The sequence below is a fragment of the Salminus brasiliensis genome, chromosome 24 (assembly GCF_030463535.1).
Source record: "Salminus brasiliensis chromosome 24, fSalBra1.hap2, whole genome shotgun sequence".
In the NCBI taxonomy this organism is placed as follows: domain Eukaryota; kingdom Metazoa; phylum Chordata; class Actinopteri; order Characiformes; family Bryconidae; genus Salminus; species Salminus brasiliensis.
This window is the reverse complement of record NC_132901.1, coordinates 4422267-4532366: the sequence shown is the minus strand read 5'-3', so window position 1 is coordinate 4532366 and position 110100 is coordinate 4422267. Positions and strand designations below refer to the sequence as shown.

The 110100-nt window shown below is 42.1% G+C and overlaps 5 protein-coding genes, 2 non-coding genes and 1 pseudogene across 7 annotated transcripts; 2 read left to right on the top strand and 6 right to left on the bottom strand.

Moving 5' to 3' along the window:
• Positions 1 to 19030: 19030 nt before the first annotated feature.
• LOC140547277 (U6 spliceosomal RNA) lies at positions 19031 to 19133 on the bottom strand. The gene has a single exon (XR_011978455.1). It is a non-coding gene; the product is annotated as a U6 spliceosomal RNA (small nuclear RNA).
• A 7313-nt stretch (positions 19134 to 26446) lies between these two features.
• On the bottom strand, positions 26447 to 50142 carry LOC140546344 (uncharacterized). Its single transcript, XM_072669533.1, has 6 exons — positions 50064 to 50142; positions 47975 to 48325; positions 32540 to 32575; positions 32017 to 32153; positions 31576 to 31682; positions 26447 to 26564 (listed from the first exon to the last, which is right to left on the bottom strand). Exons 1-6 carry the CDS (start codon positions 50140 to 50142, stop codon positions 26447 to 26449), a joined length of 828 nt encoding a protein of 275 aa, XP_072525634.1.
• A 2984-nt stretch (positions 50143 to 53126) lies between these two features.
• On the top strand, positions 53127 to 56752 carry LOC140546343 (uncharacterized). Its single transcript, XM_072669532.1, has 6 exons — positions 53127 to 53289; positions 53424 to 53690; positions 55336 to 55478; positions 55582 to 55688; positions 55787 to 55869; positions 56730 to 56752. Exons 1-6 carry the CDS (start codon positions 53127 to 53129, stop codon positions 56750 to 56752), a joined length of 786 nt encoding a protein of 261 aa, XP_072525633.1.
• A 2868-nt stretch (positions 56753 to 59620) lies between these two features.
• LOC140547275 (U6 spliceosomal RNA) lies at positions 59621 to 59723 on the bottom strand. The gene has a single exon (XR_011978454.1). It is a non-coding gene; the product is annotated as a U6 spliceosomal RNA (small nuclear RNA).
• A 2390-nt stretch (positions 59724 to 62113) lies between these two features.
• LOC140546342 (uncharacterized) lies at positions 62114 to 64895 on the bottom strand. The gene is made up of 5 exons (XM_072669531.1): positions 64724 to 64895; positions 63409 to 63648; positions 62808 to 62950; positions 62354 to 62460; positions 62114 to 62261 (listed from the first exon to the last, which is right to left on the bottom strand). Exons 1-5 carry the CDS (start codon positions 64893 to 64895, stop codon positions 62114 to 62116), a joined length of 810 nt encoding a protein of 269 aa, XP_072525632.1.
• Positions 64896 to 69040: 4145 nt separating this feature from the next.
• LOC140546901 (C-type lectin domain family 10 member A-like) lies at positions 69041 to 72198 on the bottom strand. Its single transcript, XM_072670359.1, has 5 exons — positions 71955 to 72198; positions 70715 to 70876; positions 70053 to 70195; positions 69438 to 69544; positions 69041 to 69344 (listed from the first exon to the last, which is right to left on the bottom strand). Exons 1-5 carry the CDS (start codon positions 72124 to 72126, stop codon positions 69197 to 69199), a joined length of 732 nt encoding a protein of 243 aa, XP_072526460.1. The 5' UTR covers positions 72127 to 72198; the 3' UTR covers positions 69041 to 69196.
• A 2315-nt stretch (positions 72199 to 74513) lies between these two features.
• On the top strand, positions 74514 to 76884 carry LOC140546341 (uncharacterized; annotated as a pseudogene).
• A 2985-nt stretch (positions 76885 to 79869) lies between these two features.
• On the bottom strand, positions 79870 to 109759 carry LOC140546340 (uncharacterized). The gene is made up of 5 exons (XM_072669529.1): positions 109681 to 109759; positions 107722 to 107935; positions 90357 to 90559; positions 89332 to 89474; positions 79870 to 79986 (listed from the first exon to the last, which is right to left on the bottom strand). The coding sequence occupies exons 1-5, from the start codon at positions 109757 to 109759 to the stop codon at positions 79870 to 79872; spliced, it is 756 nt and encodes a 251-aa protein (XP_072525630.1).
• Positions 109760 to 110100: the final 341 nt, after the last annotated feature.

The window sequence follows — 110100 nt, the reverse complement described above, 5'->3', positions numbered from 1 at the left end:
CTGCTCAACTTTCTGACCAAAAACAAAATCCTACCCAGTTTGATTAAGGTAATAAAATCATGTGCATGACCGAACCTTTTTTTAAAACAACGCTTTATCGACAGCTTTTTTCAGACCAGATTGTCCGAACTTGTTTTTTTGTCATGATTGTTGATCAAACAGTAAAAAACAATTACTTAAAAAAATGATCTTTTTTTATCCATTTTTTAATTTCTTATTCTAATTCCAATTTTCATATTTATTGGACAACTATAGAGGTTTAAAAAAATGCATGCTGTGTGTTTTTATAAACAACATGTATGGAATATACCAAAATAGTGTAACATTTATGCATTGATTAAATGAAGTTTACTACGGTTAATGATTGCTTTTTTTATTTTTCGTTATGTTTTCTTTATGTTTTTATGTTTTATGTTATCTTTTTTAAATATAATATCTCTCTCTCACTCTCTCTCTCTCTCACACACACACACACTTTCTCACACCCTTTCTCTCACACACTCTGGCAAACACTCACGCACAAAACAGTAACACGTATATACATTTTTTTTTTAATTTCTTTTGAATAATTTTATTGACAAATTCACAGCAAAGGCACACAATTTTGAAAACAATCCAGAACATGACACTAATAATCAAAAGTTTGCAAACTTTTCACAAAACGCTTAACCATACGATCATTTTCCAAGGTATCACTGGTATAAGAATGGTATTATTTTGGCAAAACCGAGGCCGTTTAGACGACGGCGTAAAACATTCACACAATGTTAACCGCAGGTGTCAGACGCATAGTCTTGAACTTGTCTGGCGTTAAAAAAGATACGGTTCGCGGTCCTTTTCATAAATCTCCAAATGTTTTTCAGAAAAAAGTCAGGCTGGGAGCCGTACGAGAAAAATATTGCCAACCAGTGTTCACCCGACAGATAGTGGGGTTGTGTGTTAACAATGTAGGCTGAAGGTCGAGCTTGTATTTCGTCCAGGGGTAAAAGATCGCACGGATAAACGCCTTTAAAGTCTCTTATGCAATACATGGTTTTGAGTATCTGACCTGTGTCCATTTCCTTTCTCCTCCTTGTTAAAAATACACCTCTCAACACCTCTCATTTATGATTGATTTCCAGAACGTTGTCGTTGACGGCAAAAACAACCACGTTAACGGTGTTGGGCCGGGGGTTCTGAATCGAACGTCCAGTCTTATGTGGCCGGACTGGATCAGTGACACGTGATCGCCACCCGCTTCATCCGGGGTCAAGCTGAAAGCGAATAAAGTATAACGTCGGTGATAGTCTTCTCTGCTGATGGCCAAAGGTTGATCCTTTAGGTAGCGATCCGTGGCCTTGACCAGAGTAACATGTTCTCTTAGACATCTTTGACGGTTAAAAACGGGGCGGAAAGGCGTAGTGGGGTAGGAAACGCCATCCGCCGTCAAATGTAAAGATTCTACGTCATAGTGATGAAAATGAAAAGGGTTGCAGTGTAAGAACCCTTAAAGGCCTCGTTATGGACGAATCCCAGGACGCTGTAAATTTAGGCACTTGTCCCACTTGGTACACTGATCAGTTTAACGGTCACACGTTTCAGCGGATACTTGAACGGAACGGAGGCGAGAGCGAGTTTCACACCCGTCGAGACGTTCACTTTTCTGACTTACAGCAGAGCCGACAGGATGCGTAGTTTCTAGCCGGGGTTTTGATTGGAAGACATCAAAACTAATTCGTTTTTATTACGCAGCAGTTTAACTCTCACGTCCACTGAATTTAAAAGATTTTTTTCCAGAAATCCAAAATCGCTGTCTATGTATCCCAGCAGTTCAAAACCCGGCTCCGTTCGCTGGATTCGCTCCTCCACGCCAGGCCCTGGTTCTCTCCAGTGGAGTCAGCGTCGTCCATATGTCCCGCAGTATCCATTCTAAACATGCCGGCGGAAAATTGAGATCGCAGGGTCTCCTCAGAATAACTCAGCAAACACTCATGACGGCTCGGTAGGCGTAGGTCGAACTGCTCTGGGAAATCAGTTTATCGCCCAGAGAAACGTCCACCTGGCTAAAAAGTCTCGCGGTAATGGGGTAGTTGTGAGGCCGGGAAGGGAAGGTCGAGCATTCCTTTCATCTATCCACGAATCAAATTTCGGTTCCCAACCTTTCCATCCAACTTTTATTTGAACGCCGGATTTCGTTTTTTTCTAGCCAATATTTCTTCAGTTCGGTACGTTCTGTTTTCCAGCACGACTATTTTCTGCATTTCTTCTTTGTAGAAAGAACCCTCTATTACCTCTCCGTCCAGATCCCTAAGTTAATACATGGGCGGGTCTCTTTTTAAAACATGGTTTAAAATAATCATAGTAAAAGTTTGCTGGTAACCTTTGGAATTGCGAACACGTCGTTCACTTTAAATTTGGATAGCCGGATCTTTTTAACCCCAAACCGTTTACCATATAAATTATGATAAACTTGAACTTGATTATGGCTCGTCACCTCAACGGGTTTCATTCCGATAGATCTGTGAAAGATATGGTTGTATGAATGCACTACATCTTTCAACGCATCTAAATACCTGTAAGTGTTTAACCCCGTAAAATACCTAAACATACCACAGTCCGCCAGCCGTAGTGAAATGTCTAATGTTATATCTTTTCAAAAGGTTTTTCCAGGCGTTATTTTAATTACTTAAATCCACCAAAAATCTATTTGCCACTGAGCATCCTTTTCCAAAACTAGAACCATGTTTCTTCTTAAATTAATTCGTCTAGGTTTATGTAAAGAATAGGTGTCTGAACACTCAAGAAAAACATCGGCCTCATTTTGTTTATGAACGAACCGGAGTCCTTAAGACCTCGTATAAAACTCTGTCTACCGCTCAAGCTCCCTGATAAAGGTTTTTCTAAACGTTCATTCGTTGCCATGAGGTTTAGAAATAAAACCCCAAAACTAAATAAAGGAAACAAACAAAACAAAACCTCTCAAAAGAGATATATATATATGTATTTATAAATCCCACCTCCAGAAGAACCCGCTCCTCCTACCCTCCTCCGCCATTTTTTTTAACTTGAAAAAAGAGCCGTAGATGGTTTTTAAAGTTTTATTTATTTTTATAATGCATTTTGTTTGTTTTTTGTTTAGAAACACCTAATAAGTAAAATAAAAGTCTATAACATTGATTAATAGAAGTTTGTTAAACACCATATGTAATAATACCTTGCATTAATAATACAAAACATGCTATATACGTTTAATCAATGTAGTTAAAAACATGATAAATATGGATATGGAGTAATACAATGTTGTTGTTGTTTGTCTACGTCAAGATATATATGTATAACATGAAATACATGAAAATGAGAAGAGGAACATGTTTAATAAACGAAATGACAGCGTGCAGAAAAACAAAGGGGTAACAGTAGCAACAGCATTTTTTTCTTTCACCAACCTCAGGCTTTTATTAGAATTTTATACAGGGATGCAGCAGCCTCTTCACACTTATCACTAAACCCCTCATTGTAAAAATAATTCATTAACGCCTCAAAGGGATTTTTGGAAAGATAGTCGGATGAAGATTCTTTAAGATTCTTAATCATTCTTTAATCATGGTCGTGAAACGTTTTCAGGATACTCTTTACAAATCCATCCGGTTGGTCGGTAACTCCAAACTCCAGAAGCATGGTTCGGTGAAGGATGCTCTCGCATTCGCCCAGAACGCTGAACCACTTTTGTTTTAACACATCCAGGAAACTGTGTTGATTTTGTGATGGATGGTCAATTTTACACCCCTCACACTGTTGCTCATTCCATTCTCTGATCATATCCTTGAGAGCTCGTGCGCAGATCGTTTCCAAAATCTTTGACATTTCTGTCATTTTATCATTTCTTGGTTCCCCGTTTCACTCTCCCGACATGTATTAGAAACTTTTTCTTTTTCCCCCTCTTCTTCTTCTTCTTCTTCACGTCGACCATTCTCCTCATCCTTCACCTCATTATCATCATCAACCTCACCCGTTTGTTGTTTTCCCATTCATTGTCGTCGTCATGAACTGTGGAAGCTGATTAAGGTAAAACAAACTAACAAACAACAAAAAAAAAAAAAAAAAAAAAAAAAAAACGTTTCACTTACCGGTGACGGGTGGTTTCATAGTGGTTTCATGTCTAAAAGTTCAGATTCCAGCAGCGAACCTTCAATGATCTCCTCGGTCTCATTTTCGAGTGAAGCGAAAAAGGTACCTAGTCATTTTTACACAAACTTATACAACCTCAGCCGTTCGCACCTCCAGCTGAACTCTGTAGGCGTTGTCGTGGTCCATATAACGTTAGATGAGTTATGCATCGTTTTGGAAAGGCGGATCTCACCTTAACGCTTATCGTTCCACCTTTCAACGAGATGGGTCTCGTGTTTCGTGTCTGAACCAGCATAGAATGGATTTCACGTTCCCTGTTTTTGTTCTTTTTCGGTAAAATGACCAGACACCATTTCCCTCAAAGTCTTTAATCTGACGTTGATTAAACAATTTATCAGAGTACCGGAAAACAGAGTCGCTGGGTCTTCGTTTCCCCAGCCTGACGTTTTGTTTCGCATCATCCTTTTTATCACTTCATCCTCCAGAGGTTTTATCTTCGAAACGACATTTTCAAACACGTTTTTTATTTTATTTTAACTGAATGCTTTTTGCCTCCAGTTTGTTATTTTGTGCCCTGAATACCTTTTCTAATCTTCAGCAGTAACACATTTATAAATGTCAGTAATAATTACACCATTTAAATCTATCTAATCTTTATTGACTGCTACAGGGATGAGTTAAGTTAATACTTAACATTTTAATTCATCTTAATAGTAAGAAGCTTTTGAGAAACTGAGCTGAGGTCAGTCGGCTACTCTGTATTCTTACAATCATACTTTTAGCATTGGTTTCAGTGAAGTGTTATTGGGGGAAAACAATAACTGCAGACAAAGAGGATCTGAGCCCACTCAAGTTTGTTAAGCAGTGTGTGAGTGTCTCTCTGGCACTGTGCTGGGCTCAGTAGGTTACTCCAGTCTGCGGACTGCGTAGAACTCAGTTTCACATTAAAACAAAGAAAAGAAGAAGAAGAAACATCAGTTTTCAGTAAGGTGACCTTGGTGGAGTCTGGGATACATTTATCATCCTCAATAATCAACAAATCAACACACTTACTGATCAACAGCTGATTTGGAGACTCGCAGGGACCTCTGTATACAATCAAACACTTTCTCTATTCTCTAATGGAGCAGGACTGAATGTGTGTGAGGCAGTTCTCCTGCTGAAAATCACACTTCTGTACAGACTCTGTGCTTTAAAGACTCTATGAGGACTAACAGACTGTAAGAAACATGCACAGCTCGTTGCTGGTGTGTTCTACAGTAATGTGTGTGAACTCAATATCTTCGGATACAGGAACTCAAAAATACAGACACTGGTTGCATCTGCTTGTAAGCTGCTGATTGGCTCCCTCTTGTGGATCATTATGAGGTGACTCCCCAACTCAGGATGTTTAAAATGCTAACTGGATCTTCCTAAAAGGATTCTAAAATACTGACCAATCACTGATCAGACTCATATGTTGTGTAGTGCTGTGGAATTTATTATGGTTATTGTTTTTATGGAAAAAGACAAATACATTAAATCTTAATCAGCATTTTATTATAAAGCATTGCCATAAATTACCGTAATCTTCCATATATTCTGTCACAGCAGTAACAAAAGCAGTTCTTTAAAAACGAACACCCTGAAGTTCCCAAAACATCCAAATCAGAAAGAGAGAAACACACAGTGAGTTTTATCATCATAAGATTAAGACGAGAGCAGACCTTCTTCATAGCTTCTTCTTCTAGCAGCTGACTGAATCCTGCTCAGGTTAACACTCATATTCACAGCAAGCTTTACAAAAGAACCAGATTCACATCACTTTTAGAACAAACTGCTCCCACCAAATTCAACCCAGTTCAATCCTGATTCTGAACACTGATTAAACAGTGATCCAAATATTTTGAAAGAGATTTGAATCCTTTGAACAATGATTCAAACCATCCGATACCTGATTCAATTCTAAGATAGATAGATAGATAGATCACTTTATTTATCCCACGGGGAAAGTCAGTTTTGACAGCAGCAAAATCAAACAACAGAGGAGCATAATAAAGGCACTTAAGACCTTGGTAAAAGTTATCTGAGCACGCTAGTCATATCACTACATGTTCTACTGTCACTTTCCAGGAATTATTCTCCTCTAACTCCTTCTTGTGTCAGATAGGAAGATAGTTTAACCACTGAATTTCAGTTTTATTGTAAAGTTTTGTGCCTAATTTGAGGTTTTTCCTTTTTTTTTACAAACCTAAAGTAACTGAAAATAATCTAATAACATTTATAGACTCTCTTTCATACACACACACACACACACACACTCACACACACACACATACACGCTCATAATATTCTCTTTTCACAGATCCAAACAAACTGGTAATAACAGGGAAAATCAGTCTTCATCTGATCCATTGGGTTCTCCAGTTTTCCAGAGAGAGAATTTCCATCCAGTTTCCATCTGAGAGAGAATCAGAGGATCAGTGTGTTTATCAGAGCAGTGAGGAGTGAGAGTCAGTAACTGCATCATGATCAGTGTTCAGTTCAGTGCTCTCTTACTCAGTGGTCAGTGCTGAGCCGTCCACCCATTTCCAGACTCTTTCACTGTCAGTCAGACAAATCCAAGCTTCCCAACTTCTCAGCTTGTTAACTAAAACTCCTGTTGAAGTATAAACCAGTTACACATTCACAAAAACAACCGCACACTTAATATATACATATATAACTATAGATGGAGTCTGGAGATCACCCAAACCTGTGCTCTTCTAACTGTGCTGTGGTCTAACTACGTTCTTCTAATTGTCTTGGTCTGTGTTCTGACTGCGATCTAACCAGGCTCTTCTAAGTGTTTTCTTCTGTGTTCATCTAAATGAGTTCTTACTGTGTTTTTCTAACCATGTTTATCTAACTGTGATGAACTCTCATCTGTCTGCTGTGTTTTTAACTGTGTTTTAACTTCTTTGCAGCCCGTCCTACTCTGCCTACAACTGGTCTCTCTGCAGTCAGGTTGGTGTAACTGGTCTGTAACTGGTCTCTCTTTGCAGTCAGGTTGGTGTAAGTGGTCTGTAACTGGTCTCTCTCTGCAGTCAGGTTGGTGTAACTGGTCTGTAACTGGTCTTTCTGCAGTCAGGTTGGTGTAACTGGTCTGTAACTGCCCTCTCTCTGCAGTCAGGTTGGTGTAGCTGGTCTCTCTCTGCAGTCAGGTTGGTGTAGCTGGTCTCTCTCTGCAGTCAGGTTGGTGTAACTGGCCTGTAACTGTTCTCTCTCTGCAGTCAGGTTGGTGTAGCTGGTCTCTCTCTGCAGTCAGGTTGGTGTAACTGGCCTGTAACTGGTCTCTCTCTGCAGTCTGGTTGGTGTAACTGGTCTGCAACTGGTCTCTCTCTGCAGCCAAGTTGTGGTTACTGGTGTGTAACTGGTCTCTCTCTGCAGTCAGATTGGGGTTACTGGTGTGTAACTGGTCTCTCTCTGCAGTCAGGTTGGTGTAACTGGTCTGCAACTGGTCTCTCTCTGCAGTCAGGTTGGTGTAACTGGTGTGTAACTGGTCTCTCTCTGCAGTCAGGTTGTTGAAGTTGATCCACAGCAGTGTGATGGCAGTCAGCAGAAGAACACACAGCAGCCCCAGACACACTGCAGTCAGTCTGTAGGATCTGCTTCCTGCAGAGTGACACTCTATGGGGGAAACACAGATACATGAGCTTTAGTTGTTAAAATAGGAATGATTTAACTGGTTCGAGTTCATAAAAAAATAAGCCTTTCTGTAATTGGCTGGTTCACAGTAGCCTTATGGCATAGCCTAGACAAGCCTAGCTATAGTGCTGTAACCAGAACATTTTTTATATGTAATAGATCATTATCACACTTCCATGTTCATTAATGCGAGAACGTAAATAGTGATGTTAAATGGCTTCCAATTGGGTTGTAATCAATGACTGATTCCCAGTTGCATCTTTGTAGACTGTAGAATGGTGACAGTGGGTCCAGTCAGGGTCCAAGTTGTGACCAGTCAGAAAAAAAAAATGCAAGGGCTGAAAAAATAGAGTTTGTGCTGCAAATAGTGAAGAAAAACAAGAGCTAAAATGAAAGAGTTTAAGTCGTGAACACTGAAGAAAAGCTGAAGTTAAAAATGAAAGAGTTTAAATCATGAACAGTGAAGAAAAGCTGAAGTTAGAAATAAAGAGAGTTTGTTGCAATCAGTGGTGAAAGGGAACACGGGAAAGGGAAAATGAGTTGGAAAAGGTTTAGATTGTCCTTTGTTTGAGTAAACGCCACCCCTTGTAAGGGGTAGCTCTAGGGCAAGGCCTCCTCCTGCCACCAGGGGGAGGCCCCGAGTCACCCCAGCCAGTAAAAGAGCCCAATTCCCTACACCTGGGCAGTAGGCTATATAGGCACACAGATCCAGTTGCCCCACTGCTGGATCTTTTGATTCTGGTGGTGTGTGTGTCTGTGTGCCTGTGTAGTTCTCAAGTGGAAGGCTGAGTGTGTGTCACTCCCCTTCGTGTGTCTCTCCCGAGTCTGTCTCCCTGTGTCAGTGCAGTGTGTGTGTCTGTGTGTGTGTGCGCGTAGCACACATACACTCGTGTACCAGAGGAAGACAGGAGTGTCTGTCTTCCCTGGTGTGTGTGCCTGTGTGTGTGTGTATGTGTGTGTGTTTGCACACATACACTAGTGTTACAGAGGAAGGCAGGAGTGTCTGTCTTCCCTGGTGTGTGTGCCCGTGTGTGTGTGTATGTGTGTGTGTTTGCACACATACACTAGTGTTACAGAGGAAGGCAGGAGTGTCTGTCTTCCCTGTAACTTCTCAGTTTTCTGGTTTCTTTTGGGAGATCCTTTTGCCCTCAGTTGTATTTCCCTCTAGTGTTAAAGAGGTAGCCAGCTCTCCCCTGGTGTCCTTTGTTTGTTTATTAAACCCATCCCTTTTTAAATTTCATTTGTTGGCAGCTTTCATAACTGCTGCTTTGGTGAAGTGGCAGAGCGTCAGTCTCGCGATGCGGTGGCCTGGGTTCAAGTCCTGAGAGGCTTTATTTTTCATTTCCGGTTTACCTGCTCTAAGATTGAAAGACTCTGCACTTGGGCCCGTTGGTCACGTGATCGTGGTAGCTCACTCAGTAGCGCGCCGGCCCTCCAACACGGCGACCTGGGTTCCAACCCCGCTGTAAGTGAGCACCACATTACACCCCTGGTGTTTCCTTTGTTTGTTTTCTTGCCCTTTTTTCTAGATGGTGCAGTTGAAACGCAATGGACTCCCATTACCAGGGTTGAGATTTCGAGCCCCACCTCAGTCACAGTCTCAACAAAGCATCAATCTTGTCTTGTCTTAAGACATTTAACATCTGTTACATGCACCATAAAATAATACCCCCAAAAAAGGGGTAGTTTCATTAAATAAATAAATAAATAAATTAATTAATTAATTAACTGCACTTGAGTCCAAACCACACTGTAACAGATCTGCTGTGGTCAGCTTCTCAAAGTAGTTCACATCACAAACACTGAGAGACATCTCTAATCTCTGAAAGACTGAAACACTGAGTTACTGCGTCTCTGTAGGAACACTACAGCACTGCTGCACGGCTCGGCTAGTTTAACTGCATTAGTGGAGTTAATGCAGGAAGTGACCAAGTACCACCAACAGTTTCCTGTGTGTGCTGGAGGTGTGAATGCAGCAGAGTTCTCACGCGAAGTTGGTTCTTACCCTCATACACTTTTACATTTGAGATATTATAATAAAATCTGAGTTTAGCTTCTTTATATCTGTTTAGATTTCCATGCACGGTTCTGAATGTCAAAGTTTAGACACAGTCTTTCCCTCCTGAAAGTTTTTTTATTTAGTTTCATTAGAGAACGGAAGTCCAACAGTGTAGTGTGACAGTTAAGCTGATATACTAAGCAACTGTGTGCCTTGTTGAATTCTAACCTCAACCTTGTGATGTTGTTCTTGACCTACAGCTACCACATGACTTTAGAAGTTGCTAAACACACATACACATTTCATAAGAGGCTTTCCTAATTTTTAAACAAGTCTAGATGCTACTGCTGGCGGCAGGTCAGCCAGTTTCCCAATTTTTCTTTTTATTTGATCTTAATTTTATATACATACATATACATACACACTGCTCAAAAAAATAATGGGATCACTCAAATAACACATCCTAGATCTGAATGAATGAAATATTCTCATTGAATACTTTGTTCTACACAAAGTTGAATGTGCTGACAACAGAATCACACAAAAATCAATGGAAATCAAATTTAATAACCAATGGAGGCCTGGATTTGGAGTCACACACAAAATAAAAGTAGAAAAAACACACTACAGGCTAATCCAACTTTGATTTAATGTCCTTAAAACAAGTTAAAATGAGGCTCAGTATTGTGTGTGGCCTCCACATGCCTTTATAGCCTCCCTACAATGCTTGGGCATGCTCCTGATGAGGATCTCCTCCCAGACCTGGACTAAAGCATCCACCAACTCCTGGACAGTCTGTGGTGCAACATGATGTTGGTGGATGGAGCAAGACATAATGTCCCAGATGTGCTCAATCGGATTCACGTCTGGGGAACGGGCGAGCCAGTCCATAGCTTCATAGCCTTCATCTTGCAGGAACTGCTGACACACTCCAGCCACATGAGGTCTTTTAGCTGCATTGTCCTGCATTAGGAGGAATCCAGGGCCAACCGCACCAGCATATGTTCTCACAAGGGGTCTGAGGTTCTCATCTCGGTACCTAATGGCAGGCTACCTCTGGCGAGCACATGGAGGGCTGTGCGGCCCTCCAAAGAAATGCCACCCACCACCATTACTGATCCACTGCCAAACCGGTCATGCTGAAGGATGTTGCAGGCAGCAGATCGCTCTCAACGGCATCTCCAGACTCTGTCACATGCTCAGTGTGAACCTGCTTACATGCGCCAGTGGCAAATGTGCCAATCCTGGTGTTCTCTGGCAAATGCCAAGCATCCTGCACGGTGTTGGGCTGTGAGCACAACCACCATCTGTGGACGTCAGGCCTCATACCATCCTCATGGAGTTGGGTTTCTGACCGTTTGTGCAGACATGCACATTTGTGGCCTGCTGGAGGTCATTTTGCAGGGCTCTGGCAGTGTTCCTCCTGTTCCTCCTTGCACAAAGGTGGAGGTAGCGGTCCTGCTGCTGGGTTGTTGCCCTCCTACGGCCTCCTCCATGTCTCCTGGTGTACTGGCCTGTCTCCTGGTAGTGCCTCCAGCCTCTGGACACGATGCTGACAGACACAGCAAACCTTCTTCCACAGCTAGCATTGATGTGCCATCCTGGGTGAGCTGCACTACCTGAGCCACTTGTGTGGGTTGTAGAGTCTGTCTCTACCACCAACACCACCAAAATTCAAAAGTGATCAAAACATCAGCCAGAAAGCATAGATACTGAGAAGTGGTCTGTGGTCCCCACCTGCAGAACTACTCCTTTATTGAGTGTGTCTTGCTAATTACCAATAATTTCCACCTGTTGTCTACTCCATTTGCACAACAGCATGTGAAATTGATTGTTAATCTGTGTTGTGGACAGTTTCACAGAAGTTTGATTTACTTCTGTTATATTTTGTTGTTTAAGTGTTCCCTTTATTTTTTTAAGCAGTATATATATATATATATATATATATATATATATATATATATATATATATATATATATATATATATATATATATATAATTTCAGTATGTATGAACCATCTGTACATGTCCATGTTGTCCAGTGTACCCAAGATCACTCCCAGGCCCAGTGATAATGGTGGTAAAGGTATCCTTATTAACCCCTTCATTTCAGCTCTCAGTGTGAATCAACATGGTTATTACCCTTCATTCCAGTTCAGTTTGTGTTGGTGGGGAGGGATGGTTGGTAAGTGTTGTTCACAAAAGAAACCACACAACTGTGAAATAATTCTACCCACACTCGGCTCAGGCTCAGCCTGTGGGTTTCAGCTTCCTGTTTAATGTGTTTTTTTCTCAGAGCTCACAGCAATAATGAGCATCTGAAACAAATACACACACACACACACACACACTTCAACATGAATCAACTGTGAAAATAAATGATTATAGATGAGTTTGTTGTGTGTGCATTTAGCATTGAAGAGAGTGTGAAGCCTGCCAAAGGCTGTGACCTAGAAATGCAATGGCAGCTCAAAGAGAAATCCCCAAACTCACATACAGGCCCTAAATCTAAAGAGAAACTACAGTGCCCTCCATAGTGTTAAACTTCCTACACAGAGAACACACACATTTCAACATGTTCAATACACTGAATCTGCAGAGACACAAGAGAGCAGATTTAGAGGTGGGCTTGTAAGAATGCTCTGTGCTTTATGCCGACTTGCTGAGGCCTCAACTTCCTGTCCTGAGAGCACCATATATATATTACACAAACCACAAACACAGAGTCATTTGGAGAGCTGAAGGCTCTGAGGACTGTAGTCTGCAATTAAACCAAAAATAATTATAAACAAGATTTTTCTACTTGTTTCGAAATGAGGAGAGCAGAACCAGAGATGTGTGAGGATATTTATATGAATTCAGAAATTACAGCAGACCTCAAATCAACTGCTTCAAATGACAGCAAGGACTCATATGAAGAGATCTATGTGAATGAGACTCGTGTGACAAGAAGCCATAAAGAAAACATGATCACAGGTACACTCACATACATACATACAGCTCCACTACTAGAGACACAGCAGCATCACTTCATGAAGGCTCTGAATCAACACTAGTATTCACTGTAAAGTGTAAACTATCATAAGTGTGAAGAGTGTGTTCATTTCTAGCTTCAGGAAGCAGCTCTGCAGGGAGCAGATTCTGTAGACTGATTGCAGTGTTTCTGGGGCTGCTGTGTGTTCTCCTGCTGACTGCCATCACACTGCTGTGGATCAAGTTCAACAGCCTGACTGCAGAGAGAGACCAGTTACACACCAGCTACACCAACCTGACTGTAGAGAGAGACCAGTTACACACCAGTAACACCAACCTGACTGCAGAGAGAGACCAGTTGCTGAAGAGTAGAACAGGATTCCAGTGGCAGCTCTCTGAACTGGGTGAGTAAATATTTGTAGGTTTAAAGTGTAATTAAACCCAAAACCTTTTTTAAGCAAGTTTTTTTATTAAAACATTTATCATTTATTTTATTGTTCAGTGTCAAAAATCACACCATCCTTGTGGTCAGTTCAGCCTCTGCAGAACCCCCTCCTGTTATGCTATAGGCAAAGATGACATACCTCACGTCACATTATGCTATTCAGTCAACCAATGTCCCTGCCCCCTGATCACAATGGTCTCACGATGTGCTTAAGTAATGTAAATCTTGCTCTTTGGTGACAGCTCTCATGGAAGGAACAATCAGAATTAATGGAGGACCAGGGCTTTAGAGGGACTTGGTGACCAAATGGGGTATGGCTAGTAGTAGAACCAGTAAGAATGCTGTGAGCTGTTTCAGCCCAGGCCAGGCCAAGTACCTAGACCAGTCGTATTATGATTATAATGAGAGAAGAACTTTCTGGTAGGCCCTCTCACATTGTTCATTTGACTAGGGATGGCAGCCTGATGTTAAACTAACTGATATTCCCAACTGTTTCATAAATGCTATCCAAACTTAGTAAGCAGTAAACTGGACACCACAGTCAGATTCAATATCCTCCGGAATACCAAAAACACAGGGCCTTGAAACGGGGCCTCGGCAGTTTCCAATAGGCGCCACGATAAAGCTAGTGGGGAGAACAGTAGAGGATTTGACTTTTTGACTGTAAACACTAGAGAGGGCATTGACTTTAATAGGACTTGAGGTTATGGTAAATTGACCTGACTTGATAGGATTAGCAGTGTATAGATATTCTAGGTTCTTGCAATCTAGAAACTAGAAAGGGTAAAAGGCATTCATTATGTAACTTAGAAAGGTGTAAGGGTACAGACTGTGGCTGGGCAACCTGCTATGCCATCCCCAGGCACCAGAGGGAAACCCAGAACCACTACACACTGATTAGGATCAATCAGCAACACCTGTCCCTTTTCTATTTAAGGACAGCCAACCTCTAGCCCTGTGCTCAGTCTTGGGTTTCTCATACACAAGTTTGGATGGTAAATGGGTAAACCTCCCTTGAGTGTTTTCCTGGGTCTCTTTTCTGATCTCTTGTTGGTCCTGGTTAGACCTAACCTCTTCTTGGGCTTGTCTCAAGTCAGACAAAAAAAAAAAAAAAAACACCAACAAAACAAAAACAAATCTTTCCTTTAAGTCTTCTCCCTTTCTTTGGTTTTGTTTGGCATTGTTGCCCCATGTATGAAAGGTCAAGTAGTAAATAAATGTACTAGTGGAATACAGCCAACATCAGAGTACGAGTCACTAAATTGCATCTCCTCTTCGTGTTTCAGCTGCATATCAGTTGTCCAAAGCTCACTGTTGGAGTTGAAGCTGGATTAACTCTAAAGCATTACAAATGGTGTCTGAACATTTGTTTTCTCCCTCTGGACCTGGTCGCATCAACCTTTAAATGTAGTGTGTAGGCATGTAGCTGCGCTGTGCAGTCCTGCCGTACATGATATGAACACTGGACCTTGCTTTCCTTTTATTTACACTTTGGACTACTCCAAAGTGTGTGTGTGTGTGTGTGTGTGTGTGTGTGTGTGTTTAAATATTGTGTATGAAATATATGATGATGTCAGTAATGTATATCTGAGTGTGTATGTTTGAGTCTAGAAAAAGCCTTGCAGCAAGGTTGGATGTTGTCGCATGTTACTTTGTACTGCATCTCTACTGAGAAGAAGAGCTGGAGTGAGAGCAGAGAGCACTGCAGAGAGAGAGGAGGAGACCTGCTGATCATCAACAGCAGAGAGGAACAGGTGAGAGAGAGAGAGAGATGAATGTGCTTGTGTGATGAAACACATTTACAATAAAGTACATTTTCCTCTTTCTTACTAAGAATGTGTATCTGACTGCCAACAGGACTTTATTGATAAACTACTGAAAAGTCAGTTGACTTGGATTGGTCTGACTGACAGTGAAAGCGAGGGAGTCTGGAAATGGGTGGACGGCTCAGCACTGACCACTGAGTAAGAGAGCACTGAACTGAACTCTGATCATGATGCAGTTACTGACTCTTACCTCACTGCTCTGATAAACACACTGATCCTCTGATTCTCTCTCAGATTCTGGAGAACTGGAGAACCCAACAGTAATGCTGGAGTTGAAGACTGTGTCCTAACAGGCTATACATACAATTCTACAAAGGGTTGGGCTGATTTTCCCTGTGATAACCGCTTTTTTTCTGTGTGTGAAAAAAGTGTGTATTAGAAATAATAGATTTCTCATTCACTCACTTACACACACACACACACACACACACACACACACACACACCCATGGCAATACTACATGCGATTCAGAGTGTCACTCATATATTTTTTAAAACCTCTAGTTTCCTTACTGCTCACACTAAACCTCACATGTGTGAGTTTAATCTGCCGGTTGCTTATGGGCTCTATTTTTATATTTCTTCCTTTCAGGGATTTATGGTTGGTTTGATTGATAGATGTACATACAGTATCCTCTCATTTCTGGGTGTGTATTGATTCTGTAGAGATTATTGTATATTCAGGGGAATTCTGGATTGGAGAAGCTTCAGCATTGCATAACTACATAAGTAGAGTAAAGGTCAGACTTAGTGAATGCAGTTTGTAGTATATGCAGAAATTAAGAAAACAAAACTCAAAGATCTTACAAAACCTTACAATGGGAGAATCTGGAGGCAGAGTCTGTAATTGGATGGTTTTCAATGGTAGACCTTGTTCTTGAGAGATAACAGATTGACAATGCTGTTGTTGGAAGAAGTGAGAAGAAAGGAGGACGAGGCCTTATCAGGACTACAGAAACAGGTCCCTCTGTTTCTCAAGGTCATGAAGCAAGAATAGAGGCCTTTTTTCTTTAATATTTATTATTTTATTTTTCAAGATTTTAGCCGTTATTTGAATTTAATGCTTTTTGTCTAAAGATTGTAATTTTTGCTTTCCTGAATAAATCTGTGAAAAGACATTTTGTATTTGAATGAAGGATTGTTTCTCTAATTTTAGTCTGCAGGTTTTCCGACAGTTGAAGAGTGAATCGAGTAGTGTGTGAGGGGTGCAGACGAGTCAGTGCATATTAAATGTGTGATTTGTTTTTCAACCTGACTCATAATCTAGTAGTGTTTACTGGTCAGTGAACAGTTTCTTATCTTAATTTTACGCTACAGCACCATTTAAGGTGGATGCAGGGAAGTCTCCAATATGTGCTGGACTACTGAACTAACTCCCTCCCCCCCAAATCTGCATCTAGGCAACGCATTGTACGATTGTTGGGTTAGGTCCAGCAACAGGTTTTAGTTGTGGATGATACCTAGTCGTTTATGCAATGGACATGATTGTAACAATCAGTAAAACTCAGTGGGGAAGTGTGAGATACCCAGTCTTTTTCTAATCTGCTACCACTTTAAAAGTCCTGTGTTGTAGCCAAGGCTTAACGGAGCAGTCACAGATATTTACACAACCCTGAACAGAAAAGGATGGATATTGTCCCACTAGTCAAGTGCTGGAACAAACACACACTTTTACTGACAGTCTCTGATTCTGTCTGATTTGTAGCTCATGACCTCAGTGAGATCTGAACTGGGACAAAACTCTGCCCTGTTCCAATGTGTCCAGCTTTGCAGTGAAACCAGTGTCCCACTGGAACACAGGAGGGTTCAGGGATAAACGGAAAGAACTGTGCTTGGCCTCACAGACATTCTTTCCCAAACAGTGAAAAATACAAAACATAAACAAGAAAAAAGAAAGAACAATGCTTAAAGCAACATCATGCAGCAATTTTATCCTAAAATAGCACCTTCAGAATCACTGTGATGCTCCACTGACCTGTAATAGGGAGAGTAGTGTCTGTCATTCCTATTCTGGACTCAGCACGCTAGAACCAGTTACTCTGGGCTAGGCTCGCTGCACTGTGTAACTCTGGTAAAGTGGGCAGGATAACACTCATGACATCTCTGTAACCCAAGTCATATTAGTGTAAAGGCCTATAATTTGACTCAACAGACTCAGTCCACATACTTCTTTCACTTTCAGGGACTGTTCTGAATCTTTCAGCTCATCCAGAAATGCATGTGTAAAATGTGCCTTTCAGTGATGGCTCAAAGCACAAATGACAGTTCTTGACTGTAGGGGGAGCTCTAATCCTCAATACAAACACATTTATATATTTTAATTATATTTAGGCCTGTTTGATCTATCTGAGCTTTCATCTTTGCCACAGGGATTTATATTTACATTTACGGCATTTAGCAGACGCTCTTATCCAGAGCGACTTACAAAGTTCTTTGCTATTTACCCAAGAAAAGCCTTAGCTAGTTAGAATAGACTAATAATACAAAAGATACCTCCAAGCTTAGACATTACTAAACACAATACAATAAGGCGACCATAGAACTATTCGTCCAAGTACTCTCTGAAGAGGTGGGTCTTCAGTCTGCGTTTGAAGACAGCGAGCGACTCGGCCGTTCGGACATCCAGGGGCAGCTCGTTCCACCACTTTGGTGCCAGGACAGGAAAAAGCCTGGACGCTTGTCTTCCGCGGATTTTGAGGGATGGTGGGTCGAGCTTTTGACCATTGCCATCAGATACGGAGGGGCTGGTCCGTTCTTGGCTTTGTAGGCCAGCGTCAGGGTTTTAAATCTGATGCGGGCAGCTACAGGAAGCCAGTGGAGAGAACGCAGCAGTGGAGTGACATGGCTAAATTTTGGGACATTGAAGACGACCCGTGCCGCTGCATTCTGGATGAGTTGCAGGGGCCTGATGGTGCGCAGAGGGAGACCAGCCAGAAGAGAGTTGCAGTAGTCAAGTCTGGAAGTGACGAGAGACTGAACAAGCACCTGGGTGGCCTCTCTAGAGAGGAAGGGTCGAATTCTCCGGATGTTGTACAGAAGAAATCTGCAGGACCGAGTTACGTTTGCAACATGACTTGAGAACGATAACTGATCATCCATCACTACACCAAGGCTTCGGGCTTCAGTAGAGGGAGTGACCAGTGAGTTCTCGAAGGTGATTGCAAGATCGTTTCTTGGTCCAGCAGTTCCCGGGATGTACAGCAGCTCCGTCTTGCTGGGGTTGAGTTTGAGGTGGTGAGCCGCCATCCAAGACGAGACGTCGGCGAGGCATGCTGAGATACGGGCAGAAACCTGTGTGTCAGACGGTGGGAAAGAGAGCATGAGTTGAGTGTCATCGGCGTAACAGTGGTAAGAGAATCCATGGGAGGATATCACTTTACCAAGAGAGTGAGTGTACAGTGAGAAAAGAAGAGGACCAAGAACAGAGCCTTGTGGAACGCCAGTGGAGAGACTACAAGGAGCGGACGTGTCGCCCTGCCACGTTACCTGGTATGAGCGTCCCTGCAGGTATGATGCAAACCATTGCCATGCAGAGCCGGTAATTCCAAGACCGGCAAGGATAGACAGGAGGATCTTGTGGTCCACTGTGTCAAAAGCTGCGGAGAGGTCAAGAAGGATCAGAACCGAGGACAGTCTGGCAGCTTTAGCTGCATGGAGCTTCTCTGTAACTGCAATGAGAGCAGTTTCAGTAGAGTGTGCAGCTTTGAAGCCAGACTGGTGGGGGTCCTGAAGATTGTTCAGAGTGAGAAAGAGAGACAGTTGGTTGTAGACGGAACGTTCGAGAATCTTTGAGAGGAAAGAGAGAAGAGAGATAGGTCTGTAGTTGCCGATGGGCACGACTCTGGCAGACTTGAAGGCCGATGGAACCTGACCTGATGACAAAGAGCTGTTTATGATAGAGGAGATGAAGGGGAGGAGGTTTGGAGCGATTGTTTGGAACAGAGGGGATGGAATAGGGTCTAGTGGACAGGTGGTAGGATTTTTGGAGGTGAGAAGATGTAGGAGGTCATCTGTGGAAAGATTGGACGCTTCACGATTTTGCGTGTCATCCTTGCGCAGGGGCCATGCTAATCTTCTCTGTATCGTTCCAATTTTAGTATATGTGCTGCCGTAGCAAGGGATGAAATCAAAAAATCCTTTCAGCACAAATTAAAGACTGGTTATAAATGGTGAATCATATAAAACACTGCATTTTACTCTTACAACCATTGCTTTTAGCAACAGTGGAGTGTTACTGGGAAAAACACAGTAACTGCAAAAAAGGAGGATCTGAGCTCTCATAGAAAAAGAGAAACATATAGAGTGATGCAGCTTTCTTGTCACAGTTTGATAAGCAGTGTGTAAGTGTCTCTCTGGGCTGGGTTCAGTAGGTTATTCCAGTCTGTGGACTGTGTAGAACTCAGAGTTTCACATTAAAATTAAGAAAAGAAAAAGAAGGCGTATCTGTTCTGCTCAATAAGAGGTGAAGAAATTCAGCACCCCGGACAGCTCCAGCAAGGTGACCCTGGTGGAGTCTGGGATACATCCTCAATAAGCAATAAATCAAAACATTTACTGATCAACAGCTGATTTGGAGACTCTGTGACCTCTGTATAAAATCAAACACTGTCTTTATTCTCTATTGGAGCAGGACTAAATGTGTGTGAGGCAGTTCTCCTGCTGAAAATTACACTTCTGTAAAGACTCTGTGCTTTAAAGACTCTATGAGGACTAACAGACTGTAAGAAACATGCACAGCTTGATGCTGGTGTGTTCTACAGTAATGTGTGTGAACTCAGTATCTTTGGATGCAGGAACTCAGAAATACAGCCGTTGGTTGGATCTGATGTTAAGCTGCTGATTGGCTCCCTCTTGTGGATCATTATGAGGTGACTCCCCAACTCAGGCTGTTTAAAATGCTAACTGGTTCTTCCTCAGAGGATTCTAAAATACTGACCAATCACTGATCAGACTCATGTGTTGTGTAATACTGTGGTGTTTGTTGTTCACTGACTGAGACATGAGGACGCTACAAGCTGGAGCTGAGAGCTGAGAGACAGTCAGGAATGATGGAGTTCATAGAATGACTCTTCAGTTCAGTTAGATAAAGAAATACTTGTAGTTCAGTAATATCATATTTCAATATTTTACAGGCTGACCAACATTGATCATAACCTCCTAAAAGTGTAAAAGTAAATCCACAATTCTCACTAGTTTATAATCCACTATTACCAAACAATAACTGTCATTTCACATTCCATAACTCTACACGCAGATCTGTTTTCAGAAAGATTGATCAATGATATTTTTATATGGGCGGAGGTTTGTCAACATGAAAAACTTAAATACATACAAATACATACAACATAAATTAATTGGCTGTAAAATAACAACTACAGTGTTTTTTTTAAAAAAAAGACAAATGTGATGAATCTCGATCAGCATTTTATTATAAACCATTTTTATAAATTACCATAAACCTCCATTCATTCTGTAACAGCAGTAACAGAAGCAATTCTTTAAAAACGAACACCCTAAAGTTCCCAAAACATCTGAATCAGAAAGGGAGAAACACACAGTGAGTTTTATCATCATAAGATTAAGACAAGAGCAGACCTTCTTCATAGCTTCTTCTAGCAGCTGACTGAATCCTGCTCAGGTTAACACTCATATTCACAGCAAGCTTTACAAAAGAACCAGATTCACATCACTTTCAGAACAAACTGCTCCCACCAAATTCAACCCAGTTCAATCCTGATTCTGAACACTGATTTGACTCTTTTTTTTTTTTTTATCAAATATTTCCAAATATTTAGAAAGAGATTTGAATCCTTTGAACAGTTATTCAAACTATTCAATACCTGATTCAATTCTGAGACCTTGGTAAAAGTTATCTGAGCTAGTCATATCACTACATAATCTCTAATTGGCCACTTTCCAGGAATTATTCTCCAGGAATTATAACTCCTTCTTGTGTCAGATCAGAGGAAGACAGTTTAACCACTGAATTTAAGTTTTGTGTCTAATTGGAGGTTTTTCTTCAGGAATGTATTTCTGTGTGGCAGAAACTAAGCTGAGGCTCCACATTCACACTTACAGGCTTGATCTTGATCTCCTAATATCAGTGTTTTACTGACTTACTTCAAGAATCACTCTATTCATGTAGACTATTTGACCATGTCCAGGTCCAGAACTGCCTCCACCTTATTCTCCACAAGAAGAATCTAATCAACCTGCTCAAACCAGCCAGCAGGGATTCACCTCATAATCATAGAGGAAAGATTAATAACAGGAGATTTGAGACTTAATATTTTTCTGGCTAATTTTGTTATCTTTATAAAAACTATATTATATATCTATAATATATTTCATTTGAAAATAAGTTTAATTGATAATAAAACCTGATAACAAAAATTCTATAAATCTAAGGTAACTGAAAGTGATCTGATAACATTTACAGACTTTTACAGAATTTCTCACTTCTCTCTCATACACACACACACACACACACTCACACACACCAACACACTCATCCCCTCATTAATATCCTCTTTTCACAGATCCAAACAAACTGGTAATAACAGGTAAAATCAGCCCAGTTCTTTACAGGATCAGACATATAGCTAGTTAGGACACAGTGTTCCTTTGATCCATTGGGTTCTCCAGTTCCCCAGAATCTGTGAGAGAATCAGAGGATCAGTGTGTTTATCAGAGCAGTGAGGAGTGAGAGTCAGCATCAAGATCAGAGTTCAGTTCAGTGCTCTCTTACCCAGTGATCAGTGCTGAGCCGTCCACCCATTTCCAGACCCCCTCTCTTTCACTATCAGTAAGGCCAATCCAAGCCCACCGATCTCCTCTCAGCTTGTGAATAAACTTCTGTTAAAATACAATACCAGCTTAGACATTTCCAGCAACTCACCACACACAAACATACACACTGTGTTTTCTTCACTGTGCTCTTCCCTGTTCTTCTAACTGTTCTTCTAACTGTGCTATTCTCTGTTCATCTAACTGTGCTCTACTGTGCTCAGTTATTTTAACTGTGCTCTTCTTTGTTCTTCTAACTGTTCTTCTAACCACGTTCTTCTCTGTTCTTCTAACCACGTTCTTTTGTGTTCTTCTAACAGTGCTCTACTAGCTCTGTTCTTCTTCAACCAATCAACAACTTGACTGACTTACAGTACATTCTGATTTCTGCACCCCCCCAATCCTATCTCTCTCACCTGTTCCTCTCTGCTGTTGATGATCAGCAGGTCTGCTCCTCTCTCTCTGCAGTCCTCTCTGCTCTTACTCCAGCTGAAATCAATCACTAGAGCTCTTAGTGAACCAGACACTTTATTAGGAACACCTTCTCAGTCATGCAACCCCCAATCTCCCAATCAGCCAATCACATGGCAGCAGCACACATTAAAATCAGACACAGGTTAAGAGGGTCAGTTAGTCTTCACTCCAGAATTTGCTGCCCTCACTCCAGTGCCGAGTTCATAAACAGCAGGAATTCATGGAACCAGCCTGACCTTGAGTCAACAGATCAACCTGATGTTTAGTGTGATGGTGTGTGAAGATCTTTCCTGACTTAAACTGAGACCCCTTGTATTAGAATGATGTTCCTAATAAAGTGGTCAGTGAGTGTAATTAAAAACTGCAGTTAATCACTGACCCAGTTCAGAAAGCCTCCTCTGCAGCCCGTCTCTCTCTGCCTGCAACTGGTCTCTCTCTGCAGTCAGGTTGGTGTTACTGGTGTGTAACTGGTCTCTCTCTGCAGTCAGGTTGGTGTTACTGGTGTGTAACTGGTCTCTCTCTGCAGTCAGGTTGTTGAAGTTGATCCACAGCAGTGTGATAGCAGTCAGCAGGAGAACACACAGCAGCCCCAGACACACTGCAGTCAGTCTGTAGCGTCTGCTTCCTGTAGAGTGACTCTCTATAGAGGAAACAGATACATGAGCTTCAGTCAGAACCAGTATCACTGTTTAAACACAGGTCAACTCTCCCCAGTGACTCTAAGAGATGAACACAGAAGGAGGAGAACACTGGTAGATTGAGACTCTGTGCTATCAGATTTGAGGCCTTTTCCTCTAAATGAGTGTGATTTGAGCCTCAGTTAGCTGGAACACAGTCTGTGATGTGGTGCTTGTAGCCCACACAGCTGGCTACAAATCCAAACTCAGCAAAACCTGCTACCTTTTCTCAATTAGCTAGCTAGTTGAAGAGATCGTAACTGGTTTGTTGGTTAGCTTTTAGCTTAGCACCCAGTCAACCTCTGGATTCATTACATCACACCACAGTCATTCATCTTCTCTGAGCAGATACCCACAGTGTCACTTCCTCTGTTCGAGGCTTCTCTCTTTCCTGGTCAGCTCAGCATTAACTTTTAGCCTTGCTTCCATACTCGACAATAGCCATTCTATATACCCTTTCATTAGTGGGCTGGCTGTATTTCACTTTATTTTGGGGGTAAATATAACTTTCAGGTACTTATCTCTCATTATTCAACTATGCCAAGATAATCATCAGCTCCTCATCTATGACTGATCAAATCCAGCAGTCAGATCATCCAGACTGTCTGTGGTCTGACTTCACATCAAACCACGTCTTTGTTAGAGCTGTATAAAACCCATGCTGATCTCTCAGTAACCAGAGAACAGTTCTATAGTGTGAGTCTGACCTATAGTGGGGTCTCTCTGTTGACCAATCCTACCTGAAACTAAACTGCACCTTTATCAGTATGAGATACCTGTGTTTACTGAGAGCTTCCCAAGAACCTGTGATCTACTGATGTTCTCTACAGTCCAATACAAAGATGCACTGATAGCTGTACTGTAGTAATGCTGCTTGTTCTTTACCACCACTAAAACAGTTCACCTAGTCCAGAAGTGCAGGATTACAGTAGAGCTCCTACAGAATACAGCTCAGTGTTCCAGTATTCTAGTATTTACTGTCTCTAAAAGAAGAGATTTAATAAAGGATTATTAATGATACCTGCTTGTTGTGTCTGTAGCTTCCTCCTCGTGTTGACGGCCTCTATCTCTGTGTTGGGGTCATGTCCTCTAACAGCATCTGCGCTCTCATACATAACCACAGTTATCTCCTCTTCATCTCCTCTGTTCAGCTCCTCAAAGTAGATCACTTCATCATAAACACTGAGAGACATCTCTAATCTCTGAAAGACTGAAACACTGAATTACTGCGTCTCTGTAGGAACACTACAGCACTGCTGCACGGCTCGGCTAGTTTAACTGCATTAGTGGAGTTAATGCAGGAAGTGACCAAGTACCACCAACAGTTTCCTGTGTGTGCTGGAGGTGTGAATGCAGCGTGAGAGTTCTCACGCTCTTTCTTAAAGCTGGTTCTCACCCTCATACACTTTTACCTTTATGAGATATTATAATAAAATCTGAGTTTAGCTTCTTTATGTCTGTTTAGATTTCCATGCACGGTTCTGAATGTCCAGCCCATCTATCATTCCACATTTCTAATGAGTGTTTTACCCCCTGTTTCACACACTGATCAGTAGCAGCAGTTTGATTCTCTCTCATAGATGAACTGAAGATCATCAACTGATCCATTCAGAAAACCAGAGTCCAAAAGATTCACTAAACCGTGCTTTGAAGAACCAGCACTGTTGCTCCTCTTCAGTGATGGAGCTGCAGCTGCTTTCCTCTAGAGGGCAGTAGAGAAGTGTGTCCCACACCTGTGTTTCCTAAACCTAGATCAGCAGTACTAGCCCTGTTCTTATTACACCTGAGGTCAGGCCACTCCAGTTGGTTTTGTTACGCGCACACACACACACACACACACACACACACACACACAAACTCTCTAAACGGTGCTTCGCCCAATATGCTAGCATTAGCTAGCATCCTTTTAAGCCTTGTTTCAATATTCTCCCATTTGGCATCAAACGTCTTTTGCTAGAGGGCTGGGTGTGTGTAAATGTTGGGGGTATGAACACTGATATGATTTAGGGATTTTCACCTGAGACAAGATGAGACAAGATTAGCAATTTGCAGTTAAGTTCCTTGCTAATGGGCACTGAATGTTGATGGAGGTGAACGCCATGTTCCATCATTCCTTACACCTTCACTTCCTGCAGATCAGGGGGCTGAACCAACAACCTTCAGGTTTCAGGCCTGCTTCTCTAACTTTAAGGCCAAAGCTTCCCCCATTAATGTTACCATTAACATTAGCTGTCTGGGTTCAATCTGCATTAGTCAGTGGCCCAATATTTTGCCATTTCCACTGGGTGGCCAATTTATTAGATACCCCCCAAAAAAAAAAAAAAAAAAAAAAAAACTTTACACTCCAACAAGTGAGACATCAGGTCCATGTTGTCCAGTGTACCCAAGATCACTCCCAGGCGCAGTGATTATGGTGTCTTCTTTATCCTTATTAACATCTTCATTCAGCTCTCAGTGTGAATCAACAGGGTTAATCGTCCCCCTACCAACCCCTGCTGTCTAGAAATGGGGGTGGAGTTCAACTGGAAACTACTGTGTGTGAGTGGTTGTGTGTGTGTGTGTGTGTGTGTGTGTGTGCGTGTGTGTGTGTGTGTGTGTGTGTGTGAGTGAGTGAGCATGACACCACACAGCTGTGCCTTAAACCTACACAGCCTAAGCCCAGTCATGTTCTGTGGGTTTCAGCTTCCTGTCAATGTGGTTTTTCACAAAGCTCACAGCAAACAACAATGAGCATCTGAAACACACACACACTTCAGCATGAACTGTGAATAAGAGTAGTCAATATGAGTTTGTGTGTGTGTACTCAATATTGAGAGAGTAAATACAGTTGAAGGCCGTCACTCAGAGAGTCTCTAAACACACACACAGACCCTGAATCCTGAATCCTGAATCCTGAAGCACTTCAGTTAAACGTACACAGAGAACACACACATTACATGTTCAATAAACTGAATCTGCAGAGACACAAGAAAGCAGATTGAGAGGTGGGCTTGTGAGAATGCTCTGTGGTTTGTGCCGACTAGCTGAGGCCTCAACTTCCTGTCCTGAGAGCAGCATATATATATTATACAAACCACAAACACTGAGTCAGTCTGAGAGTTGGATGCTCTGAGGATTGTAGTCTGCAAATTAAACCAAAAATAATCATAATCAAGATTTTTCTACTTCTTTTAAATTGAGGAGAGCAGAAGCAGAGATAAGGATGTTTATATGAATTCAGGATTTACAGCAGATCTCAAATCGACCTCTTCAAACAACAGCAAGGACTCATATGAAGAGCTGTATATGCGAATGCAGACGTCCCAGATACTCGTGTGACAAGAAGCCATGAAGGAACCATGATCACAGGTACACTCACATACATAGGGTTGCAGCTAAAAGCTCCACTACTAAAGACACAGCAGTATCACCTCATGAAGGCTCTGAATCAACACTAGTATTCACTGTAAAGTGTAAACTATCATAAGTGTGAAGCGTGTGTTCATTTCTAGCTTCAGGAAGCAGCTCTGCAGGGAGCAGATTCTGTAGACTGATTGCAGTGTGTCTGGGGCTGCTGTGTGTTCTCCTGCTGACTGCCATCACACTGCTGTGGATCAAGTTCAACAGCCTGACTGCAGAGAGAGACCAGTTACACACCAGTTATACCAACCTGACTGCAGAGAGAGACCAGTTACACACCAGTAACACCAACCTGACTGCAGAGAGAGACCAGTTACAGATTAGTTATACCAGCCTGACTGCAGAGAGAGACCAGTTATAGATTAGTTACACCAACCTGACTGCAGAGAGAGACCAGTTGCACACCAGATACACCAATCTGATCTGGTGTGCAACCTGAGAGACAGAGAGAGAGAGAAAGAGAGATGAATGTGCTTGTGTGATGAAACACATTTACAATAAAGTACATTTTCCTCTTTCTTACTAAGAATGTGTATCTGAATGCCAACAGGACTTTATTGATAAACTACTGAAAAGTCAGTTGACTTGGATTGGTCTGTCTGACAGTGAAAGAGAGGGAGTCTGGAAATGGGTGGACGGCTCAGCACTGACCACTGGGTAAGAGAGCACTGAACTGAACACTGATCATGAGGCAGTTACTGACTCTCACTTCTCACTGCTCTGATAAACACACTGATCCTCTGATTCTATCTTGTAGTTTCTGGTTCCCTGGAGAACCCAACAGTAATGCTGGAGATGAAGACTGTGTCCAAACAGGCTATACGTACAATTCTACAATGGCCTGGGCTGATTATCCCTGTGATAACCGCTTTTTTCTGTCTGTGAAAAAAGTGTGTTTTAGAAATAATAGATTACTCACTCTCTCACACACACACACACACACACACACACACACATGGCGTCACTCATATTTTTTTAAACCTCTAGTTTCCTTGCTGCTCACACTAAATGCCACATGTGTGAGGTTCAATCTGATCTATCTAAGGTTGCTTATGAGCTCTATTTTACATTTCTTCCTTTCAGGGATTTATGGTTGGTTTGATTGATAGATGTACATACAGTATCCTCTCATTTCTGGGTGTGTATTGATTCTGTAGAGATTACTGTATATTCAGGGGAATTCAGGATTGGAGATGTTTAAGCTTCAGCATTTCATAACTACATAAGTAGAGTAAAGGTCAGACTTAGTAAATGCAGTTTGTAGTATATGCAGAAATTAAGAAAAAAAAAACTGGGCAGATCTGGATGCAGAGTCTGTGATTGGATGGTTTTCAATGGTAGACCTTGTTCCTGAGAGATAAAGGGTTAATACAGACAGAGAGGAGAGAGTAGATGGGGAAGATCGACACTGCAGTTGTAGGAAGAAGTGAGAAGAACGGAGGACGAGGCCTTATCAGGACTACGGGAACAGGTCACACTTTTTTTTTTTTTTATATTTATTCTTTTATTTTTCAGTGATTATTTTAATTTAATGCTTTTTGCCTCCAGTTTGTCATTTTTCTCTTCCCTGAATAAACCTGTAAAAAAACATCTGGCAAATCGCTGTGACCTTTGTGACCTGCTGTTTGTCCTGCCACTAAAGCTGACAGGATTTTTTTCCCCTGATTTCAGTCTGCAGGTTTTCTAAGAGTTGAAGAGTGGTGTTTGAGGGGTGCAGACTAGTCAGCGCATATTAAATGTGTGATTTGTTTTTCAACCTGATTCATAATCTAGTAGTGTTTACTGGTCAGTGAACAGTTTCTTATCTTACTTTTACGCTACAGCACCATTTAAGGTGGATGCAGGGAAGTCTCCAATATGTGCTGGACTACTGAACTAACTCCCTCTGCAGTCTGTACAGACCACACTGACTGTGTCTTCCCCACGACCTCATCTTTCTTTCGTTTTGGGTCAGCACAAATACCGACCTAAATCTGCATCTCCTAGGCAACGCGTTGTACGAATGTTGGGTTCAGTCCAGCAACAGGTTTTAGTTGTGTAGTGGATGATACCTAGTTGTTTATGCAATGGACTTGATTGTAACAATCAGTAAAACTCAGGGGGGAAGTGTGAGATACCCAGTCTTTTTATAATCTGCTACCACTTTAAAAGTCCTGTGTTGTAGCCAAGGCTTAACGTAGCAGTCACAGATATTTACACAACCCTGAACAGTAAAGAATGAATATTGTCCTACTAGTCAAGTGCTGGAACAAACACACACTTTTACTGACAGCTGTCCCTGATTCTGTCTGATCTGTAGCTCATGGCCTCAGTGAGGTCTGAACTGGGACAAAACTCTGCCCTGTTCCAATGTGTCCAGCTTTCCAGTGAAACCAGTGTCCCACTGGAACACGGGAGGGTTCAGGGATAAAGGGAAAGAACTGTGCTTGGCCTTACAGACATTCTTTCCCAAACAGTGAAAAATATAAAACATAAACAAGAGAAATGGAAGAACAATGATTAAAGCAACATCATGCAGCAATTTTATCTTAAAATAGCAGCTTCAGAATCACTGTGATGCTCCACTGACCTGTAATAGGGAGAGTAGTGTCTGTCATTCCTATTCTGGACTCAGCACGCTAGAACCAGTTACTCTGGGCTAGGCTCGCTGCACTGTGTAACTCTGGTAAAGTGGGCAGGATAACACTCGTGACATCTCTGTAACCCGAGTCAAATTAGTGTAAAGGCCTATAATTTGACTCAACCGACTCAGTCCACATACTTCTTTCACTTTCAGGGACTGTTCTGAATGTTTCAGCTCATCCAGAAATGCATGTGTAAAATGTGCCTTTCAGTGATGGCTCAAAGCACAAATGACAGTTCTTGACTGTAGGGGGAGCTCTAATCCTCAATACTAACACATTTATATATTTCAATTATATTTAGGCCTGTTTGATCTATCTGAGCTTTATTCTTTGCTACAGGGATGAAATCACAAAATCCTTTCAGCACAAATTAAAGACTGGTTATAAATGGTGAGTCATATAAAACACTGCTTTTTACTCTTACAATCATTGCTATTAGCATTGGTTTCAGTGGAGTGTTACTGGGAAAAACAGTAACTGCAGAAAAGGAGGATCTGAGCTCTCATAGAAAAAGAGAAACATATAGAGTGATGCAGCTTTCTTGTCACCAACTCGTCCCCACACTGCAACCCCTAGTTTGATAAGCAGTGTGTGAGTGTCTCTCTGGGCTGGGTTCAGTAGGTTACTCCAGTCTGTGGACTGTGTAGAACTCAGAGTTTCACATTAAAATTAAGAAAAGAAAAAGAAGGAGCATTAGTTCTGCTCAATAAGAGGTGATGACATTCAGCACCCTGGACAGCTCCAGCAAGGTGACCCTGGTGGAGTCTGGGATACATTTATCATCCTCAATAATCAACAAATCAAAACATTTACTGATCAACAGCTGATTTGGAGGCTCTGTGACCTCTGTATACAATCAAACACTTTCTCTATTCTCTAATGGAGCAGGACTGAATGTGTGAGAGGCAGTTCTCCTGCTGAAAATCACACTTCTGTACAGACTCTGTGCTTTAAAGACTCTATGAGGACTAACAGACTGTAAGAAACATGCACAGTTTGATGCTGGTGTGTTCTACAGTAATGTGTGGAACTCAGTATCTTTGGATGCAGGAACTCAGAAATACAGACGTTGGTTGGATCTGCTTGTAAGCTGCTGATTGGCTTCTTGAGGATCATTATGAGGTGACTCCCAAACTCAGGATGTTTAAAATGCTAACTGGATCTTTCTCAGAGGATTCTAAAATACTGACCAATCACTGATCAGGCTCATTTGTTGTGTAATACTGTGGTGTTTATTGTGTTTATAGTTTTTATGGAAAAAGACAAATACATTGAATCTCAATCAGCATTTTATTATAAACCATTTCCATAAATTACCATAAACTTCCATACATTCTGTAACAGCAGTAACAAAAGCAGTTCTTTAACAACGAACACCATAAAGTTCCCAAAACATCCGAATCAGAAAGAGAGAAACACACAGTGAGTTTTATCATCATAAGATTAAGACGAGAGCAGACCTTCTTCATAGCTTCTTCTTCTAGCAGCTGACTGAATCCTGCTCAGGTTAACACTCATATTCACAGCAAGCTTTACAAAAGAACCAGATTCACATCACTTTCAGAACAAACTGCTCCCACCAAATTCAACTCAGTTCAATCCTGATTCTGAACACTGATTTGACTCTTTTTTAACAGTGATCCAAATATTTAGAAAGAGATTTGAATCCTTTGAACAGTGATTCAAACCTTTCAATACCTGATTCAATTTTAAAAGTTATCTGAGCTAGTCATATCACTACATGATCTCTAATTGGCCACTTTCCAGGAATTATAACTCCTTCTTGTGTCAGATCAGGGGAAGACAGTTTAACCACTGAATTTCAGTTTTATTGTGAAGTTTTGTGTCTAATTGGAGGTTTTTCTTCATGAATGTATTTGTGTGTGGGAGAAACTAAGCTGAGGCTTCACATTCACACTTACAGGCTTTCTTCTTCACTTTAAGAATCACTCTATTCATGTAGACTATTTGACCATGTCCAGGTCCAGAACTGCCTCCACCTTATTCTCCACAAGAAGAATCTAATCAACCTGCTCAAACCAGCCAGCAGGGATTCACCTCATAATCATAGAGAAAAGATTAATAACAGGAGATTTGAGACTTAATATTCTTCTGGCTAATTTTGTTATCTTTATAAAAACTATATTATATATCTATATTATATTTCATTAAAAAAAAAAGTATTATTAATAATAAAATCTGATAACAAAAATTCTATAAATCTAAGGTAACTGAAAGTGATCTGATAACATTTACAGACTTTTACAGAATTTCTCACTTCTCTCTCATACACACACACAATCACACACACACACACACACAGACACACACTCACACACACACACACCAACACACTCACCCTCTCATTAATATTCTCTTTTCACAGATCCAAACAAACTGGTAATAACAGGGAAAATCAGCCCAGTTCTTTACAGGATCAGACATATATCCAGTTATGACACAGTGTTCCTTTGATCCATTGGGTTCTCCAATTCCCCAGAATCTGAGAGAGAATCAGAGGATCAGTGTGTTTATCAGAGCAGTGAGGAGTGAGAGTCAGTAACTGCATCATGATCAGAGTTCAGTTCAGTGCTCTTACCTAGTGGTCAGTACTGAGCCGTCCACCCATTTCCAGACCCCCTCTCTTTCACCGCCAGTCAGACCAATCCAAGATTGCTGACCTCCTCTCAGCTTGTTAATAAACTTCTGTTAAAATACAATACCAGCTTAGACATTTCCAGCAACCCACCACACACACACACACATACACACTGTGTTTTCTTCACTTTGCTCTTCCCTGTTCTTCTAACTGTTCTTCTGACTGTGCTATTCTCTGTTCATCTAACTGTGCTCTACTGTGTTCCTAATTGAGTTATTTTAACTGTGCTCTTCCCTGTTCTTCTAACTGTTCTTCTAACCACGTTCTTTTGTGTTCTTCTAACAGTGATCTACTAGCTCTGTTCTTCTTCAATCAATCAACAACTTGACAGACTTACAGTACATTTTGATTTCTGCACCTCCCCCCCATCCTCTCTCTCACCTGTTCCTCTCTGCTGTTGATGATCAGCAGGTCTGCTCCTCTCTCTCTGCAGTCCTCTCTGCTCTCACTCCAGCTCTTCTTCTCAGTAGAAATGTAGTAGATACTGGAGCTGAAGCAGATCCATCCCTCCTGAGTGGCTTTTCCTACCAAATATAATATATCATATTTCAGTCTCTCTGTTTCATCATCTAATTGAATGAAGTTTAACTCTTCAGCTAAGAACTCAGTCATGCAACTCCCAATCAGCCAAACACGTGGCAGCAGCACACATTAAAATCAGACACAGGTCAAGAGTGTGAGTTAGTCTTCACTCCAGAATTTGCTGCCCTCACTCCAGTGCCGAGTTCATAAACAGCAGGAATTCATGGAACCAGCCTGACCTTGAGTCAACAGATCAACCTGATGTTTAGTGTGATGGTGTGTGAAGATCTTTCATGGATTAAACTGAGACCCCTTGTATTACAATGGTGTTCCTAAAAAAGTGGTCAGTGAGTGTAATTAAGAACTGCAGTTAATCACTGACCCAGTTCAGAAAGCTTTCTCTGCAGCCCGTCTCTCTCTGCAGTCAGGTTGTTGAACTTGATCCACAGCAGTGTGATGGCAGTCAGCAGGAGAACACACAGAACCCCCAGACACACTGCAGTCAGTCTGTAGCGTCTGCTTCCTGTAGAGTGACTCTCTATGGGGGAAACACAGATACATGAGCTTCAGTCAGAACCAGTATCACTGTTTAAACACAGGTAAAGTCTCCCTAGTGACTCTAAGAGATGAACACAGAAGGAGGAGAAAGCTGGATTGAGACTCTGTGCTCTCAGATTTGAGGCCTTTTCCTCTAAATGAATGTGATATGAGCCTCAGTTAGCTGGAACACAGTCTGTGATGTGGTGCTTAGCCTGCTAGCTACCTTACTTAAGCCCACACAGCTGGCTACAAATCCAAACTCAGCAAAACCTGCTGCCTTTTCTCAATTAGCTAGCTAGTTGAAGAGACCGTAACTAGTTTGTTGGTTAGCTTTTAGCTTAGCACCCAGTCAACCTCTGTCTTCATTACATCACACCACAGTCACTCATCTTCTCTGAGCAGATACCCACAGTGTCACTTCCTCTGTTCGAGGCTTCTCTCTTTCCTGGTCAGCTCAGCATTAACTTTTAGCCTTGCCTCCATACTCGACAGTAGCCGTTCTATATACCCTTTCATTAGTGGGCTGGCTGTATTTCACTTTATTTTGGGGGTAAATATAACTTTCAGGTACTTAACTCTCATTATTTAACTATGCCAAGATAATCATCAGCTCCTCATCTATGACTGATCAAATCCAGCAGTCAGATCATCCAGACTGTCTGTGGTCTGACTTCACATCAAACTACGTCTTTGTGAGAGCTGTACAAAACCCATGCTGATCTCTCAGTAACCAGAGAACAGTTCTATAGTGTGAGTCTGACCTATAGTGCGGTCTCTCTGTTGACCAATCCTACCTGAAACTAAACTACATCTTTATCAGTATGAGATACCTGTGTTTACTGAGAGCTTCTCAAGAACCTGTGATCTACTGATGTTCTCTACAGTCCAATACAAAGATGCACTGATAGCTGTACTGTAGTAATGCTGCTTGTTCTTTACCACCACTAAAACAGTTCACCTAGTCCAGAAGTGCAGCATTACAGTAGAGCTCCTACAGAATACAGCTCAGTGTTCCAGTATTCTAGTATTTACTGTCTCTAAAAGAAGAGATTTAATAAAGGATTATTAATGATACCTGCTTGTTGTGTTTGTAGCTTCCTCCTCGTGTTAACGGCCTCTGTCTCTGTGTTGGGGTCATGTCCTCTAACAGCGTCTGCGCTCTCATAGATCTCCACCACCATCTCCACCCTATCTCCTCTGTTCAGCTCCTTAGTTCCAATCACTTCATCATAAACACTGAGAGACATCTCTAATCTCTGAAAGACTGAAACACTGAATTACTGCGTCTCTGTAGGAACACTACAGCACTGCTGCACGGCTCGGCTAGTTTAACTGCATTAGTGGAGTTAATGCAGGAAGTGACCAAGTACCACCAACAGTTTCCTGTGTGTGCTGGAGGTGTGAATGCAGCAGAGCCCCTCATGCTCTTTCTTAAAGCTGGTTCTCACCCTCATACACTTTTACATTTATGAGATATTATAATAAAATCTGAGTTTAGCTTCTTTATGTCTGTTTGGATTTCCATGCACGGTTCTGAATGTCCAGCCCATCTATCATTCCACATTTCTAATGAGTGTTTTACCCCCTGTTTCACACACTGATCAGTAGCAGCAGTTTGATTCTCTCTCATGGATGAACTGAAGATCATCAACTGATCCATTCAGAAAACCAGAGTCCAGCAGATTCACTAAACCCTGCTTTGAAGAACCAGCACTGTTGCTCCTCTTCAGTGATGGAGCTGCAGCTGCTTTCCTCTAGAGGGCAGTAGAGAAGTGTGTCCCACACCTGTGTTTCCTGAACGTAGATCAGAAGTACTAGCCCTGTTCTTATTACACCATGGCACCCCAGTTGGTTTTGTTACGCACACACACACACAAAAACATACACACACACAGACAGACAGAGAAGGCCTGAAGACTTGGGTGTAAGGCCCTATATCATAGTTTAAACTTATTTCACCCCAGCCTGGCCTCTGTATTGCCTTGTGTAGTTATCTGCATCTGGTATTGCTATCCTTCGCCTCCTTGGGATGCAGACCTTGCTTTTGAACTCTCTAAGGATACTGTGAAACCTCTAGGTACTTCTAGAAACTCTTAGCTAGGCCTACTGTATCAGACATATTTGAATACATTCATGTCAATAAAGCAACATGTGCATTCAGCTTACTCCTAATTACAATTTTACTTTTTAAAAACCTTTTTAAAATTCTCCTTCACAGTGTTTGTCACTGAAGATAACCTTCATTTCATGCACCTGGTAGAAAAGGTGTAGCTGAACCTCACTGTAGCCAGGTTGTTAGAGATGCCCTGTATGTGGCCACTCTTAGATGAAGGGTTAACTGAAAGTAATGGTTATTACTCATAATCAACATAAGACGCCCACATAAGAACAATAACTAAGCCAGACCTTCCTAATGTAAGACAAACTTTCATTAGATGATATCATCTTACGTCCTCCAGAGGGCAGTATAGGAACTTATCTCTCAGTGATCTCAGATATCAATTATTACATTCAGGTAAATGATGATGATTCAAACTATCATCTCAATATAAACACTTTGTTCTTCTACTTTAATGCTTGTTAAAAAAAAACACACATTTCACAGGCCTGTCTGTATCTGTCACACTTCCTCAGCAGGGGTCAAAGGTCAGTTTCTCACTGTGTCTTTAATACAGCCTCCTTTAATACATCTGTACTCATTAACGATACCTGAACCAGTACACGGTTCTGACTGCTGATGATCTCAGTACTGAGGTGAGGTGATCGTAACTGAGCAGTGTTTTCTTCAGTGCTTTAGATCTTCACTTACAGACAAAGCTGAACTCCCCTTAAGAAGGACGACACGTACATCAATACAAAAGTGTGGTGGTGGAAGTTCCTCCAGATATCTAAAACAAGGCAATTTGCAATTAAGTTCCTTGCTCAAGGGCACTGAATATTGTGATGAACTGGGGGTGGAGTTCAACCGGAAACTACTGTGTGTGAGTGTGTGTGTGTGTGTGTGTGTGTGTGTGTCACCACAAAGCTATGCCTTAAACCTACACAGCCTAAGCCCAGCCATGTTCTGTGGGTTTCAGCTTCCTGTCAATGTGGTTTTTCACAAAGCTCACAGCAAACAACAATGAGCATCTGAAACACACACACACTTCAGCATGAACTGTGAATAAGAGTAGTCAATATTATGAGTTTATTGTGTGTGTACTATTGAGAGTGTAAATACAGTTAAAGGCCGTCACTCAGAGAGCCCCCAAACATACACACAGACCCTGAATCCTGAGGCACTATAGTTAAACCTACACAGAGAACACACACACATTACAACATGTTCAATAAACTGAATCTGCAGAGACACATGAAAGCAGATTGAGAGGTGGGCTTGTGAGAATGCTCTGTGGTTTGTGCCAACTAGCTGAGGCCTCACCTTCCTGTCCTCAGAGCAGCATATATACACTGCTCAAAAAAAAGGGAACACTCAAATAACACATCCTAGATCTGAATGAATGAAAGATTCTCATTGAATACTTTGTTCAGTACAAAGTTTAATGTACTGACAACAAAATCACACAAAAATTATCAATGGATATCAAATGTATAAACCAATGGAGGCCTGGATTTGGAGTCACACACAAAATTAAAGTGGAAAAACACACTACAGGCTGATCCAACTTTGATGGAATGTCCTTAAAACAAGTCAAAATGAGGCTCAGTATTGTATGTGGCCTCCACATGCCTGTATGACCTCCTTGCAATGCCTGGGAATGCTCCTGATGAAGTGGCTAAGGGTCTCCTTAGGAATCTCCTCCCAGACCTGGACTAAAGCATCCGCCAACTTCTGGACAGTATATGGTGCAACGTGACGTTGGTGGATGGAGGGAGACATGATGTCCCAGATGTGCTCAATCGGATTCAGGTCTGGGGAACGGGTGGGCCAGTTCATAGCTTCAATGCCTTCATCTTGCAGGAACTGCTGACACACTCCAGCCACATGAGGTCTAGCATTGTCCTGCATTAGGAGGAACCCAGGGCCAACCACACCAGCATATGGTCTCACAAGGGGTCTAAGAATCTCATCTCGGTACCTAATGGCAGTCAGGCTACCTCTGGCGAGCACAGCCCTCCATAGAAATGCCACCCCACACCATTACTGCCTTTGTGCAGATACATGCACATTTGTGGCCTGCTGGAGGTCATTTTGCAGGGCTCTGGCAGTGCTCCTCCTGTTCCTCCTTGCACAAAAGCGGAGGTAGCGGTCCTGCTGATGGGTTGTTGCCCTCTTACGGCCTCCTCCATGTCTCCTGGTGTACTGGCCTGTTTCCTGGTAGCGCCTCCAGCCTCTGGACACTACGCTCACAGACACAGCAAACCTTCTTGCCACAGCTCGCATTGATGTGCCATCCTGGATGAGCTGCACTACGGAGCCACTTGTGTGGGTTGTAGAGTCCGTCTCATGCTCTCATGAGTTTGAAAACACCACCATTATTCGAAAGTGGTCAAAACATCAGCCAGAAAGCATAGGTACTGAGAAGTGGTCTGTGGTCCACACCTGCAGAACCACTCCTTTATTGAGTGTGTCTTGCTAATTGCCAATAATTTCCACCTGTTGTCTATTCCATTTGCACAAGAGCATGTGAAATTGATTGTCAATCAGTGTTGCTTCCTAAGTGAACAGTTTCATTTCACAGAAGTTTGATTTACTTGGAGTTATATTGTGTTGTTTAAGTGTTCCCTTTATTTTTTTGAGCAGTGTATATTATACAAACCACAAACACTGAGTCAGTCTGAGAGCTGGAAAGAAGAATAGGTGAATAGGTGTTGCTTTTTGCCTTGCCTTGGTTTTCAATGGAAGACCTTGTTCCTAAGACATAAAGGGAGAGAGAAGATGGGAAAGATGGACTCTGCTGTTGTTGGAAGACCTTCTCAATGTCATGAGGTGAGAAAAGAGGCCTTTTTTCTTTTACATTTATTTCTTTGTTTTTCAGTGATTTTAATCAGTTCAATGTAAATTAAATGTATTTTACCCGTGCTTGTCATTTTTTCTTCATTTAGCTTCATGAAAACTCTATGACATAGAGATGTATGAATACATCTGGAAAAATGCCAACATTTAGAAAAGTATTTAGACTACATTTCTACAACATCTGACAAATATCAGATTTTTCACTTGTGAGCTGCTGTTTGTCCTCACACTAAAGCCCAGATTACAATACATGATTTTTACTCTGATTTTAATTTCTTTGTCGACATTCTGAAGAATCAATTAGTGTGTGAGAGGTGCAGATTCTTGGCCTCCTGATTGCTTTTCAGACCAGTCGGAGCATACTAACCCGACTCTGAGTGTAATCTAGTAGTTTATACTGGTCAATGACTCAATCTGAACCCATCCCTGTACTGTTCTTCTCGCCTCCAACTCCCTCTGCCATCTGTACAGAGCCATACTGACTCCATCTTCCCCCATTCCTCACCTTTATTTTTGTTTTGAGTCAGTGCAAATGGTGGTTTGAATCTGCATCTCCAAGGTAATGTGGGGTACGATAGTTCAGTTGTTCTTTTCTCATAGAAAAAGAGAAACATACACAATGATGCAGCTTTCTCGTCACTCACTCATCCCCACAGTTTCACATTAAAATTAAGAAAAGAAAAAGAAGAAGAATCAGTTGTGCTCAATAAGAGGTGATGAAGTTCAGCACCATGGACAGCTACAGTACAGTGACCCTGTTGGAATCTTGGATTAATGTCATTCTTAAGCACAGTGAACAGTAGAGCTTAATAATTAATAAATCAACACACGTACTGATCAACAGCTGATCTGGAGACTCAGTGACCTCTGTATACAATCAAACACTTTCCTTATTCTCTATTGGAGTGGGACTGATTGTGCAAGAGGCAGTTCTCCTGCTGAAAATTACACTTATGTACAGACTCTGTGCTTTAAAGACTCTATGAGGACTAACAGACTGTAAGAAACATGCACAGCTTGTTGCTGGTGTGTTCTACAGTAATGTGTGGAACTCAGTATCTTTGGATGCAGGAACTCAGAAATACAGCCATTGGTTGGATCTGCTTTTAAGCTGCTGATTGGCTCCCTCTTGTGGATCATTGTGAGGTGACTCCCCAACTCAGGCTGTTTAAAATGCTAACTGGAGCTTCCTCAGAGGATTCTAAAATACTGACCAATCACTGATCAGACACATGTGTTGTCTAATACTGTGGTGTTTGTTGTTCACTGACTGATACATGAGAACTCTACAAGCTGGAGCTGAGAGCTGAGAGACAGTCAGGAATGATGGAGGTCATAGATCTCACACATTTTATCCACTGGAGACATTTCCATTAGGTTTCCACCAACCTAGGCACTTCAGCATGTTTTGTCACCTATTGAAGCTCAGTATACACTGCTTAAAGTGCACCTTATAAATGCACCCTTTTTCTGTTAGAAGGGCACCCATTGATAATTTCCAACAATGTATAAAAAACAATTGTCACCACTAGAGGGCACGCAATCATTTTTCTTACAACAGAAAAGGCCAAGTGGCACTTTGTCTTTATTTTTACTCTAGTGATCGCTTTAGCAACTCTTTTTGAACAGTGGGGGCTACCAGTGATTAACACATGATTAACACATAACACATGAATGAAAACATTTACATTTCTGAAGGTTAGTGGGAATTCTTCTGCCATCAGTAGTGGAGGTCTTCCTTGGCCTACCAGTCCCTTTTTTCATATCCACACAGTTGATTTTTGGTAATTACTTAACAGCAAAGCTTGACTGGCGTTTCTAATGGTTGTACTGGTTTTATACTTGTTTTTCATTTGCAGGTAGAGCCCTTGCTTGGGCTGCTTCTGTTTGGGAGTATGAACACGATGTGCGTGTATCCACAGACTTGTTCATGGCTGCCATGTGTCAGGCTTGTCTATGGGGGGGAGACCATACCCTGCCTCCTAAACATACGATAGGGGGAAAAAATCTGTGGCTGACTATGCAATTTAGCTTCACACTCAGTGTGGCTGCTGAGAGTAGCTGAAACTCATCTGCATTAATGGTAGCCATCCACCATGGTTTGCCTTTCCTCTGTACCGGCTAATCCAACCCTACTTCTGGTCGCCGGGTCACCTGCTAACACTGTTCGGCATCTCATGGACTCACGGCTGGTCCAGGGCTGCACTCAGAATCTGGTGACCTGGGAAGGGTTTGGGCCTGGGATGCGCTCCTGGTTCCCTTCTTTTAACATTCTAGAGCCTGAGCTCATTCAGGCGTTCAGACATGACCGTGCTGCGGGGTTGGGCATGTCGGGTGCCGTTCCTCAGAGGGAGGGGTCCTGTAAGGGTGCAGACTGTGGCTGGGCAACCTGCTATGCCACCCCCAGTCACCAGTGGGAAACCCAGATCCACTACACACTGATTAGGAGCAATGAGCAACACCTATACCTTTCCTATTTAAGGAGAGCCAACCTCTAGCCCTGTGCGCAGTCTTGGGTTTCTCACACACACTCTACCTTTACAACGATTTTCTAAACTGGTACGAAACTGTAAAACGCGGCGTGTTTAGACTGAACAAAAAGAAATGACGACGTGTCTAAAGAAAAGAAAGTACTTGCGACTCTTGGCCGACAAAAAATGTTATCTGAAGCATAAGAGAAACATTATTCAACGAGAAAGATTTTTTAGGCCTATTGTTGACGGCGATTCGGCTTCTCTTGAATTTGATTGCCACTAAATTATACTAATCGATCATCATGAATCAAGCACGAAAAGATCTTGCAGAATGTAACGTCCCTACCTCAGCACTGGCTCACCCTTCGGTGAGACGCGAATTGGAACTGTATAAACATGGTTTTTCAACAGGACTTCGACTCCCTGGGAAAAAAGAAAGAAAGCGTGGTACAAGGGGAAAAACCAAAACGTTTTAAGGAGCAAAGGCTAAAATTCCGATTATGATGTACGATGTACGATGTACGAATCATTGTTTTTTTTTTGTCATGATTGAACAATTGTTGATCAAACAGTAAAAAACAATTACTTAAAAAAATGATCTTTGTTTATCCATTTTTTAATTTCTTATTCTAATTCCAATTTTCATATTTATTGGACAACTATAGAGGTTTAAAAAAAATGCTTGCTGTGTGTTTTTATAAACAACGTGTATGGAATATACCAAAATAGTGTAACATTTATGCATTGATTAAATAAAGTTTACTACGGTTAATGATTGCTTTTTTATTTTTCGTTATGTTTTCTTTATGTTTTTATGTTTTGTTATCTTTTTTAAATATAATATCTCTCTCTCACTCTCTGTCTCTCTCTCTCTCTCTCTCTCACACACACACACACACACTTTCTCACACCCTTTCTCTCACACACTCTGGCAAACACTCACGCACAAAACAGTAACACGTATATAATTTTTTTTTTTTTTATTTCTTTTGAATAATTTTATTGACAAATTCACAGCAAAGGCACACAATTTTGAAAACAATCCAGAACATGACACTAATAATCAAAAGTTTGCAAACTTTTCACAAAACGCTTAACCATACGATCATTTTCCAAGGTATCACTGGTATAAGAATGGTATTATTTTGGCAAAACCGAGGCCGTTTAGACGACGGCGTAAAACATTCACACAATGTTAACCGCAGGTGTCGGACGCATAGTCTTGAACTTGTCTGGCGTTAAAAAAGATACGGTTCGCGGTCCTTTTCATAAATCTCCAAATGTTTTTCAGAAAAAAAGTCAGGCTGGGAGCCGTACGAGAAAAATATTGCCAACCAGTGTTCACCCGACAGATAGTGGGGTTGTGTGTTAACAATGTAGGCTGAAGGTCGAGCTTGTATTTCGTCCAGGGGTAAAAGATCGCACGGATAAACGCCTTTAAAGTCTCTTATGCAATACATGGTTTTGAGTATCTGACCTGTGTCCATTTCCTTTCTCCCTCTTGTTAAAAATACACCTCTCAACACCTCTCATTTATGATTGATTTCCAGAACGTTGTCGTTGACGGCAAAAACAACCACGTTAACGGTGTTGGGCCGGGGGTTCTGAATCGAACGTCCAGTCTTATGTGGCCGGACTGGATCAGCGACACATGATCGCCACCCGCTTCATCCGGGGTCAAGCTGAAAGCGAATAAAGTATAACGTCGGTGATAGTCTTCTCTGCTGATGGCCAAAGGTTGATCCTTTAGGTAGCGATCCGTGGCCTTGACCAGAGTAACATGTTCTCTTAGACATCTTTGGCGGTTAAAAACGGGGCGGAAAGGCGTAGCGGGGTAGGAAACGCCATCCGCCGTCAAATGTAAAGATTCTACGTCATAGTGATGAAAATGAAAAGGGTTGCAGTGTAAGAACCCTTAAAGGCCTCGTTATGGACGAATCCCAGGACGCTGTAAATTTAGGCACTTGTCCCACTTGGTACACTGATCAGTTTAACGGTCACACGTTCCAGCGGATACTTGAACGGAGCGGAGGCGAGAGCGAGTTTCACACCTGTCGAGTCGTTGACTTTTCTGACTTACAGCAGAGCCGACAGGATGCGTAGTTCATAGGAAGACATCAAAACTAATTCGTTTTTATTACGCAGCAGTTTAACTCTCACGTCCACGAAATTTAAAAGAAGTTTTTTTTTTAGAAAAACCAAAATCTTTGTCTATGTATCCCAGCAGTTCAAAACCCGGCTCCGTTCGCTGAATTCGCTCCTCCACGCCAGGCCCTGGTTCTCTCCAGTGGAGTCAGCGTCGTCCATATGTCCCGCTGTATCCATTCTAAACATGCCGGCGGAAAATTGAGATCGCAGGGTCTCCTCAGAATAACTCAGCAAACACTCATGACGGCTCGGTAGGCGTAGGTCGAACTGCTCTGGGAAATCAGTTTATCGCCCAGAGAAACGTCCACCTGGCTAAAAAGTCTCGCGGTAATGGGGTAGTTGTGAGGCCGGGAAGGGAAGGTCGAGCATTCCTTTCATCTATCCACGAATCAAATTTCGGTTCCCAACCTTTCCATCCAACTTTTATTTGAACGCCGGATTTCGTTTTTTTCTAGCCAATATTTCTTCAGTTCGGTACGTTCTGTTTTCCAGCACGACTATTTTCTGCATTTCTTCTTTGTAGAAAGAACCCTCTATTACCTCTCCGTCCAGATCCCTAAGTTAATACATGGGCGGGTCTCTTTTTAAAACATGGTTTAAAATAATCATAGTAAAAGTTTGCTGGTAACCTTTGGAATTGCGAACACGTCGTTCACTTTAAATTTGGATGGCCGGATCTTTTTAACCCCAAACCGTTTACCATATAAATTATGATTAACTTGAACTTGATTATGGCTCGTCACCTCAACGGGTTTCATTCTGATAGATCTGTGAAAGATATGCTTGTATGAATGCACTACATCTTTCAACGCATCTAAATACCTGTAAGTGTTTAACCCCGTAAAATACCTAAACATACCACAGTCCGCCAGCCGTAGTGAAATGTCTAATGTTATATCTTTTCAAAAGGTTTTTCCAGGCGTTATTTTAATTACTTAAATCCACCAAAAATCTATTTGCCACTGAGCATCCTTTTCCAAAACTAGAACCATGTTTCTTCTTAAATTAATTCGTCTAGGTTTATGTAAAGAATAGGTGTCTGAACACTCAAGAAAAACATCGGCCTCATTTTGTTTATGAACGAACCGGAGTCCTTAAGACCTCGGATAAAACTCTGTCTACCGCTCAAGCTCCCTGATAAAGGTTTTTCTAAACGTTCATTCGTTGCCATGAGGTTTAGAAATAAAACCCCAAAACTAAATAAAGGAAACAAACAAAACAAAACCTCTCAAAAGAGATATATGTATTTATAAATCCCACCTCCAGAAGAACCCGCTCCTCCTACCCTCCTCCGCCATTTTTTTTAACTTGAAAAAAGAGCCGTAGATGGTTTTTAAAGTTTTATTTATTTTTATAATGCATTTTGTTTGTTTTTTGTTTAGAAACACCTAATAAGTAAAAAAAAAAAAAGTCTATAACATTGATTAATAGAAGTTTGTTAAACACCATATGTAATAATACCTTGCATTAATAATACAAAACATGCTATATACGTTTAATCAATGTAGTTAAAAACATGATAAATATGGATATGGAGTAATACAATGTTGTTGTTGTTTGTCTACGTCAAGATATATATGTATAACATGAAATACATGAAAATGAGAAGAGGAACATGTTTAATAAACGAAATGACAGCGTGCAGAAAAACAAAGGGGTAACAGTAGCAACAGCATTTTTTTCTTTCACCAACCTCAGGCTTTTATTAGAATTTTATACAGGGATGCAGCAGCCTCTTCACACTTATCACTAAACCCCTCATTGTAAAAATAATTCATTAACGCCTCAAAGGGATTTTTGGAAAGATAGTCGGATGAAGATTCTTTAAGATTCTTAATCATTCTTTAATCATGGTCGTGAAACGTTTTCAGGATACTCTTTACAAATCCATCCGGTTGGTCGGTAACTCCAAACTCCAGAAGCATGGCTCGGTGAAGGATGCTCTCGCATTCGCCCAGAACGCTGAACCACTTTTGTTTTAACACATCCAGGAAACTGTGTTGATTTTGGGATGGATGGTCAATTTTACACCCCTCACACTGTTGCTCATTCCATTCTCTGATCATATCATTGAGAGCTCGTGCGCAGATCGTTTCCAAAATCTTTGACATTTCTGTCATTTTATCATTTCTTGGTTCCCCGTTTCACTCTCCGACATGTATTAGAAACTTTTTCTTTTTCCCCCTCTTCTTCTTCTTCTTCACGTCGACCATTCTCCTCATCCTTCACCTCATTATCATCATCAACCTCACCCGTTTGTTGTTTTCCCATTCATTGTCGTCGTCATGAACTGTGGAAGCTGATTAAGGTAAAACAAACTAACAAACAACAACAAAAAAAAAAAAAAAAAAAAAAAAAAAACGTTTCACTTACCGGTGACGGGTGGTTTCATAGTGGTTTCATGTCTAAAAGTTCAGATTCCAGCAGCGAACCTTCAATGATCTCCTCGGTCTCATTTTCGAGTGAAGCGAAAAAGGTACCTAGTCATTTTTACACAAACTTATACAACCTCAGCCGTTCGCACCTCCAGCTGAACTCTGTAGGCGTTGTCGTGGTCCATATAACGTTAGATGAGTTATGCATCGTTTTGGAAAGGCGGATCTCACCTTAACGCTTATCATTCCACCTTTCAACGAGATGGGTCTCGTGTTTCGTGTCTGAACCAGCATAGAATGGATTTCACGTTCCCTGTTTTTGTTCTTTTTCGGTAAAATGACCAGACACCATTTCCCTTAAAGTCTTTAATCTGACGTTGATTAAACAATTTATCAGAGTACCGGAAAACAGAGTCTCTGGGTCTTCGTTTCCCCAGCCTGACGTTTTGTTTCGCATCATCCTTTTTATCACTTCATCCTCCAGAGGTTTTATCTTCGAAACGACATTTTCAAACACGTTTTTTATTTTATTTTAACTGAATGCTTTTTGCCTCCAGTTTGTTATTTTGTGCCCTGAATACCTTTTCTAATCTTCAGCAGTAACACATTTATAAATGTCAGTAATAATTACACCATTTAAATCTATCTAATCTTTATTGACTGCTACAGGGATGAGTTAAGTTAATACTTAACATTTTAATTCATCTTAATAGTAAGAAGCTTTTGAGAAACTGAGCTGAGGTCAGTCGGCTACTCTGTATTCTTACAATCATACTTTTAGCATTGGTTTCAGTGAAGTGTTATTGGGGGAAAACAATAACTGCAGACAAAGAGGATCTGAGCCCACTCAAGTTTGTTAAGCAGTGTGTGAGTGTCTCTCTGGCACTGTGCTGGGCTCAGTAGGTTACTCCAGTCTGCGGACTGCGTAGAACTCAGTTTCACATTAAAACAAAGAAAAGAAGAAGAAGAAACATCAGTTCTGCTCAATAAGTCCAGTAAGGTGACCTTGGTGGAGTCTGGGATACATTTATCATCCTCAATAATCAACAAATCAACACACTTACTGATCAACAGCTGATTTGGAGACTCGCAGGGACCTCTGTATACAATCAAACACTTTCTCTATTCTCTAATGGAGCAGGACTGAATGTGTGTGAGGCAGTTCTCCTGCTGAAAATCACACTTCTGTACAGACTCTGTGCTTTAAAGACTCTATGAGGACTAACAGACTGTAAGAAACATGCACAGCTCGTTGCTGGTGTGTTCTACAGTAATGTGTGTGAACTCAATATCTTCGGATACAGGAACTCAAAAATACAGACACTGGTTGCATCTGCTTGTAAGCTGCTGATTGGCTCCCTCTTGTGGATCATTATGAGGTGACTCCCCAACTCAGGATGTTTAAAATGCTAACTGGATCTTCCTAAAAGGATTCTAAAATACTGACCAATCACTGATCAGACTCATATGTTGTGTAGTGCTGTGGAATTTATTATGGTTATTGTTTTTATGGAAAAAGACAAATACATTAAATCTTAATCAGCATTTTATTATAAAGCATTGCCATAAATTACCGTAATCTTCCATATATTCTGTCACAGCAGTAACAAAAGCAGTTCTTTAAAAACGAACACCCTGAAGTTCCCAAAACATCCAAATCAGAAAGAGAGAAACACACAGTGAGTTTTATCATCATAAGATTAAGACGAGAGCAGACCTTCTTCATAGCTTCTTCTTCTAGCAGCTGACTGAATCCTGCTCAGGTTAACACTCATATTCACAGCAAGCTTTACAAAAGAACCAGATTCACATCACTTTTAGAACAAACTGCTCCCACCAAATTCAACCCAGTTCAATCCTGATTCTGAACACTGATTAAACAGTGATCCAAATATTTTGAAAGAGATTTGAATCCTTTGAACAATGATTCAAACCATCCGATACCTGATTAAATTCTAAGATAGATAGATAGATAGATCACTTTATTTATCCCACGGGGAAAGTCAGTTTTGACAGCAGCAAAATCAAACAACAGAGGAGCATAATAAAGGCACTTAAGACCTTGGTAAAAGTTATCTGAGCACGCTAGTCATATCACTACATGTTCTACTGTCACTTTCCAGGAATTATTCTCCTCTAACTCCTTCTTGTGTCAGATAGGAAGATAGTTTAACCACTGAATTTCAGTTTTATTGTAAAGTTTTGTGCCTAATTTGAGGTTTTTCCTTTTTTTTTACAAACCTAAAGTAACTGAAAATAATCTAATAACATTTATAGACTCTCTTTCATACACACACACACACACACACACTCACACACACACACATACACGCTCATAATATTCTCTTTTCACAGATCCAAACAAACTGGTAATAACAGGGAAAATCAGTCTTCATCTGATCCATTGGGTTCTCCAGTTTTCCAGAGAGAGAATTTCCATCCAGTTTCCATCTGAGAGAGAATCAGAGGATCAGTGTGTTTATCAGAGCAGTGAGGAGTGAGAGTCAGTAACTGCATCATGATCAGTGTTCAGTTCAGTGCTCTCTTACTCAGTGGTCAGTGCTGAGCCGTCCACCCATTTCCAGACTCTTTCACTGTCAGTCAGACAAATCCAAGCTTCCCAACTTCTCAGCTTGTTAACTAAAACTCCTGTTGAAGTATAAACCAGTTACACATTCACAAAAACAACCGCACACTTAATATATACATATATAACTATAGATGGAGTCTGGAGATCACAGAGAAGATCAGCACCCAAACCTGTGCTCTTCTAACTGTGCTGTGGTCTAACTACGTTCTTCTAATTGTCTTGGTCTGTGTTCTGACTGCGATCTAACCAGGCTCTTCTAAGTGTTTTCTTCTGTGTTCATCTAAATGAGTTCTTACTGTGTTTTTCTAACCATGTTTATCTAACTGTGATGAACTCTCATCTGTCTGCTGTGTTTTTAACTGTGTTTTAACTTCTTTGCAGCCCGTCCTACTCTGCCTACAACTGGTCTCTCTGCAGTCAGGTTGGTGTAACTGGTCTGTAACTGGTCTCTCTTTGCAGTCAGGTTGGTGTAAGTGGTCTGTAACTGGTCTCTCTCTGCAGTCAGGTTGGTGTAACTGGTCTGTAACTGGTCTTTCTGCAGTCAGGTTGGTGTAACTGGTCTGTAACTGCCCTCTCTCTGCAGTCAGGTTGGTGTAGCTGGTCTCTCTCTGCAGTCAGGTTGGTGTAGCTGGTCTCTCTCTGCAGTCAGGTTGGTGTAACTGGCCTGTAACTGTTCTCTCTCTGCAGTCAGGTTGGTGTAGCTGGTCTCTCTCTGCAGTCAGGTTGGTGTAACTGGCCTGTAACTGGTCTCTCTCTGCAGTCTGGTTGGTGTAACTGGTCTGCAACTGGTCTCTCTCTGCAGCCAAGTTGTGGTTACTGGTGTGTAACTGGTCTCTCTCTGCAGTCAGATTGGGGTTACTGGTGTGTAACTGGTCTCTCTCTGCAGTCAGGTTGGTGTAACTGGTCTGCAACTGGTCTCTCTCTGCAGTCAGGTTGGTGTAACTGGTCTGTAACTGGTCTCTCTCTGCAGTCAGGTTGTTGAAGTTGATCCACAGCAGTGTGATGGCAGTCAGCAGAAGAACACACAGCAGCCCCAGACACACTGCAGTCAGTCTGTAGGATCTGCTTCCTGCAGAGTGACACTCTATGGGGGAAACACAGATACATGAGCTTTAGTTGTTAAAATAGGAATGATTTAACTGGTTCGAGTTCATAAAAAAATAAGCCTTTCTGTAATTGGCTGGTTCACAGTAGCCTTATGGCATAGCCTAGACAAGCCTAGCTATAGTGCTGTAACCAGAACATTTTTTATATGTAATAGATCATTATCACACTTCCATGTTCATTAATGCGAGAACGTAAATAGTGATGTTAAATGGCTTCCAATTGGGTTGTAATCAATGACTGATTCCCAGTTGCATCTTTGTAGACTGTAGAATGGTGACAGTGGGTCCAGTCAGGGTCCAAGTTGTGACCAGTCAGAAAAAAAAAATGCAAGGGCTGAAAAAATAGAGTTTGTGCTGCAAATAGTGAAGAAAAACAAGAGCTAAAATGAAAGAGTTTAAGTCGTGAACACTGAAGAAAAGCTGAAGTTAAAAATGAAAGAGTTTAAATCATGAACAGTGAAGAAAAGCTGAAGTTAGAAATAAAGAGAGTTTGTTGCAATCAGTGGTGAAAGGGAACACGGGAAAGGGAAAATGAGTTGGAAAAGGTTTAGATTGTCCTTTGTTTGAGTAAACGCCACCCCTTGTAAGGGGTAGCTCTAGGGCAAGGCCTCCTCCTGCCACCAGGGGGAGGCCCCGAGTCACCCCAGCCAGTAAAAGAGCCCAATTCCCTACACCTGGGCAGTAGGCTATATAGGCACACAGATCCAGTTGCCCCACTGCTGGATCTTTTGATTCTGGTGGTGTGTGTGTCTGTGTGCCTGTGTAGTTCTCAAGTGGAAGGCTGAGTGTGTGTCACTCCCCTTCGTGTGTCTCTCCCGAGTCTGTCTCCCTGTGTCAGTGCAGTGTGTGTGTCTGTGTGTGTGTGCGCGTAGCACACATACACTCGTGTACCAGAGGAAGACAGGAGTGTCTGTCTTCCCTGGTGTGTGTGCCCGTGTGTGTGTGTATGTGTGTGTGTTTGCACACATACACTAGTGTTACAGAGGAAGGCAGGAGTGTCTGTCTTCCCTGGTGTGTGTGCCCGTGTGTGTGTGTGTATGTGTGTGTGTTTGCACACATACACTAGTGTTACAGAGGAAGGCAGGAGTGTCTGTCTTCCCTGTAACTTCTCAGTTTTCTGGTTTCTTTTGGGAGATCCTTTTGCCCTCAGTTGTATTTCCCTCTAGTGTTAAAGAGGTAGCCAGCTCTCCCCTGGTGTCCTTTGTTTGTTTATTAAACCCATCCCTTTTTAAATTTCATTTGTTGGCAGCTTTCATAACTGCTGCTTTGGTGAAGTGGCAGAGCGTCAGTCTCGCGATGCGGTGGCCTGGGTTCAAGTCCTGAGAGGCTTTATTTTTCATTTCCGGTTTACCTGCTCTAAGATTGAAAGACTCTGCACTTGGGCCCGTTGGTCACGTGATCGTGGTAGCTCACTCAGTAGCACGGCGGCCTGGGTTCCAACCCCGCTGTAAGTGAGCACCACATTACACCCCTGGTGTTTCCTTTGTTTGTTTTCTTGCCCTTTTTTCTAGATGGTGCAGTTGAAACGCAATGGACTCCCATTACCAGGGTTGAGATTTCGAGCCCCACCTCAGTCACAGTCTCAACAAAGCATCAATCTTGTCTTGTCTTAAGACATTTAACATCTGTTACATGCACCATAAAATAATACCCCCAAAAAAGGGGTAGTTTCATTAAATAAATAAATAAATAAATTAATTAATTAATTAACTGCACTTGAGTCCAAACCACACTGTAACAGATCTGCTGTGGTCAGCTTCTCAAAGTAGTTCACATCACAAACACTGAGAGACATCTCTAATCTCTGAAAGACTGAAACACTGAGTTACTGCGTCTCTGTAGGAACACTACAGCACTGCTGCACGGCTCGGCTAGTTTAACTGCATTAGTGGAGTTAATGCAGGAAGTGACCAAGTACCACCAACAGTTTCCTGTGTGTGCTGGAGGTGTGAATGCAGCAGAGTTCTCACGCGAAGTTGGTTCTTACCCTCATACACTTTTACATTTGAGATATTATAATAAAATCTGAGTTTAGCTTCTTTATATCTGTTTAGATTTCCATGCACGGTTCTGAATGTCAAAGTTTAGACACAGTCTTTCCCTCCTGAAAGTTTTTTTATTTAGTTTCATTAGAGAACGGAAGTCCAACAGTGTAGTGTGACAGTTAAGCTGATATACTAAGCAACTGTGTGCCTTGTTGAATTCTAACCTCAACCTTGTGATGTTGTTCTTGACCTACAGCTACCACATGACTTTAGAAGTTGCTAAACACACATACACATTTCATAAGAGGCTTTCCTAATTTTTAAACAAGTCTAGATGCTACTGCTGGCGGCAGGTCAGCCAGTTTCCCAATTTTTCTTTTTATTTGATCTTAATTTTATATACATACATATACATACACACTGCTCAAAAAAATAATGGGATCACTCAAATAACACATCCTAGATCTGAATGAATGAAATATTCTCATTGAATACTTTGTTCTACACAAAGTTGAATGTGCTGACAACAGAATCACACAAAAATCAATGGAAATCAAATTTAATAACCAATGGAGGCCTGGATTTGGAGTCACACACAAAATAAAAGTAGAAAAAACACACTACAGGCTAATCCAACTTTGATTTAATGTCCTTAAAACAAGTTAAAATGAGGCTCAGTATTGTGTGTGGCCTCCACATGCCTTTATAGCCTCCCTACAATGCTTGGGCATGCTCCTGATGAGGATCTCCTCCCAGACCTGGACTAAAGCATCCACCAACTCCTGGACAGTCTGTGGTGCAACATGATGTTGGTGGATGGAGCAAGACATAATGTCCCAGATGTGCTCAATCGGATTCACGTCTGGGGAACGGGCGAGCCAGTCCATAGCTTCATAGCCTTCATCTTGCAGGAACTGCTGACACACTCCAGCCACATGAGGTCTTTTAGCTGCATTGTCCTGCATTAGGAGGAATCCAGGGCCAACCGCACCAGCATATGTTCTCACAAGGGGTCTGAGGTTCTCATCTCGGTACCTAATGGCAGGCTACCTCTGGCGAGCACATGGAGGGCTGTGCGGCCCTCCAAAGAAATGCCACCCACCACCATTACTGATCCACTGCCAAACCGGTCATGCTGAAGGATGTTGCAGGCAGCAGATCGCTCTCAACGGCATCTCCAGACTCTGTCACATGCTCAGTGTGAACCTGCTTACATGCGCCAGTGGCAAATGTGCCAATCCTGGTGTTCTCTGGCAAATGCCAAGCATCCTGCACGGTGTTGGGCTGTGAGCACAACCACCATCTGTGGACGTCAGGCCTCATACCATCCTCATGGAGTTGGGTTTCTGACCGTTTGTGCAGACATGCACATTTGTGGCCTGCTGGAGGTCATTTTGCAGGGCTCTGGCAGTGTTCCTCCTGTTCCTCCTTGCACAAAGGTGGAGGTAGCGGTCCTGCTGCTGGGTTGTTGCCCTCCTACGGCCTCCTCCATGTCTCCTGGTGTACTGGCCTGTCTCCTGGTAGTGCCTCCAGCCTCTGGACACGATGCTGACAGACACAGCAAACCTTCTTCCACAGCTAGCATTGATGTGCCATCCTGGGTGAGCTGCACTACCTGAGCCACTTGTGTGGGTTGTAGAGTCTGTCTCTACCACCAACACCACCAAAATTCAAAAGTGATCAAAACATCAGCCAGAAAGCATAGATACTGAGAAGTGGTCTGTGGTCCCCACCTGCAGAACTACTCCTTTATTGAGTGTGTCTTGCTAATTACCAATAATTTCCACCTGTTGTCTACTCCATTTGCACAACAGCATGTGAAATTGATTGTTAATCTGTGTTGTGGACAGTTTCACAGAAGTTTGATTTACTTCTGTTATATTTTGTTGTTTAAGTGTTCCCTTTATTTTTTTAAGCAGTATATATATATATATATATATATATATATATATATATATATATATATATATATATATAATTTCAGTATGTATGAACCATCTGTACATGTCCATGTTGTCCAGTGTACCCAAGATCACTCCCAGGCCCAGTGATAATGGTGGTAAAGGTATCCTTATTAACCCCTTCATTTCAGCTCTCAGTGTGAATCAACATGGTTATTACCCTTCATTCCAGTTCAGTTTGTGTTGGTGGGGAGGGATGGTTGGTAAGTGTTGTTCACAAAAGAAACCACACAACTGTGAAATAATTCTACCCACACTCGGCTCAGGCTCAGCCTGTGGGTTTCAGCTTCCTGTTTAATGTGTTTTTTTCTCAGAGCTCACAGCAATAATGAGCATCTGAAACACACACACACACACACACACACACACACTTCAACATGAATCAACTGTGAAAATAAATGATTATAGATGAGTTTGTTGTGTGTGCATTTAGCATTGAAGAGAGTGTGAAGCCTGCCAAAGGCTGTGACCTAGAAATGCAATGGCAGCTCAAAGAGAAATCCCCAAACTCACATACAGGCCCTAAATCTAAAGAGAAACTACAGTGCCCTCCATAGTGTTAAACTTCCTACACAGAGAACACACACATTTCAACATGTTCAATACACTGAATCTGCAGAGACACAAGAGAGCAGATTTAGAGGTGGGCTTGTAAGAATGCTCTGTGCTTTATGCCGACTTGCTGAGGCCTCAACTTCCTGTCCTGAGAGCACCATATATATATTACACAAACCACAAACACAGAGTCATTTGGAGAGCTGAAGGCTCTGAGGACTGTAGTCTGCAATTAAACCAAAAATAATTATAAACAAGATTTTTCTACTTGTTTCGAAATGAGGAGAGCAGAACCAGAGATGTGTGAGGATATTTATATGAATTCAGAAATTACAGCAGACCTCAAATCAACTGCTTCAAATGACAGCAAGGACTCATATGAAGAGATCTATGTGAATGAGACTCGTGTGACAAGAAGCCATAAAGAAAACATGATCACAGGTACACTCACATACATACATACAGCTCCACTACTAGAGACACAGCAGCATCACTTCATGAAGGCTCTGAATCAACACTAGTATTCACTGTAAAGTGTAAACTATCATAAGTGTGAAGAGTGTGTTCATTTCTAGCTTCAGGAAGCAGCTCTGCAGGGAGCAGATTCTGTAGACTGATTGCAGTGTTTCTGGGGCTGCTGTGTGTTCTCCTGCTGACTGCCATCACACTGCTGTGGATCAAGTTCAACAGCCTGACTGCAGAGAGAGACCAGTTACACACCAGCTACACCAACCTGACTGTAGAGAGAGACCAGTTACACAGCAGTAACACCAACCTGACTGCAGAGAGAGACCAGTTGCTGAAGAGTAGAACAGGATTCCAGTGGCAGCTCTCTGAACTGGGTGAGTAAATATTTGTAGGTTTAAAGTGTAATTAAACCCAAAACCTTTTTTAAGCAAGTTTTTTTATTAAAACATTTATCATTTATTTTATTGTTCAGTGTCAAAAATCACACCATCCTTGTGGTCAGTTCAGCCTCTGCAGAACCCCCTCCTGTTATGCTATAGGCAAAGATGACATACCTCACGTCACATTATGCTATTCAGTCAACCAATGTCCCTGCCCCCTGATCACAATGGTCTCACGATGTGCTTAAGTAATGTAAATCTTGCTCTTTGGTGACAGCTCTCATGGAAGGAACAATCAGAATTAATGGAGGACCAGGGCTTTAGAGGGACTTGGTGACCAAATGGGGTATGGCTAGTAGTAGAACCAGTAAGAATGCTGTGAGCTGTTTCAGCCCAGGCCAGGCCAAGTACCTAGACCAGTCGTATTATGATTATAATGAGAGAAGAACTTTCTGGTAGGCCCTCTCACATTGTTCATTTGACTAGGGATGGCAGCCTGATGTTAAACTAACTGATATTCCCAACTGTTTCATAAATGCTATCCAAACTTAGTAAGCAGTAAACTGGACACCACAGTCAGATTCAATATCCTCCGGAATACCAAAAACACAGGGCCTTGAAACGGGGCCTCGGCAGTTTCCAATAGGCGCCACGATAAAGCTAGTGGGGAGAACAGTAGAGGATTTGACTTTTTGACTGTAAACACTAGAGAGGGCATTGACTTTAATAGGACTTGAGGTTATGGTAAATTGACCTGACTTGATAGGATTAGCAGTGTATAGATATTCTAGGTTCTTGCAATCTAGAAACTAGAAAGGGTAAAAGGCATTCATTATGTAACTTAGAAAGGTGTAAGGGTACAGACTGTGGCTGGGCAACCTGCTATGCCATCCCCAGGCACCAGAGGGAAACCCAGAACCACTACACACTGATTAGGATCAATCAGCAACACCTGTCCCTTTTCTATTTAAGGACAGCCAACCTCTAGCCCTGTGCTCAGTCTTGGGTTTCTCATACACAAGTTTGGATGGTAAATGGGTAAACCTCCCTCGAGTGTTTTCCTGGGTCTCTTTTCTGATCTCTTGTTGGTCCTGGTTAGACCTAACCTCTTCTTGGGCTTGTCTCAAGTCAGACAAAAAAAAAAAAAAAACACCAACAAAACAAAAACAAATCTTTCCTTTAAGTCTTCTCCCTTTCTTTGGTTTTGTTTGGCATTGTTGCCCCATGTATGAAAGGTCAAGTAGTAAATAAATGTACTAGTGGAATACAGCCAACATCAGAGTACGAGTCACTAAATTGCATCTCCTCTTCGTGTTTCAGCTGCATATCAGTTGTCCAAAGCTCACTGTTGGAGTTGAAGCTGGATTAACTCTAAAGCATTACAAATGGTGTCTGAACATTTGTTTTCTCCCTCTGGACCTGGTCGCATCAACCTTTAAATGTAGTGTGTAGGCATGTAGCTGCGCTGTGCAGTCCTGCCGTACATGATATGAACACTGGACCTTGCTTTCCTTTTATTTACACTTTGGACTACTCCAAAGTGTGTGTGTGTGTGTGTGTGTGTGTGTGTTTAAATATTGTGTATGAAATATATGATGATGTCAGTAATGTATATCTGAGTGTGTATGTTTGAGTCTAGAAAAAGCCTTGCAGCAAGGTTGGATGTTGTCGCATGTTACTTTGTACTGCATCTCTACTGAGAAGAAGAGCTGGAGTGAGAGCAGAGAGCACTGCAGAGAGAGAGGAGGAGACCTGCTGATCATCAACAGCAGAGAGGAACAGGTGAGAGAGAGAGAGAGATGAATGTGCTTGTGTGATGAAACACATTTACAATAAAGTACATTTTCCTCTTTCTTACTAAGAATGTGTATCTGACTGCCAACAGGACTTTATTGATAAACTACTGAAAAGTCAGTTGACTTGGATTGGTCTGACTGACAGTGAAAGCGAGGGAGTCTGGAAATGGGTGGACGGCTCAGCACTGACCACTGAGTAAGAGAGCACTGAACTGAACTCTGATCATGATGCAGTTACTGACTCTTACTCCTCACCGCTCTGATAAACACACTGATCCTCTGATTCTCTCTCAGATTCTGGAGAACTGGAGAACCCAACAGTAATGCTGGAGTTGAAGACTGTGTCCTAACAGGCTATACATACAATTCTACAAAGGGTTGGGCTGATTTTCCCTGTGATAACCGCTTTTTTTCTGTGTGTGAAAAAAGTGTGTATTAGAAATAATAGATTTCTCATTCACTCACTTACACACACACACACACACACACACACACACACACACACACACACACACACACACCCATGGCAATACTACATGCGATTCAGAGTGTCACTCATATATGTTTTAAAACCTCTAGTTTCCTTACTGCTCACACTAAACCTCACATGTGTGAGTTTAATCTGCCGGTTGCTTATGGGCTCTATTTTTATATTTCTTCCTTTCAGGGATTTATGGTTGGTTTGATTGATAGATGTACATACAGTATCCTCTCATTTCTGGGTGTGTATTGATTCTGTAGAGATTATTGTATATTCAGGGGAATTCAGGATTGGAGATGTTTAAGCTTCAGCATTGCATAACTACATAAGTAGAGTAAAGGTCAGACTTAGTGAATGCAGTTTGTAGTATATGCAGAAATTAAGAAAACAAAACTCAAAGATCTTACAAAACCTTACAATGGGAGAATCTGGAGGCAGAGTCTGTAATTGGATGGTTTTCAATGGTAGACCTTGTTCTTGAGAGATAACAGATTGACAATGCTGTTGTTGGAAGAAGTGAGAAGAAAGGAGGACGAGGCCTTATCAGGACTACAGAAACAGGTCACTCTGTTTCTCAAGGTCATGAAGCAAGAATAGAGGCCTTTTTTCTTTAATATTTATTATTTTATTTTTCAAGATTTTAGCCGTTATTTGAATTTAATGCTTTTTGTCTAAAGATTGTAATTTTTGCTTTCCTGAATAAATCTGTGAAAAGACATTTTGTATTTGAATGAAGGATTGTTTCTCTAATTTTAGTCTGCAGGTTTTCCGACAGTTGAAGAGTGAATCGAGTAGTGTGTGAGGGGTGCAGACGAGTCAGTGCATATTAAATGTGTGATTTGTTTTTCAACCTGACTCATAATCTAGTAGTGTTTACTGGTCAGTGAACAGTTTCTTATCTTAATTTTACGCTACAGCACCATTTAAGGTGGATGCAGGGAAGTCTCCAATATGTGCTGGACTACTGAACTAACTCCCCCCCCCCCAAATCTGCATCTAGGCAACGCATTGTACGATTGTTGGGTTAGGTCCAGCAACAGGTTTTAGTTGTGGATGATACCTAGTCGTTTATGCAATGGACATGATTGTAACAATCAGTAAAACTCAGTGGGGAAGTGTGAGATACCCAGTCTTTTTCTAATCTGCTACCACTTTAAAAGTCCTGTGTTGTAGCCAAGGCTTAACGGAGCAGTCACAGATATTTACACAACCCTGAACAGAAAAGGATGGATATTGTCCCACTAGTCAAGTGCTGGAACAAACACACACTTTTACTGACAGTCTCTGATTCTGTCTGATTTGTAGCTCATGACCTCAGTGAGATCTGAACTGGGACAAAACTCTGCCCTGTTCCAATGTGTCCAGCTTTGCAGTGAAACCAGTGTCCCACTGGAACACAGGAGGGTTCAGGGATAAACGGAAAGAACTGTGCTTGGCCTCACAGACATTCTTTCCCAAACAGTGAAAAATACAAAACATAAACAAGAAAAAAGAAAGAACAATGCTTAAAGCAACATCATGCAGCAATTTTATCCTAAAATAGCACCTTCAGAATCACTGTGATGCTCCACTGACCTGTAATAGGGAGAGTAGTGTCTGTCATTCCTATTCTGGACTCAGCACGCTAGAACCAGTTACTCTGGGCTAGGCTCGCTGCACTGTGTAACTCTGGTAAAGTGGGCAGGATAACACTCATGACATCTCTGTAACCCAAGTCATATTAGTGTAAAGGCCTATAATTTGACTCAACAGACTCAGTCCACATACTTCTTTCACTTTCAGGGACTGTTCTGAATCTTTCAGCTCATCCAGAAATGCATGTGTAAAATGTGCCTTTCAGTGATGGCTCAAAGCACAAATGACAGTTCTTGACTGTAGGGGGAGCTCTAATCCTCAATACAAACACATTTATATATTTTAATTATATTTAGGCCTGTTTGATCTATCTGAGCTTTCATCTTTGCCACAGGGATTTATATTTACATTTACGGCATTTAGCAGACGCTCTTATCCAGAGCGACTTACAAAGTTCTTTGCTATTTACCCAAGAAAAGCCTTAGCTAGTTAGAATAGACTAATAATACAAAAGATACCTCCAAGCTTAGACATTACTAAACACAATACAATAAGGCGACCATAGAACTATTCGTCCAAGTACTCTCTGAAGAGGTGGGTCTTCAGTCTGCGTTTGAAGACAGCGAGCGACTCGGCCGTTCGGACATCCAGGGGCAGCTCGTTCCACCACTTCGGTGCCAGGACAGGAAAAAGCCTGGACGCTTGTCTTCCGCGGATTTTGAGGGATGGTGGGTCGAGCTTTTGACCATTGCCATCAGATACGGAGGGGCTGGTCCGTTCTTGGCTTTGTAGGCCAGCGTCAGGGTTTTAAATCTGATGCGGGCAGCTACAGGAAGCCAGTGGAGAGAACGCAGCAGTGGAGTGACATGGCTAAATTTTGGGACATTGAAGACGACCCGTGCCGCTGCATTCTGGATGAGTTGCAGGGGCCTGATGGTGCGCAGAGGGAGACCAGCCAGAAGAGAGTTGCAGTAGTCAAGTCTGGAAGTGACGAGAGACTGAACAAGCACCTGGGTGGCCTCTCTAGAGAGGAAGGGTCGAATTCTCCGGATGTTGTACAGAAGAAATCTGCAGGACCGAGTTACGTTTGCAACATGACTTGAGAACGATAACTGATCATCCATCACTACACCAAGGCTTCGGGCTTCAGTAGAGGGAGTGACCAGTGAGTTCTCGAAGGTGATTGCAAGATCGTTTCTTGGTCCAGCAGTTCCCGGGATGTACAGCAGCTCCGTCTTGCTGGGGTTGAGTTTGAGGTGGTGAGCCGCCATCCAAGACGAGACGTCGGCGAGGCATGCTGAGATACGGGCAGAAACCTGTGTGTCAGACGGTGGGAAAGAGAGCATGAGTTGAGTGTCATCGGCGTAACAGTGGTAAGAGAATCCATGGGAGGATATCACTTTACCAAGAGAGTGAGTGTACAGTGAGAAAAGAAGAGGACCAAGAACAGAGCCTTGTGGAACGCCAGTGGAGAGACTACAAGGAGCGGACGTGTCGCCCTGCCACGTTACCTGGTATGAGCGTCCCTGCAGGTATGATGCAAACCATTGCCATGCAGAGCCGGTAATTCCAAGACCGGCAAGGATAGACAGGAGGATCTTGTGGTCCACTGTGTCAAAAGCTGCGGAGAGGTCAAGAAGGATCAGAACCGAGGACAGTCTGGCAGCTTTAGCTGCATGGAGCTTCTCTGTAACTGCAATGAGAGCAGTTTCAGTAGAGTGTGCAGCTTTGAAGCCAGACTGGTGGGGGTCCTGAAGATTGTTCAGAGTGAGAAAGAGAGACAGTTGGTTGTAGACGGAACGTTCGAGAATCTTTGAGAGGAAAGAGAGAAGAGAGATAGGTCTGTAGTTGCCGATGTCCAAGCTGTCTAGAGTTGGTTTCTTTAGGATGGGCACGACTCTGGCAGACTTGAAGGCCGATGGAACCTGACCTGATGACAAAGAGCTGTTTATGATAGAGGAGATGAAGGGGAGGAGGTTTGGAGCGATTGTTTGGAACAGAGGGGATGGAATAGGGTCTAGTGGACAGGTGGTAGGATTTTTGGAGGTGAGAAGATGTAGGAGGTCATCTGTGGAAAGATTGGACGCTTCACGATTTTGCGTGTCATCCTTGCGCAGGGGCCATGCTAATCTTCTCTGTATCGTTCCAATTTTAGTATATGTGCTGCCGTAGCAAGGGATGAAATCAAAAAATCCTTTCAGCACAAATTAAAGACTGGTTATAAATGGTGAATCATATAAAACACTGCATTTTACTCTTACAACCATTGCTTTTAGCAACAGTGGAGTGTTACTGGGAAAAACACAGTAACTGCAAAAAAGGAGGATCTGAGCTCTCATAGAAAAAGAGAAACATATAGAGTGATGCAGCTTTCTTGTCACAGTTTGATAAGCAGTGTGTAAGTGTCTCTCTGGGCTGGGTTCAGTAGGTTATTCCAGTCTGTGGACTGTGTAGAACTCAGAGTTTCACATTAAAATTAAGAAAAGAAAAAGAAGGCGTATCTGTTCTGCTCAATAAGAGGTGAAGAAATTCAGCACCCCGGACAGCTCCAGCAAGGTGACCCTGGTGGAGTCTGGGATACATCCTCAATAAGCAATAAATCAAAACATTTACTGATCAACAGCTGATTTGGAGACTCTGTGACCTCTGTATAAAATCAAACACTGTCTTTATTCTCTATTGGAGCAGGACTAAATGTGTGTGAGGCAGTTCTCCTGCTGAAAATTACACTTCTGTAAAGACTCTGTGCTTTAAAGACTCTATGAGGACTAACAGACTGTAAGAAACATGCACAGCTTGATGCTGGTGTGTTCTACAGTAATGTGTGTGAACTCAGTATCTTTGGATGCAGGAACTCAGAAATACAGCCGTTGGTTGGATCTGATGTTAAGCTGCTGATTGGCTCCCTCTTGTGGATCATTATGAGGTGACTCCCCAACTCAGGCTGTTTAAAATGCTAACTGGTTCTTCCTCAGAGGATTCTAAAATACTGACCAATCACTGATCAGACTCATGTGTTGTGTAATACTGTGGTGTTTGTTGTTCACTGACTGAGACATGAGGACGCTACAAGCTGGAGCTGAGAGCTGAGAGACAGTCAGGAATGATGGAGTTCATAGAATGACTCTTCAGTTCAGTTAGATAAAGAAATACTTGTAGTTCAGTAATATCATATTTCAATATTTTACAGGCTGACCAACATTGATCATAACCTCCTAAAAGTGTAAAAGTAAATCCACAATTCTCACTAGTTTATAATCCACTATTACCAAACAATAACTGTCATTTCACATTCCATAACTCTACACGCAGATCTGTTTTCAGAAAGATTGATCAATGATATTTTTATATGGGCGGAGGTTTGTCAACATGAAAAACTTAAATACATACAAATACATACAACATAAATTAATTGGCTGTAAAATAACAACTACAGTGTTTTTTTAAAAAAAAGACAAATATGATGAATCTCGATCAGCATTTTATTATAAACCATTTTTATAAATTACCATAAACCTCCATTCATTCTGTAACAGCAGTAACAGAAGCAATTCTTTAAAAACGAACACCCTAAAGTTCCCAAAACATCTGAATCAGAAAGAGAGAAACACACAGTGAGTTTTATCATCATAAGATTAAGACGAGAGCAGACCTTCTTCATAGCTTCTTCTAGCAGCTGACTGAATCCTGCTCAGGTTAACACTCATATTCACAGCAAGCTTTACAAAAGAACCAGATTCACATCACTTTCAGAACAAACTGCTCCCACCAAATTCAACCCAGTTCAATCCTGATTCTGAACACTGATTTGACTCTTTTTTTTTTTTTTATCAAATATTTCCAAATATTTAGAAAGAGATTTGAATCCTTTGAACAGTTATTCAAACTATTCAATACCTGATTCAATTCTGAGACCTTGGTAAAAGTTATCTGAGCTAGTCATATCACTACATAATCTCTAATTGGCCACTTTCCAGGAATTATTCTCCAGGAATTATAACTCCTTCTTGTGTCAGATCAGAGGAAGACAGTTTAACCACTGAATTTAAGTTTTGTGTCTAATTGGAGGTTTTTCTTCAGGAATGTATTTCTGTGTGGCAGAAACTAAGCTGAGGCTCCACATTCACACTTACAGGCTTGATCTTGATCTCCTAATATCAGTGTTTTACTGATTTACTTCAAGAATCACTCTATTCATGTAGACTATTTGACCATGTCCAGGTCCAGAACTGCCTCCACCTTATTCTCCACAAGAAGAATCTAATCAACCTGCTCAAACCAGCCAGCAGGGATTCACCTCATAATCATAGAGGAAAGATTAATAACAGGAGATTTGAGACTTAATATTTTTCTGGCTAATTTTGTTATCTTTATAAAAACTATATTATATATCTATAATATATTTCATTTGAAAATAAGTTTAATTGATAATAAAACCTGATAACAAAAATTCTATAAATCTAAGGTAACTGAAAGTGATCTGATAACATTTACAGACTTTTACAGAATTTCTCACTTCTCTCTCATACACACACACACACACACACTCACACACACCAACACACTCATCCCCTCATTAATATCCTCTTTTCACAGATCCAAACAAACTGGTAATAACAGGTAAAATCAGCCCAGTTCTTTACAGGATCAGACATATAGCTAGTTAGGACACAGTGTTCCTTTGATCCATTGGGTTCTCCAGTTCCCCAGAATCTGTGAGAGAATCAGAGGATCAGTGTGTTTATCAGAGCAGTGAGGAGTGAGAGTCAGCATCAAGATCAGAGTTCAGTTCAGTGCTCTCTTACCCAGTGATCAGTGCTGAGCCGTCCACCCATTTCCAGACCCCCTCTCTTTCACTATCAGTAAGGCCAATCCAAGCCCACCGATCTCCTCTCAGCTTGTGAATAAACTTCTGTTAAAATACAATACCAGCTTAGACATTTCCAGCAACTCACCACACACAAACATACACACTGTGTTTTCTTCACTGTGCTCTTCCCTGTTCTTCTAACTGTTCTTCTAACTGTGCTATTCTCTGTTCATCTAACTGTGCTCTACTGTGCTCAGTTATTTTAACTGTGCTCTTCTTTGTTCTTCTAACTGTTCTTCTAACCACGTTCTTCTCTGTTCTTCTAACCGCGTTCTTTTGTGTTCTTCTAACAGTGCTCTACTAGCTCTGTTCTTCTTCAACCAATCAACAACTTGACTGACTTACAGTACATTCTGATTTCTGCACCCCCCCAATCCTATCTCTCTCACCTGTTCCTCTCTGCTGTTGATGATCAGCAGGTCTGCTCCTCTCTCTCTGCAGTCCTCTCTGCTCTTACTCCAGCTCTTCGTCTCAGTAGAGATGTAGTAGATACTGGAGTTGAAGTACATCCATCCCTCCTGAGTGGCTTTTTCTACAGATCAAATAAAGGAGTAGTTTTTCTCTGCATTTCCTCGATTAAACACAAGATCATTCATATTCTCCATTAATATCAAATATAATATATCATATTTCAGTCTCTCTGTTTCATCATCTAATGGAATAAAGTTCAACTCTTCAGCTAAGAACTCAGTCATGTAACTCCCAATCAGCCAAACACGTGGCAGCAGCACAGTTAAAATCATGCAGACACAGGTCAAGAGTGTGAGTTAGTCTTCACACCAAAATTTGCTGCCCTCACTCCAGTGCCGAGTTCATAAACAGCAGGAATTCTTGGAACCAGCCTGACCTTGAGTCAACAGATCAACCTGATGTTTAGTGTGATGGTGTGTGAAGATCTTTCATGGCTTAAACTGAGACCCCTTGTATTAGAATGGTGTTCCTAATAAAGTGGTCAGTGAGTGTAATTAAGAACTGCAGTTAATCACTGACCCAGTTCAGAAAGCTTTCTCTGCAGCCCGTCTCTCTCTGCAGTCAGGTTGGTGTAACTGATCTGTAACTGGTCTCTCTCTACAGTCAGGTTGGTGTTACTGGTGTGTAACTGGTCTCTCTCTGCAGTCAGGTTGTTGAACTTGATCCACAGCAGTGTGATGGCAGTCAGCAGGAGAACACACAGCAGCCCCAGAAACACTGCAGTCAGTCTGTAGCGTTTGCTTCCTGTAGAGTGACTCTCTATGGTGGAAACACAGATACATGAGCTTCAGTCAGAACCAGTATCACTGTTTAAACACAGCTAAACCCTCCCTAGTGACTAAGAGATGAACACAGAAGGAGGAGAACGCTGGATTGAGACTCTGTGCTCTCAGATTTGAGGCCCTTTCCTCTAAATGAGTGTGATTTGAGCCTCAGTTAGCTGGAACACAGTCTGTGACGTGGTGCTTAGCCTGATAGCTACCTTACTTAAGCCCACACAGCTGGCTACAAATCCAAACACAGCAAAACCTGCTGCCTTTTCTCAATTAGCTAGCTAGTTGAAGAGATCGTAGCTGGTTTGTCGGTTAGCTTTTAGCTTAGCACCCAGTCGACCTCTGGCTTCATTACATCACACCACAGTCAGTCATCTTCTCTGAGCAGATACCCACAGTGTCACTTCCTCTGTTAGAGGCTTCTCTCTTTCCTGATCAGCTCAGCATTAACTTTTAGCCTTGCTTCCATACTCGACAGTAGCCGTTCTATATACCCTTTCATTAGTGGGCTGGCTGTATTTCACTTTATTTTGGGGGTAAATATAACTTTCAGGTACTTAACTCTCATTATTCAACTATGCCAAGATAATCATCAGCTCCTCATCTATGACTGATCAAATCCAGCAGTCAGATCATCCAGACTGTCTGTCGTCTGACTTCACATCAAACCACGTCTTTGTGAGAGCTGTATAAAACCCATGCTGATCTCTCAGTAACCAGAGAACAGTTCTATAGTGTGAGTCTGACCTATAGTGGGGTCTCTCTGTTGACCAATCCTACCTGAAACTAAACTACACCTTTATCAGTATGAGATACCTGTGTTTACTGAGAGCTTCCCAAGAACCTGTGATGTACTGATGTTCTCTACAGTCCAATACAAAGATGCACTGATAGCTGTACTGTAGTAATGCTGCTTGTTCTTTACCACCACTAAAACAGTTTACCTAGTCCAGAAGTGCACCATTACAGTAGAGCTCCTACAGAATACAGCTCAGTGTTCCAGTATTCTAGTATTTACTGTCTCTAAAAGAAGAGATTTAATAAAGGATTAGTAATGATACCTGCTTGTTGTGTCTGTAGCTTCCTCCTCGTGTTGACGGCCTCTGTCTCTGTGTTGGGGTCATGTTCTCTAACAGCGTCTGCGCTCTCATAGATCGCCACCACCATCTCCACCCTATCTCCTCTATTCAGCTCCTCAGTTCCAATCACTTCATCATAAACACTGAGAGACATCTCTAATCTCTGAAAGACTGAAACACTGAATTACTGCGTCTCTGTAGGAACACTATAGCACTGCTGCACGGCTCGGCTAGTTTAACTGCATTAGAGGCGTTAGTAAAGGAAGTGACCAAGAACCACCAACAGTTTCCTGTGTGTGCTGGAGGTGTGAATGCAGCAGAGCCCCTCATGCTCTTTCTTAAAGCTGGTTCTCACCCTCATACACTTTTACATTTATGAGATATTATAATAAAATCTGAGTTTAGCTTCTTTATGTCTGTTTAGATTTCCATGCACGGTTCTGAATGTCCAGCCCATCTATCATTCCACATTTCTAATGAGTGTTTTACCCCCTGTGTCACACACTGATCAGTAGCAGCAGTTTGATTCTCTCTCATAAATGAACTGAAGATAATCAACTGATCCATTCAGAAAACCAGAGTCCAACAAATTCATTAAACCGTGCTTTGAAGATCCAGCACTGTTGCTCCTCTTCAGTGATGGAGCTGCAGCTGCTTTCCTCTAGAGGGCAGTAGAGAAGTGTATGTGCTGTGGAAAATAATGCAGCTCTCCTTATCAGTGAGAGCAGTATATTTATTATATATATTTATATATACTTTGTGAAATGTTGATGTAATGTTTGTCCTTCTATTTTTTTTATCAGTGAACTCAAGTCTGGGTCCAGCTGTGCAGTGTGAGTTAAGCTGATATACTAAACAAGTGTGTGCTTCATTAAATTCTCACCTCAACCACGTGACGGTCTTCTGCACGTACAGCTACCATGTGACATTACAGCTTACATGCTTAAGCCCACACAGGCTTATACAGTCATGTCTTTATCTGTAACTTTCTCAGTTCTTTAGTTCTCAGTTCTCAGTTGTTTATACAGACTTACTCCATCTGCATGCACAATGATACATGCACACTGATATATATTAAAACCTATAAATCTATCATCTATCTTTAAATCTATAAAACTATCAACAATTTGATTATTTGTGAAGTTCACTGTAATTATTGTGTTTAGGCTCAGCAGTAAAGCACAGCAGTAGGATCTAAAGGGCTAAAGATGGCGGCCTTCAAGTGAGATCTGAGTGACCGACTGAGGATGGAGGAGAGAGGAATCATGGAGGCAGATATCAGTCCACTGTGTCCACACTTATATTAGTCAATAGGTGAATTTCCTAGTGAGTGACTAAAGCTTAGGGTTTAGGGTGTCTGCTAATGTTTTGATAGAGAAGAGACCTACAGGCAACAGCACTCAGGTTCCTCCAACCACATTTACACCCACTGACTGCTTTTACCACAGTATAATGCCCACATGCCCCCCCACCCCCACTTTACCCCTCTTTACAGCATGAAGTACAGCCTGTTTTACAGTGCTTTTCCTTCCTTTAGTTTACGGTAGAACACACTCAGCTTAGTCCAGCTGTGCAGTGTGATAATTCAACTGACATGCTAAGCGAGTGTGTGCTCTATTGAATTCACACACATGTGGAGAGCAAGATTGGTGCAATCAAAAATCAGGAAAACCCTGGAGAAAACATATTGCCTTCTGTGAGAAAGCTGAAACCTGGGCCTCATCAGACCTTCCTGGAAGATTCCAGAGGGGCTTTCACCGTCACCTGACTTAAAACCTATAGAAAATCTTTGGTGATTGCAGCAGCAAGCCGAAGAATATTAGTGAACTGGCCTCAGGAACACTGCCAGAATCTGGTGTCTGGCTCTGAGAATCTGGTGTCTGGCTCTGAGAATCTGTTGTCTGGCTCTGAGAATCTGGTGTTTGACTCTGAGAATCTGTTGTCTGGCTCTGAGAATCTGGTGTCTGGCTCTGAGAATCTGGTGTCTGGCTCTGAGAATCTGGTGTCTGACTCTGAGAATCTGGTGTCTGACTCTGAGAATCTGGTGTCTGGCTCTGAGAATCTGGTGTCTGACTCTGAGAATCTGGTGTCTGGCTCTGAGAATCTGGTGTCTGGCTCTCAGAATCTGGTGTCTGGCTCTCAGAATCTGGTGTCTGGCTCTGAGAATCTGGCTCTGAGAATCTGTTGTCTGGCTCTGAGAATCTGGCTCTGAGAATCTGTTGTCTGGCTCTCAGAATCTGGTGTCTGGCTCTCAGAATCTGTAAGAGCACCGGGCTATTGATGACAGGGTTGTTGGTTCGATACCCAGGCGTGGCAAGTTGCCACTGAGCCTTTGAGCAAGGACACAGACAGGGACGCCGCTCCAGGAACGTGTGCTCACTGTCCGCTGTGTGTGTTTTCACTTTACTGAAGCTAATAAACCTGATGCAATGCGGGTTAAATCATTTCAATAGTAACTGTATAGATTTGTGCATCATATGCTTCTGAGAGAGAGCAGGAGAATTAACAAGTTAGGCCCATTTGAAAACCCCCATCTACAACACCATCCTAACCAGACTGGATGTAGCTGCTTAATGTATCGTCATCCTAATTCAAATGTTTTCTAATCTCTGTGTATTGTCTGTCTTTGAGTCTAGGTACCAGCACTCACAGCTGAGAGTATTTTCCAGATGGTTAATTTATGTGTTATATTTATAATTCTGTAATAATGTGCACAGTAGCTCTTTTCCTCTGAACACTTCAATTCCTAATAACGTTTTATAGATGATGTGAATGTTAGCAAGGTGGTAGAAGATGCAGCCATAAGATCTGTCTCCTTTCACCCTGGTCTTCAATGCTCAGCAGAACTGGACCACCACGAAGCAGGCAGTATATGGGGGGTGGGTAATTCTTAGCACTACAGATATACTGACATGGTGGGGATGTGGTGGTGTGTGTTGTGTACATTTATGGTATATATCACAATCCTTTAAGTCTGTGATTGGTCAGTATTTTAAAATCCTCTGAGGAAGATCCTGTTAGCATTTTAAACAGCCTGAGTTTGGGAGTCAACTCATGTTGATCCACAAGAGGGAGCCAGTCAGCAGCTTAAAATCAGATTCAACCAACGGCTGTATTTCTGAGTTCCTGCATCCAAAGATACTGAGTTCCACACACACTACTGTAGAACACACCAGCAACAAGCTGTGCATGTTTCTTACAGTCTGTTAGTCCTCATAGAGTCTTTAAAGCACAGAATCTGTACAGAAGTGTGATTTTCAGCAGGAGAACTGCCTCACACACATTCAGTCCTGCTCCAATAGAGAATAAAGACAGTGTCTGATTGTATACGGAGGTCACTGACTCTCCAGATCAGCTGTTAATCATTACATGGGTTGATTTATTAATTATTCAGCTGGGCTGTTCACTGTGCTTAAGGATGATCATTTAATCACAGACTCCAATGGGGAACCCTTACTGGAGCTGTCCAGGGTGCTGCACTTCATCACCTCTTACTGAGCAGAACTTTTTTATTTTTTTATTAGAGAGATCTTGAAGTCAAAGCATGGCCACAACCAGTCCAAACGTTTTCACTTGGATTTTTTTCTGGAATAATCTAATGGACAAAACTGGGCACAATTTGAACATTTTAATAGTGATAGAAACTCCCCTCTTTACAAACAGAGAGAAACTGTTTATTTGAATCTGGTTATGTTTCCTAATAACTGTTTTATCCATAAGATGAATTTTACAACACAATTGCTACATCATTTAAGGTGGAATGGACAATTTCAATAAAATCACTGCTTCAATTGGTCGATTATGTTGTCTGCTGTACTGGACCACCAGCAGCAGACCATTACAAACCATTAGAGCACCACAGAAGCACCAGACTACAATCTCTTAAACAGTGACTATCACACACACACACACACACATTATCACACACAGTAACAATCACACACTAACACACACACACACACTATCACACACAGTAACAATCACACACTAACACACACACACACAATAACTATCACACTAACAATCACACACACTAAAACACACAAACATTAACTATCACACAAATACACACTAACAAACACACACACTAACAAACACACACTATCACACACACAATCACACACACTAACTATCACACGCACACTAACACACACTAACAAACACATACACACACTAACAATCACATACACACAAACACACTAACTATCACACACACTAACACACACACACTAATACACACTAACAAACATACACATACTAACAATCACACACATTAACACACACACTATCACACACACACTATCACACACAGTCACACACATTAACAATCACACACACACAAACACACACTAACAATCACACAGAAACTAACAATCATACACACACTAACAATCACAGTAAAAATCAGAAAATACAAAAATACAAAAATACACACACACACACACACACTCAGGCTCACTGTTTCATTGATATTCTATTTTCACAGATCCAAACAAACTGATCATTACAGGGAAAATCAGCCCAGTTCTTTACAGGATCAGACTCATATCCAGTTATGACACAGTGTTCATCTGATCTGTTGGGTTCTCCAGTTCTCCAGAATCTGAGAGAGAGAATCAGAGGATCAGTGTGTTTATCAGAGCAGTGAGAGTCAGTAACTGCATCATGATCAGAGTTCAGTTCAGTGCTCTCTTACCCAGTGATCAGTGCTGAGCCGTCCACCCATTTCCAGACCCCCTCTCTTTCACCGTCAGTCAGACCAATCCAAGCATGCTGACCTCCTCTCAGCTTGTGAATAAACTTCTGTTGAAGTACAATAACTGCTTAGACATTTCCATCAACTCATCATGTGATCAGTTTAAAATCTTTTGACCTGATGAGTGTGTGTGAGTGTGTGTGTGTGTGTGTGTGTGTGTGTGAGAGAGTGTGTGTGTGTGTGTGTGTGTGTGTGTGTGTGTGAGAGAGAGAGAGAGAGAGAGAGAGAGAGAGAGAGAGAGAGATGTGTATGAGTGAGTGTCAGCGTTTTCAAAGCTCTTCTTGAGGATATCCAGTGTTTCCAGTTCCCATCCAGCACCCAGTGTACCTAATCAGTCCCTCAGTAAAGTAAACTGAACTAATCCATCAAGTTTGGCGTTTACCGAGATGATCAGCACTCAAACCTGTGCTCTAAATGTTCTTCTAACTCTGCTGATCTGTGTTCTTCTAACTGTGCTCTTCTCTGTTCTTGTGTTCTAACCAACCAATCAACAACTTGACTGACTAACAGTACATTCTGACCCCCCCCCCCCACCCAACATCCTCTCTCTCTCACCTGTTCCTCTCTGCTGTTGATGATCAGCAGGTCTGCTCCTCTCTCTCTGCAGTCCTCTCTGCTCTCACTCCAGCTCTTCTTCTCAGTAGAGATGTAGTAGATACTGGAGCTGAAGTAGATCCATCCCTCCTGAGCGGCTTTTCCTACAGATCAAATAAAGGAGGAGTGTTTCTCTGCATTTCCTCGATTAAACACAAGATCATTCATATTCTCCATTAATATCAAATATAATATATCATATTTCAGTCTCTCTGTTTCATTATCTAATGGAATGAAGTTCAGCTCTTCAGCTAAGAGCTGAAATCAATCACTAGAGCTCTTAGTGAACCAGACACTTTATTAGGAACACCTTCTCAGTCATGCAACCCCCAATCTCCCAATCAGCCAATCACGTGGCAGCAGCACACATTAAAATCAGACACAGGTTAAGAGGGTCAGTTAGTCTTCACTCCAGAATTTGCTGCCCTCACTCCAGTGCCAAGTTCATAAACAGCAGGAATTTATGGAACCAGCCTGACCTTGAGTCAACAGATCAACCTGATGTTTAGTGTGATGGTGTGTGAAGATCTTTCCTGGATTAAACTGAGACGCCTTTGTATTAGAATGATGTTCCTAATAAAGTGGTCAGTGAGTGTAATTAAAAACTGCAGTTAATCACTGACCCAGTTCAGAAAGCCTTCTCTGCAGCCCGTCTCTCTCTGCCTGCAACTGGTCTCTCTCTGCAGTCAGGTTGTTGAAGTTGATCCACAGCAGTGTGATGGCAATCAGCAGGAGAACACACAGCAGCCCCAGACACACTGCAGTCAGTCTGTAGCATCTGCTTCCTTTAGAGTGACTATCTATGGTGGAAACACAGATACATGAGCTTCAGTCAGAACCAGTATCACTGTTTAAACACAGGTAAAGTCTCCCTAGTGACTCTAAGAGATGAACACAGAAGGAGGAGAACACTGAATTGAGACTCTGTGCTCTCAGATTTGAGACCTTTTCCTCTAAATGAGTGTGATTTGAGCCTCAGTTAGCTGGAACACAGTCTGTGATGTGGTGCTTAACCTGATAGCTACCTTACTTAAGCCCAAACAGCTGGCTACAAATCCAAACTCAGCAGAACCTGCTGCCTTTTCTCAATTAGCTAGCTAGTTGAAGAGATCGTAACTGGTTTGTTGGTTAGCTTTTAGCTTAGCACCCAGTCAACCTCTGGATTCATTACATCACACCACAGTCACTCATCTTCTCTGAGCAGATACCCACAGTGTCACTTCCTCTGTTCGAGGCTTCTCTCTTTCCTGGTCAGCTCAGCATTAACTTTTAGCCTTGCTTCCATACTCGACAGTAGCCCTTCTATATACCCTTTCATTAGTGGGCTGGCTGTATTTCACTTTATTTTGGGGGGTAAATATAACTTGCAGGTACTTAACTCTCATTATTCAACTATGCCAAGATAAGCATCAGCTCCTCATCTATGACTGATCAAATCCAGCAGTCAGATCATCCAGACTTCACATCAGACCACGTCTTTGTTAGAGCTGTATAAAACCCATGCTGGTCTCTCAGTAACCAGAGAACAGTTCTATAGTGTGAGTCTGACCTATAGTGGGTTCTCTCTGTTGACCAATCCTACCTGAAACTGAACTACACCTTTATCAGTATGAGATACCTGTGTTTACTGAGAGCTTCCCAAGAACCTGTGATCTACTGATGTTCTCTACAGTCCAATACAAAGATGCACTGATAGCTGTACTGTAGTAATGCTGCTTGTTCTTTACCACCACTAAAACAGTTCACCTAGTCCAGAAGTGCAGCATTACAGTAGAGCTCCTACAGAATACAGCTCAGTGTTCCAGTATTCTAGTATTTACTGTCTCTAAAAGAAGAGATTCAATAAAGGATTAGTAATGATACCTGCTTGTTGTGTCTGTAGCTTCCTCCTCGTGTTGACGGCCTCTGTCTCTGTGTTGGGGTCATGTCCTCTAACAGCGTCTGCGCTCTCATACATAACCACAGTTATCTCCTCTTCATCTGCTCTGTTCAGCTCCTCAAAGTAGATCACTTCATCATAAACACTGAGAGACATCTCTAATCTCTGAAAGACTGAAACACTGAGTTACTGTGTCTCTGTAGGAACACTACAGCACTGCTGCACGGCTCGGCTAGTTTAACTGCATTAGACGTATTAGTAAAGGAAGTGACCAAGTACCACCAACAGTTTCCTGTGTGTGCTGGAGGTGTGAATGCAGCAGAGCCCCTCATGCTCTTTCTTAAAGCTGGTTCTCACCCTCATACACTTTTACCTTTATGAGATATTATAATAAAATCTGAGTTTAGCTTCTTTATGTCTGTTTAGATTTCCATGCACAGTTCTGAATGTCCAGCCCATCTATCATTCCACATTTCTAATGAGTGTTTTTACCCCCTGTTTCACACACTGATCAGTAGCAGCAGTTTGATTCTCTCTCATAGATGAACTGAAGACCATCAACTGATCCATTCAGAAAACCAGAGTCCAACAGATTCACTAAACCGTGCTTTGAAGAACCAGCACTGTTGCTCCTCTTCAGCTGCTTTCCTCTAGAGGGCAGTAGAGAAGTGTGTCCCACACCTGTGTGTCCTGAACCTAGATCAGCAGTACTAGCCCTGTTCTTATTACACCTGAGGTCAGGCCACCTCAGTTGGTTTTGTTACGCACACACACATACACACACACACACACACACACACACACACACAGACACACACAAACTCTCTAAACGGTGCTTCGCCCAATCTGCTAGCATTAGCTAGCATCCTTTTAAGCCTTGTTTCAATATTCTCCATAAGTATCCATTGCATTTGGCATCAAAAGTCTTTTGCTAGAGGGCTGGGTGTGTTTAAATGTTGGGGGTGTGAATAAAATTTTCACTTGAGACAAGATGAGACAAGACAAGGCTAACGAAGAGACCTGATGAGGGCAGATATTGGAGTGGATAATCGTCTAATTAACATTATATTACCAAAACTGGTGTAAATATTAAATTCATCATGTAATAATCTGTTGTGCAGCTTTATTTCCCTCAGCCTCAGCTTAACAGAATTCATCCATGTACAATAGAACTTGAATTGAACCCACCCTAGGGGCACGAGAGCACACACACAGAGTGGTGGTCGGTCATCTCAGCACCTGGTTAGCAATTTGAAGTAAAGTTCCTTGCTAATGGGCACTGAATGTTGATGGAGGTGAATGCCATGTTCCATCATTCCTTACACCTTCAATTCCTGCAGATCAGGGGGCTGAACCAACAACCTTCAGGTTTCAGGCCTGCTTCTCTAACTTTAAGGCTAAAGCCATTTCCCCATTAATGTTACCATTAACATTAGCTGTCTGGGTTCAATCTGCATTAGTCAATGGCCCAATATTTTGGCATTTCCACTGGGTGGCCAATTTATTAGATACCCCCCCTCCCCAAAAAAACGAACAAACAAAAAAAAAAACTTTACACTCCAACAAGTGAGACATCAGGTCCATGTTGTCCAGTATACCCAAGATCACTCCCAGGCGCAGTGATTATGGTGTCTTCTTTATCCTTATTAACATCTTCATTCAGCTCTCAGTGTGAATCAACAGGGTTAATCGTCCCCCTACCAACCCCTGCTGTCTAGAAATGGGGGTGGAGTTCAACCGGAAACTACTGTGTGTGTGTGTGTGTGTGTGTGTGTGTGTGTGTGTGTGTGTGTGAGTGAGTGAGTGAGCGTGACACCACACAGCCTAAGCCCAGCCATGTTCTGTGGGTTTCAGCTTCCTGTTAATGTGGTTTTTCACAAAGCTCACAGCAAACAACAATGAGCACTGAAACACAAGAAACACACACACACACACACACACACACACACACACACACTTCAGCATGAATCAACTGTGAATAAGAGTAGTCAATATGAGTTTGTGTGTGTACTCAATATTGAGAGTGTAAATACAGTTGAAGGCCCTCACTCAGAGAGTCTCTAAAGACACACACAGACCCTGAATCCTGAATCCTGAAGCACTTCAGTTAAACCTACACAGAGAACACACACATTACAACATGTTCAATAAACTGAATCTGCAGAGACACAAGAAAGCAGATTGAGAGGTGGGCTTGTGAGAATGCTCCGTGGTTTGTGCCGACTAGCTGAGGCCTCAACTTCCTGTCCTGAGAGCAGCATATATATATTATACAAACCACAAACACTGAATCAGTCTGAGAGCTGGAGGCTCTGAGGATTGTAGTCTGCAAATTAAACCAAAAATAATCATAATCAAGATTTTTCTACTTCTTTTAAATTGAGGAGAGCAGAAGCAGAGATATGGATGTTTATATGAATTCTGGATTTACAGCAGACCCTTAAATCGACCTCTTCAAACAACAGCAAGGACTCATATGAAGAGCTGTATATGCGAATGCCGACATCCCAGATACTCGTGTGACAAGAAGCCATGAAGGAACCATGATCACAGGTACACTCACATACATAGGGTTGCAGCTAAAAGCTCCACTACTAAAGACACAGCAGTATCATCTCATGAAGGCTCTGAATCAACACTAGTATTCACTGTAAAGTGTAAACTATCATAAGTGTGAAGCGTGTGTTCATTTCTAGCTTCAGGAAGCAGCTCTGCAGGGAGCAGACGCTACAGACTGACTGCAGTGTGTCTGGGGCTGCTGTGTGTTCTCCTGCTGACTGCCATCACATTGCTGTGGATCAAGTTCAACAGCCTGACTGCAGAGAGAGACCAGTTACAGACCAGTTACACCAACCTGACTGCAGAGAGAGACCAGTTACACACCAGTAACACCAACCTGACTGCAGAGATAGACCAGTTACAGATTAGTTATACCAGCCTGACTGCAGAGAGAGACCAGTTATAGATTAGTTACACCAACCTGACTGCAGAGAGAGACCAGTTGCACACCAGATACACCAACCTGACTGCAGAGAGAGACCAATTACAGACCAGTTAAACCAACCTGACTGCAGAGAGAGACCAGTTACAGACCAGTTACACCAGCCTGACTGCAGAGAGAGACCAGTTACAGACCACTTACACCAACTTGACTGCAGAGAGAGACCAGTTACAGACCAGTTACACCAGCCTGACTGCAGAGAGAGTAAGAAGTTACAGAAGAGTAGAGCAGGGTTCCAGAGGCAGCTCTCTGAACTGGGTGAGTGAATTTTTGTTTAAAGAGTAATTAAACCCAAAACCTTTTTTTAAGTATTTTTTTTATTAAAACATTTATCATTTCTTTTATTGTTCACTGTCAAAAATAACATCTTTATTGTGGTCAGTTCAGCCTCTGCAGGACCCCTTCCTGTTATGCTATAGGCAAAGATAACATAGCTCACGTCACATTATGCTAATCAGTCAACCAATGTCCCCGCCCCCTGATCACAATGGTCTCATGATGTGCTGAAGTAATGTAAGTCTTGCTCTTTGGTGACAGCTCTCATGGAAGGAACAATCAGAGTTAATGGCTAGTAGTAGAACCAGTAAGGATGCTGTGAGCTGTTCCAGCCCAGGCTAAAGGGTAAAAAGTGTTAATGAAAGGTGTAAGGGTACAGAATGTGGCTGGGCAACCTGCTATGCCATCCCCAGCCACCAGAGGGAAACCCAGAACCACAACACACTGATTAGGATCAATCAGCAACACCTGTCCCTTTTCTATTTAAGGACAGCCAACGTCTAGCCCTGTGCTCAGTCTTGGGTTTCTCACACACAAGTCTGGTTGGTAAATGGGTAAACCTCCCTTGAGTGTTCTCCTGGGTCTCTTTTCTGATCTCTTGTTGGTCCTGGTTCGACCTAACCTCTTCTTGGGCTTGTCTCAAGTCAGACAAAAAACAAACAAACAACAAAGCAAAAACAAATCTTTCCTTTAAGTCCTTTGGTTTTGTTTGGCATTGTTGCCCCCTGTTCTTCAGTTCATGTATGAAAGGTCAAGTAGTAAATAAATGTACTAGTGGAATACAGCCAACATCGTACGGGTACTAGTCACTGAATTGCATCTCCTCTTCGTGTTTCAGCTGCATATCAGTCGTTCAAAGTTATCTGAGTTGGAGTTGAAGCTGGATTAACTCTAAAGCATTAGAAATGGTGTCTGAACATTTGTTTTCTCCCTCTGGACCTGGTCGCATCAACCTTTAAATGTAGTGTGTAGGCATGTAGCTGGAGAACACTGGACCTTGCTTTTCTTTTATTTACACTTTGGACTAACTCCAAAGTGTGTGTGTGTGTGTGTGTGTGTGTGTGTGTAAATATTGTGTATGAAATATATGATGTCAGTAATGTATATCTGAGTGTGTATGTTTGTGTCTAGAAAAGGCCTTGCAGCAAGGTTGGGCGTTTTCGCATGCTATTTTGTACTACATCTCTACTGAGGAGAAGAGCTGGAGTGAGAGCAGAGAGCACTGCAGAGAGAGAGGAGGAGATCTGCTGAGAGAGAGAGAGAGAGAGAGAGAGAGAGAGAGAGAGAGATGAATGTGCTTGTGTGATGAAACACATTTACAATAAAGTACATTTTCCTCTTTCTTACTAAGAATGTGTATCTGACTGCCAACAGGACTTTATTGATAAACTACTGAAAGGTCAGTTGACTTGGATTGGTCTGACTGACAGTGAAAGAGAGGGAGTCTGGAAATGGGTGGACGGCTCAGCACTGACCACTGGGTAAGAGAGCACTGAACTGAACTCTGATCATGATGCAGTTACTGACTCTCACTCCTCACTGCTCTGATAAACACACTGATCCTCTGATTCTATCTTGTAGTTTCTGGTTCCCTGGAGAACCCAACAGTAGAGCTGGAGATGAAGACTGTGTCCTAACAGGCTATACGTACAATTCTACAAAGGGTTGGGCTGATTATCCCTGTGATAACCGCTTTTTTTCTGTCTGTGAAAAAAGTGTGTATTAGAAATAATAGATTTCTCACTCACTCACACAAACACACACACACACACACACACACACACACATGGCAATACTACATGCGGTTCAGAGTGTCACTCATATATTTTTTAAACCTCTAGTTTCCTTGCTGCTCACACTAAATGCCACATGTGTGAGGTTCAATCTGCTCTATCTAAGGTTGCTTATGAGCTCTATTTTACATTTCTTCCTTTCAGGGATTTATGGTTGGTTTGATTGATAGATGTACATACAATATCCTCTCATTTCTGGGTGTGTATTGATTCTGTAGAGATTACTGTATATTCAGGGGAATTCAGGATTGGAGATGTTTAAGCTTCAGCATTTCATAACTACATAAGTAGAGTAAAGGTCAGACTTAGTGAATGCAGTTTGTAGTATATGCAGAAATTAAGAAAAGAAAACTGGGCAGATCTGGAGGCAGAGTCTGTGATTGGATGGTTTTCAATGGTAGACCTTGTTCCTGAGAGATAAAGGGTTAATACAGACAGAGAGGAGAGAGTAGATGGGGAAGATCGACACTGCAGTTGTAGGAAGAAGTGAGAAGAACGGAGGACGAGGCCTTATCAGGACTACGGGAATAGGTCACTCTGCTTCTCAAGGTCATGAGGCTTTTTTTTCTTTAATATTTATTCTTTTATTATTCAGTGATTAAATCAGTTATTTTAATTTAATGCTTTTTGCCTCCAGTTTGTCGTTTTTCGCTTCCCTGAATAAACCTGTAAAAAAACATCTGGCAAATCGCTGTGACCTTTGTGACCTGCTGTTTGTCCTGCCACTAAAGCTGACGGGATTGTTTCCCTGATTTCAGTCTGCAGGTTTTCTAAGAGTTGAAGAGTGGTGTGTGAGGGGTGCAGACGAGTCAGTGCATATTAAATGTGTGATTTGTTTTTCAACCTGATTCATAATCTAGTAGTGTTTACTGGTCAGTGAACAGTTTCTTATCTTACTTTTACGCTACAGCACCATTTAAGGTGGATGCAGGGAAGTCTCCAATATGTGCTGGACTACTGAACTAACTCCCTCTGCAGTCTGTACAGACCACACTGACTGTGTCTTCCCCACGACCTCATCTTTCTTTCGTTTTGGGTCAGCACAAATAGCAACCTAAATCTGCATCTCCTAGGCAACGCATTGTACGATTGTTGGGTTAGGTCCAGCAACAGGTTTTAGTTGTGTAGTGGATGATACCTAGTCGTTTATGCAATGGACATGATTGTAACAATCAGTAAAACTCAGTGGGGAAGTGTGAGATAACCAGTCTTTTTTTAATCTGCTACAACTTTAAAAGTCCTGTGTTGTAGCCAAGGCTTAACAGAGCAATCACAGATATTTACACAACCCTGAACAGAAAATAATGGATATTGTCCTACTAGTCAAGTGCTGGAACAAACACACACTTTTACTGACAGCTGTCCCTGATTCTGTCTGATCTGTAGCTCATGGCCTCAGTGAGGTCTGAACTGGGACAAAACTCTGCCCTGTTCCAATATGTCCAGCTTTCCAGTGAAACCAGTGTCCCACTGGAACACGGGAGGGTTCAGGGATAAACGGAAAGAACTGTGCTTGGCCTTACAGACATTCTTTCCCAAACAGTGAAAAATACAAAACATAAACAAGAAAACAAAAAAACAATGCTTAAAGCAACATCATGCAGCAATTTTATCTTAAAATAGCAGCTTCAGAATCACTGTGATGCTCCACTGACCTGTAATAGGGAGAGTAGTGTCTGTCATTCCTATTCTGGACTCAGAACGCTAGAACCAGTTACTCTGGGCTAGGCACTGTGTAACTCTGGTAAAGTGGGCAGGATAACACTCGTGACATCTGTGTAACCCGAGTCATATTAGTGTAAAGGCCTATAATTTGACTCAACAGACTCAGTCCACATACTTCTTTCACTTTCAGGGACTATTTCTATATCTCTCAGCTCATCCAGAAATGCATGTGTAAAATGTGCCTTTCAGTGATGGCTCAAAGTACAAATGACAGTTCTTGACTGTAGGGGGAGCTCTAATCCTCAATACTAACACATTTATATATTTCAATTATGTTCAGGACTGTTTGATCTATCTGAGCTTTATTCTTTGCTACAGGGATGAAATCCCAAAATCCTTTCAGCACAAATTAAAGACTGGTTATAAATGGTGAGTCATATAAAACACTGCTTTTTACTCTTACAATCATTGCTATTAGCATTGGTTTCAGTGGAGTGTTACTGGGAAAAACACAGTAACTGCAGAAAAGGAGGATCTGAGCTCTCATAGAAAAAGAGAAACATATAGAGTGATGCAGCTTTCTTGTCACCAACTCATCCCCACACTGCAACCCCTAGTTTGATAAGCAGTGTATGAGTGTCTCTGGCACTGTGCTGGGTTCAGTAGGTTACTCCAGTCTGTGGACTGTGTAGAACTCAGAGTTTCAGCACCATGGACAGCTCCAGTCTGGGATACGTTTATCATCCTCAATAAGCAATAAATCAAAACACTTACTAATCAACAGCTGATTTGGAGACTCTGTGACCTTTGTTTACAATCAAACACTGTCTTTATTCTCTATTGGAGCAGGACTGAATGTGTGTGAGGCAGTTCTCCTGCTGAAAATCACACTTCTGTACAGACTCTGTGCTTTGTGTTTTCATGGGGAGAATTATGGGAGAAAGGGTATCTCACAGATCCAGTAGTAGGGTTCATGGCATGGTCTGTCAACCCATCTGATTTCTTTTAAATACCTGTTTACAACACAGTCCTCCTCGTCTCCGAAAATATTTATTGGCATCCAGTACCTGAAACAGCATGCAGACTGTTTACTGTATTGAACTGTACTGAACATGTTGAGTAATGGGGTAAAAGCTCATGAATGCATCATAACTCAGTGATCTCTTACACTGTGGTCAGAGCTGTGCCGTCCACCCATTTCCAGACTCCTTCTTCATCTCGGTCAGTCAGACCAATAGAAACCCCATGATTCTTACTCTTGCTCAGATCATCCACAAACTCCTGTTGAGGTGAGAAAGTTCAGGATCATTACAGCTCAGACCAAAACCAGTGTAAAGCAGCACTGTTCAAATAACTGGAGCTAAAAAGTGAAAGATCAATAATTACATACATTATATGGCCAAAAGTATTAGGACAGCAAATGAATGTATTCAATTGAAGGAGTGTCTAGAAACATTTGGACATATAATGTATTAGTTTGTGAGTTCAGACCATGCTTTCAACACATGACTGTAGAATGAAGAAAGACTGTATGAAGTTATGAGGAGGCTGGAGTTCAGGCCTAACTTCTCCCCAGTCATGATAGATGGAGGTAGGACTGAGATACAGGGACTTCAGGTATTGTTCTCCTCCTTAAACCTAAATTCTTTTATCTATACAATACTGTTGTGGATACTGAAGCTTGTTCATACTTTGCTAAATACTACAGTCATGCTGCCCTACAGACAGTGATTACAGTAGGTTACAGTACAGTGAGATTTACCTGTTCCTCTACACTGTTTATGATCACCAGGTCTGCTCCTCTCTCTCTGCAGTCCTGTCGTCCCTCATCCCAGCACATCCTTTCAGTGGAGATGTAGTAAAGACTGGTGTTGAAGATCTTCCAGTTTTGCTGCATTGCCTTCACTATACACACACACACACACACACACACACACACACACTCAGTCAGATATACAGAGCTATATTAAAACCTCAAAGTTATCATAGTAGTTGGGGTTGAGTACACGGGCAGGCAAGTGTGATCAAAGTTTACTCGCAAGCATTTGATGAAAACATAAAATGTATGTATTTGAACATATTTTAAATAAGAACCTAAAACCTGCTGAAATATTTACAACATGCTTAGACAAATCTCATGATGTCTAAAACACAATTAAATACACTTTCATTACTGTGGAGCAGAGAAACCTGTTGGCACCCTGCCAAATGTCATGCATGGGCTGGAGGAGTATAGACAGTGGAACTGTGTTTTCCGGAATGATGGATGCTGCTCCATTCAATACTTGAAGATGAGTTGGGATGAGGTGGGGAGTTAGGATGAGGTGGGGAGGTGGGGTGTTGATCATCCAACATACTGACCTCACTAACGCTCTTGTCACTGAATGCTGGTTGACCAAGATGACCAGCTTGACCAAACTCATCAATCAGTTTGATCACTTCCATTAAAACAAATAAAACATATACTATGCTGGTGAAGAGCTTTGCTAGTCAACTAGTGTAACCAGCTGGATTACCAGTATAGGGTATATTTTCGACTGGATTACCAGTTTTTCAACTACCATCTGCTTGGACCATCTGAAACCAGAAACCGGCAAAGCAGCAAAAGCTGCTCTTGAGCTGGATCTTCCAGCAGGGTAGTGTTTGTGATGGTTTTTGAGGTTTCCAATATAGTGGCCAGTAAGTGTATATTTCAGAGGTTCAGTAAAGTTTACTCTTTAGTTTTTGAAAAAAGAGAAAGAGACAGTTTTCCTGAAGTGGACAGTTGTTCACCTACCCAGTTCAGAAAGGCTCCTCTGGAGTCCACCTTTCTCCCTTTGTAGCTTTCCTTCGTAACTGGTGTGTAACTGGTCTCTCTCTGCAGTCAGGTTGGTGTAACTGGTCTGTAACTGGTCTCTCTCTGCAGTCAGGTTGTTGAACTTGATCCACAGCAGTGTGATGGCAGTCAGCAGGAGAACACACAGCAGCCCCAGACACACTGCAGTCAGTCTGTAGGATCTGCTTTCTGCAGAGCTCATTACTGGAAAAATTAGTGAATTGTTAGGATGCTGTCCATTAGGTAAAAATCATAGGCTAAACAAGTATACAGTCTGCTCCACGTCTGAGAGCAAAACCATGTAGCTGGTGGTTTGGGAATGCCTGAGTTGCAATTACTACTGTAGATATTCTGTAGGAGGAGAGACACCATCACAGACCAGATCTCCAAACATATTATGCTGCCAGGCTGAGGACAGCTGAGAGGATCATCTGAGTCTCTCTCCCCTCCGTCATGGACATTTAGACTGCCCGCTGCATCCGCAAAGCAACCAGCATTGTGGATGACTCCACCCACCATTCACACAGACTGTTCACCCTCCTGCCATCTGGAAGAAGGTACCACAGCATCCGGTCCAACACGACCAGACTCTGCAATAGCTTTTTCCCCCAAGCCATCAGACTTCTCAACTCAACTCAACTTCTGACCTGATGTCATTTCTGTTACATGCACACACATACTCACTCTCTCTCCAACCATTTACCCCAGATAAAATGGGAAGCATTTTTGCACAAATAACTTTACTACCTCACTGGACTCAATATTTATTACACACTGCATAATTTGCACACTACCCCCAATAATTTATTATTCTCTGTCTGTACTGTGTTGTATTGTCTGTCTGCACTTGTATTGTGTTGCACTTGTGTTCTGTATGCACTGTGTCTATGTTGCACCATGGTCCTAGAGGAACGTTGTTTTGTTTCATTTCGTGGTTGGTGTGGAGCAACAGATAACACCACTACCTGCCATTGAGTTACAACAACACCATGTGGGAGACCAGGGTTTGATTCCCGGTCTGGGTGACTATGCTGCGCTACACCAATAAGAGTCCTTGGGCCAGACTCCTAACACTACATTGGCCCTCCTCTGTAATATGAGTAACCTTGTAAGTCGCTCTGGATAAGAGCGTCTGCTAAATGCCATAATTGTAAATGTACTCGTATGTAGTTGAAATAACAATAAAACCCACTTGACATGACTTGATTCTCTTGAGTCACTTCTTATATGATGTCTTGCTTGGCTGAAAACCTTTGTTTTACATGAATGGAGTAACACAGCATCACTGACCCTGATATTGACCATGAGAGCCTCGGCTTCCTTAAATCATCTCTTTAAATCATCACCTGAACAGTGAAACAGGTGTGTAATGTTTTTGGCCTGAACTGGCTGTCAGCTAAATTATGGCCAGTTTGATGGCTCACCCAGCAGATCAATGCCAGTTTGATGGCTCACACAGAACAACAGTACCAGTGTGATGGCACACCCAGCAGAACATTGCCAGTTTGATGGCTCAACCAGAACAACAGTGCCAGTGTGATGGCACATCCAGCAGAACAGTGCCAGTTTGATGGCTCACCCAGCAGAACAGTGCCAGTTTGATGGCTCACCCAACAGGACAGTGCCAGTTTGATGGCTCACCCAGGAGAACAGTGGCAGTTTGATGGCTCACCCAGCAGAACAGTGCCAGTTTGATGGCTCACCCAACAGGACAGTGCCAGTTTGATGGCTCACCCAGGAGAACAGTGGCAGTTTGATGGCTCACCCAGAACAACAGTGCCAGTGTGATGGCTCACCCAGCAGGACAGTGTTGTTTGGTGGCTCACACAGGAAAACAGTGCCAGTTTGATGGCTCACCCAGCAGGACAGTGTGGTTTGGTGGCCCACCCAGGAAAACAGTACCAGTTTGATGGCTTACCCAGCAGGCCAGTGTCGTTTGGTGGCTCACCCAGGAAAACAGTGCCAGTTTGATGGCTCACCCAGCAGAAACGTGACAGTTTGATGGCTCACCCAGCAGGACAGTGTCGTTTGGTTGCTCACCCAGGAAAACAGAGCCAGTTTGATGGCTCACCCAGCAGGACAGTGCCAGTTTGATGGCTTACTCAGCAGGACAGTGCCAGTTTGATGGCTCACCCAGCAGGACAGTGCCAGTGTGATGGCACACCCAGCAGAACAGTGCCAGTTTCATGGCTCACCCAGCAGAACAGTGCTAGTTTGATAGCCCAGGCACCAAAAAAGTGCCAGTTTCAGGGCTCACCCAGCAGGACAGTGCAGTTTGGTGGCTCACCCAGCAGGACAGTGCAGTTTGGTGGCTCACCCAGCAGAACAGTGCCAGTTTGGGGGCTCACCCAGTAGGACAGTGTCATTTGGTGGCTCACCTAGCAGGACAATGCCAGTTTGATGGTTCACCCAGCAGGACAGTGCCAGTTTAATGGCTCACCCAGCAGGACAGTGTCGTTTGGTGGCTCACCCAGGAAAACAGTGCCAGTTTGTTGGCTCACCCAGCAGGACAGTGTGGTTTGGTGGCTCACCCAGGAAAACAGTGCCAGTTTGATGGCTCACCCAGCAGAAACATGCCAGTTTGATGGCTTACCCAGCAGGACAGTGTGGTTTGGTGGCTCACCCAGGAAAACAGTGCCAGTTTGATGGCTCACCCAGCAGAAACATGCCAGTTTGATGGCTTACCCAGCAGGACAGTGTCGTTTGGTGGCTCACCCAGGAAAACAGAGCCAGTTTGATGGCTCACCCAGCAAGACAGTATCGTTTGGTGGCTCACCCAGGAGAACAGTGCAGTTTGATGGTACAGGCAGCTAAACAGGCAGCTGTTTTATCTTCTTTCACTTTAAATCAACATTGTCTGTTTACTTCTGGCAGTAATAGATATTTTAATCAGGGGTGGCCAAACTTTAGCATGCCACTGAATGTTCATGTCCTGAGAAGAAGGTTTAAGACCAGCAGCTGATGACCACTGATTTGTACGAGGTTTGGTCCATCATTAAATCAACTTCAGAATGTGTTTCACTCCCTAGGAGGCTAAGGACTTAACACGTCTCCTCTGATACACCGCCTCTTTTTGAACAGCCACCGATCTGGCATTGCCGGACGCTTAAAGGAAAGCATTTCAGTGTTGCAGTAGAGTTCCTACAGAATACAGCTCAGTATTTCAGTATTCTAGTATTTACTGTCTCTAAAAGAAGAGATTCAATAAAGGATTAGTAATGATACCTGCTTGTGTCTGTGCCTCTGTCTCTGTGTTGGGGTCAAGGCCTCCAACAGCATCTGCACTTTCATAAATAACTACAGTTATCTCCTCTTCATCCACTCTGCCCTCAAAGTAGATCACTTCATCATAAACACTGAGAGACATCTCTAATCTCTGAAAGACTGAAACACTGAATTACTGCGTCTCTGTAGGAACATTACAGCACTGCTGCACGGCTCAGCTAGTTTAACTGCATTAGTGGAGTTAATGCAGGAAGTGACCAAGTACCACCAACAGTTTCCTGTGTATGCTGGAGGTGTGAATGCAGCAGAGCCCCTCATGCTCTTTCTTAAAGCTGGTTCTCACTCTCATACACTTTTACATTTATGAGATATTATAATAAAATCTGAGTTTAGCTTCTTTATGTCTGTTTAGATTTCCATGCATGGTTCTGAATGTCCAGCTCATCTATCATTCCACATTTTTAATGAGTGTTTTACCCCCTGTTTCACACACTGATCAGTAGCAGCAGTTTTATTCTCTCTCATAGATGAACTGAAGATCATCAACTGATCCATTCAGAAAACCAGAGTCCAACAGATTCACTAAACCGTGCTTTGAAGAACCAGCACTGTTGCTCCTCTTCAGTGATGGAGCTGCAGCTGTTTTCCTCTAGAGGGCAGTAGAGAAGTGTGTGTGCTGTGAAAGTAAATGGGATCTACAGGTGCTGGTCATACAATTAGAATATAATGAAAAGTTGATTTTAATTTTTGTAATTTCATTCAAAAATGTTATATTCATTTATTACACACAGACTGATTTATTTCAAGTGTTTATTTCTTTTCATTTTGATGGTTATAACTGACAACTAATGAAACCCTAAATTCAGTATCTCAGAAAATTAGAATATTGTTCAATATTGAAGACACCTGGTGCCACACTCTAATCAGCTAATTAACTCTGCAAAGGCCTTTAAATGGCTCACTGCTGACTTGACAGTTGTCCAAAAGACAACCTTTGACACCTTGCAACAAGGAGGGCAAGACACAAAAGGTCATTGCTAAAGAGGCTTGCTGTTCACAGAGCTCTGTGTCCAAGCACATTAATAGAGAGGCGAAGGGAAGGAAAAGATGTGGTAGAAAAAAGTGTACAAGCAATAGGGATAACCGCACCCTGGAGAGCATTGTAAAACAAAACTCAGAGTCTGGAGGAAGAGAGGAGATGCAAAGAATCCACGTTGCTTGAGGTCCATTGTAAAGTTTCCATAGTCAGTGATGGTTTGGGGTGCCATGTCATCTGCTGATCCACTGTGTTTTCTGAGGTCCAAGGTCAACGCAGCCATCTACCAGGAAGTTTTAGAGCACTTCATGCTTCCTGCTGCTGACCAACTTTATGGGGTGCAGATTTCACCTGCACACAGTGCCAAAGCTACCAGTACCTGGTTTAAGGACCATGATATCCTGTTCTTAATTGGCCAGCAAACTTGCCTGACCTTAACCCAATGGAAAATCTATGGGATATTGTGAAGAGACAGAGGCGATATGCCAGAGCCAACAATGCAGAAGAGCTGAGGACCACTGTCAGAGCAACCTGTGCTTTCATAACATCCGAGCAGTGCCACAGACTGATCGACTCCATGCCACGCCACATTGCTGCGGTAATCCAGGCTAAAGGAGCCCCAACTAAGTACTGAGTGCTGTACATGCTCACACTTTTCATGTTCATACTTTTCATTTGGCCGACATTTATAAAAATCCTTTTTTTGTTTTGGTCTTAAGTAATATTCTAATTTTCTGAGATACTGAATTTGGGGTTTAATTAGTTGTCAGTTATAACCATCCAAATTAAAAGAAATAAACACTTAAATATATTAGTCTCTGTGTAATGAATGAATATAATATACAAGTTTCATTTTTTCAATGGAATTACTGAAATAAATCACATTTTTTTATGATATTATTATGATATAATTTTATGACCAGTACCTGTTTTTGATAAATAGGAAGCTTTATCTTTTATTTATTTGTTTATGTTTTAATTTGAAACAACCTTTTTTTAGTGAGATATAGGGAGGTAACCTCCTGATAGTGCTGTATTGTGTGTAAGTATAAGTGTTGTTAAGTCATTAGTAGATGATGTGTTCAGTATTTATTAATATTAAAAATCTAGTTACACTCAGCTGAATAAACAACACATTTAAAAGCACATTTTGACCTAGTTTTCCTCCCCAATATCAGAATTTCAGAGGCAATTACCAATCCCACTCGTTAGTACTCTCCCCCTCACATGTAATGCTCCCGATCATGGTGATGGCGATTTAGGCTGATAGATGATGACAGGCAGCAAGACCTGGGATTCAAACCAGCGATCTTTGGGTCATGGGGGCAGTGCCTGAGCCCCCATGAGTACAGAATTCAATATCAGTAGTTTAAAATAGCTGTGAATGTGGGTCAACCAATCAGATGAAAAGATCAGATATAAAAACTGTCAGGATTTAAAAACGGTCACTTTAACTTTACTGTAAAAGCAATTTCCACATTCCACAGTTTCTGCAACTGAAGCAACATTCCAGACCTGGACTCCACAAGACCTCTGAAATCATCCTGTGGTATCTGACACCAAGACGTTAGCAGCAGACCCTGTAAGTCCTGTAGGTTGTGGGGGTCGGACCTCCATAGATTACATCAATGAGCCTTAGGTGCTCACGTCTCTGTCGCTGGTTCACAGATGGTTCTTTTTTTGGAGCAGTTTTGGTAGGTACTGACCACTGCATACCTGGGAGCACCCCACAGAACCTGCCTGATGTTTTGGTGATGTTCTGACCCAGTCGTCTAGCCATCACAATTTGACCCCTATGAATACTGGACCATTTTTACTGCTTTTAATATTAACTTTGAGAACTGACTGTTTACTTGCGTCCTGATAAATTCACCCTTTGACAGATGCCACTGTAGGTGAAGACAATCAGTGCTAAAGTTATGGCTGATCATTTCTCATATTTAAAAACAGTCTGTGGGATGTGGCAGCATATTTTGGACTTTTATAAAAGTTTTTAATGTAAATTAAATAAGTCATTTGTTTAAAACTGCATTTGCTACGTGAGAGTGCAGGGGCAGTTTCACTGAAATGACTGTATTTTGCCATTCTAATTTCACTGTCTTCATGGTAGCACTCTTTAAACCATTTATTGTAACATAGTAGGTGAGGCTGGCTGCATGTGCAAATGGACTTTAATAGGGCTAAAGAAAACACTCATCGTCAGGACAGGCAGAGATCAGGGGACAGGCAGGCAGGTACAATACAGGCAAATCCATAATCCAGGTCAATAAACAAAACAAAATAAACAACATCAAAGATTGATAGAGTCACAGTGACTTCAACAAGAACCCTCCAAACTGAGGAGCTCAAGAGGAGTCCTACTCAGTCCAATGATGAACAGCACCTCTGTGCTGGAGGTGAGCCTCAGGTGAAGGGCGGAGCTTAGCCCTTGCGCACTGGAGCACATGAACACTGAGGCACTGAGGCCAGCAGAGGGAGACATTACAGTGAGCTTCAGCTCTGCCAACATGCAAATACATGCAAATGTATTTGTAGCTCCAGTTTATGGCCATGAGGTCACTCCTAAAAACACCACCCACCCAGATCCCACCCACAGCTTGTGATTGACAGAACTGCCTCATTGACCTTGAAAATGCAAGTGCAGGCAGAGCTGTTAAACTGATGATTTTATAAGGTTGGAAACCTGAGCCTTAAAGCACTCTACCAGTTACACCAGTACATACAGTCATGGGAGAAAGGGTATCTCACAGATCCAGTAGTAAGGTTCATCGCATGGTCTGTCAGTCCATCTGATTCCTTCTAAATACCTGTTTACAACACAGTCCTCCTCGTCTCTGAACACATTTCTATGCGTCCAGTACCTGAAACAGCATGCAGACTGTTCACTGTATTGAACTGTACTGAACATGTTGAGTAATGATGTAAAAGCTCATTAATGCATCATAACTCAGTGATCTCTTACGCTGTGGTCAGAGCTGTGCCGTCCACCCATTTCCAGACTCCTCCTTCCTCTCGGTCAGTCAGACCAATAGAAACCCCATGATTCTTACTCTTGCTCAGATCATCCACAAACTCCTGTTGAGGTGAGAAAGTTCAGGATCATTACAGCTCAGACCAAGACCAGTGTAAAGCAGCGCTGTTCAAATAACTGGAGCTAAAAAGTGAAAGATCAATAATTACATACATTATATGGCCAAAAGTATTGGGACAGCAAGTATTCAATAGAAGGAGTGTCTACAAACATTTGGACATATAATGTATTAGTTTGTGAGTTCAGACCATGCTTTCAACACATGACTGTAGAATGAAGAAAGACTGTATGAAGTTATGAGGAGGCTGGAGTTCAGGCCTAACTTCTCCCCAGTCATGATAGATGGAGGTAGGACTGAGATACAGGGACTTCAGGTATTGTTCTCCTCCTTAAACCTAAATTCTTTTATCTATACAGTACTGTTGTGGATACTGAAGCTTGTTCATACTTTGCTAGATACTACAGTCATGCTGCCCTACAGACAGTGATTACAGTAGGTTACAGTACAGTGAGATTTACCTGTTCCTCTACACTGTTTATGATCACCAGGTCTGCTCCTCTCTCTCTGCAGTCCTGTCGTCCCTCATCCCAGCTCTTCCTTTCAGTGGAGATGTAGTAAAGACTGGTGTTGAAGAACTTCCAGTTCTGCTGCATTGCCCTCACTATACACACACACACACACACACACACACACACACACTCAGTCAGATATACAGAGCTATATTAAAACCTCAAAGTTATCATAGTAGGTGGGGTTGAGTACAAGGGCAGGCAAGTGTGATCAAAGTTTACTCGTAACCATTTGATGAAAACATAAAATGTATGTATTTGAACATATTTTAAATAAGAACCTAAAACCTGCTGAAATATTTACATGATTAGACAAATCTCAGGATGTTCAAAACACAATTAAGTACACTTTTAATACTAGAGTGGAGCAGATAAAAACAAAAGAAACCTATTGGCACCATGCCAAATGTCATGCATGGGCTGGAAGGGTATAGACAGTGGAACTGTGTTTTCCGGAATGATGGATGCTGCTCCATTCAATACTTGATGATGAGCTGGGATGAGGTGGGGAGATAGGAGGAGGTGGGGTGTTGATCATTCAGCATACTGACCTCACTAACGCTCTTGTCACTGAATGCTGGTTGACCAAGATGACCAACTTGATCAAACTCATCAATCGGTTTGATCACTTTCATTAAAACAAATAAAACATATACTGTGAAAAGCTTTGCTAGTCAACCAGTGTAACCAGCTGGATTACCAGTATAGGGTAAGTTTTCGACTGGATTACCAGTTTTTCAACTACCTTGACCACCAGAGACCAGCTTGGACCATCTGAAACCAGAAACCGGCAAAGCAGCAAAAGCTGCTTTTGAGCTGGATCTTCCAGCAGGGTAGTGTTTGTGATGGTTTTAGAGGTTTCCAATATAGTGGCCAGTAAGTGTATATTTCACAGGTTCAGTAAAGTTTACTCTTTAGTTTTTGAAAAAAAGAGAAAGAGACAGTATTCCTGAAGTGTACATTTGTTTACCTACCCAGTTCAGAAAGGCTCCTCTGGAGTCTATCTTTCTGCCTTTGTAGCTTTCCTTCGTAACTGGTGTGTAACTGGTCTCTCTCTTTAGTCAGGTTGGTGTAACTGGTGTGTAACTGGTCTCTCTCTGCAGTCAGGTTGGTGTAACTGGTCTGTAACTGGTCTCTCTCTGCAGTCATATTGGTGTAACTGGTTTGTAACTGGTCTCTCTCTGCAGTCAGGTTGTTGAACTTGATCCACAGCAGTGTGATGGCAGTCAGCAGGAGAACACACAGCAGCCCCAGACACACTGCAGTCAGTCTGTAGGATCTGCTTTCTGCAGAGCTCATTACTGGAAAAATGAGTGAATTGTTAGGATGCTGTCCATTAGGTAAAAATCATGGGCTAAACAAGTATCCAGTCTGCTCCACCTTCCTGCACAAAGACGTCTGAGAGCAAAACCATGTAGCTAGTGGTTTGGGAATGCCAGAACTGGCCTTACTACTGTAGATATTCTGTAGGAGGAGAAACACCACCACTGGCCAGATCTTCTCCCAGTCATGGTACAAACATATTATGCTGCCAGGCTGAGTCTCCCTGTCCCTTCTTATATGATATTTTAATGATCTGAAACCTTTGTTTTACATGAATGGAGTAATAGGTCTAGTGTACACAGCATCACAGACCCTGAAATTGACCACGAGAGCCACGACTTCCTTAAATCATCTCTTTAAATCATCACCTGAACAGTGAAACAAGTGTGTAATGTTTTTTGGCCTGAACTGGCTGTCAGCTAAATTATGGCCAGTTTGATGGCTTACCCAGCAGAACAGTGCCAGTTTGATGGCTCACCCAGCAGAACAGTGCCAGTTTGATGGCTCACCCAGCAGGACAGTGCCAGTTTGATGGCTCACCCAGCAGGACAGTGCCAGTTTGATGGCTTAACCAGCAGGACAGTGCCAGTTTGATTGCCCAGGTCATCGTCTGTTTACTTCTGGCAGTAATAGATATTTTAATCAGGGGTGGCCAAAATTTAGCATGCCACTGTATGTTCATGTCCTGAGAAGAAGGTTTTAGACCAGCAGCTGATGACCACTGATTTGTACGAGGTTTGTTCCGTCATTAAATCAACTTCTGAATGTGTTTCGCTCCCTAGGAGGGTAAGGACTTAACACGTCTCCTCTGATAAGTGAGTGGCCACCGCCTCTTTTTGAACTGCCACCGATCTGGCATTGCCGGACGTCAGAGACACTTAAAGGAAAGCATTACAGCATTACAGTAGAGCTCCTACAGAATACAGCTCAGTATTTCAGTATTCTAGTATTTACTGTCTCTAAAAGAAGAGATTCAATAAATTTGTAATGATTAGTAATGATACCTGCTTGTTGTGTCTGTAGCTTCCTCCTCGTGTTGACGGCCTCTGTCTCTGTGTTGGGGTCATGTCCTCTAACAGCATCTGCGCTCTCATAGATCTCCACCACCATCTCCACCCTATCTCCTCTGTTCAGCTCCTCAGTTCCAATCACTTCATCATAAACACTGAGAGACATCTCTAATCTCTGAAAGACTGAAACACTGAATTACTGCGTCTCTGTAGGAACATTACAGCACTGCTGCACGGCTCAGCTAGTTTAACTGCATTAGTGGAGTTAATGCAGGAAGTGACCAAGTACCACCAACAGTTTCCTGTGTATGCTGGAGGTGTGAATGCAGCAGAGCCCCTCATGCTCTTTCTTAAAGCTGGTTCTCACTCTCATACACTTTTACATTTATGAGATATTATAATAAAATCTGAGTTTAGCTTCTTTATGTCTGTTTAGATTTCCATGCACGGTTCTGAATGTCCAGCTCATCTATCATTCCACATTTCTAATGAGTGTTTTACCCCCTGTTTCACACACTGATCAGTAGCAGCAGTTTTATTCTCTCTCATAGATGAACTGAAGATCATCAACTGATCCATTCAGAAAACCAGAGTCCAGCAGATTCACTAAACTGTGCTTTGAAGCAGCACTGTTGCTCCTCTTCAGTGATGGAGCTGCAGCTGCTTTCCTCTAGAGGGCAGTAGAGAAGTGTGTCCCACACCTGTGTGTCCTAAACCTAGATCAGCAGTACTAGTCCTGTTCTTATTACACCATGGCACCCCAGTTGGTTTTGTTACGCACACACACACACACACACACACACACACACACACACACACAAACATACACACACACACAGAGAAGGCCTGAAGACCTGGGTGTAAGGCCCTATATCATAGTTTAAACTTATTTCACCCCAGCCTGGCCTCTGTATTGCCTTGTGTAGTTATCTGCATCTGGTATTGCTATCCTTCGCCTCCATGGGATGCAGACCTTGCTCTCGAACTCTCTAAGGATACTGTGAAACCTCTAGGTATTTCTAGAAACTCTTAGCTAGGGCCTACTGTATCTGACATATTTGAACACATTCATGTCAATAAAGCAACATGTGCATTCAGCTTACTCCTAATTACAATATTACTTTTTAAAAACCTTTTAAATTCTCCTTCACAGTGTTAGTCACTGAAGATAACCTACATTTCATGCACCTCTTAGAAAAGGGTGTAGTTGAACCTCACTGTTGCCAGGTTGCCCTGTATGTGGCCACTCTTAGCTGAAGGGTTAACTGAAAGTAATGGTGGAGTATTACTCATAATCCACATAAGAACAATAACTAAGCCAGACCTTCTTAATGTAAGACAAACTTTCATTAGATGATATCATCTTACGTCCTCCAGAGGGCAGTATAGGAACTCAGTGATCTCAGATATCAATTATTACATTCAGATAAATGATGATGATACAAACTATCATCTCAATATTAACACTTTGTTCTTCTACTTTAACGCTTGTTAAAACACATATTTCACAGGCCTGTCTGTGTCTGTCACACTTCCTCAGCAGGGGTCAAAGGTCAGTTTCTCACTATGTCTTTAATACAGCCTCCTTTAATACATCTGTACTCATGAATGATACCTGAACCAGTACACGGTTCTGACTGCTGATGATCTCAGTACTAGAGGTGATCGTAACTGAGCAGTGTTTCCTTCAGTGCTTTAGATCTTCACTTACAGACAAAGCTGAACTCCCCTTAAGAAGGACGACACGTACATCAATACAAAAGTGTGGTGGTGGAAGTTCCTCCAGATATCTAAAACAGGGCAATTTGCAGTTAATTTCCTTGCTCAAGGGCACTGAATATTGTGATGAACTGGGGGTGGAGTTCAACCGGAAACTACTGTGTGTAAGTGGGTGTGTGACACCACAAAGCTATGCCTTAAACCTACACAGCCTAAGCCCAGCCATGTTCTGTGGGTTTCAGCTTCCTGTCAATGTGGTCTTTCACAAAGCTCACAGCAAACAACAATGAGCAACTGAAACACACACACACACACACACACACACACACACACACTTCAGCATGAATCAACTGTGAATAAGAGTAGTCAATATTATGACTTTATTGTGTGTGTACTATTGAGAGTGTAAATACAGTTAAAGGCCGTCACTCAGAGAGCCCCCAAACATACACACAGACCCTGAATCCTGAATCCTGAGGCACTACAGTTAAACCTACACAGAGAACACACAAATTACAACATGTTCAATAGACTGAATCTGCAGAGACACATGAAAGCAGATTGAGAGGTGGGCTTGTGAGAATGCTCTGTGGTTTGTGCCAACTAGCTGAGGCCTCACCTTCCTGTCCTCAGAGCAGCATATATACACTGCTAAAAAAAAGGGAACACTCAAATAACACATCCTAGATCTGAATGAATGAAACATTCTCATTGAATACTTTGTTCTGTACAAAGTTGAATGTACTGACAACAAAATCACACAAAAATCATCAATGGATATCAAAAGTATTAACCAATGGAGGCCTGGATTTGGAGTCACACACAAAATTAAAGTGGAAAAACACATTACAGGCTGATCCAACTTTGATGTAATGTCTTTAAGACAAGTCAAAATGAGGCTCATTATTGTATGTGGCCTCCACATGCCTGTATGACCTCCTTGCAATGCCTGGGCATGCTCCTGATGTGGTGGCTGAGGGTCTCCTCAGGGATCTCTTCCCAGACCTGGACTAAAGCATCTGCCAACTTCTGGACAGAATATGGTGCAATGTGACGTTGGTGGATGGAGGGAGACATGATGTCCCAGTTGTGCTCAATCGGATTCAGGTCTGGGGAACGGGCGGGCCAGTTCATAGCTTCAATGCCTTCATCTTGCAGGAACTGCTGACACACTCCAGCCACATGAGGTCTAGCTGCTGTGCAGCCCTCCAAAGAAATGCCACCCCACACCATTACTGCGTTTGTGCAGATACATGCACATTTGTGGCCTGCTGGAGGTCATTTTGCAGGGCTCTGGCAGTGCTCCTCCTGTTCCTCCTTGCACAAAAGTGGAGGTAGCAGTCCTGCTGATGGGTTGTTGCCCTCCTACGGTCTCCTGGTGTACTGGCCTGTCTCCTGGTAGCGCCTCCAGCCTCTGGACACTACGCTCACAGACACAGCAAACCTTCTTGCCACAGCTCGCATTGATGTGCCATCCTGGATGAGCTGCACTACGGAGCCACTTGTGTGGGTTGTAGAGTCCGTCTCATGCTACCATGAGTGTGAAAACACCACCATTATTCGAAAGTGATCAAAACATCAGCCAGAAAGCATAGGTACTGAGAAGTGGTCTGTGGTCCCCACCTGCAGAACCACTCCTTTATTGAGTGTGTCTTGCTAATTGCCAATAATTTCCACCTGTTGTCTATTCCATTTGCACAAGAGCATGTGAAACTAATTGTCAATCAGTGTTGCTTCCTAAGTGAACAGTTTAATTTCACAGAAGTTTGATTTACTTGGAGTTATATTGTGTTGTTTAAGTGTTCCCTTTATTTTTTTTGAGCAGTGTATATTATACAAACCATAAACACTGAGTCAGTCTGAGAACTGGAAAGAAGAATAGTTGAATAGGTGTTGCTTTTTGCCTTGTACAATCTGTCTAGGGGCATCCCACTACTCTGTCAGAAAGATCTTACAAATTCAGCAGTTTAAATGGGCAGATCTGGACCCAGAGTCTGTGACAGGATGGTTTTCAATGAAAGACCTTGTTCCTAAGACATAAAGGGAGAGAGAAGATGGGAAAGACGGACTCTGCTGTTGTTGGAAGACCTTCTCAAGGTCATGAGGTGAGAAAAGAGGCCTTTTTTCATTTACATTTATTTCTTTGTTTTTCAGTGATTTTAATCATTTTCATTAAATGTATTTTACCCATGCTTGTCATTTTTTCTTCATTTAGCTTCATGAAAACTCTATGACAATTCTCTGAATACATCTGGAAAAATGCCAACATTTAAAAAAGTATTTAGACTAAATTTCTACAACATCTGACAAATATCAGATTTTTCACTTCTGAGCTGCGGTTTGTTCTCACACTAAAGCCCAGATTACAATACATGATTTTTACTCTGATTTTAATTTCTTTGTCGACATTCAGAGAAAGAATCAATTAGTGTGTGAGAGGTGCAGATTCTTGGCCTCCTGATTGCTTTTCAGACCAGTCAGAGCATACTGACCCGACTCTGAGTGTAATCTAGTAGTTTATACTGGTCAATGACTCAATCTGAACCCATCCCTGTACTGTTCTTCTCGCCTCCAACTCCCTCTGCCATCTGTACAGAGCCATACTGACTCCATCTTCCCCCATTTCTCACTTTTTTTTTGTTTTGAGTCAGTGCAAATGGTGGTTTGAATCTGCATCTCCAAGGTAATGTGGGGTACAATAGTTCAGTTGTTCTTTTCCAATAGAAAGAGAAACATACACAATGATGCAGCTTTCTCGTCACTCACTCGTCCCCACAGTTTCACATTAAAATTAAGAAAGGAAAAAGAAGAAGCATCAGTTGTGCTCAATAAGAGGTGATGAAGTTCAGCACTATGGACAGCTACAGTACAGTGACCACGTTGGAATCTTGGATTAATGTCATTCTTAAGCACAGTGAACAGTAGAGCTTAATAATTAATAAATCAACACACGTAATGAATAACAGCTGATCTGGAGACTCAGTGACCTCTGTATACAATCAAACACTTTCCTTATTCTCTATTGGAGTGGGCCTGAATGTGCAAGAGGCAGTTCGCCTGCTGAAAATTACACTTCTGTACAGACTCTGTGCTTTAAAGACTCTATGAGGACTAACAGACTGTAGGAAACATGCACAGCTTGTTGCTGGTGTGTTCTACAGTAATGTGTGGAACTCAGTATCTTTGGATGCAGGAACTCAGAAATACAGGCATTGGTTGGATCTGCTTTTAAGCTGCTGATTGGCTCCCTCTTGTGGATCATTATGAGGTGACTCCCCAACTCAGGCTGTTTAAAATGCTAACTGGAGCTTTCTCAGAAGATTGTAAAATACTGACCAATCACTGATCAGACACATGTGTTGTCTAAAACTGTGGTGTTTGTTGTTCACTGACTGATACATGAGAACTCTACAACCTGGAGCTGAGAGCTGAGAGACAGTCAGGAATGATGGAGGTCATAGATCTCACACATTTTATCCACTGGAGACATTTCCATTAGGTTTCCACCAACCTAGGCACTTCAGCATGTTTTGTCACTAATTGAAGCTCAGTATACACTGCTTAAAGTGCACCTTATAACTGCACCCTTTTTCTGTTAGAAGGGCACCCATTGATAATTTACAACAATGTATAAAAAACAATTGTCACCACTAGAGGGCACGCAATCATTTTTCTTACAACAGAAAAGGCCAAGTGGCACTTTGTCTTTATTTTTACTCTAGAGATCGCTTTAGCAACTCTTTTTCAACAATGGGGGCTGCCAGTGATTAACACATGATTAACACATAACACATGAATGAAAACATTTACATTTCTGAAGGTTAGTGGGACTTCTTCTGCCATCAGTAGTGGAGGTCTTCCTTGGCCTACCAGTCCCTTTTTTCATATCCACACAGTTGATTTTTGGTAATGACTTAACAGCAAAGCTTGACTGGCGTTTCTAATGGTTGTACTGGTTTTATACTGGTTTTTCACTCACAGGTAGAGCCCTTGCTTGGGCTGCTTCTGTTTGGGAGTATGAACACGATGTGCGTGTATCCACAGACTTGTTGATGGCTGCCATGTGTCAGGCTTGTCTGTGGGGGGAGACCAGACCCTGCCTCCTAAACATACGATAGGGGAAAAAAATCTGTGGCTGACTTTGCAATTGAGCTTCACACTCAGTGTGGCTGCTGAGAGTAGCTGAAACTCATCTGCATTAATGGCAGCCATCCAGCAAGGGCTGAGTGAGAAACTCAAAGATGTGTTGGCCCCACGTGATCCTCCCTCTTCCCTTGAGGATCTGATAACTGCTTCCCTCAGACTGAATAACTGGTTGCAGGTACAGGGTTTCCCCCACAAGGACATCAGGCTTACTCTTCTGCTCCTCCCACTTCCCTCTCACTCCTGGCAGTTGGGGCATACTCGCCTGTCTCACCAAGAGCAGGAGTCCCACATGCGGGAGGGCAGGTGCCTTTACTGTGGAATATCTGGACACATGCGTCCAACATGTCCAGAATTATTGGGAAAAGCCAAAGAACTGTGACGGACTCCAACACATCTCCTTATACCTCTCCTGTTTTCCCTCTCCGGCCCTGAGCGGAAAGCCATGGAGGACTACGTACAAGATGCGTTGGCTTCAGGCTTCTTCCGGCCTTTAACCTCTCCAGCAGGAGATTTTTCTTCATAGGAAAAAAGGATGGTGGGCTTCGTCCCTGCATAGACTACTGGGGTCTAAACAAAATTACAATCAATCACTGTTACTGCCTTTGAGGCACTGCAGCAGGCTCCAGTTTTTACCAAACTGGATCTGCGCAGTGCCTACAACCTTATCCGGGGTTAGAGAAGGTGATGAATGAAATTCCATCAGGCCACTATGAGTACCTTGTTATGCCTTTTGAGTTGATGAATGCACCAGCCATCTTCAAAAAATACATAAAAGAGGTCTTGAGGAAGGCCCTAGACCGCTATGCCTTTGTCTACCTGGATCATATCCTCATCTACAGTCATTCCATGGAGGAACATGTGGGTCATGTAAGAAGGATTCTCCAGCTACTCCTGGAGAACCATCTCCATGTAAAATTGGAGAAATCCCTCTTCCATGTGCCATCTGTCTCCTTCCTTGGATTTGTGGTATTCAGGGGCCAGCTGAGCATGGATCCAGCCAAATCAGACGCAATTGTGAACTTGCCTCCTCCCACTTCTCTTTGACTGCTTCAGCGCTTTTTGCGTTTTGCTATTTTTTTCTGGCACTTTGTCCAGAATTTTTGTACACTTGCTGCTCTGCTAACCTCCCTAACAAAGAAAACAATGCAACGGTTTCAATGGACCAGTACAGCCCAGAAAGCCTTTGAAAAGCTCCAGTGTAACAGCTTCCAGATTCTGATGTTCCTTTTTTGGTAGAAGTGGATGCTTCTTATATAGGTGTTGGGGCTGTGCTGTCACAGCGTGCAGGTGCTCACAAAGTTGCACCCCTGTGCTTTGTTTTCACACCACCTCACACCTACAGAGCAAAACAATGATGTTGGTGACAGGGAGCTTTTGGCAGTGAAACTAGCATTGGAGGAATGGGGGCACAGGCTGGAGGGGGCTAAACACCAGTTCCTGGTCTGGACAGATCACAAAAACCTGGCTTATGTTCAACAAGACAAGTATCTAAATCCTCGCCAGGCCATGTTGGCTCTGTTCTTTAAACGGCTTGATTTTCTTGTCACATCAACCAGGTTCAAAGAATGCTAAGCCTGATACCCTCTCCAAACAGTTTGATCCTCCATCCTCTGAGCAGCCACCAAAACCCATAGTACCTGAGATTTAGATTTTGGCTCCTCTACGCTGGGGATTGGAGACCCTTTGGAGTGACCCTGACCCAGGTCCGCAGTTTGCCAGTAGGTTCTGGAAAGCATTTTTCCAGCTACTGAGTGCCTCAGTGAGCCTATCATCAGACTTTCATCACAATCCAATGGTCAGACTGAGAGGGTCAACCTAGAGTTTAGAGCCTGGCCTCTTCCTCTGGGCGGGGTATGCCCATAGCACCCTGTGGCACTCATGCTTGGTCATGTCCCCTTTTGAGTGCCAGTTTGGGTATGTCCTCCTATGTTTCCAGAGCAGGAGGATGAGGTGGGGGTCTCAGCAGCTGGGCATTTTGTTAGGTGAGGCCAGCAGGCCTAGCGGAAAGCCCGAACCGCTCTCCAGGTTGTCTCGGCAGCCCAGAAGCAAGCCGCAGATCGGAAAACAATGACCTGGACCCACCATATGACCAGGTCACTGCGTCTGACTCTCCACTAAAGACTTGCCCATTCAAGTTACTTTGCTGAGTAAACCCAGTGCGAATCAACCCAACATTCCACATCTCTGGCCTGAAGCTTTTACCTCGGTACCGGCTCATCCAACCCTACATCTGGTCGCCGGGTCACCTGCTAACACTGTTCGGCATCTCATGGACTCACGGCTGGTCCAGGGCTGCACTCAGAATCTGGTGACCTGGGAAGGGTTTGGGCCTGGGATGCGCTCCTGGGTCCCTTCTTTTAACATTCCAGAGCCTGAGCTCATTCAGGCATTCAGACATGACCGTGCTGCGGGGTTGGGCATGTCGGGTGCCGTTCCTCAGAGGGAGGGGTCCTGTAAGGGTGCAGACTGTGGCTGGGCAACCTGCTATGCCACCCCCAGTCACCAGTGGGAAACCCAGATCCACTACACACTGATTAGGAGCAATGAGCAACACCTATACATTTCCTATTTAAGGAGAGCCAACCTCTAGCCCTGTGCTCAGTCTTGGGTTTCTCACACACACTCTACCTTTACAGCTCACAACAGCGGCAGTTACGATTCGTATTTCCTGCTCAACTTTCTGACCAAAAACAAAATCCTACCCAGTTTGATTAAGGTAATAAAATCATTTGCATGACCGAACCTTTTTTTAAAACAACGCTTTATCGACAGCTTTTTTCAGACCAGATTGTCCGAACTTATTTTTTTGTCATGATTGTTGATCAAACAGTAAAAAACAATTACTTTAAAAAATGATCTTTGTTTATCCATTTTTTAATTTCTTATTCTGATTCCAATTTTCATATTTATTGGACAACTATAGAGGTTTAAAAAATGCATGCTGTGTGTTTTTATAAACAACGTGTATGGAATATACCAAAATAGTGTAACATTTATGCATTGATTAAATAAAGTTTACTACGGTTAATGATTGCTTTTTTTATTTTTCGTTATGTTTTCTTTATGTTTTTGTGTTTTATGTTATCCTTTTTAAATATAATATCTCTCTCTCTCTCACTCTCTCTCTCTCTCACACACACACACTTTCTCACACCCTTTCTCTCACACACTCTGGCAAACACTCACGCACAAAACAGTAACACGTATATAATTTTTTTTTTTTTTTTATTTCTTTTGAATAATTTTATTGACAAATTCACAGCAAAGGCACACAATTTTGAAAACAATCCAGAACATGACACTAATAATCAAAAGTTTGCAAACTTTTCACAAAACGCTTAACCATACGATCATTTTCCAAGGTATCACTGGTATAAGAATGGTATTATTTTGGCAAAACCGAGGCCGTTTAGACGACGGCGTAAAACATTCACACAGTGTTAACCGCAGGTGTCGGACGCATAGTCTTGAACTTGTCTGGCGTTAAAAAAGATACGGTTCGCGGTCCTTTTCATAAATCTCCAAATGTTTTTCAGAAAAAAAGTCAGGCTGGGAGCCGTACGAGAAAAATATTGCCAACCAGTGTTCACCCGACAGATAGTGGGGTTGTGTGTTAACAATGTAGGCCGAAGGTCGAGCTTAGTATTTCGTCCAGGGGTAAAAGATCGCACGGATAAACGCCTTTAAAGTCTCTTATGCAATACATGGTTTTGGGTATCTGACCTGTGTCCATTTCCTTTCTCCCTCTTGTTAAAAATACACCTCTCAACACCTCTCATTTATGATTGATTTCCAGAACGTTGTCGTTGACGGCAAAAACAACCACGTTAACGGTGTTGGGCCGGGGGTTCTGAATCGAACGTCCAGTCTTATGTTGCCGGACTGGATCAGCGACACATGATCGCCACCCGCTTCATCCGGGGTCAAGCTGAAAGCGAATAAAGTATAACGTCGGTGATAGTCTTCTCTGCTGATGGCCAAAGGTTGATCCTTTAGGTAGCGATCCGTGGCCTTGACCAGAGTAACATGTTCTCTTAGACATCTTTGGCGGTTAAAAACGGGGCGGAAAGGCGTAGTGGGGTAGGAAACGCCATCCGCCGTCAAATGTAAAGATTCTACGTCATAGTGATGAAAATGAAAAGGGTTGCAGTGTAAGAACCCTTAAAGGCCTCGTTATGGACGAATCCCAGGACGCTGTAAATTTAGGCACTTGTCCCACTTGGTACACTGATCAGTTTAACGGTCACACGTTTCAGCGGATACTTGAACGGAGCGGAGGCGAGAGCGAGTTTCACACCCGTCGAGACGTTGACTTTTCTGACTTACAGCAGAGCCGACAGGATGCGTAGTTCATTGGAAGACATCAAAACTAATTCGTTTTTATTACGCAGCAGTTTAACTCTCACGTCCACGGAATTTAAAAGAAGTTTTTTTCAGAAATCCAAAATCTTTGTCTATGTATCCCAGCAGTTCAAAACCCGGCTCCGTTCGCTGAATTCGCTCCTCCACGCCAGGCCCTGGTTCTCTCCAGTGGAGTCAGCGTCGTCCATATGTCCCGCAGTATCCATTCTAAACATGCCGGCGGAAAATTGAGATCGTAGGTCGAACTGCTCTGGGAAATCAGTTTATCGCCCAGAGAAACGTCCACCTGGCTAAAAAGTCTCGCGGTAATGGGTTAGTTGTGAGGCCGGGAAGGGAAGGTCGAGCATTCCTTTCATCTATCCACGAATCAAATTTCCATCCAACTTTTATTTGAACGCCGGATTTCGTTTTTTTCTAGCCAATATTTCTTCAGTTCGGTACGTTCTGTTTTCCAGCACGACTATTTTCTGCATTTCTTCTTTGTAGAAAGAACCCTCTATTACCTCTCCGTCCAGATCCCTAAGTTTATACATGGGCGGGTCTCTTTTTAAAACATGGTTTAAAATAATCATAGTAAAAGTTTGCTGGTAACCTTTGGAATTGCGAACACGTCGTTCACTTTAAATTTGGATAGCCGGATCTTTTTAACCCCAAACCGTTTACCATATAAATTATGATAAACTTGAACTTGATTATGGCTCGTCACCTCAACGGGTTTCATTCCGATAGATCTGTGAAAGATATGGTTGTATGAATGCACTACATCTTTCAACGCATCTAAATACCTGTAAGTGTTTAACCCCGTAAAATACCTAAACATACCACAGTCCGCCAGCCGTAGTGAAATGTCTAATGTTATATCTTTTCAAAAGGTTTTTCCAGGCGTTATTTTAATTACTTAAATCCACCAAAAATCTATTTGCCACTGAGCATCCTTTTCCAAAACTAGAACCATGTTTCTTCTTAAATTAATTCGTCTAGGTTTATGTAAAGAATAGGTGTCTGAACACTCAAGAAAAACATCGGCCTCATTTTGTTTATGAACGAACCGGAGTCCTTAAGACCTCGTATAAAACTCTGTCTACCGCTCAAGCTCCCTGATAAAGGTTTTTCTAAACGTTCATTCGTTGCCATGAGGTTTAGAAATAAAACCCCAAAACTAAATAAAGGAAACAAACAAAACAAAACCTCTCAAAAGAGATATATATATATGTATTTATAAATCCCACCTCCAGAAGAACCCGCTCCTCCTACCCTCCTCCGCCATTTTTTTTAACTTGAAAAAAGAGCCGTAGATGGTTTTTAAAGTTTTATTTATTTTTATAATGCATTTTGTTTGTTTTTTGTTTAGAAACACCTAATAAGTAAAAAAAAAAAAGTCTATAACATTGATTAATAGAAGTTTGTTAAACACCATATGTAATAATACCTTGCATTAATAATACAAAACATGCTATATACGTTTAATCAATGTAGTTAAAAACATGATAAATATGGATATGGAGTAATACAATGTTGTTGTTGTTTGTCTACGTCAAGATATATATGTATAACATGAAATACATGAAAATGAGAAGAGGAACATGTTTAATAAACGAAATGACAGCGTGCAGAAAAACAAAGGGGTAACAGTAGCAACAGCATTTTTTTCTTTCACCAACCTCAGGCTTTTATTAGAATTTTATACAGGGATGCAGCAGCCTCTTCACACTTATCACTAAACCCATCATTGTAAAAATAATTCATTAACGCCTCAAAGGGATTTTTGGAAAGATAGTCGGATGAAGATTCTTTAAGATTCTTAATCATTCTTTAATCATGGTCGTGAAACGTTTTCAGGATACTCTTTACAAATCCATCCGGTTGGTCGGTAACTCCAAACTCCAGAAGCATGGCTCGGTGAAGGATGCTCTCGCATTCGCCCAGAACGCTGAACCACTTTTGTTTTAACACATCCAGGAAACTGTGTTGATTTTGGGATGGATGGTCAATTTTACACCCCTCACACTGTTGCTCATTCCATTCTCTGATCATATCATTGAGAGCTCGTGCGCAGATCGTTTCCAAAATCTTTGACATTTCTGTCATTTTATCATTTCTTGGTTCCCCGTTTCACTCTCCGACATGTATTAGAAACTTTTTCTTTTTCCCCCTCTTCTTCTTCTTCTTCACGTCGACCATTCTCCTCATCCTTCACCTCATTATCATCATCAACCTCACCCGTTTGTTGTTTTCCCATTCATTGTCGTCGTCATGAACTGTGGAAGCTGATTAAGGTAAAACAAACTAACAAACAACAACAAAAAAAAAAAAAACAAAAAAAAAAAAAACGTTTCACTTACCGGTGACGGGTGGTTTCATAGTGGTTTCATGTCTAAAAGTTCAGATTCCAGCAGCGAACCTTCAATGATCTCCTCGGTCTCATTTTCGAGTGAAGCGAAAAAGGTACCTAGTCATTTTTACACAAACTTATACAACCTCAGCCGTTCGCACCTCCAGCTGAACTCTGTAGGCGTTGTCGTGGTCCATATAACGTTAGATGAGTTATGCATCGTTGTTGAAAGGCGGATCTCACCTTAACGCTTATCATTCCACCTTTCAACGAGATGGGTCTCGTGTTTCGTGTCTGAACCAGCATAGAATGGATTTCACGTTCCCTGTTTTTGTTCTTTTTCGGTAAAATGACCAGACACCATTTCCCTCAAAGTCTTTAATCTGACGTTGATTAAACAATTTATCAGAGTACCGGAAAACAGAGTCGCTGGGTCTTCGTTTCCCCAGCCTGACGTTTTGTTTCGCATCATCCTTTTTATCACTTCATCCTCCAGAGGTTTTATCTTCGAAACGACATTTTCAAACACGTTTTTTATTTTATTTTAACTGAATGCTTTTTGCCTCCAGTTTGTTATTTTGTGCCCTGAATACCTTTTCTAATCTTCAGCAGTAACACATTTATAAATGTCAGTAATAATTAGACCATTTAAATCTATCTAATCTTTATTGACTGCTACAGGGATGAGTTAAGTTAATACTTAACATTTTAATTCATCTTAATAGTAAGAAGCTTTTGAGAAACTGAGCTGAGGTCAGTCGGCTACTCTGTATTCTTACAATCATACTTTTAGCATTGGTTTCAGTGAAGTGTTATTGGGGGAAAACAATAACTGCAGACAAAGAGGATCTGAGCCCACTCAAGTTTGTTAAGCAGTGTGTGAGTGTCTCTCTGGCACTGTGCTGGGTTCAGTAGGTTACTCCAGTCTGCGGACTGTGTAGAACTCAGTTTCACATTAAAACAAAGAAAAGAAGAAGAAGAAACATCAGTTCTGCTTAATAAGTCCAGTAAGGTGACCTTGGTGGAGTCTGGGATACATTTATCATCCTCAATAATCAACAAATCAACACACTTACTGATCAACAGCTGATTTGGAGACTCGCAGGGACCTCTGTATACAATCAAACACTTTCTCTATTCTCTAATGGAGCAGGACTGAATGTGTGTGAGGCAGTTCTCCTGCTGAAAATCACACTTCTGTACAGACTCTGTGCTTTAAAGACTCTATGAGGACTAACAGACTGTAAGAAACATGCACAGCTCGTTGCTGGTGTGTTCTACAGTAATGTGTGTGAACTCAATATCTTCGGATACAGGAACTCAAAAATACAGACACTGGTTGCATCTGCTTGTAAGCTGCTGATTGGCTCCCTCTTGTGGATCATTATGAGGTGACTCCCCAACTCAGGATGTTTAAAATGCTAACTGGATCTTCCTAAAAGGATTCTAAAATACTGACCAATCACTGATCAGACTCATATGTTGTGTAGTGCTGTGGAATTTATTATGGTTATTGTTTTTATGGAAAAAGACAAATACATTAAATCTTAATCAGCATTTTATTATAAAGCATTGCCATAAATTACCGTAATCTTCCATATATTCTGTCACAGCAGTAACAAAAGCAGTTCTTTAAAAACGAACACCCTGAAGTTCCCAAAACATCCAAATCAGAAAGAGAGAAACACACAGTGAGTTTTATCATCGTAAGATTAAGACGAGAGCAGACCTTCTTCATAGCTTCTTCTTCTAGCAGCTCACTGAATCCTGCTCAGGTTAACACTCATATTCACAGCAAGCTTTACAAAAGAACCAGATTCACATCACTTTTAGAACAAACTGCTCCCACCAAATTCAACCCAGTTCAATCCTGATTCTGAACACTGATTAAACAGTGATCCAAATATTTTGAAAGAGATTTGAATCCTTTGAACAATGATTCAAACCATCCGATACCTGATTCAATTCTAAGATAGATAGATAGATAGATCACTTTATTTATCCCACGGGGAAAGTCAGTTTTGACAGCAGCAAAATCAAACAACAGAGCAGCATAATAAAGGCACTTAAGACCTTGGTAAAAGTTATCTGAGCACGCTAGTCATATCACTACATGTTCTACTGTCACTTTCCAGGAATTATTCTCCTCTAACTCCTTCTTGTGTCAGATAGATAGTTTAACCACTGAATTTCAGTTTTATTGTAAAGTTTTGTGCCTAATTTGAGGTTTTTCCTTTTTTTTTACAAACCTAAAGTAACTGAAAATAATCTAATAACATTTATAGACTCTCTTTCACACACACACACTCACACACACACACATACACGCTCATAATATTCTCTTTTCACAGATCCAAACAAACTGGTAATAACAGGGAAAATCAGTCTTCATCTGATCCATTGGGTTCTCCAGTTTTCCAGAGAGAGAATTTCCATCCAGTTTCCATCTGAGAGAGAATCAGAGGATCAGTGTGTTTATCAGAGCAGTGAGGAGTGAGAGTCAGTAACTGCATCATGATCAGTGTTCAGTTCAGTGCTCTCTTACTCAGTGGTCAGTGCTGAGCCGTCCACCAATTTCCAGACTCTTTCACTGTCAGTCAGACAAATCCAAGCTTCCCAACTTCTCAGCTTGTTAACTAAAACTCCTGTTGAAGTACAAACCAGTTACACATTCACAAAAACAACCGCACACTTAATATATACATATATAACTATAGATGGAGTCTGGAGATCACAGAGAAGATCAGCACCCAAACCTGTGCTCTTCTAACTGTGCTGTGGTCTAACTACGTTCTTCTAATTGTCTTGGTCTGTGTTCTGACTGCGATCTAACCAGGCTCTTCTAAGTGTTTTCTTCTGTGTTCATCTAAATGAGTTCTTACTGTGTTTTTCTAACCATGTTTATCTAACTGTGATGAACTCTCATCTGTCTGCTGTGTTTTTAACTGTGTTTTAACTTCTTTGCAGCCCGTCCTACTCTGCCTACAACTGGTCTCTCTGCAGTCAGGTTGGTGTAACTGGTCTGTAACTGGTCTCTCTTTGCAGTCAGGTTGGTGTAAGTGGTCTGTAACTGGTCTCTCTCTGCAGTCAGGTTGGTGTAACTGGTCTGTAACTGCCCTCTCTCTGCAGTCAGGTTGGTGTAGCTGGTCTCTCTCTGCAGTCAGGTTGGTGTAGCTGGTCTCTCTCTGCAGTCAGGTTGGTGTAGCTGGTCTCTCTCTGCAGTCAGGTTGGTGTAACTGGCCTGTAACTGGTCTCTCTCTGCAGTCAGGTTGGTGTAGCTGGTCTCTCTCTGCAGTCAGGTTGGTGTAACTGGCCTGTAACTGGTCTCTCTCTGCAGTCTGGTTGGTGTAACTGGTCTGCAACTGGTCTCTCTCTGCAGTCAGGTTGTGGTTACTGGTGTGTAACTGGTCTCTCTCTGCAGTCAGATTGGGGTTACTGGTGTGTAACTGGTCTCTCTCTGCAGTCAGGTTGGTGTAACTGGTCTGCAACTGGTCTCTCTCTGCAGTCAGGTTGGTGTAACTGGTGTGTAACTGGTCTCTCTCTGCAGTCAGGTTGTTGAAGTTGATCCACAGCAGTGTGATGGCAGTCAGCAGAAGAACACACAGCAGCCCCAGACACACTGCAGTCAGTCTGTAGGATCTGCTTCCTGCAGAGTGACACTCTATGGGGGAAACACAGATACATGAGCTTTAGTTGTTAAAATAGGAATGATTTAACTGGTTCGAGTTCATAAAAAAATAAGCCTTTCTGTAATTGGCTGGTTCACAGTAGCCTTATGGCATAGCCTAGACAAGCCTAGCTATAGTGCTGTAACCAGAACATTTTTTATATGTAATAGATCATTATCACACTTCCATGTTCATTAATGCGAGAACGTAAATAGTGATGTTAAATGGCTTCCAATTGGGTTGTAATCAATGACTGATTCCCAGTTGCATCTTTGTAGACTGTAGAATGGTGACAGTGGGTCTAAGTTGTGACCAGTCAGAAAAAAAAAATGCAAGGGCTGAAAAAATAGAGTTTGTGCTGCAAATAGTGAAGAAAAACAAGAGCTAAAATGAAAGAGTTTAAGTCGTGAACACTGAAGAAAAGCTGAAGTTAAAAATGAAAGAGTTTAAATCATGAACAGTGAAGAAAAGCTGAAGTTAGAAATAAAGAGAGTTTGTTGCAATCAGTGGTGAAAGGGAACACGGGAAAGGGAAAATGAGTTGGAAAAGGTTTAGATTGTCCTTTGTTTGAGTAAACGCCACCCCTTGTAAGGGGTAGCTCTAGGGCAAGGCCTCCTCCTGCCACCAGGGGGAGGCCCCGAGTCACCCCAGCCAGTAAAAGAGCCCAATTCCCTACACCTGGGCAGTAGGCTATATAGGCACACAGATCCAGTTGCCCCACTGCTGGATCTTTTGATTCTGGTGGTGTGTGTGTCTGTGTGCCTGTGTAGTTCTCAAGTGGAAGACTGAGTGTGTGTCACTCCCCTTCGTGTGTCTCTCCCGAGTCTGTCTCCCTGTGTCAGTGCAGTGTGTGTGTCTGTGTGTGTGTGCGCGTAGCACACATACACTCGTGTACCAGAGGAAGACAGGAGTGTCTGTCTTCCCTGGTGTGTGTGCCCGTGTGTGTGTGTGTGTATGTGTGTGTGTTTGCACACATACACTAGTGTTACAGAGGAAGGCAGGAGTGTCTGTCTTCCCTGGTGTGTGTGCCTGTGTGTGTGTGTATGTGTGTGTGTTTGCACACATACACTCGTGTACCAGAGGAAGGCAGGAGTGTCTGTCTTCCCTGTAACTTCTCAGTTTTCTGGTTTCTTTTGGGAGATCCTTTTGCCCTCAGTTGTATTTCCCTCTAGTGTTAAAGAGGTAGCCAGCTCTCCCCTGGTGTCCTTTGTTTGTTTATTAAACCCATCCCTTTTTAAGTTTCATTTGTTGGCAGCTTTCATAACTGCCGCTTTGGTGAAGTGGCAGAGCGTCAGTCTCGCGATGTGGCGGCCTGGGTTTGAGTCCTGAGAGGCTTTATTTTTCATTTCCGGTTTACCTGCTCTAAGATTGAAAGACTCTGCACTTGGGCCCGTTGGTCACGTGATCGTGGTAGCTCACTCAGTAGCGCGCCGGCCCTCCAACACGGCGGCCTGGGTTCAAACCCCGCTGTAAGTGAGCACCACATTACACCCCTGGTGTTTCCTTTGTTTGTTTTCTTGCCCTTTTTTCTAGATGGTGCAGTTGAAACGCAATGGACTCCCATTACCAGGGTTGAGATTTCGAGCCCCACCTCAGTCACAGTCTCACCAAAGCATCAATCTTGTCTTGTCTTAAGACATTTAACATCTGTTACATGCACCATAAAATAATACCCCCAAAAAAGGGGTAGTTTCATTAAATAAATAAATAAATAAATAAATTCATTAATTAACTGCACTTGAGTCCAAACCACACTGTAACAGATCTGCTGTGGTCAGCTTCTCAAAGTAGTTCACATCACAAACACTGAGAGACATCTCTAATCTCTGAAAGACTGAAACACTGAGTTACTGCGTCTCTGTAGGAACACTACAGCACTGCTGCACGGCTCGGCTAGTTTAACTGCATTAGTGGAGTTAATGCAGGAAGTGACCAAGTACCACCAACAGTTTCCTGTGTGTGCTGGAGGTGTGAATGCAGCAGAGTTCTCACGCGAAGTTGGTTCTTACCCTCATACACTTTTACATTTGAGATATTATAATAAAATCTGAGTTTAGCTTCTTTATATCTGTTTAGATTTCCATGCACGGTTCTGAATGTCAAAGTTTAGACACAGTCTTTTTAAATATATTATATTTGCCCTCCTGAAAGTTTTTTT

Excerpts from the sequence above, each read along its gene's own strand:
- LOC140546344 (XM_072669533.1), bottom strand. The coding sequence starts at position 50,142 with ATGTCTCTCAGTGTTTGTGATGTGAACTACTTTGAGAAGCTGACCACA. Across the intron at positions 32,576-47,974 it reads GAGAGACCAGTTACAGGCCA|AGAGAGACGGGCTGCAGAGA; the intron begins GTTACACCAACC and ends ACCTGACTGCAG. Across the intron at positions 31,683-32,016 it reads TCAACAGCAGAGAGGAACAG|AAGTTTATTAACAAGCTGAG; the intron begins GTGAGAGAGAGG and ends GTATTTTAACAG.
- LOC140546343 (XM_072669532.1), top strand. The coding sequence starts at position 53,127 with ATGAGGAGAGCAGAACCAGAGATGTGTGAGGATATTTATATGAATTCA. Across the intron at positions 55,689-55,786 it reads GGCTCAGCACTGACCACTGA|ATTCTGGAGAACTGGAGAAC; the intron begins GTAAGAGAGCAC and ends ATTCTCTCTCAG. Across the intron at positions 55,870-56,729 it reads TACATACAATTCTACAAAGG|TCTGCAGGTTTTCCGACAGT; the intron begins GTTGGGCTGATT and ends CTCTAATTTTAG.
- LOC140546342 (XM_072669531.1), bottom strand. The coding sequence starts at position 64,895 with ATGTCTCTCAGTGTTTATGATGAAGTGATTGGAACTGAGGAGCTGAAT. Across the intron at positions 63,649-64,723 it reads GCTACAGACACAACAAGCAG|AGAGTCACTCTACAGGAAGC; the intron begins GTATCATTACTA and ends TTTCCACCATAG. Across the intron at positions 62,951-63,408 it reads GAGAAAGCTTTCTGAACTGG|AAAAAGCCACTCAGGAGGGA; the intron begins GTCAGTGATTAA and ends TTTGATCTGTAG.
- LOC140546901 (XM_072670359.1), bottom strand. The coding sequence starts at position 72,126 with ATGTCTCTCAGTGTTTATGATGAAGTGATCTACTTTGAGGAGCTGAAC. Across the intron at positions 70,196-70,714 it reads GAGAAGGCTTTCTGAACTGG|GAAAAGCCGCTCAGGAGGGA; the intron begins GTCAGTGATTAA and ends TTTGATCTGTAG. Across the intron at positions 69,345-69,437 it reads GGCTCAGCACTGATCACTGG|ATTCTGGAGAACTGGAGAAC; the intron begins GTAAGAGAGCAC and ends TCTCTCTCTCAG.
- LOC140546340 (XM_072669529.1), bottom strand. The coding sequence starts at position 109,759 with ATGTCTCTCAGTGTTTGTGATGTGAACTACTTTGAGAAGCTGACCACA. Across the intron at positions 90,560-107,721 it reads CTGACTGCAGAGAGAGACCA|AGACCAGTTACAAACCAGTT; the intron begins GTTACACACCAG and ends GACTGCAGAGAG. Across the intron at positions 79,987-89,331 it reads TAAACAGTGTAGAGGAACAG|GAGTTTGTGGATGATCTGAG; the intron begins GTAAATCTCACT and ends TCACCTCAACAG.